Raw genomic sequence first — 144179 nt, 5'->3', positions numbered from 1 at the left:
CTTCAATGTAAAATCCTGTAGTTTTTGGCTTAAAGTGAATTAGAAAAAACACAAAGCAGGTAGTTAAGTGGATAAAATGACAGAGCAGCAACAGCACACAGATGTTGTTATGTTCTTGCAAAGACTGTCCTTTGCACCCTCCAAGCTGTCTTTTCTACTCGTTCTCCAAAATATGCATTATATTTAACATTAAATTGAGAGCTTGTAGCGCCGGGTATCTTTGCCCATCTGTTTCTCCTCTGAAGTGCTCAGTATTTTAGGAAACTAATAAAAATAACAGAGTGGTAAGAGCCAAGTTTTTGCTGAAGGGACTAGTTGTTTTGGAGCTGTGCTGGGAGAACTGGTCCCTTCCCAACAAGATGCACATAAAAGGGCACCCTGGGCTGGGTTAGGACAATGTCCCAGCCCTGCCCATGAGCCTATAGAAGCAATAAAGCTGCTGGAACAGCCTGCAGAGAGCTTAGGGCCAAAGCTGTGTGCAGTGTGCTCCTAAATGCTGCTCTTTGAAGTCTTTGCAGATGATGCGTCTCTAAAATTGCCTTTGGGATTGATCCACTGAAATCACTCAGAGCTTTTTCCATTTCCTCCATCCTTTTTTTTTTAAGCTGTAAACACATGGCCCAGTGTCTCCCTGGGAGATGGAGGGAAGGATTCGGCCTCTTCTGAACTGTTACTGTCCTCTGACCTCCACACTTGGAGGTGTCTGTGACAGAGGGTTCAGCTGCTGACTGAGGTTCTTTCTGCTCCAGGCTGAAACCTTGGATTTTGTTTCCATCAGTGATTCTTCTCTCTGGCTTCTCCCTGAACTTCTGATCCTGGCTCTGCTGCTTCCCTCCCCCCTCCACTCACTGTCTCTCCACCCAAAGCTGTGGTATCACCTCACTGACTTCTTCCCAACCCTGGCAAACTAGTTCTCTAAGCAGCAAGAGGAGGAGAGCAGGTGAGGAAGATGGAGGTGATGACAGGTTGGCATCACTGGCTCCCTGGATGCCTGTGAAGAAGCAAGAGGCACCATCAAGGATGTCCTCTTGCAATTCTCTCCAAAACCATGTTTAAGACCTTGACCCTCAGCCCTGGCTGTAATTTCCTCCTGAGGGGAGGAGCAGGGGCAGGCACTGATATCTTCTTTTCTGGTGACAGTGACAGGACCCAAGAGAATGGCCTGAAATTGTGTTAGGGGGGTTTTGGGTTGGATCTCAGGAACAAGTTCTTTGCTGCAGAGGGTGCTGGGCACTGCCCAGGCTCCCAGGGAATGGGCACAGCCCCGAGGCTGCCAGAGCTCCAGGAGAGTTTGAACAGCACTCCCAGGGATGCACAGAGCAGGATTATTGGAGTGTCCTGGGCAGGCTCAGCAGCTGTACTCAACCTTCTGGCCCCTTCCCAGCTCGGGAGATTCCACGATTCTGTGCTATCTCCAGCACAAAAGAGCACAGCCTTTCCACTCCATGACCCCCGAGCAGGTTCTTTGGTAGGTGGAGTTGTTCCCAGTGGCCCTTCAGGGGAGCAGAGGTGAACTTGAGTGCACCTTCAAATACCTGATTAACCTGCAGGAATGTAGGACTCAACCCCAGCACAAAGAGTCTCATCCAGGGGTCACCAGAGTCACTGAAAAGTCTGACCTGAACCACAGCTGAAGTTCTGCCAAAAGCCAGAGTGGTGCAGCAAATAAAGATAATTTATGCTGATTTCTGCCATTCCCATCTTGCTGCTTTCATTAACACTATTTCCTCCCCTCCCTTCCCCACTCCTTCCTCTCCTCTTTCAGCAGAAAAAGGAGCCTGCCAGACAATGCATTCACAAGTTAACACAGTGCAACAGACTGCGACTACATTAAGAGCAGCTCACAGGCAGGTTTTACATCCAGGCTCCGGGGAACGAGCAATGAAATAGGAGGATGGGGCTTGGCACTGCTGTGAAGCTGAGCAGCTTCAGCTATAAAAAGAAGCCTTTTACGCAGATATATAAAATGAAATAGCATCTGAAAGCCTCTCTGCTTTTGGAGAGAAGATTAAGCAGCAGCACACGAGCACCCAGCTGGTGAGAGAGCACCTGGATTGGACATGTGCAGAAGAAAGATGTCCAGAGGCCAGGGCTGCAGTGCTCTGCCTCAAACCAGCCCTGCAGAGGGTGCATCAGGCTCCATGGGGGTTTTTCCGGGCAAGAGGGGTCCCAGGTCTGGCTTGTTCCTCGTAGGCAGGTGCTTCACACACAGCTTTCCCCCTCTGTGGGTTTGGAAGCTGTTTCAGGATGAAATGTGTTCATACTACCATTTACTGCGCCCCTCTAAACAATTTAATGAACTCTGGAAGCTCTTTGTACAAGCTCCAGCTCCAGCAGTGGTGACATTGCCCAAAACCGTTCATATTGTCTTAGGGTCCTGGGCCAGGACTTCAAGCAGGGCTTGAAGTGCAGAAGCTCTGCAAGTGTGAACACCAGACAGGGCTTGTCACCCATCACCCATCACCCGTCACTTCTGAGCATCCGTCAACTCACTGCTGCCCTGGGTCACAGCCCAGCAGCTCCTGGGAGCAGCATTTCTCACACAGAGTGCCTGGAGTTTGTTTTGAGACTTCAGTCCCTCAGCTCTTGGCTGCAATGCTCATTTTTTTCTTCTGGGGTGAAAAAATACTGCCCGAGTTTTTCTCTGCCGTCCAACACTGGGTCTTGCTATTTTGTGTTAGTTTGAATAACCTCTCAAATACTTTGCCCTTTATTTTGGAACTTGTAGTTCTGGGTTGCAATCAGGTCACCTCTCAATCATCTTTCTGACAAATTGAAGAGACTGAGCTCATTAAATCACTTACCAAAAGTGCTTTCCCCAGCCTGTGATAATTGTACGTATTGCTTTTCCTCCCTGATTATTTTATCCATGTGCTGACACCAAAAGATATCATGTGGGTCAGACCAGTGTTCCCAGTTAAGGTTTTTTACCCAGCTATTCCTCTCCCCAAACACCTAAAAGCTCAATCAGACACCTCCCTCCAAACCACACAAGCAACTCTTCAGTCTGTGACTACTAGAGCAGACTGAACTGCTCAGATTTTTACCCACAAGATTGTCTTCAGAGTCATTGTTTTCAAAACACTATTCTCCAAGAATTGCCTGCATGCTTAGAGGCAGCAGATTACATTTGTTTGCAATAAAAAGACCATTTGCACCAGCCTCACTGACAAGCAGTCAGAATTGCCCTCCCTAAATGTCTTGTCTTCATTATTATTTATAGGTGCTTCATCATTTTGACACCCACAAATTTTATCGACAGTGATTGCATATTTACTTTGGGATCATTAATGACACTGTTGATAGTGCTGGGCTCAGAGCCAATCTTGTAAAGTGCCAGTAAAGCATCTCAAAAAGTCATTTCATTAGCTACAGGAATGCTGTTGCCCTTGTTCTTAATAATTTGAAAGTGTTTTTGTGGATAAGAATATCTATTCACACGATCTATTGCTCATTATTACCCAAATATTGCTCAATATTAATTAAAAGCATTTGAAAGATGCTTTGGAGTATTTATGCACAAATCTTTGCAATTTCCCTTGATCAAGTGTCCAACAGACCTATATTCAATAAAGCCATGCTGGCACACAGGATAATTGCATTGTACCTTCACTAATCAAATCCCATATCAGCTTTTCCATAATTCTGCTCAGGGCTGGAAATCCAATAAACTGGCATGTAGTTAACCAGATTATTTGATACTTAAACTTCTAAAATTAGGTCCTTGCTGAGTTCTCAAAAAAAAATGCTGCGACACATCCCATTGAATCCCAAAGAAATGTAACATTTCTAATTGTTTGGGTTTAATCCACTCTCAGAGATGCTCTGACACAGGGGCTCTCTCAGACTGAACAGCAGTGGAGCTGCTGAGATTGAATAAAAGATGCTCAGCCACTTAAACACCTTAACACAAACCTAACTTTGTTTGTCTACCTATATAATTCTATAATCTGCTCATCACCATAGCAACCAAGATACCATCCCCTCAGCATACCACAAGTAACTGTGTTTGGAAGGAATCTTTCCTCCAGAAATGTCCCTGCTCAGCTTTGCATTAATCCCCACGGCCACTCGCTTCACACTAACACTGCAAGCTCAAGGAAGCACAAATGTGTGAACTCACAGCCACAGAAGAGGTTTCAAGAAATATCTGATGCTTTACACCTGAATTTATGGATGAGTTAGCCCTCTTCTCTCACTGTGAACAGTTTTGTCTCACAGCTTTAGGGAGCTCTGCTCACAGCTCAGGACTTACACACTCCCTCTCATGAGAGCAGAAACACATTTTGGGAAATTAAAAGTGCTTGTGACCTCCTTTCTTGGTTGGTTTTTGTTGGATTTTTTTTTTTTTTGTTATTAACAGAAGAACTTCAGCTCTGTAGATAAAGTCTAGATCTAGAGACAGTACAAAAAAAGAGTTATATATTGCTATAATTGAATTCCACTCTCCTCAGATCCAGGGTTTGTACTGTGCTATATTAGGGTCCTAGTACACTACTCTGTCTCATGGCCATTATTGGCAATATTGTCACAGAACGGTTTGGGTTGAAAGGGACCTGAAAAATCCTCCCATTCCAAACCCTTTCCATGGGGGTTGGTTCACCGTCCCAGGATGCTCCAAGCCCTGTCCAGCCTGGCCTTGGACACTTCCAGGGATCCAGGGGCAGCCACAGCTTCTCTGGGCACCCTGTGCCAGGGCCTCAGCATCCTCTGGGTAAAGAACCTCCTCTTCCTAAAACCCAGCCTAAATCTCTTTTACTTTAAAACTGTTTCCCCTCACCTTATCATTATCTGCCTCTGTAAAAACGCTGCTCTTCTGCTTTTTTATGAGCCCTTTTTAGGTACTGGAAGGTCACAACAATCTCTCCCAGGAACCTTCTCTTTCCCAGGCTGAACAACCCCAACTCTCTCAGGCTGTCCCCAGAGCAGAGGTGCTCCAGCTCTCAGCACCACAAGGACTGAGCATCTTCAGAAGCCACTCACTCAAAACCCAGATGAAAACCAAGGGTGGTTAAAAGTCAAGGCTTAGGAAAAAGGAAAGTGGGGGAAAAAAAATCTTCGGAACATATTGTTTCTAAACTTCTGGATTCAAACTGCTGTTTTTAATGTGGCCTCTGGCTAATTAGAGAGGAAAGTGCAAAAATCAGCAGATAACCTTTCAGTGACTCTAAAGGGAGGCAAACAGCACACACATTACTGGAGTCACAACCAGGGTGAGAATCCAGGAAAGGTTAATTTAGGCCCTACACTCCTGTCTATCAAACATTAAGAAATGCATTTGATCCTACATGAAGAGGTAGAACTGAAAGTCATCCTCTCACCTCTCCCAGGTCTAGACACAGCTGGCACACCCACACCCACCAGGAAGAGAAGACCAATCCTCAGCTAAGACAAAACACTATACCAGGAGTTCCCAAGGCATTTAATGGGTAGAATTTCAATTCCTGACATCTGGAAAATCTGGATAAAGATCCTTACACACTGTGTGACAAAGCTGTGAGGATTAGGCAAGCTCTGAGCCATGCCCTGCAGACACCAAGCCCTTGCTCCAGAGCTCATTGTACTGTACGTAGCCTTTGATCCTGCTTCCAGCACCTCTCCAGCAAGCACTTATATAAGTAAATGTCAGGCTGCATGACTGCATAATTATACAGAGCAGGAAGAAGGCTCAAAAGCCCCCAGTAAAAGGAACAGACACTTTAAATGACTTGTACTAGCTGGAGTGCAGTGAAATATTGAACTGAAAGAAATGGCCTTCAGAAGCTGTAATCTTGCCCTTTGTGTCAGTCCCTGTGGGTGAGAGCATGATGTACCCTGGTCTGGATTTTGGTTTCTGCTTCTTCAACCCAGCCCAGGCCAGCGACCTCCTCTCAAATGTGGTCCTGGAAACAGCAGGTCTTGGAAAAGGGCAGATCTTTCTGCAGTTCAGAAATCCAGATTAACAGTTGGTTTAAAGCTTGATTCATAGAATCACAGAATGGTTTGGGCTGGGGATGACCTTAAAGATCATCTCATTCCAACCCCCCTGACTGAACAGGTGGCCCCAACATTGGTTTGTAAGTTTTGAACCACTGCAAACATGGATTAGAATTCTGAACACTGTAACTATGGCCGAAAGGAGACACCCAGCACTATCTACCATCCCTTGGTCAAGAAAGTTACTTCAGGTCCTTATTCCTGAGCTTGGAAAGAGAGTTCCACACCTGCCGTATTGTCACCCCATTTCTTCCAGCACATTTTTTTCATCAACAACATCTCAATAACCCCTCATTGTTACAACAGTTCTACACTGCAAAGAGCACTAAAAAAAAAAACAAATAATGGGAAAATAAGAGACGTTTAGGGAATAAAGGATTTGAAAAAGGGCTATAAAAGGATGCAGGCATATTGCAAGAGGAATTCCAGGTGAGATATGCACAGAAAGCAGAGGGATAGCATGAGGGCAGGAGGTCAGAGTTGCTGTGGGGAGGGCACCAGCCAAAGCCCTGGCACAAGACCACTTTGTAAAGCAAACAACCATTAACAACCACTTTGTAAAGCAAACACCAAAAAGGCATCTCCTGTGCTCTGACTTGTTCATTCCCATCAGCAGGGCACTTTTCCTGTCCGAGTTTCTGTCCATTATGTCCAAACCCTCCTGCTTCATTAGTTCTGTGCAGCACCACCATGGACAGAGCCACCTGCCCCCCTGGCTGTGGCCCAGCTGGGTGACAGTTGATTTCACTGCGGGCACATTTCCATGCCAGCACTGACACCCTCCTCCTAGCACTATTTTCCCACCCAGAGACTGCCAGCTTCCTCTGGCAGTGGTCATTCCCACCACCACCAACCACGGGCTGATGACCCCTTTGGCTCCCTTGGGACAGATGGCTCCATCAGAGCAGCTCTCACTCCCAAAATAACACATTTCATGGTGATGTGAGCGGGTTGGCACAGGAGACAGTTGGTGGCTGTTCTTCAAAGCTGACAGCCACTGTCCGCTCCCCCAAACCCACTCCTGCAGACAGACACCCACCCCTGTCCAAACCAGAGCCCGGGCAGCTCGGGGGCTGTCCCCAACAGTGCCACACATGGCTGGCATGGCTGAGCACCTCTTCCCCCTGTAGCAACAGCAGGGACTATTTTGTGTTTATTTCCTGGCTCAAATCTTTCCATTTGTTAGGTTTGGCTCGATGCCACGCACATCTGAGGAGCCAAAAAGCCAAGGGCAGAGGGCTGCTATTTCACCTTTGATAGATGGGAACTGAAGTTACTCTTGGCAGCTGACTTGAGGCTGCTGTAAAGAAAAAAATTGAGGCCTGGTTGCCACGCGGTACTGCTCTGCAAGTTCTGGTAACGGGGTTAATTGGGATTACCTGAGCTTGGCTCTAATCAGCACCAGGAACGTATTGTTTTCAGGATTATTTTGCTGAAGTGTATTTAGAAATGTCATGGTGGGTTTTTGATTATGGTCAGAGCAGCTACATGTTCCATAAACGAGTAAAAAAAGCCCCCAGACAGGAATGAAACAATCTGATCTCTACAATGTCATCTCAGATTTGCACTGTAAGTACAGAACTGCACAAACTACTCAAGTCTGATGTTAGAAGAGAGTCTGGCAAAGTCAGGGATTTTTAATATTTTGGAGTTTTCTTAATTTCAAGAGCTCTAGTCCCTAGAGTTGTTCAGTCTTTTCCTGCCTTTTTTATAAATTCAAGAAACAGCAAATGTTCAAGGTACACATGTGGTATTTACAAAGAGCAGCATGAAGTTTTCGAGATGTTCACTGCTATGAGAAGGAAATGATCATGCAATTGAATTGTTATAAGCTTTTGGTTTTGTTTTTTTTTTGTCAGGAGACCTCAAAGACAGCCCTCAAGCAAAGGGAACCATCTTTTGACTTACACAATCAGAAACTAAAGCACCATTGATTTGTGCAGCATCTCCCACTTCGCTCTTGGAAGAGCCATGACCACAATGGGTTACTGTGGGGTTGAATTTATTGCTTTAGCCATCACCCCCAGATACCTCCTGGCTAGAAAACCTGCACCCCAGCCTCTGTCAAACCTGATTTGGATGTTAGCTGATGGAAGCTGCTCCCCAAAACCCAGTGGAGCCATATCTAGGTTTGCCAGATGAATATCAGGTCCTCTATATTTCATGTTAATGTATCCCTGCAATTCGCCATGTCTGCTCAAAATGTTTCTTAATCTTTTATTATTTCTACGTCAAGGACTGCAGAATTTTCTGGCTTTGTATAATTTAGATGCCTGAGAACACCAAAACATTCAGTTTTAATTCCTCTTTCTAATGCATAAGTATTTAAACCCTTTCCTAATCAGTTAACCTTACTTTGAGGGACAATCTCTGAATAAGTAGACTGTGACAGAAACGAGCTCTAAGTGCCACAGATGCCTCTGGGCAGATTTAGACTTAATGACAGACGAGGCCAGCTCCAGCCAAATCCATGGCAGCCTGTTTTCATCTCAGCAGTCAGCAGGAATGAAATCCCACTGGAATCTGGGGATGGGGGTGGGACTGGATTTTTTTCCACTCTTGAAGAAGAAAGGTGAAAAGTCCAGAATATTATAGTCACTTGGGAGTTAAGGTCTACCTTCCAGCAGGTATCTCTGTGATCTTTCCCCCACAAGTTCTAGGTCTAAAACTGTTGTATGGAAGTGGCAGATCCTGGGACAGGTGGCAGGGACCTGCGTCAGTATGCAGTGGAGATGTGGGGGGAGAATAAATGATCTTTAGTCCCCCAGATACCTTGTTAATCCTGAACTCCACATTAACGTTGGCAATGGGCCACTGACCCCAGCAGGCCCTTACGTGTTAGAAAATCCTCGTGTGACCCCAAGAGCTGAACCCCACAGGCAGCCCCGTCAGGAACCTGCTTGCCCACAGTTCCAGACTGTCCATAACTCAGGGGTTTGTTTGCTGGGTTATCTTTTGCAATGGTATTCTGGTATACTGGCCCAGAGGGCTGATCTAAAATCTCCTACGTGGATACCCTGAAGGGAGCACAGTCCTGAGAGGACACATGCAGAAAACAGGCTTAGAAATATGATTTTCTATGTGAGGAAGAGCCTTCAGTAGGCATGAGGTGCCCATTTCCCCTGCATATAGTAAATTATGCAATATTGCAGGCATTGCTCACATTTCAAAATTCAACTAATTCAGTGAATTTTGAAATTGTCGATCTTCTCCTCAGTGCTTTAATTTATGATTAATGGAATTAAACCCCATGGTGTGGGGGTTGGAACCACACCCTGGCTAATGAAAATCTACCATGATCCGCTAGGTTGTAGCATCCTGATTTTTTCTCCAGGTTGGTTTGATCACTCCACAAATTCCATGTTCAGTCAAGGCACTGGGCAGCAGCTGCCAGGGGAAGCCTGTTCTTGTCAACTCGCTCCTCCATGACCTCAGCAGCTATTCTTTCCAGCTGGAAAAATCTGAATTGTGTCCAAACACTTTCCTTCCTGAAATACCAGAAGCAATATAAAACGTTTACTTTGCAGGGCAAGCTCAGCTTTCTCAAATCTATCCATTTCCCTTCTGCAGGTCTTTCCTCTCTCTCAGGACAAGAAAGCTTAACCCAGAAAGAAGATTCACCCCAGGCAAAGTGGGCTGTGGGAGCAAGTGTGTGGTGTAGTTAAAAAATGAGGGGTGGTTCAGATAGAAATGAGCATTGTGATACAGCCAAATAAATAACAATTATAGTAGAAACAACAACAACAACAACAACAATAATAATAAAATAACTGAATAAATTACTCTTCCTTCTCCCCCAGATGTTTTACAAATGACCTTGCCTGTAACTGGAAGCAATTTCTCTCAATCTCTGATTCCCTTTTGGCTCCTCACTCCAACATTATATTCAGGTTTTCTGGATATATCCGATTTTTTACCAGCTGTCACAGGACAGCAGCATCAGGATTTTGCCTTGGGCTGCACATATGTGTTAGGTAAACCCTGCACACCCAGAGAGATGCCAGAGTGATTGAGGAGAAACTGGACCCATCCCAGCATCAATTATTCCTTTTGAGATGGAGATGGAAATTAATTTCACCTCGATTCAGCCACCTTTGAACTCACATCTTAAACTGCTGGCAGGATTTGACAGGCAAATGATGCTCAGCTAAAATGTTGCTGGCTTTGGGAGGGCTGTGGAAACTTGTTATTCCTTTCCACGTGGCACACAACTTCTGGAATGTTGTGTGTGTCCTCCTGCACAAGCAAGACGTTTAGAAATTTGAGTGAGGGACATGAAGGTGGTTTGGGGTCTTCCAGCCTGGGGGATGTGATGAGGAGAGCCTGGAAGAGTTTTTTCAGCCTGGAGAAGGCCAAGAGGGATCTAAATGACTTCTTTTAACTCTCAAATAGGGGAAAATAGAGATGAGGAGCCAGGCTGCTGAGCAGGGCACAGCAGATGGACATGAAACAGCAGTTACAGAGTGAAGGGAGGCAAATTCCCACCTGAAAAAAGGAAAACTGTTTTTGCCATGAAAGTGCTGGAGCATGGGAGCCTCTGAGAGGCTGTGATACCTCACAGAATCGTGGATTGCTTGGGATTAGCAGGGCCTTCTCAAAATCTTCTAGCCCAACCCCCCTTTTTTTTCAAACAGGGTCAGTGACAACAGGTTGCCAAGAGCCATGTCCAGATGGGTTTTGAGTATTTCCAAAGACAGAGACCACACAACCTCTTGAGGCAACCTGTTCCAATGTTTAACCACAGTGTTAACCAACAATCTATTGCTGGAGATTTTCAGGACTGCACTAAAACCTTGAGCAGCCTGGTCTGGGATAGAAGCCAGCAAGATTTTGGGAACAGACAATCTAAGGGTCACTTCCAACCCAGAGAGTTTCGTGATTTTCCAAATGATGACCACAGATGTGTCAAGGCTCCAGCTTTATGTATTCAAAAGTCCTTTAGATAAGACAGACTCCAGCTGAAATAAGACTTTTTTATTGCTATGAAAAACCACAAAATGCAGAGTTAGGGGATTCCTCTACACTCATTCCTGGCAGCAACAGACCAAGAATTAGCTCAGTTTCCCAAATTTCATTCCAGCAATTTCCCCATCATCACCTTGATTCTAAACTTTCCATCCTACTTTTTGTATCAGTTGAAGTTCATGAACTCCAACTTCCCACGTGCCTTTTAGCCATAAGTACACACACAGTATTATTTTTTAAAACCAGAAATGGATGAGAAACATGTGCAAAGTAAAAGAATAATGCAGAGCAGACAACTGGGCTCCTGCATGTGACGTGTGTCCCACTGTGAGGAACCACCTGGAGGGGCACACGACCTTAAATTTGTGCATGTAACCAGGGTGAGGCTGGGTGAACATCTGGATTGGGACTCACCACGACCCAAAAGCACTGTGAAATGAGATTGCTGGGAAAGATTAGGGTAAGTCTCAACCATGAAATAGCTTGACTTCTACTTAAAAGCTCTTAATTCTGTTCCTGCTGCCAGCTGCTCCTGGAAGAGTGGCCCACACCTGTCTTGTTTTCATCAGTACCAGGGCAACCCTAGAGACACTGATAGAACCAGTCTGAATTATTGACTGGTTGCCTCCAGGGCAGTTTGTGTTGGAAGGTTAAACACTCACTTGTTCCACCCTCTGCCACGGGCAGGGACACTTTCCACAATCCCAGGTTGCTCCAATCCCAGTGTCCAGCCTGGCCTTGAACGCTTCCAGGGATCCAGGGGCAGCCACAGCTTCTCTGGGCACCCTGTGCCAGGGTCTCACCACCCTCACAGGGAAGAATTTCTTCCTAATACCTCATCTAAGCTTCTCCTCTTTCAGTTTAAAACCATTCCCCCTTATTCCATCACTCAGTCCCTTGTTACAAGTCCCTCTCCAGCTCTCCTGGAGCCCCTTTAGGCACTGAAAATAACTTTAAGCTTTCTCTGGAGTCTTCTCATCTCCAGGCTGAACCACCCCAACGCTCTCAGCCTGTCCTTGTAGAAAAATGGAGCTAATATTCCATTTTTTCTGAGTAATTTTAAAACAATTATACTGACCCCACACACTGTTAGAGCCATGAACGCATTCACTCCCAAAGAATGAGCAATTCTAAAAATATGTATTTAGGTACCTACTTGGGTGAGAATAGAAGTGAAATTCAGAGAAGCTCATTATCACAAGTATATTGACACTAAGGCAGAATTATACACATCTGCTGAAGACAAAGCCACTGCATTGATTCTTTTTCCATTTTCTAGATATTTAGCAGCTATTTAACCTTTTTTGCTGAGAGGATGATACCTGGAATTTGCATCATTTCTGTGTCTGTTCAGTACAGTTTGTGGTGGAAGGACTGATTTTTCAGCACCAGGAGCACTGAGGTAGCACTGGGCCTTCAATAAGTGCTTCAACAGCTGCTCTTAGAGCTACTTAGAAATTTCTGTGCAATAAATAGCACATTTTCCCTGAAAGCAAAAGCCTCATCATTTCCATGCTCATTTAGCCTGAAGGTTTTTCACCCATGCTGGTCAGTTTTACAGCCAGCACTGGTGCCCTGAGTTACCTGGCAAAACCTCTCTTGAAGCAAAAAAATTGGTAACAACTGAAATAATTAAAAAGATACGAAGAAATAATGACCGCTGCTGGCTGAAGGTCCCTTCAAAATGTGAACACTTCCAGGGAAGAATGAAAATATCCATTAATTCTCTTAACTATGTCAGCATCAGGGGTCTTTCTGAGATGGGGCTTTGTTGCTGACATTGCTGTAGCATCCTTTGGTGATGGTGCCAAAAGAGAAGAGTGAAGGAGAGCGAGACAGGGACAGTTATTCGTGTTTTATACTGGGAGACTCGAGGGGTAAAATGATTAAAAGGCTTCTGCAAAGAGTCACCAAAAAATCATTCAGGCTGAGAACAGAGTCCAGACATCTTTGGTCTCTTCAGAGCACAGCTACAGGCTCTTTGTCCTTGGTACCAATCTGGTAAAGCTTTTTTACTCTATTTTTGCTCAAGTCAGACAGAAAATTCCCTCTTTAACAGCCTGAAGCCTCTGTACAATACATGGAAGTGTCTGACAACAGCCACAACACAGACTGCTCCCCATCACAGACCCAGCAACATCATCACCCCAGCACTGCTTCACACTCCAGCCACAGCCTCATCTCAGAGTCCTCTGCAAGAAAAAAGCAGCTTTGCACCCACCCTGCAGCCCTCTGAGTATAGCAGAGGAAGAGTTTGCAACTGATTCAGTGCTAATCCTACCCTTAAATGTGAACTACAATTGAATTAGAGCTGGTAATTTTCTCTGCTCTTTATAGTCATTGTTCTCCACGCAGCCTGGCACTTGATCTTCCAAATTTGATCTTCCAAATTTGATCAGAAATTGGCCACCAATGCACCCTTGCAAAAATTACTGGGTTCCCCCTCACTTATTTCTTCCTTTTAATGCAACCTGAGAGCTATTTCATCTCGCAGCAGCAAAATTTTACTGAAATTTGAGTTAAAACAACTTGTTTCCTCAGAACTGTACTAAAAATCTGATTCTTTTCTCCCTCATCAGAATGGTTTGAGCAACTATATTCAGAAAAAAACCATTATGTGTCTCTTGATGCAAACCCAGGCATTTATTTTCTACATCTACTCAAAAGTGACACACCAGCCCTAGAGCAGAATGAGGGTTCCTGTGACATCAAGAAAACTCTGCTTGGCCAAACATTAATATCTCACTTGCCCACCATGAACATGGTTGTTTTAAAGAGACATCACAAGTAGTTCCTATTTATTATGTGAGTATAATAATACTCAAACCAAGATATAAAATAACCAAAAACCACAAGTTTCTCAAACAGAAATGTCAGACTTGGGGATGAAACAGTTAAAGGAATTGAAGAAGTGAGACATGTCAAGGAGCCTAACCCCCCAAAACCCCTCAGTTTTTAAAAAGTCATTCCTCCCTCTCAAAACACTGTTGTGCATAAATAGCATTGACAGAAAAACATTGCAGCCAAAGAAAATTGCAACAAGGGTGATGAAGCCTGATGTTTCAAAACATTAAAAAAAAAACCCTGTAATTCCTAAGTTCCCAGGAATGAGTTTTTTATGTTTATGACAAAATTTATGGCAGCTATGCCTCACACAATAGAAATAACTGAGAGAGTGAAATGGTTCTACTCCAAAGTGGCTGCTTTCAGTGCAGTGCTTGAAAACAAAACTCTAAAATTATTACAGGGCTATGGAAGTGCATCCGAGTGGTTGTTTGCTCTTAAAACCTTCAGTGCTGATAATGGAATGAAAACGTGAAAATCCGAGTGAGGCTTTCCACACTCCAGGGCAGCATTGCCACTCCCAGGCCCTTTCCCTGTGGGTGGGTTAAGGTGCTGCTGTTCTGTTTTTTGGGAGTTTGGGATGCACAGCGGGTTTGCTGCAGGGGGAACGGCAGGAGGCCACTGCAGCTGATGCCTTAGGATTTTAGCTTTTATGTTTTTCAGGTCCTGTGCTGTTTTAGTGTATAGCTCTAAAACTCCATAGACTGTCAGATGCTGTTCTCCTGTTTTATTCAGACAAATCAATTCCTCTCTGGGCATGAAACTAAAGGACACCTCACTGCCTCAGATCCCAAGAAACAGTGAACTTGGGGGGGGGGGGGGGGAAACTTGGAGTAAATGACTTCATTACCTGAAGCTGTAATTGGAGTGTTAACCCCTGGTATGTAAATGGACCAAACTTACAACTGTATGAAAAACTCATAACCATCATCCACCTTGGGTGTAGCCCCTCTCCGAGGCTTTTGAGCCCAAGGTGCACTTATTGAAGGCCTTTAATAAATACCTGCTTTTATTCTTTTACTCTTGTCCAGCCTCTGTTTGAGGAAGCCACTCCAAGGCATCACAGCCTCCCAAGCACCAGTGCCAGGGCACTGTGGGTCACAACCACCCACCCCAGACACCACCCACCCTCCCCAAGGGTCCAGCTCAGTCTTGGCACCGTGTCCAGCATGTCACAGCCCACCCAAGAATTCCCTCCTGGAAGGCACATCCCAAAGGGAATAACCCACAGGGACAATTGCTCCAGGCCCCACAGCCACGTGTGACAAGGGCAATGTGGAGATGATTTATTTTGAGCACACAGAGGTCAGCTCAGGTGACTGGTTCTTCTCCCACACTTGCACATGGGTGCATTCACACTCCTGTGAGTGTGAAAAACAACCTCACGCTGCCACTGGAGGGGAACGGCTCTTTTGTGCAGCCTCCTGTGGTCTGCCTGGGCTCCCAGAGACTGGAGAGTGCAGAAAACTCATGGGTTTGGGGAAATGGAGGAACCCACATTTCCTTTCCCAAGTGGTGCCTGGCTGAGAGCAGAGCAGTGTGGAGGAGGTAAAAAAATCCTCATGCTAGGGCATGATGGCAAACAGAGAGAGAAAGAGGCCAACAGGCTGTGCTGGGGTAGCCTGTGATCCTTGCAGCTCCTCAGCAGGGCTGATCCTCCTGCATCCTGCCCAAGCTACAGGGAATGAAATGGTGCAGTGTCCATTCCATTCTGTTCCAGCAAGCTGCAGAAACTTCATTAATAGATTTCTCTTTCTGCACCTGCCTTTCCCTCTTTGTTCTCACTGAGAAGTTATAACAAGGGCAAGGGAGGGTTATCCAGAACAGTTCTCATGCAGCCTTGAGAACTGTTCCACCAGGGAACCCAAATCTTACAATTTCTAGTCCACTGTGCCGTGCCACAGTTTGAGAGGGGATAAAGAAGTGTAGATCTCAAGGAAAGAGAGTTTGTGTTTAAGTTACTGCATCTGAGGCTGGTTTATCCTTGCTTTTATTTTTTCTTTTCAATTGACTCTTTTTCCACCTCGTCCAGCTCCCCTTGTGTTTGCTCAGCAGCCAGCTACGTGGGGCAGGCAATCCCAGTCTGGGCAGTTTTCACAACAAATAACCACACATCAAGAATGAGAACACAGTTCCTGAGGCACAGACTGGTTTTTTTTGTCAGGCAGCTCCTGCAGCTTCCCACCAGGGCACAGATTGGAAATTCTCCATTGTCCCAGTCTCAATTATCACAAAAAAGTAGAAGAGAGAAGGCAAATTCCGATGGCAGAGTCAGGAGAGCAGAAAAATTAGCTGCTCCGAGTGATTCATCATCTCAGACCACTGATGTAATCCTTCCCAAATTCAATTACAGCTAATTAAAGATAATTCCCTCATCTGAGTTGATCACTCGTGCTTCCAAGTTCCAGTTAAATCCAGCTGTAGCAGTGACCAGAAAATCGAACGCTCTGAGGAAAACTGCAAGGTCTGCTCCTGATGCAACCAGGGTTAAACCATAACACACTGAGCTGGCAGCCTGCTGGCACATGGGTTGGAGCAAAGAAAGGTGCAATGAGAGCCCTGAGCATCCCAGTCCCTCTGCCTTTGCTCTCCCTGTGCCCCCAGCTGAGGTCAGAGAAGCAGCGCCCCAGAAGCTGCTTCCACACACAGCCTCACACGGAGTCACGTTATCCCACGTTATCCCTTTGGAAAGGAGTGCTGCTCCGGACTGGATTTTAAAAGCCAAGCATTCCTCTCCCCTGCATTCAGCAGGACCAGATCTCACCCAGCTGTAGGAGTTAGACATCCATATTGTGCTGTTACTCTGCACAGCACCTCGGGAAGCAGCTACAAGTCATAAAGCACCTTCCTCTGCTTCCTGCCCCATGGCCAGAAGTGCTTAACTCCTGGGAGTCTCTATTAGCAATTCTTTTATTGTGTTATGTGGATAATAAACCAACTCCTCACACGGTTTCACTGACAAGAGCAACTACAGGACTTGCAGTAGCAAAACAAAGCTGCTGCTGGCTTTCAAGCTGCCAAGTTCAACACAAGGCAGGACAGCAGTGACAGGAAATATATCATGGAAGGACACGGTTCAGGAGGAAAACCAATATTCTGGTGTTTTTACCCTCAACCCAAGCAAGACTCGCTAATGACTGACCTTATTAAAGTATTGGAAAATGGATGTTTCATCCCACGGGCTTCAGGACAGAGGCCAGTGATTGTTTCCTGGGTGTATCAGGGTACAGAAATGCTTCTCAAAAATGTGATTTCCCCAGGAGGAGTCATTGTTCTCCGACATCCCTTCTTGAAGGGGTCAGAATATGCTACTAAGAGGACAACCAGAGTGGATCTCCAATCCAAGGAAATAACACTTCACAAGGGAAATTTCCTCTGCCTCCTACAGAGAACAATTAAGCAATGTTGCACATGATGTAATTATACACATTTTTACCATCTTTTGTGTCTTAATCACTATTACAGTATGCTTGGCAAGGCATCACTCAGCAGCTCACAATGGCAGGCTTTGACTGTATTATTTCCTTCATTAAATTATGAAGGCAGCCAGAGAAAGCTGCAAACACAGGCTCTGGTTTCTGGCCAGCCACAGCCCTCCAAGCACACCCAGCTGACTGGAGGGGCAGGAATATTTACTCATTTTAAATGGATTGCCCTCAATTAGGCTGCACAGCATCTTTTTGGCACGTTTCTACAACAGCTGAGAAAATTCAAGTATCAGACCCTGGGTAGATGCTTTCTTCATTTTTATGGGGTGGGGGGGAATTTTTTTGTGTGTGTTTTGGGATGGGAAGAGAAGGTTCCTGCACACTCTCAACATGCTGTGTTGACTTCATCCAGAAGGAGAAACAGAAGTAGTTTTCAAGGTTATAAAATAAAAATAAATTTAAAAATAATTGTGTTTTTTACATCTTCTGTCCATGTTTTCCTGCTCCAAGCAAGGCTCAGCTCTGAGCCTCTCTCAGCTCTGGCAGAGCTCTGCTGTCAGGGCATCCGTGGGGTTCCTCTCCCACACTGGATCTCCTGAGGCTGGAAATGGAGTTGGTCTTCTGCACCCACACTGGGGACAGCACTTTTCACAAATTTTCACAGAACTTGGAGGAATGATAAAGATTTCAGGTCTCTTTCCAGCATCATCTTCAAAAACATGTAATCCTAATAAGGATATTAAGGATTAACAGATAGGAAATGAAAAAAAAAAAAGCCCCACGAAAAACATTAACGAGACAGCTGGAGAAGGACTTTTAACAAGGATGTGGGAAAATGGCAATAAACAGAAGTGGGCAGGTTTAGATTTTAGGAAGAAATTCTTCCTTGTCAGGGTGGGAAGGCCCTGGCACAGAGAAACTGTGATTGCCTAATCCCTGGAGGCGTCCAAGTCCAGGCTGGACAGGGCTTGGAGCAACCTGGGATAGTGGAAGATGTCCCTGTCCATGCAGGGGGGGGAGGGGGGGGTGGATCTGGGTTAATTTAAGGTTCTTTCCAACCTAAACCATTCTGTGATTAATAAAACATTACTTTTCCCAAATTATATTAAAAAATATTGTTGTATAAATTATAGAGTAGACTAGACTAGAATAGACTAGAATAATTTCAGTCGAAGGTGATTTACAATGATCATCTAATCCAACTGCTTGACCAATCCAGGCCTGACCAAAACTCATGTTAAGGTCAGTGTCCAAATGTTTCTTAAACCCTGACAGTCTTGGAGCACCAACCACCTCTCTAGGAAGCCTGCTGCAGTGTTTGACAACCCTCTCAGTAAAGAAATGCTTCCTCCTGTTCCATCTAAGCCTCCCCTGGCATAGCTTTGAAGGAGAAATTGTAACTTTTTCACTAAAGGAATCATAATTCTCTCCAGCACTTGACAGTCCCTGGCACATAAGGCCTGATCAGCTTTTCTCCTGGAATCAGACTCGTTCCTCCATCTTCGCTTTGATGTCAATTTATTGTGGTGATGAAAAAAAGGCAATGGAAAGAAATTCAGTCCATGCCACTGTGATACATAAAGCATCCAGAAAATGAGTCTGAGCCAGAAATATTCTCTGGAGCACAATGAAGGAGAAGGTGCCACATGGCTGCATCTTGCCTACAAGGAAGATACAATAATCTTACCAAGAGCCCTGGCAGTGGTGAGGTTAGAGGAGATACAACCAGAATTTGGCAACAGATTAATATTCTGTGGCAAAATCTTTCACCAGCTTGGTGATATCAGAAATATAAAAAAAATCAAAATTACCTATTTCCATGTTTTAGGGGGCAACCCCAGCTGACACCTGATCTGTGACCTAGGAAACAGGAATTAAAAGAGCCCACAATTTCTGGAATAGTTTTTTACACCTCTCCACCATTTTGGTTGTTCAGTAGTTTCATCTTTCCCTCTTTCTACATTTTCAACCAGGTAAATGCAGGTCCTCTCATTTTATATTGCACCCCAAAGCCAGCTGCTTCTTCACTCTCCACATCCAAAAGTCTTAATGGAAAGCTTCCTCAGCTCCTCCCAGAAGATATTTTCATAGAAGAAAATGGAATCACAAAATTATTCCACTCTTGGTTCCAAAGTGTGCTTAAGTATGGGATAAATTCACTTCCCAGTAAACAGAGAGGGCACCATCACTGGTGTAAACTGCAAATGTTTAGGCTCAGTTTGATGCTGAGATGGATTGCCAAAACAGAGAGATGCTTGTAAATAAGGAAATTTAACAAATGCTCCTTAATAAATAGTTGGGGGGAAAATATCTGCAGTTACTGGTCTGTTAACACTCTACAAGTGATTGATTATGGGCTTATGATAATGGCAGTTCATTTTAAGAGCTTCCACGGAGTTGTAAATCAGCTTTAATTAAAAGATGAGATGAAAATTCACTTGTTGAAATATGAGTTTGTGAATAAAATTCAGTGATAAATTACATGTTTGATTTAATTGGAAAGAAAGCGCTCTGCCAGACTTAATTCAGCTCTATTTATTTTCACATATGTGAAAGTATGCACTGAAAGCATTTTAAGGGTAACTCTGGTATGATTTAAGGAAAGAGAAGTCTCAGTCTGTGGCTCAGTGCTGGCACTCAGACAATATGGGGTGATTTACAGGACTTACAGCAGTGCTGAGGAAGGACATCTAAAACACAGCAGAATCTTCTGAAGGATTCTCATTTTAGCAATGGCACAGAATTTCTAAAAGGCAACTCTTCTGTTTAAACATTTGGGCTTTAGGAAGTCTGAAAAACACCAAGAGGTGTGTTTGATGGGTTTTTATTGAATTTCCCCCCCCCCCAAATCCTAATCCTACTTCTATGGTAAATGCAGGCACACCTGGGAGCAACCCCAGGCTCTCAGAGAAGCCCCTGGTGAATGAGCAGCTGAAAACCCTCTCAGTAAAGAAATGCTTCCTCCTGTTCCATCTAAGCCTCCCCTGCCACAGCTTTCAACAAGGAATTGTTATTCTTTCACTGAAAGAATCATAATTCTCTCAAATGCTTGACAGTGCCTGGCACATTTGGCCAGAGTAGCTTTTCTCCTGGAATCATTTTGAGATGTAAATTGGAGGACACATGATACAGAGGCCTGTCTCTGTTGATTACACAAATCCTGGAATGAACCAAACCCAGACTTTACTCCCAAAGGAGCTGATTTTTGGCTCTGCTGGAGGGCCTGGGAATTCACCAGCATGGTCCATCACAGATCATAGAAAGCAGGGAGCTAAGTTGGTTAACAGGGTAGACTTGTCCCTCATTAGTATGGCAGACTCTGGAGTGATTTTTTTTCCCCAAAAGAGTAAGTAAGACCATCAGGGATTGAGTGGCTCTGTTGTAACAGGAAGGATTCTTGTTTTTTTAAATATGTACAATACCTATTTTCTGCAAGTCAGTCCTCTTGGGATAACTGGGCATCTAGGACCTGTCATTTTTCTTTCTATATATTTCATATTAAACACAATTTTTCAGTTCGTTCTGTTCTGAGTCTGATACCCCAAAAATATTCCTGAGAAAGTATGCAGTCCAATAATGTGGGTAAATAAATCTTTACATGTTTGGGTATGACTGTTTTTGTGCTTGATTTCTATTGCCATAGCAATTTGCAGTGGGATGGTTGGGACTGAAAAAAAACCCACTGGCTCAGCAGAGGAGCCATCACAGTAAATAGCAATAAAAGAGCTGCAATGTCAGTATCTAAGAGTAAAAAACATACCAGCAGCTTGTATCAAAGTGGTCACAGCCTGACAAGAGTTCAAGGAGTGCTTGGAAAATGCTCTCAGGCACAGGGTGGGATTGTTGGGGTGTCTGTGCAGGGGCAGGAGCTGGACTCGATGATGCTGATGGATCCCTTCCAACTCTGCTTATTCTGTGATTCTTACTTCTGCAACAAGCTTAGGGTCTTCCTCTAGGTTCTCCAGAAAAACTGTGCCTGCCCCATCCCTGGAAGAGTCCAAGGTCAGGTTGGAAGGGGCTTGGAGCAACCTGGGACAGTGGGACGTGTCCCTGACCAGGACAGGGGGTTAGAATTATGATCTCTCAAATCTCTTGCAACTCAAACCATTCCAGGATTCTATGATTTATTCTACTTCCTGTGGAAAATTTTGCATCTGGGCCTTTATGCTCAAAAAGCAGAAAAAGCTGTTTGGAGTTCAACTTTTGGAGGCAAACCCACGATTTGGAGTGCCAAGAGGGTAAAATCTTGATGTTTTTTAGACCAGATCCATCCAGGTGTGGTCCAGTGAAAGGTGTCCCTACCCACAGCAGAGGGAGGAAGGAGATTAAGCAGCCTTAAGCTGTGCCAAAAATTTTTACAGAAAGACTGATGAAGTACTGGAATTGTCTGCCCTGGGAGGTGGTTCAGTCACCATCCCTGGATGTGTTTAAAAAAAGACTGGATGTGGTACTCGGTGTCATGCTCTAGTTGAGGTGTTAGGGCAGGGGTTGGACTTGATGATCTTGAAGGGCTCTTCCAACCCAGTGGTTCTGTGATTCTGTGATTCTGTAATTCTGTAATTCTGTGATTCTGTAATTCTGTGATTCTCTAATTCTGTAATTCTGTGATTCTGTAATTCTGTGATTCTGTGATTCTGTGATTCTGTGATTCTGAGATGCTCTTTGTAGTCCCTTTCAACCCAAACCATTCTGGAATTCCTTTAGCTTTCCTGTTTAGTTGTTTAACTGTTTGGCCTGACCAAAGATGGGTAAGAAAACTAAAATGTGAGCCAAGAAGGTCCAATTTCATTGATTTTCACTCCTCTTAATCTGGACAGTAAATTCCAGATGCCCAGTTAGCACAGTGTATCTCACTGGATCCCAACTATTCTTCCAGGTTTCCATTTCCAGGAAATGGGGAGACTGGCACCTCCAAGGAGATGCCTCATCCCACCTTTCTGAGATGCTATCCTGGAAGAGATGGCACAAACCACTCACCCAATCCCACCTTCCTCCTGCACTGGCAAGGCAACCTAGCCCAGCCACCCAGAAATTCAGCACCTTGTTCCAGGTCAGATGATTCCTATTGCAGGAAGAAATCCACCCAGCTCCCTGATTCACCTGATGAACTGTGATGTCCTCAACCCACTGCATTCACTTTGCAGGGAAAATGCAGCACCTGCACAGTTCCTGGATCTTGCCTTCAGGGTAGAAACTCTTGGAATAAAAGCCCTCTTGATTTGAAGGCAGGCTGGTTTTGGTACAGATCTCATGGACATGCAGAAAAGCCCATTATTAGTTCTCCTAGCATGCCCATGTTAAGGGGATTCTGAAGTGATTGAACACAATAAAATTCTAACTCTCTTAAACCCACCTGGCTCCAGGATACCTTCTGATGGGTTGAAATCAGCATTAAAGTCACAAAGAAATTTAGCTGGGTGTTGATTTCATTGCAAATGGAACAAAATGCCACATGTAGGGAGTAACTGGGACCCCTCAGTTGCACTTCAGGAAGGGTCACAGGAGCCAAAATCCTGCTGTTTGATTTACAACAGCTATTTTGACATTTTACAGTCATGAGGATCATCAGAAAAATGTTTCAGCAGAATGGCAAGAGACAAATTTCCTATAATTTTGTATTGTATTTTACTATTTTGTTTTCCACTATACACACTTATCCTAGAGTATCCTATTGTTTAGAGAGCCCAAAAATGCTGCCAGTCAAAACGAAACAGGACACAGTGGATCAAATTCAACCCAGGGTCAATACTGCTGGAACAAGCAGTTGTTTCGAATTACTAGAAGTAGAGAGGAAAATAGAAAAAAAAAAACAAGAAGTTGGTTGGAAATTGAACTCAGCTTGCTGATAAAGGGCTCATCAAGGTCTTTCAGTCATTATTGTGGCTCTCCTTACTTGTGTCCTCCCACTTGTCCCACACTTCTCTGTGTACTGAGGGGTTTTATGTTCCAATAATCCCCAGTTCCCTGTGCTGCTTCCCTGGAGCTGCCTGGGCCAGAACCTAAACTGGCTCTTCTCCAGTGGCCAGCTGAACTTCAGGGAACTGTAGTACAGCTGAACTGTGTTTTTCAGGCATTATTCAAACACTTCCAGTGAGACTTTTCTTCTCAAGACCTGATTTAAATCAAGAAATCTTTGTTTTTGGTAGAGCTGCATGATAAAATTAGGTAATTACTCTTGTAAATATGTCAGGATTCTAAGTAATTATCTAATTTAGAGCAGTTAAAATAAAAAAAAAAGGCAGGAAAATTCCACTCTCTGGAGCGTGTTGCTTAGAGGAATTAACCTGGGGGATAGGGATGTGCTGATGAAATCTGTTCCACGGGGTGAGTTGGGTCAGCAAGGAAATATCCATGAATATATGGCCAACTTGAAATGAGTGATCCTTTGGCTGCACTCATCCTCCTCTCCTGTCCCAATTACACCAGATTAGAAAGGTTATTGCAAGGAATCAAATTCCTGCCTTCAGCTGTCTAGACAAAGGTTAGGGGGAAGACAAAACCAGACTGAAAGGACAAGAGGCAGTGGACATAAACAGCACCAAGGGGAATTTGGGGAGGAGCAAGCAACAGCTTTTTTCAATGTGAGGCTGGTGCAGCACTGGGACAGGTGCCTGGAATGTCTGTGGAATCCCTGTCCTTGGGGATTTTCAGCACTCAGCCAATAAAGTACTCAGGCCACATGGTCTGACTGGGAAGTGTATCCTGCTGGAAACCAAGGTTGGACCAGGGAGCTCCAGACATCCCTTCCAATCTAAATGGCTTTGTAATTCTGACAAGAAGAGCCACAGCTCTGCAATTCTGCAATAATTCTGTAATAATTCTGTAATAACTCTGTAATTCTGCACTTCTTACAACCTTGTGAAGCAGAGGCAAGGCTGATCCAAGCAAGACCCTTCACTGTGTCAAGCTGAAACCACAGGAACAGGGTTTCTCCTGCTAGGTCAGTGGAAATCCTTCAGCATCTGAGAGGAATTTGAACCAAAATTTATCAAAAGTATGGGTAGAGCAGGTCTTCAGTGACATTTTCAGAGAATCACAGAACGGTTTGTGTTGGAAGGGACGTGAAAAATCATTTGTTCCACCTCCTGTCATGGGCAGGGGAACCTCCCACTATCTCAGGTGCTCCAACCTGGTCTTGGAGATGTCCAGGGATCCAGGAGCAGCCACAGCTTCTCTGGAAAACCTGTGCCAGGGCTTCACCACCCTCACAGGAAGAATTTATTCCTAATATTTCTTCCTACTATTTGTTCATAATATCCTCATCTAACCCTTCACTCCTTCAGTTTAAGGCCATTCCCCCTTGTCCTGTCCCTCCGTGCCCCTATGAAATTTTAGGCTTTATTATCATACACTCAAATAACTGGAAAATAAGGAAAAAATAACTACAAGCATTTTAGAGCAACTTGCATGCACCCTTCTCCTTATTCCCCTCTCTGTGGGTTGTTGGGTCAGCAACTCCTGGGCTCAAATCTTGCTGCAAAAAGAGCATTTGACATCACTGAGAGCTTGTCTTTGACAGCAAAGCTGCTGCTGCTGCAGGAAGCTGCCTTGTCCCCCCATCCATCACGGCAGCACCAGCCCTACAGCTCCACACTGGCAGCCACACATATTCCAAAGCATCCCTATTTTTCACAAAGCAGATGAACAGTTTCCCAGCCAGCTCTACTTGAGAGAGTTCCTCTACCTCCCTCCATCTGCTCCCCAGGCCTGCACAGGCAACAATCTGTGCAACCTTGCATGAGTTTGGCTTGGTGCCCCCACCAGAAAAAAAAAAAAAAAAAAACAATCCCAAAAAAAACCCCCAAGAAAACAAAACAAAAATCCCCCCTCCTCCACTTCAGCTAGTTTTAGTATCTATAATTAGCTTCCCTCAAAAAAACCCCATGAACATAAGACCGTAGATATTTTTGATAAAGCTTGAGTGATGATCCTAAAGAGAGCACAGGAATAGCTTATAGCCACAAATGTTTCAGAGCTTCCTTCTGGATGTTTGTAATTTATACCAAGCTTCTAATATGGAAGACATGCCTTCGGTAGGAAGGGAAACAGGATGAGAAATGCTTCCTAGGGCTGCTGGAAAGGCAGGACACAATTTCCATTGGAATTTTACCTTTCCATTCCCCCCACTGAAAAAATTTAATGTTTCTCCAGAAGAGCAAATTCCAATAGCTTTGATGGCTGGGCAGACCTCAAGGTCTTCATTCAAATGAGATGAACATGTGAAGTAGGAACAGCCCTCAGGCACAATACATTTTAAATCCAAATTTTAAATACCTCTGAATTTTGAAAGAGATTCAAGGTTCAGAGACAGTTACAGGAGGGAAGAAGAAAACTGACATTGGGCACAACACAAGTTTGGTATCATGGAAGATGAATGCCCTTAACAGCCAAACATTTTCACTGTGGGTTACCTGTAGGGGAAGCATTTGGCCTTACTTCTTCTCCAGAATCTCCATTTAAAATAATATTTACTTCCCCTGCAATTTCACTATACCTAATTTCAATTGAATATTCCTGTTTCAATCAGTCCCTGCTCCATTTCCCAACCCGACACCACTCCCGTGAACGTTCTCACTGAACAATCCTGTACCACAAACAAAACCTTCCCACACATCTGGAAGGGGGAAGCACAGTCTCTAACAATTAGACATTATCATTAAACAACATCATGCTAATGAGAGCAGTTGTTCAAAAAAAAAAGGAAGAGCATTGTTAGAGGGGAATAAACACCCCTGGAAACAGAGCAATCAAAAGAAGTGACGCTAGTGTTAGCAACAACTGTGACCTTACAGTCATGCTGGAGTAAATAGATATTTGCTCATGTATAAACATTAGGAGGGAAACGTGCTGTAAAAAATAAAGGGCTGAACTTTGAGAACACCCACAAACAACAGGAGAAAACAAAGAGGCCACAGACACCTCTTTGGAAGCAGTGAGCAGTGCTGTTCACTGGCTGCTGCTCCTGAGAAGCCTCTGTCACTGCAAGCTTCAGCTCCACGAGGATTTCTCCCACCTAAAACATGGGGAAAGTGACTGGTGAAATGGTAACGTCCAAACCAGGTACCTCTTCTCCAGGCTCACCTGTGCAGCAAAACCTGTGTGACCCAGGCTGGTGCAGGAGAGATGGGGATGAGCTGTAAATTCTACTCCAGCTCAAATAATGTGCCCTTCATGAATCTTATTAAACTCATCCCTTACTCCAATTCCCTGAATCTTTGTTGTTAAGGCATGGATGGAGGTCCTCACCACCAGAACTGTTGTTAAGAAGAGAGAATCCAATGGAAATGAGCTCTGCTGTGTGCCATTAAAATTTGAAGAGAAGCAAGAAGTCTTGCACTGCAGATTTTTCTTTTTTGCACTTAGCCTTGCACTGCAGATTTTCTTGCTCCTTCTTTCAAATATCCAGTATCATAGAAACATAGAATCACAGAATAGCTTGGGTTGGAAGGGACATTAAAAATTACCTAGTTCTAATTCTACTGTCAAAGGCAGGGACACCTTTCACTAGACCAGACCTAGGTAGATCTAGTCTAAACCCCAAGATTTTATCCTCTTGGTACTCCAAAACATGGACTTAAGTCCAAACGTTGAACTCCAAACCAGCAGTAAGGTCTGGGTCAGTTAATCTAATTCCGAGTCAAACATATTTTAGAAGACCATGTGAGAACTTGCCATTCTTCAGGGTAGGAGTGCAAAAATAGAGTAAAATTGCCTCGTTTTTGATGGCAGCAATGCTAAGGGCTAAAAAAATGGCCAGGACAGCAGCCACAACATGTTTTTTCTTAAAATATCTACATACATTGACCATCTACACAAGGTCTGCACACTTATGTCTGATTTCAGCCTTATTTCTCAATCCAAACATTAAGCAATTTCAATTATTTTGTAGTTCCGCAGCTCACAATAAACTGAATTTGTCACACAGCCTGAGTACCAAACCCAAACAAGTTTGCAAGCTGCTGGACTGGAAATCATTCAAATTACTGAGTAACAAAAGGCTGGGATTCCTGCAGGAGCCTGGGACAGATAGACTTCAGCTTGGCTCTCAGCAAACATCCAGGCATTCCTTTTTTTAGCAGAAGTACTCATAAGAAATTAGTTTGGAGATCTCAGGGGTGCATATTTGAGGCTCCAGAGAGGAACTGTGCACACACAAGAATGTGATTCATGCCAGAGCTGCTCATCCAATCAAGGAACGGAAATGCTGCTACTGCTTGTGGTTCATTTACCCAAACGCTCCCAAATACCTCAAAGGAAATTTAGAATACTTGGGACCACTGCGACAGGGAAGATATTCCAAAAATGCATGATCAAAACTCTAATGTTGCAGAAAAACTCCTGTGCTATTCTCAGAGTGGAATAAAAGTAAAAAAGTTGTGTTAAGTGGGTTCCCAACACCTGCAACTGTTACTGGTAAGAAAAAAAATAAAGTTGGATAAGCAGCAGATGAAGATCTGTAAAATCAGTATTTCGTTAATTCGCTGCTGAGAAAATTGTTTAATTATTGTATTAAATTACATTTCAACTTTAACTAGCCACAGATTTGCTGTGATATGGAGTAAAAGGCAATATTCTGTTGAAAGTTTCTCCTTTATTTACAGTTAGGAGAACATGAGGAGGCTCAGCTCTCCAAAAAAAAGCCTCTGGAAAAATGAAACCATGAATCAGGAGCTCTCCCTAGTGTTTCAATATCAGACTGCAGTGAGGAGCTAAAAAATCCTTCATATTTTACTTGGTGTTTTCAATAAATCATTTTAGCTGTGCACCTTGTCTGTATGAAAACCAAAAAATTCCTTGCCTAAGCTCTGATTTCTTTCTGTTAATATTTAACAAATGCTTCCTCATCTGGCTCTCCCCTTTTACAGCAAAATGGGAATACTCCAGTGTTTTTATGTGCATCCTGATGTCAATTGATTAATATCAAAGCAGTAAATTACAGCTCATTTTGCAGGCTCCAAGGACAGCAGCATTTATCATGGACAATCCTTAGCAAATTGTCAATGAGGATTTTACTCTAAGACACGAGACAAAAGAAAGGAGAGGGGGCAAAAAGCAATAGCTAAAAATCTGACGCAATTCCTGAGGAATTTATACCAAATTCTCAATTTACTCATGACCTGGTTTATAGAAATGAGTCAATTTACATAAATACAGCCTACATGCAGCTGTCTCTCTAATTTTTCTTCCTCTTTGTGCCTTTTAAATTTTAATTCCCTATAAAATAACACATTTTAGGCAAACAGGTCAATGACAGGGCATGTAGGGACTAAAAAAAGGGGGAATGACTTTAAGCTGAAGTAGTGCAGGGTTAGATTGAATATTAGGAGAAATTGTTCCCAGTGAGGATGGGGAGGTCCCAGCACAGGGTGTCCAGAGAAGCTGTGGCTTCCCCTGGATCCCTGGAAGTGTCCAAGGCCAGGCTGGACAGGGCTTGGAGCAACCTGGGATAGTGGAAGGTGTCCCTGCCTGGGGCAGGGGAGGGGATGGGATGATCTTTAAAGATTCTTCCAAGCCAAGCCAAGCCAAGCCAAGCCAAGCCAACCCAACCCAATCCAACCCAACCTAACCCAACCCATTCTGTCATTCTGGGATTCTGTGATCATGCACTCCAGCCTAGAGGAAAATAAATAAATAAATAAATAAATGAATACCCATGATTTTTGCACAGCCTGTCCCCTGTAAAATGGCAACTTGACCCTCTGCAGGAAGAGGACAGGAAGTACCAGGAGGAGTGGGACAGCAAACATTTCAATTACAACAGAAGTGTGTACTGGGCTGCAAATTGTGAGAGAAAATGAAAAGAAAGAAGTGTCAAGCCTTTTGAAAACTACAAAAAGAGCCTTTGAATACTACAATCAGAAAAGCTTTTTGAGAAGAGATGTTAAATGTTCTGCAGTTTGCTCATTGCTGAGAGAAAAACATAAAAAATGGCATTGGGCATGTTGTCCACAGCAGGTGAATTCCTTAACAGTCAGAAAATGATTGGACATTTTAGGGGAAGAAAATATTGTCTTGCCACATGCAGAGCACTGAACAGCCTCCTGCAGATATGGTGGGGGAATTTTGGCACTTACCTGAGACAAAACTGCTCCCAAGATGCAGGAAATTTGTACTTTCCTTTAGGAAATGGACAATAGGATGGCATCAGGAAGAAAAACATTGTGCCGATGTCTCAGTGTGCCTGTTATAAACCAAACACAACAACAACTTGGCACAAGGTGATGATAGTTCGTACCTGAATTCAAAACCCACAGGAGGAGGAAAAGTTTGGGATGGACTCAGAAATTTGGGGGGGGGAAATCTGGGAAGTAGAGGCCTTTGGTTCATCCTTAATAGTGTTTTGATGCACAGTTTGGTCTCGATTAATCAATATCAAATCAGTAAATTACAGTTTATTTTTCCAGCTCCAAGGACAGCAGCATTTATCAGGGACAGTGCTTAGAAAACTGTTAATGAGGATTTCACTCTAAAGCTTAAGACACAAGAGAGAAGAAAGGAAAGGGAAGAAAAGCAAGAGCTAAAAATCTGAAGCATTTCATGTGGGATTTATATGAAAGTCTCAATTCATTCGTGATCTGTGACTAAGGCAGGTGGTTGGTCCATCTCAAGTCCCTCTTCAAAACCCCTCTGAAAGGTAAAAAAATAAAAAAAAATAATCTCAAAATCTCCTATTTCTATCTCGGTCAGAACAACTGGACACTAAGCAGTGATGCTCAAGGATAAAGGTTTAAAGGTTTACAGAGGAGATATAAGAACAGTGCTAGTCCAGAGCAGGGGGCCTGACAGACCCCATCAAAGCCAGCAAAAGCAAGATGGGGACAAGGAAATACCTTATTCTACTGGCAATGATATGCACAGAAAAAGAAAACATCTCCTGTATTCTTCTGATTTACACTCTTGTATTAGCAATATCTTGTATCTTGAGGGAAAAAATCATAAAAGAGAAAAAAGATGTTTGAAATCCGAATTGACAGCCCTGTGTGCTCTGTCCCTCTAATTTATTCTGCATTTTGTTTATTTCTCAGTCTGTGTGCCAAAAGATGTTATTGTTCACTGCTGGGTTGGAGTTAATTATTTTCCTGACAGCAGCACCAGTTCCTATTTAAATGCCAAAATACACTCTTGATTTTCCACTCAGCCACGTTGGCTGGTACTGGAGATAATTCAGGAACAGTGAAATCTTCACATAAAGTTTCTTTGGATTTTTGAGGAGTAGAATGTTGTAGAAAAAGAAAAATATGTGAGTCACAAACTCAGAGTGGTTCTGCTGATGTCTGTAAGAAGTTGGGGCACTGGGATGAGGTTTAACCAGGAGAACAGACCATGAAAAACTACTGGGCACAACATTAGAAATTGCTGAATAAAAATACCAGTGGAAAAGGGGAGAAAGAGCGCTATGAGGGATGGTTGGGTTTCTGTGAGACCCTCAGCAGACACCAGGACAGTCACCTATAAGACAGGATGGAATAAAACCAGGGTGAATACAGGAAAAACAGGCTGTCAGCTACCATGGAAGGGCTGCACAAAGAGCAGCAAATCCTGCGTTAGTAGATGCTGTGGGAATGCTCCAAGCACAGCCCCACTGTGCAGCTGCATTGAATCCGTATTTCCACCAGGATAATGGCCAACATTTGTTCAGAACTGTTTTCCAAGCATTAAGGTGAGACAATGGTCTCTGCCTCCTGCTCCTTGCATTAGCAAATAGTCCCAGAGATTTTGACTAAATTAGCTTTTAACTATTGAAAATGCAATGTTCATGGGGATATGACAACCTGATATTAGGAAACTAATAACAGCATTGTACCCAAAAGACACCCAGGCTATAGTTAACAGTGATTCAGGATTCCAGCAGCTCCTTAACAACAGGGCTCAAGAAGAGCAAGGCATCCATCATATTTCTACTTGAAGTATTACAACAATACTAAAAATTACACAGCTGCTGCCTTTCAAGGCCTTGGATGCAATTATAAAACTCAGTGGTGGGCAAGTATGTATTGTTTGCTTTCATTCCTTCTAAAATTTTAATTTTTACCTGTGTTTCATAACTTCTCTGTAATAGAAAGCTGAGATGCCCATTAAACCAGTCCTCCTTCACCAAAGGAACAAGACAAAAAGATGGATGAAGCTCCAGATTGAAGCAATGCCACAGCTCACAGTTTATGAGTTATACAAAGGATGGTGATGCTGTATTTCCAACTGGGTCTGGCAGTTCTGTGATTACTTGCTTGCTGTTTGTTATTCTGAAATACTCAGAACTGCACAGAGAAGCAGCCAAGGCTACCAGGCAGTGTAAAAATGAAGGGGTTTGAAGGCCTGTCCTTTGTTCCCAATCCTCCTTAAATTGATGGGGTGGGAGGAATGGTGGGGGGAAAACAACCTGGTGCCATGCCTTTTCCTTTTTACAAAATGAAACTGCTTTTAAATCTAGAATCTAAACAGTTCTTAGGGAAATATTAACCAAACCACACTTGAGGAATCCAAACCAACATGACAGCGATCAGAACAGATCTTTTGATTTGCTTTAATAATAGGGTCTAAAATAACAGGGGCAATAATAATAATAATAATAATAATAATAATAATAATAGTAGTAGTAGTAGTAATGGCTTTAAACTAAAGTTGCTGGGAGAGGGGCACCTCAATCCATCCCATTCCTCACATCCAGCAGAAGATGCTCAGTGTCTGGAGAGGGATTAGAGTCAGCAGGGGAGCACCTAAAGAGCAGGACAATGGAGGCCCAGCCACTCCAGACAGTGAGGCTTTGTCAGGGGTCCTACTTTGTTGTGACTGCCCCTGGATCCCTGGAAGTGTCCAAGGCCAGGCTGGATGAGACTTGGAGCAACCTGGGATAGTGGAAGGTGTCCCTGGCCATGGCAGGGGTGGCACTGGATGATCTTTAAGGTCCCTTCCAACCCAAACCATTCTGTGGTTCTATGATTCAACACTGACTAAAAAAATTCACAACAAGATCAACTGAGTCTATGCGTGGCCCAGGCAGATTCTGCTGGTTTCAGTCAGCACAGCAGCAGAAAGTTACCTTGATACTGAAGTGTTCAGAGGAGAAATTTCAGTATTTTTTCTTTTTTTCCTTAAGAGCGCATTCTTCATGTCTCTTTGTGACAGGTTAATTTTTGCAGCACTGCTTTACAGCAGCACTCCTGAGAAGGAAAGCAGTGTAACAGCTTTCAAGCATCACCTTAACATCTCATCCTTGAAAAGCTTCATGAAATTTCTTGCTATTGTTGTTTTACTCCTCCAGTCATTTCTACCTGTGATTTCCAACACTTAAATGAAGGTAGGTGTGATAAACACAGGCAACAAGATGATACTTGGAAAATCTTCTCTTTAAATGACAGATCCTCAGGAGGGAGATGCCAGAGCAGTCTCTCAGGGCTGGGACTGCAGCAGCCTCAAACAGGCAAATTGTGCTCTGCTTGAATTACTAGAGAATTATGCATGTTTGCAATGTAACAGCATGAAGGTGTTCCAGGAAAAGAGAAGCATGGAAGAACCCTTGAGGCAAGGAATCCCATAATCTAATTCCAGTTTAGGACTGGAACTTGATCCCCACCAGGGCAATGACAGTGACCAGGAATCCGGAGCACAGAACGTGTAAATTTTGGACTGAGAGTAGTTAAATCACCTCTACTCAAAATGGGTCTTCAGGATGAGTTGCAAACCCAAAACTTCTCAAAGAACCTATACAGGAATCCATATGAAAGATGTTTAGATTCGAGTGGTGCTTGGAAAACAGTTCAAGTGGAGAAAAAGAAAAGCTAAAAAGAAAAGCTGTTTTCTAGTGGTGCTCACAACAAAATTGGGTTGCTGCAGGAAAGAGCGGAGTGAAAAAAGCACAAGATAAAAAAAAAAAAAAGTGAAGAAATTGAACAATGTAGAAACAAAGCTATTAGACAAGAAAATGATGAAAAGAACAGCTCCAAAAGCAGGAACTGTCACATCTACAAACACTCTAGAGACTACACAGAATACTGGGTTGGAAGGCCAGATAAAACACAGACCAAAGGGAAAAAAAGAACAAAGAAAATCCAATTAATTCTAGCTTGCCTCAACAGGGAGTTTAGGAAGGAAAAGGTCAGAATTTAAAGAAGTGGAAAGCTTACACACACACAGAAAGCAGGAAACCATAAAACATGGCAGGTCAAAGCAAAACAAGAAATTAAGAGGATGTAAATTAATTTGAACAGCACCTTACAGTGGACATTCAACTTCATTATAAGAATTTCTTGATAAGTATTAAAGTGGGAGGCCAGCTAAGGAATCACCAGGAAAGCTTGATGGAGAAAACAACAAAAACACTCCGTGAATTTCTTTACGGGGCTCTTGTGACACAGACCTTGGGGAGTCTCCCACATCCCTGACATACTTTGGAGTGAATCAAGAAATACTGGACTGAACCAAAGCTGTCAATAAACCCCCAGAACTGATTGTCATTCCCTGCAAAGTGAGCCTGCAAAGCTGCTGGCAAGGGCAGTTCACCCACCCCATAAACACCTTCCCTCTCTTAATACTTTTTTTTTCCAGTGTATCAGCAGTAATTGCCTGTGTATCTGTTCACAGTCAGCACAAAGTACTGTACATTTTCAAATAAAATGTACAATTGCAAAACAGAAAGGGATTTTTTTCTAATCAATACCTGCACTAATGAGCCAAGTTCAAGCTAAATGCATCATTTTGCTCAAACCCAAATTATATAAATTGAAGGGGGTCTCACAGCCTTCAAGAGCTTAAGCACCAATTTAAAAGACTCTGTCAATTATTTAATAGATTCTTCCCTAGTACAATGTTGCCAATCTATGTCTCACATCCAAGGTTAATTTAAGGCTTAAATTGGAGCATTTCAAGTACTGTTTCATTAAATAATAATGAACAAGGAGAAAATTATTCATGTGAATAAAGAGCATGAGTCACAGAGGAGAGAAAATTATATCTAAAAAATGCAGATATGCAAAGAGCAATCCTTATACGAGGTGACACAAAGGAAGGAAATTTAAGTTGTAGGGTGAAATTATAGCTACATACTGTAATTTTATTTTTTTTTAAAGCAGCAAAGAATCTGGTCCAATCAGACTACAAAGGTGCTACCAAGCCATCCAGAAAACCTCTGGAAATCCACTCAGGTGCATCTTTACTGTGAATACATACACACTCTGAGAATCATAGAATCCCCTGAGTTCAAAGGGAAACGCAAAGACTATCAAAGTCCAGCTCCCAATCCTTCCTTCCAAACATCTCCAGTGTCCAAGAACACACACAAAGAACACACACAAGCACATAAACACGTCCAAATTCCACAGGAGAAGCCATCTCTGTGACAATTAGACCAAAGGAGGTCAGTCCCAAGGCAATTCCAGGGAGCACAGGCATCACAGAGTCATGGAATGGTTTGGATTTGAAGGGACCTTTAAAACTCGTTTAGTTCAACCCCCTTGCCATGATCAGGGACATCTTCAGCCAGATCAGGTTCATCTTGCTCAACCTGACCTCGAATATTTCCAGGGATGAGGCATCCATTGCTCCCTGGGCAACCTATTCCAGCTCCCCTCTTGAGGCCCCAAAGAACAGTTTCACCCTCTTTCCAAAGACATTTCAGAAGCTGGCCAAGAATCAAACCACTTATCTGCCCCCATTAGTGGTGATCAGGAATCCATTTCAGAGCTCCTGCCTTGGGGTCTGGCACCCAGGTGTGGTGCCAGAGACAGATGACAAAGAACCACATCCCTGTCCGGGGAGATTTGCTGCTTCCCCTGGCCTTGGATCAGGGGTGATGAGGAGCAGCTACCAGGCTCATCCAGCCCTTGGGCACTTGCTGCTCCTTAGCATGGGTCAAGGGAGACCAGAAGAACATCAACACGAGAAGCCTGAACAACTGGAGCTCTGTGATATGTAGCAAGGGGCAACGAAGGAATTTAGAAATGCTGCCAAGGCACATGGAGATGGTGTCAGAAAATCCACAGCTCAGGCACAGTTCATGCTTGTAGAAGATTTCAAGGGCTCAGAGAAGTGCTGGTTCTCTCACACCCATGACTGGGATCATAGCAAGGCTGCTGTCCAGCATCTTGGAACAGTCGTGGGCATCCAGGGAAGTCCTCAGCCACTGAAGAAAGACTGATGTTTCAGCTGCTTCAAAAAGTGGCCAAAAAGTTCTACCCAGGGACTCCCCAGCTGCTCAGCTTTGCTTCAGTGTGTGGGGAAATGATGAAATGAGTCCTCCCAGAACAGATTTCTGAGTGTATGAAGGAAATGGTGGTAATTGGGAATAGTCTGTGAGGAAGGGACATGGAGGTCTCAGTAGTCAGCAAGTGATGTGTCCTGGTAGGAAAGCAGCATCTAAAAGGAGTATTATTGTGTTTATTTTTTTTTTTTTCTTTTGTCAGAGTTGGGGTTAAAAGTTCAAGAGACAGTATTTTGTGTTTGGACTTTGAAGTTTATTAATTCTTGTTTAGGTTTCAGCGAGTGCCACAGTACTTCTAGCTAAGTTAAAAATGGTGATGTTTGTTCTTGTTATAAGGTCTTTTAAGGTTTAACTGTTTAATTAAAAAAAGCACCACTTAAATTATTTTTACTTTTATCCTAATAAGTAAACATCCGTGACCTGTAATGCAGAATTTTTTATCCAATTACAAAAACTTCCTCCTAGACCCATGAAGAACAAGGTGAAGAAGAAAGAAATCTCCACCCTAAAACCTCCATCTTGCTTTCGATATATTGCTATATTGTAAAACTTTAAATTCTAAGTTTTTCCATCATGTGGTATTACACACTTTTACTCAAACTACACAGAGCAAGGCCTGTAAATTGAGGAAAAATGCCTGAAGGGAATTATTCACCCCCTTGGCTCTGAGGGGTTTAGATCACACTAGGTCACATCCCCACGATGTGCATGGGAAATGTCACACACATTTTTGGTACCCTGGTACAAGGGAAACAGAAAGGGCAGGAGTTAGGAGGGGCTGGCCAGCACATCTGTCCTGTGCCCTCACTGAGCTTTATTTCCAACCACTGTCCCGGGTAAGTTACTCTCTATTCTGTGCCTCTGTGGATATGCAGACTCATCTCTTTCTTTCCTGTGCTTTTAACTCATTCCTCACCTTCACCCAGCTCCTCTGAACAAGCTAAGGGATGAGAAAAAGAGACAGGCAATAGAAAAAGAAACAAAATGGACCAAAAAAAAAAAAAATGTTCTGGCAACAAGGTGATCAACCAGCTTTCTTGTTCATCACCACAAATACCAGCCAGCTCCTTTCCTGTACAAATCAGCCACTCTCCCACCCCACTATTTACATAAATGCCTCTTGTTCACAAAAAAATTACCGGATTCCACATTTCAATTTATTTTAATACATTTCACTTTCTGCTATCACATACAATGAAATGTTCTGCATTTCTACAGAGAATCACAGGAACATTAACAAGACAAAGAGTATAAAACATCAAGCTTAAGTGCAAATATGTTCTCCAAAGCACAGAGCAGAGCACAAAGGAGCAGACAAACTGCAGCACACGCCTAGCTGTGTACAATTTTACAAGCTATACATCATTACTTTTGTTCCTAATACTTTGCAGTAGTATCAGGCTTTATTGTATTCCAGATTCTTTAGCAAAAAGTTGTCAGCCAGCTACAGATGCCTCTTAAAAGCCAGGGCTATTACACTTATTAAGTGTCACCCATTCCAGAAAATAATGGTATTTACAGATACCACAACGTTCAAAGAAAACTTTAAAGAGTCTTCCCAGACCTCCCATTTGCTGGATTGCTGGAACTGTCAAATTACTGGAAACACCTCCCTTAGCCTCTAACCAGAAAAATGTTTTTAGACCGGGTACAATCAGTAGCTGGTGGTGCTGAACCAGCCAAGTGTTCCTGCAGCTGCAGCTGCTGTGGGACAGGTGAGCTCCACGTGCCATGACTGCCACCCACAGGGACACCTGTGAGCTCCCGCACTGATCAAAACCACAAACCCACTTTCCTGCTGATCAACAGAGCTGCACAGACGGGAGCCCTCTGTCCCCAGAGTGTGGCTGCTCAGCAGCCCTCAGCTCAGACAGAGATTAGGAAAATGTGGGAAATGTGCCTCAGGAATCCCTCTGCAGCAGCTGGGAAACTGGAGCAGGTGGGATGCAGCTGATGGGTTAAGAATAAAGTGATTTTTTTTTTTTTTTTCTCTCAGTGAAACCATTGCTAGCTGGTTTCTTGTCTGTGGATTCCAGAGCATGGTGCTGCCAATTTGGGTTTGCTGCACTGCAGGGGACTGTCACTGACATGAAGGAGAATAATCAAGTTTCAGGACCACAGGGATGGGGTGGGCAGGCACCCCTGTGCCCCAAGAGCATCACCCCTGAGCAGATGCTGCTGCTCAATGTACCCAAAAATCATTCTGAAGGCCTCGGAGAAAGGGAATCCCAGAGAATGTGAATCTAATCCCCCAAAAGTTGTACAGGAGGTTAACACAAAGCCTGTAGCCCACCACAGCAGCTCTGCAGAAAACAAAACACCCCAGGTTAATCTTAACCTGGCAAAAGCCTCTGTTCTGATGACAATCTGCACAACCCGGCCTCAGGAGGCTTTTCCCAGGGACAGGGATGCAGCCTGCAGGGCTGGAGGATGTCAGAAGCAACGGGTCCCAGCCCCGAGACAAATGGAACAACACTGGGAACGCTCCAAGAGTTAAACCAGAGAGGTCATTACCAAAGAGCTGGAGCGATTTAGGCAAAGGACGCAGCGAGCCAGGTCAGGTTCTCTGCAGGGAGAGCTCCAGCCTGGACCTGCCACGATGCTGGAGCAGCAACCACTACAACACCTCAAACTCTGCCTGATCCTCTGCTCAGCAGGGGGACTTGGATGGAAAAGGAAAGTCATCATTTGGTGAGAACAGGGGAATGCCAGACTTGGAAAGTGGGAAAAATCAGGTTCACTTTCTTGGTAAATAATTTACTTTCCTGGTTAAATTATGCATCAACCTGTTGCATATTCATAGACCTTTATGCATTATTCAAAATCACCACCCCCCAGACTGTAAATCAACATTTTTTATTTTTCTCTTTGTGGCTCCTTCTTGTTGGCCCACTCCCTGATAACAGAGATCAATAAATTCCTTCCCTGGAGTTCTGGTGTTCATCACCCATGTCTTCATCCACACAGGATAATCCAAGAATGTGATGAATTTTCTGATTGTCTTTTTACCATTCTCTGAGTTAGCTACATGAAAAAAAGCTTTTTGCTTTCACCATGTTATAGTCCAAGAAGAAAAATAAATATATATATATACGGCCCTAGACCAGGACAAGACAATCTATAGTCTATAATCAATAATCTATAATCTATAATCTATAATCTATAATCTATAATCTATAATCTATAATCTATAATCTATTTTATCTTAATAGACATGTCCTATTACAATATATATTATATATTATTATATTTATTATATTAGATTACATATTTGACTGCAGGTAACTGTGTACTGTTCTCAAAAATAAAGAAAAAAATCATCGTAAATCCACTCCCTATCTCAGAGCTGAGCATTCCTTAATTAAATATCTTGATTATTTTTATTATTTTTAGGTATAATATAATATAATATAATTAATATAATATAATATAATATAATATAATATAATATAATATATCATATCTTATATCTTATATCTTATATCTTAATATAATATAGAATATGGAACATATCTTATCATCTTATCATCTTATTTTATTATGTATTATCTTGATATACATTATATAATAAGTATTATATATTTATTATACTTATTACTTTACATATTATCAGAATAGAATAGAATAGAAAAGAAAAAATATATTGTAATATATAATGTCTATTTATGTGCTATGATATTACATTACATTAACATACATAACATTAACAGACGTTATATATATGTTGTGTATATATATGTATACACAATATATATAGTATATTAATATATATGAATATATATAGAATATATATAATTAATATTCTATTATGTTAATATGAATCATATAATATATATTACAATATATATTCTATTATTTTAATAATCATTGTATCATATAATACATAATATATAGATATATGTTTATATATATGTATATATAATATATGTGTATATATTATATATAGATATATATACATATACATATATTCACATATATGTGTATATGTATATATGTATATATGTGTGTGTATATATATGTATATGTACATTATGTACATGTATATGTATATGTACATGTATATGTGTGTATATGTGTATATGTGTATGTGTATATGTATATGTATATGTATATGTATATGTATATGTATATGTATACACACATATACATATACATATATATATATATATATAAAAATGTTTTTTCTTCTTCTTCTTTTTTTTCTTTTTTTTTTTTTTTTTCCATTCCCGTTCTCTACAACTTCCCTCCGTCCCAAATCTGCATCCGGCTTCCTCCGTGCATCCCTCCGTGCCTGCCCAGGGGAGGAGCAGTCCCTCTGCCGGTGCCCTGGTACCCACCCATGGCCGCATCCCTGCGCGCTCCGTCCCGCTGCCGCGGGGCTGCCGAGGACTGAGCGGCATCCCCGCGCCCCAAATCTGCTGTTTTGGGTTTTTTTTTTTTTTTTTTTTGGTTGGGGGGGGGGGGGTGGTGGGGGCTAAAACATGGACAACACGTTCGTGCAAGAAGTGGCCGCATCACTGGTGAGAGAGTTTCTCAGTAGAAAGGTAAACTCGGTGTGGGTTTGTCCCGGCGGAGCCCCGCGGGGGATGGCACTGGGGACGGCGGGCAGGGCTGGGGGCATCCAGCGATGCCGGGGCTTTATCCAGCCCGCCGGGAGCTGCAGCTGAAGGGCGGCAGGCTCCGCGCCGGGGGCCGGACTCCATCTCCCACGCTGCCCTGGCGTTCCCGGCCGTGCCTCTCCTTCCTCCTGCCCGCCAGGCTCCTCCTCACCCGCGAGACTGCTAATTCATTCCAGAAACGCACTTTCGCTTCGGGCTTTCCTCGTAGTTTATTTTATTTTATTTTATTTTATTTTATTTTATTTTATTTTATTTTATTTTATTTTATTTTATTTTATTATTTTAATTTTAATTTTATTTTATTATTTTTATTTTAATTTAATTTTATTTTAATTTTATTTTTCGTAATGAATTGTCTGTTTTGCTGTCGCCCTTCCGTTTGCAAGAGGCGTACAAAGCCTGTTTGTTTGTTTTTTTTTTTTTTTTAAATTAAGGTAACACTCTTAGAGAAAGTGGTGACATGCATTTCCCCTCGTCACCCCCCCCCCCCCCCTCCCAGTTTTCAGCAATAACTCAGCAGAAAACTCTTTTTCGGCAGGGTAAGAAAGAAATTGAGATAAGGAGATGAAAGAGGCCATTGTACCTGTCACAAATTTAATACTATAAAGTGAATTTTGGGCTGCACAGGGAGGTGGCGAGGGTGGGATTGAGCAGACTGGAAACTACCTTCAAATTTCCATGTAGCAGCACCTAGTACTTTGTGTCCATAGGAGATACTGCTGATGTTGGACCCCTTGTGTCAGGAATGAATTGTCTTGTATCAGAAATTAAACAGCCACAGTCTCGTTAAGTGTTACACAAACCTCATGTTTGGGATGTTTTGCATCCCAAATGCACATTTTCAGAACAAAGGGCACTGATAATCCTTCTGTTTCCCCCTGATCTTTCACAGACATCAGGTGCATACAGGGATAATGATCCTTTATCTACCTCAACTTGCCCTTAATTTCATAAATCTGAGCCAGACACTGTCAGCAGAAAAGGAATTCCTTTGTTGTGACAATAACCCTCCACAGAAGGAATCAGAGCTTGCTCTTTCAAAATAGTAGCCTTGTGTTGCACCACTTAAATTAGTTTGGCATCCAACTCACAATAAATCAGTCTCTGCCCCCAGAAAGTGAGATGCCCACAGATTTTGTCTCTCAGGTGCCCATGGGTGCTGGCCACAGACTGAAAGTTGAAGTTTGAGGACCCCAAACCAGCTGGTGCCGTGGACATCTGACTGATTTCTAGCCTGAGGCTGGCTGGAATAACTTCAGCTCGGGGCCTTTCATACAGACCATCAGGCTTAGGAGGCTGTTTGGCAGCAGAAGTCACCTGCACAGAGGTTTTTGTTTTTCTGTGTTCAGCAGTTTTGCTCTCATGTAGCCACCTTGATTATTTTCACATCCGTGGGCTGCTGTAATTCAAGACTGTACTGTTACAGCACAGGTTCTGAGAGTTACCTGCTTACAGATTGCTGCCACCCACAAGTTCCGTGTCACACCCAACAAAACCAGGAGTAAAAGCTTTGGGGTCTGACACTTTTCATTCCCAGGGTTTGAAGAAAACCATCACCACCATGGACCGGGAGCTTCCCCGCTCTGCACTCAGCATCAACAACAGGAACGAGCTGCGGAATGTCCTGCACCTGCACTCCTTGTACAAACAGAACAAGGTGAGGGAAGGCATGGCACAATGTGCAAGTATCCTTGCATGCCCATTTCCCTTTGCAGCCTCATATATGGCACAGCAGATGAAAATTACACTTCTAGTATTTATTGTTCTTGGAAGTGTAATAGAAACAGTTCGCTCATAACTTGAGGCTCCACAAAGCTTTGGTGTCTTCATATAAGTTTTCTTAAACACCACTTCAAAAAACCCTCTCCCAGTGTAGAAAAGAACTGTGCATTCTTGCACAGTTTCCACGCTTCAGAATATTTAGCTAAAATGAGTCAGAAATCACCTTTGCTTTTTTGTGTTGTGCTTCCTTCACTTAGCACAGCAGCACCTCTGAGCTCTTGACATTCTCTAGCTGCCATCTTTCAGTTCCCTGGGTTTGTTTGTACAGTCACTCCTCGGATACACCCACAGGTAACTCTAGGAAACAGTTAAAGTGTTCAGTGCAGTGTAAAAATAATGCCCTGCAACCACACCAACACAGCGTTTCAGTAGTCACCAGGAGCTCTTATTTCTCTTTTTGGCCAGGCAAAGGAGAACCCACTGAAAACACTGCTGGAAATTATCACGAATTACTTCCTGGAGCACCGTGGGACTTCCAGGGGCACTGGTTCCAGCTCTGCTCTGTCAGCTCCTCACAGTAAGAGCTCAGCACCCAACCCACCTGAGCTCCCAGGTGAGGATCATGGGAATGCCAGTGCTCCGGATGAAAGCAAAACTCAGGCCCCCAGGTACAGTCTCATTTATTTCTCTTTGCCCAGTGTATTAACTTATTTTTTCTTAATGAATGGAAAGAGTGTTGAATGTTTTATCATTTATATCTTTAGCTTGACTTTGTTTTATTAGTTATCCTCATACCTCAAAGCTTAACTTCCAAGATTATTAATGTCTCCTGTGCAAGCCACCCTTCAAAAATGATCTTTTGTGTTCCCTGCCAATTATGAAGATTGATAACCTCAGTTGCATCTTTCAGTCACTGAAGCACATTGAAACAGGAGATTTCATGCCTTTTACATTGGAAATACTCAAACTGAGGCAGGTTTGGAGGTGAAACAAACCACCTGTACTCAAACTAAAGGTATATTCATGCCTTACATAGGCAAAAGCAAGTTCTGCTGTCTTAAATTCAATGTTGTTACAAATATTTTAGGTTCAGACCTTGCAGAATACCTGAAAATAGTGTGTAACCAAGATTTTCATTTATTGGTGCCTCAAAGAGAATTAACAAGCCTGTACTTCCATAGATAGCTTTTAAAATGGGCGCAGAAGTGTAATTCAGCTTCCCAGCCTTCCCCCTCAGGGAGTTAGTCACGTTTTGTTCTTCATCCTAAATGCAGCATGCTCAAAGCAGCCAAGTCTGAGCATCAGTACATGGAAAAAAACCCATGAAGTCGTTTCTTATAGGGGAAGAAAGCCAAGATGTTTTAAGTTGAGCTCAGAAGCAGCACTTGAAAATGAGGCAATGCAAAGGCTTTTTTCGTCTTTTCTTTTTTCTTCCTTTTTTTTTTTTTTAATCTCTTCTTCTTTCCCTTTCATGGATCTTTCCCACAGAGGAGTCCCTGATACTGCTCTGAGAGGGCACAGCAGTGTTAATGTTGGAAGAGACCTTAAATATCACCTAACTCCATCCCCTTCCTCTATCCCAGGTTGCTCCAAGCCCATCCAGGGACACTTCCAGGCATCCAGGGGCAGCCACAGCTGCTCTGGGCAACCTGTCAGGACCTCCCCATTCTAACAGGGAAGAATTGCTTCCCAATATCCCATCTAGCCCTGCCCTGAGGGTCATCCTCACCACTGCCATCCCCTTTGGGCAAGGGAAAACCAGGGATTGCCAAGGTCAGCCAGCCAGGGCCTGAAATCAGTTTTAATTCCAACTACCTGTGTAACTTTTAACCATGCTTTCAGGGGTGGAGAGTTAATTCAGACAGGACTCTGCTCTGGTTCCTTGTTAAGGAGTCTGCTTTCCCTTTGACTTTGCTCTTGGAGGTTCATGTGAGTGTCTGTCGCTGTTAAAGCACTCTCTAAGCCAGCACCCCTTGGCAGTGAGGGGTTTTGTGGAGCTGGATGGGGACTAGCAGTCCTTACTTTTCCTGATGATTCCAGAGGCAGATCAGGCTCCCTCCAGTTTACATGCACAGCGTGGCCTCACCACACAAGACACACTCCTGGGAAAACGGGTTTAATAAAAGGAACCATGTGGGAAATGGATTTGTGGAGAATTCTTAGAGCCTGACAGAAGGCTCACACAGTGTGCATCTGTACGCAGACTTGGAGATAAGAAATGCTGGCTTAGAAATGCCATGGAATAGGACAGATATTGTTGAGAGAGAAATGGAGCTAGAAAAGAGTTTCAAAGGATGGCTTTGCAAATAAGACTAGGTACTTTGGAGAAATAGAACTATGAAAGATGCATTGTAGTAGAACCCACGAGAGGTGATTTGAGATTAATTGCTTTAAGGCATTTCACAGCATGAGGTGATAAAAGTTGATCTAAGAAACACTTGTATTATAATTAAGAAATAGTTGGCTTCTGATTGTGATGGCGTGATTTATAACATCTGTATTGTCTCACCCTTCATACGAGACTGAAAAGGGAATAAAAGTTTTTTTAAAATGCCTCCCATTTGCCCCATCTCTGGGTCAGAAAAGGGCAAAATCCGGCAAAACATTTTTGTGGTACAGGATGCTTCAACTTTTGGAGTTGCTTTATCATGAATTAGGCTGGAGGAAAACATCCCAGAGTGAAAAAGTAGTTCAGAGACTTGTTTCCTTCTAGTCAGCAAGGTGAGTATTTTTGAGTTACACAGAGCATAAATTTATAAACTGACATGGAACTGGGAACTACTCACTAAAATAATTCTGTCATGAAAGTGCTTTTGTTTTCGGACTAAAATAAGTGTTCTACAGCTGAACAAAGAGTGAGAGGGTCAGCAGTCAGTCTAAATTACAGGAGAACAGAGAATGTGAGCAAAAGTGCTAAAAAATTTTCAAACAGATGGAGAAGGAACAGGAACTGCTGGTGGTAGCTGAGGACCTGTCGGCTATAACATATAAATTGTACTTTTTACTATGATATACAGTAATAGAATCACACAATGGATTGGGCTGGAAGGGAGCTAAAAGATCATTTCACTCCAACCCCTGCCATGGGCAGGGACACCTTCCACCGTCCCAGGCTGCTCCAAACCCTGTCCAACCTGGCCTTGGACACTTCCAGGGATCCAGGGGCAGCCACAGCTGCTCTGGGCACCCTGTGCCAGGGCATCACCACCCTTACAGGAGAGAAATTTTTCCCAATATTCAATGTAAATTTCCCCTCTTTCAGTCTGAACCCTTTTTACCCGTATTATAACCAATTGTGACTTACAATAATGACATTGAAATAATGTCCTGACATCCTACATGCAGATGTTTAGGTGAAAAGTGACTGCATTTGATTATCACTGAGATAAAATGCAACTTAATTTGATGACAGTGCTTTAATTAGCTGGTTTCATTAATTTACTTGTGCATTACTTTGCTGTTTCAAGCTTTTCCTCTTTCTTCCCTCTAGGTATGATGTTGAAAATCCACTGGATAAAATCCCTCCACCCAGAAAACATCAGCACAGGAGTGAAAAATGCCACACCGGGACAACCCACAGCAGTAACTTATCCTGTGCTTGGGACAAGAAGTTAAAAGACAGTCAGGAGGATTTAAAAGCAGCTCTGATTTCTGAGGAGCTGAAGTCCACAGGGAAGGAGAAGTCAAGGCCCAGGGCTGGTCTCATAGCCAGAGGAATGATGGCTGGACCAGTAGCCAGTCCACCAGAGGTGATTCCCAACACTTTACAGAATTATTTGGCTTGTCCGTGGATTTTATATCCAGCCTGCTGGGATAAAAATCACTTGCAAGTAATTTTCAAATGGCTTCTGTATGTTAATCCATTAAATCTGCAGGCTGGAAGGAAGTGGTGAGTTAGGGAAATTGTTCTGCTTCATTCAGAATTTCAGATATAACCGCTACAGGCAGCTACCCCCTGCATGTCTGTGATCTCAGGTCACTGAATTCCTTTAGAAATCTTTCCCATTCTTGAAGCCTCTTGACAGATTTGGTTTTCCATTTTCCTATGCAAATTGCTTTGTTACCTTCACAGTATCTGTTTTACTCTGGTTTTTTTCCAAGACCCCACATTTAATCAGTAGCAGTTTGGGAACGAAAATTGCTTTCACTTCAAAATGTGTTTCTGAATTGATCAAATCAGACCATATTTCATCAAGAAGTGCTTTCAAAGCAGAGTTAAAAATTGCTTGCCCATTTTATTTCCTTTATGCTTCTTTTCTATAATGACAGGGCTTTTCCAATGTGAAATTAAGCTTGTGATAATGAGAAAATGAAATATTTAACTATGACATTTAGGTGGAACTGAAGAGCATATGGAAATTCAATGAGTTAGTTGGATATTTATAAATATCTCTGATTTAGAAGTAAAGACTAGATACCTGTAGTGGTAGATACCAGTAAAATATCTTGCATGTCTTGATTTCCTGAGATGGATACAAGCCCAAAATTAAGCTCTTATGAAGTGTTGTTCTTGGTAAAACCATGGAAAACATGTTTTAATAGTAGGTAGCATCTTTAATACTGGTCAAATTTTGAGAGAAAGTGCTTGTCTTATTTTATTACTGATTTTTTAAAAAAAATCTGATGTACTCTATAAGCTCATTCCTAAAAATAAATGAATAAGTTAGCTCAGAAATCAGTGCTAGAGCTTTCCTCTGCTTTTTGTGTTCATTTAAGGATGGTAAAGTTGTAATTTGGGGCTTTCATGGCACTTATTTCCAGGATCCCCACAAAAGGAGGCTCTCCAAACGATCCACGAGCAGCAGCAGAGCCCAGCCCAGGGGTGAAGAACATGAGGAGCACGACCTGAATGTCCCAAACACTGATTTGCAAGAAAGCAAAACATCTCCAACAAAATGCAACGTGGAATTTGCATCAAAGACTGTGCTCAGCTCACACACCAGTTCTGCCTCTGAAAAACCAAGGAACAGCCCCAAAGATCCAGATGATCTTTTTTCCAAGCTGCTATCTGAGAGGGAGAGGGCCAAGACAGAAGAAAGGAAATCTCTGCCAGGTTCTGGTGCAGACAGCAGTGAAAAAAGCCTTAAAGTGAGTGCCCCTCACAGACATTCAGGGGCTGGGAGAGAAAAGAAGGAAAGATCCCTCAAGAAGACTGAGACTCGGTTGGCAGGTCACAGGTGAGAGTATTTCTGGGAATATTGTGCTAAAACAGAGGTTTTATTGTTGTTCTACACTATTTATTGATATAAAAGTTTTAGAAGTGTCTCCCTCTGAGAGCTCCAAATATATATTTTCTTTTCTCTCTCTTATGTTCTTAATTAATACTTTTTTTTCTGGGTAAAAATTTAAGAGTGGGAGGTGTGGCCTTTTTTTTTTAATTATTATTATTTATACACTAAAACCGTGTCCAGATTTCTTAAAATTATTATTTTGTTTCCAAGTTTGATTTCTTATTGAGATACCATGTGTGGATACCCTTTTGAGAAGGAAGCAGTTATACATCAGGTCTCTCCACGTTTCTAAGTTAGGGGCTGTGGGAATTATCAAACTGGGGATCTGCTGGAGCTGCAGATGGGCCAGGAATGGCACTTGCTTCCTATCTGGTACCCAAAATTAACTGAGAAGAGCTGCCAGCATTCCACAGGGTGTTGGTTCATTGAATTTGTAAAAGATTAATAGGTCAAAGTACCATGGTCTGAAGTTTTAAAACTCTGCTTTCATACGGCTTGACTGAGCCTATAAAGTAGTGCTGCCCTATCACTTCATCCTTTCCCCTCTCAGGATGATATTTTTTTACCTCACACTCAGCATTAATTGAGGTAGAGAAGAGAGCTTCAGTGCAGCTCCCCAGCAAAGCTGAGAATATTGGGTGTATTCCTGATATTGGGTAATCAGTGAACCTATAGTTCATTATGGATGAGCCTCAGAGGCGTGGTGGGCTGGATGGAATTCCCAGGGGGAAAATAACAAAAAACAACAAATTGCAAAAAAACCACCGCAGTAAAAAGTCTGATGCAAACCTCAGTTTTTAATGCTGGGTCCTACGGGGGGGTCACAACAATCCCAGCCAGCACTGCAGCCTTGGGGACAGTGGCTGGAGATGGCTGGTGGGAAGGGACCTGGGGGTGCTGTGACAGTGGCTGAACAGAAGCCAGCGTGGCCAGATGGGCAAGAAGGCCAATGGCTCCTGGCCTGGGTCAGCAACTGTGTGACAGCAGGACCAGGGCAGGGACTGTCCCCTGTACTCAGCACTGCTGAGGCCACACCTCAAATCCTGGAGTCACTTCTGGGCCCCTCGTGACAAGAAGGACACCGAGGGGCTGGAGAGAGTCCAGAGAAGGGAACAGAGCTGGGGAAGGGCCTGGAGCCCCAGGAGAGGCTGAGGGAGCCGGGAGAGGGGCTCAGCCTGGAGAAGTGGAGGCTCACGGGGGACATTGTCACTCTCCTCAAGTCCCTGACAGGAGGGGACACTTCAGGGGATCGGGCTCTGCCGCCAGGGAACAGGGACAGGAGGAGAAGAAACGGGCTCAGGATGTGTCAGGGGAGATTTAGTTTGGATAGTAGGGAAGGTTTCTTCACTGAAATGATGGTCGGGCGTTGGAACAGCCCGCCCAGGGCAGTGATGGAGTCAGCACCCCTAGAAGTGTTCAGAAGACGTGTGGATGTGGCACCTGGGGACAGGGTTTGGTGGTGAAGGTGGCAGTGCTGGGGGCAGTGGTTGGACTGGATGATCTGAGAGATCTTTTCCAGCCTAAACAGCTCTCTAATGCTGGCTTCACTCAGATGTGGACACGCTGGCACTTCCTAACCCTTGCCAATGTGCTGCCATGGTGTCCGTGCTCCAACCCCGCAGGGAGGGCTCGGAAACCATTCCCTGTCCTCAGAGAGCTGCTTTGGTGTCAGCTGCAGCAGGAGAGGGAGCCCTTTGCTAAGCAGAGCCTGTTTGCAGGGGTTCATTCCTGCTGGGCACTGCGAGCTGCAGCCAGCAGAGCCTTTGGATCCGTGCTGAGCTCTGAGCTCCTGGGAGCACCCACAGAAGCCAGCAGGGATGCTGAGATTCCTGGAGGGCAGTGCAAGGAATAGAGCCCCTAAATAAACACCCACAATGGAAGTGCTGGCTCTTGCAAGAGTTTTATTTCCCTTCAGCCAAATCCTGCAGTGTTTGGGAGCCTTGCAGGTTTTGGCCAAAGTGATTGAGCGTTTTAAAGAACGAAAAATTACCATGTGGGAGTGGATATTTGTCTGGATCCTCTTCCATCCTCTGGTACCTGAAATAAATGCTAATCTGAGTATTCAGATGAGCAGCTGAAAACCTCCGTAGGATTAACCACAGCTGGTTCGCTTACAGCATCTGCAATTCTGGTTTTGTTCCCAGAAGATAAATCTTACTTTTCCTTCCATTTACTTTTTGACTCTCTTTTCTCCAGTCCCAAAAGTGCTGTTAGAGCATGCAAGCTGAAGGCATCCTGTGCAAACATATGAGAGAAAATTGGAAGTAAAACTACTGCCAAGCTTTAAAAGAATACCTGGCCATCAAAATATCCTAGGGAAATGCATATGCACAGCATTTTGACTCACACCTTTTAATGAAAGAAATTACAGGGGTCAGTGATGGTTCTTTATTGGCATGATTGTATTTTTTGCCAAGTCATGAAGGGTTATTTCATTAAAAAAATATATAATATGCTGTGGAGTTTGCATACCTACCCAGATTCTAAAGGTGGTTTTTTTTGTTGTTATTTTTTTTAAAGAATTTTTGTTTTTAGTTAATCCACGAGAAAAGCAATATGTAGGTGGCAGCAAATCTTCATCTCTGCTCAGCTGTAAGCTGACAGCAGCCAATTTAATTTCTCAATTCACAGAATCCCACAACACCAGGTTGGATGGGACCTCAAAGATCACCTGGTCCAACCTTCCTTGGCAGAAGCACAGTCTAGACAAGGTGACCCAGCACCCTGTCCAGCCAGATCTTAAAAGTGCCCAGGGTTTGGGAATTCAACACTTTTCCCTGGGGAATGGTTCCAGTGGCTGATTGTTCTCCTGAAAAGTTTCCCCTTGTTCCCAGTTGGAATGTTCCCAGGAGTAATTTGTATCCATGGCCCCATGTGATTCCTTGGAAAAAGGGAGTCTCCATCTTATTTGAGCCAAGATTTAAATGCTGGGATGTGGTGATGTTGTGCAAACAGTGCACAACATACTTACACAGAAGTATGTCAGTAATTCCTCCATGTTCCTTCACAGCAATTTTATTTAACTTAACAAGCTGAAAATGACATTTATGTCTCTGTGCCACTTCAGTGGAGAATTTGAAGCCCCTTTCAGATCATTTTGATGCTGTTGTTTATTGTTCATCTTCAAAGGAGTATCCCCCTTTTTTTGTTGATTCCCTGTTCCTCTCAGTTGTGTACAAGGCCAAGTAAAATGTGGATTATTCACTGCTTTTTTTTTCTTTTTTTTAAGAGATTTTGAAGGGAATAAAAACCTAAATTCAGAAGTACCCTGTCCAAGTGACTGATCCAAGATTCCACCTAAAAATTGCTCTATCTGTGGTTTCTTAAAATTCGTAGGAACTTGGGAGAGATGATGTTGAGGGAAACATGCTCAGGCCACAGGGAACAAATTATTAAAGATTTTCTTGAGACTTTTATCCTGGGTACAGCCTTGAATGGCAGCAAGGAAAGGTTCCTGCTTCCTTTAATATCTTGAAGTAGAGTTGGGCCAGGTGACCTCTAAATCATCCTGTGATTCTCCTTGGTGCTGAATCCCAAGGGGAATATTTATCATTAACCTCAGCACACAGAATAAAGAATGAGTGGAATGGAATTAATGATCTTTAGAAATTGTGAAAAAATGAATGGGTGTTGAAGTTCATGACTTTCCTTGCGTTAAAGAATTTGTACTGCTTTTTTGGAAAGAAGCCACAATGAATAATCACTTTTTTGGGAAGGTTACGTGGGGTTAGAAGGTCAAGATTTCTCCATTTCACAGCTTGAGCAAACAAAACTGGGGAAAGTCAAGAAAAACCCACTTCAGAACAGTTGAGAAAGAGTTCTTTTGTCTTGACTGCAGAGATGTGCTGCAGTTGTTGCTTCTGCAACCCCTGAAGTGTTTTTCTGATTTTCCATTAAGTTTATCAGTGCAAACAAAGTGTGGTGGTGCTGTGGAAACCCTCCAGTTGTCAGCTGAATAAATAATTTTTTGGATGAGTAAATCCGAGGTGGAAGTTCTTCAGGAGGGTGCAGCCACCTTTTGCTGATGGGGAGCAATCCATCTTTTGTTAGATGGGGAGATTTGATTTGTACAGCTCCGTTTCTCTTCTGGTAGTTATGAAGAGGAACATGTGATGCTTGAAATTCTGGTTTTCACATATAAAGCCAACCAGTTTCCTTCCCCCAGTTCCAAGAAAAACAGCATAAAATTAGAATCAGAGCACTGAAATCAGAAAAAAGGGGAAAAAACTGGACCAAGGGAAATCTGCAATCAGGACCTGAAATTAAGGATATTTCAGAGGAACTCCAAGGGAATGGCTGAGAATCAGAAAGGCACAAAGAATTGGGAGTATCGTGAGGCCAGAACAAAAATTTCCTGCTGCCATTAGCGAGCAGAGGGATGCAGCAGTGAATGCCATTGTCCAGAGGCAGAGATGTGTGCAGTTCCAGGAGCAGGGAGGATAATTGATTCTGCACTCATCCTTGCATTGTGAGCAATCCCCTGAATTACCCAGCCCCCTGTGCCTGGCCAGCAGTGCTGGCTGAAGTGCTGCTGCTCTCCTGCCACCATTCTGCCACTGCACAGGGGTGTTCCAGGCACCAGGGGCTGCTTTATGGCTGTGGAGATTTGTTGGATCCCAGAAACCTGGGAGTTTTGAGCTTTCTGTGCTTTCTGGCACTGACCCCCCCTGGAGAACGCTGCTTTTGACCTGAGGCCTTGGAGAAGGATCCCAAAATTGAGTGATGGAGATAGAATCACTGGTGTGTAGTTAAATAGAAGTGTGTGATTTCACATGGTGAAGGGTTTTGAATTTGAGGTTTTTATAGTATAGTAATAGGTATGGGACAAGATGGGGGATTTTGGGTGGTGTCTCCTTACTGTCTTCTTCTTCTTCTTCCTTCATTCTTTCAGGCAGTAGTTTCTGGTTGGACAGTTAGTGCTGCCCTGAGGGTCACCGGAGTTTGGTTATTGGGTCAAAAGTATAAATAATAGAGGTGTTAGTTCTTTATTGGAATGTTTGGCTTTAAAAGACCTTGTAACTAGCTGGATTTGTCTCCATTTTGCTCACTTTTAGCTTTTTAGCTAGAAGTGTCTCAGAACTCTCTGTACTTTAGATAAGATTTAATAAACAAGCAAGTCTGAACAGGAGAAAATTTGTCCCATCCGTGTTTTTAATCCAGACTCTGAGTGAAGGCAGAAGAAAATGAAGACAAGCCACTGATTAAGTGGTGCAGTTGCTGCCTTTACAGAAATTGGATTCAGGTGCCTTTCCCAACCCAATGCTGAGCCCCTCCCATGCATTTCAGCACCAGGAAAGTTCCAGTGAGCTCAGAGCCAGGGTGTCTTCTCCTGCCCCAGTCTGTGCTGAGTTCAGTACAGCTGGGCACTGCTCAGTGCTTCCCATTCCCAAAATATCCCTCGTTCTTTGGTAAGAAACCATGTTCTAGCAGTGCCCTGCATTCTAACATGGATAGGGTTGGGTTAGGGAGTTGCCATAGACACCAAGTGGAGTATTACTCATATTTCATAGAATCTTAGAAATTATGGATGGGAAAGAACTTTTAGGGTAATTTCTTTCTATGGCACATTAATCACTGATGTATGTATTTATGTTTGCCGTAATATCTTTTCCAGGTTTTGTCTGCTTCAATCTTAAATGACTCAAGTGACACCTCTCCCCTGATAATACATTCCACTTTCTAGCAGTTCTTATTATAAGGAAGTTTTTGTTGTTGTTGTGTTCACCTTCCATTTGCTATTTTTTGTCCTTTTATCCATAGCCGAAGTTGATTTTTTTGACTGGTGTTCCTTGCTACATACTCACCTCTGTTAAAGTATTTTTGTGTTTCTTTAGGCATTTTTTTGTCTGAAGCTTGTACTGTCTGCTGAATATTTTTATCTTTCCTGCTCTGAACTTTTGCTGCAGTTACTCTGCTAGATTTTACTGATTTGTTTTATATTTCCCCCATTTATTTATTTATTTAGGGGTGTCTCTAACATTGTCACACTGTGACTCAGATAACAGGGCAAGAACTGCTGCCCTCTGCTTGTGGCCTGGTCCTCAGCATTATAAAATCACAGTACCGGTGAACTCATTGTGTCAGTGAAAATTTTGCCCTTTCATATGTTCACAAAAAAAAAAAAAAAGCCCCGAAAACTTTTTTATAGAAATAAAAAATCCCTAGAGGGAAAAAATACAGATCTTTAAAGAAATCCCTTAAATCCTTAAGAATATATTCAGGGTTGTTTAGTTTTTTTGGTTTTTTGTTCTTCTAGATATCTGACACTTTCAAAATATTATTGTATAAATATTATAAGGACCATAACACTTTCAAAATATTACTTTGAAAGTATTATGTCCTTAAAGGATTGATATTCGTGCTCTCTGTTATTAACAGGAATAAAAAAAGCTTATTTTCCATGTGAGGACTGAGCCAATACCTGTCAATTATAGATGGTTGAGGGCCTAAAACTGTAAAGATCCTCTCCTGTATTTTTATCCTGCATCATCCCCAGCCAAAATCTGGGCTGTTCTGCATAAGGGATTGGCAGAGAACCTTGGCCATGAGTTTCTGAGCAAGTCCTGAGCAGGATTTGCTGTTCCCTCAGTCAGTGTAAGCTACAAAGCAGAGCACGAGCAACCCAGGAGGTTTCTGGACTGCACTGATAATTTCTTGACACAGTGAAAAAGGAGAATTCAATGCCTGTTGAAGGTTAATATGTGAATGTCTCGTTTCATAAAGAATACTAATTAACTTTCCAGCTTAGTGGTATTTTTAAAAAAAAATAAACTTGAATTTCCAACTGAAAGGAAAAAATAGTTCCAGCAGAGTTATGTAATGTACATTATTTACCTAGCAGTTTTGCTTGGCTTCAGTCTTTCCTACTGTGCATTTTGGTGCAAAAGTAAGTTTTGTAGCAATATTCTGTATTGTTTACCTGGTGGGCTGCAGTATTTCAGTGTTATGCACAGAATCGGTGTGTGGGATGGGATGGCTCTGTCTACAATAATTCCTGGCACTTGGGTGAGTAGTAAAGTCTTGATCCTGGGAGGTGCTGAGCAGCTCCTGAAAGTCCTCAGCACCTGGACAGCCAGTTCTGTGGAATGAGGTCTGAGCTGCCATGACCGGGTCATTTTGGACTTGATCTCATTTAAAACCAGCCAGAAAGCCCCAGGTTATTCCAGGTTATTCTCAGTGTGTGTGTGAGCAATGCCTGAGGAACCAATTCAGTTTTCCCCACTGTGAGAGGAAGAGGATGCATTGGGCTGGGGTGGCATTTCTGGAGAGTAGGAGTTGAGTCAGAGTTCCAGAGGGAAGAGCGGAAAGGAACGCGGCGCTGGAGCAGCCCAGGAGTAAATTACGTTGGCACATTTCCTTCCACCTTTGTCTGGGACCTCTGCCTTGTCCTTCGAGCCACCCTTTGCATCATCTCCAGTGCTTTGGAGTGCTTTGGGGGCAGGAAACACGGTGAGAACACTGCAGCCACACCTTCCTGGAGAGAGGAACCAACCCCTCCTGGTTCCTCCTCTGCTCCCTTGCTCCAGGGAGTAAGTCTGGATTTGACTCGTACAACTGGCAGCAGAGGAATGTCTGTCCACCAGAACGGGCTCACCCGTGGGGAGTGTGGATTTGACTCTCCCAGGGATGAAAAGAGACATTGTGGTTGCCAAATCAGGAGTGAAAACCTTCAAGTGCCTGGAGCTGCGTAACACCTTTTACAACATAATGCTTGGACCGGAAAAAAGGGCCTAAAATAAAAGTTACAAACTATTGTGACTTTCGTGTGGTGCCAATGGATTTATGGCAGCAGAGCCCGTGGTGTAATATCTGTGGGGCTGCCATTTGCCCTTTTAGTATTTTTCCAGCACTCCATAGGAAGAGGCACTTTGCAATTACTGGAAGTGACAAATGGCTTCTGTATAATTTATTTATTTTTGGAAAGGAGGAAAATCTGGAGAGGTCCAGCCTGTTGCCTGAAATGCAGTTGGTCAGTTGAGAATTTGCATTAGAGGATCATGTAGGTGTCTTCCAGTGCCAACTATTCCATGACTATGTGGAATTACTTGCTCCTTAAAAAAAGCCACCAGTTGTGTGCAGGTAGCAAAAGGATTTTTTTTTACCCCTATTTACCCCTACGATTACTTTACCAGGTAAAATCTATGTGGGCTCACCAGTAACCTGTTTTTTTAATTCACCTTTTTTTTTATAATAAGATGAGATAAGAGAATACCCCATCCCAAGTGTAAGATTCTATCTCCCAATTTAACAGTTGATATTAGTTTTCAGGAAGATCATTTATATTTCTGGTACCTGTCAGGTTACCATGGTTTGGTTAAAAGTCTGAGGTTTCTGACCTCAGGAAATAGAAGACCACAAATATCCTACATCCTTAAAAATTAAATTACCTAAGAGTTGAAGGCCCAAACCAGGCAAAGTGGGTATTTTATGGATGGTGAGCAGAGCAGAGGGTTGGATTCATCTCCACTGATGTGAATTGATAGAGTTCCAAGATCTGGGAACCCTTTTCTGTGCTTTATGGCTTTATGTAGTGTCTTGAGGGCGCTGTACATTTTTATTCCATGGAATTTTATTGCCTTTTTTTTTAAAAAAAAATTTTTGTGATTCTTGTTTATTTTGCTGGCAGCAGTTTAGAGTTGCTGAACATAGTGATGAGTTCACACAGGTGGTACTGAGCTCCGTGGAAATTCCAGTGGGAGGATGTCACACTCCAAAATCTCTGCTGGAGAACAGTAGGAACAAAGCAGCTCCCTTTTTATTATAATTCTGATTTTGTAGCTGGAGATAAATATTCATTCATAGCCTGTGATGATGAACTTTGTGTTCAGGTGAGCCCAACTTATCAGGTCAACTTCAAACCATCTTGTAGCTCAACCTCTGATTATAATAGCTCTTGCTTTATATGCAAATCTTCTCCACTAAGATAGCACCTTGTCACAGTTAGTAAAATTCAGCAGGACAAATGCAGTCATGTGTGAGGGGATCTATTTCTGTCAGAAGTGACCACTTCTATTAGAAATTACTCTTTCAGTGCCAAGTTTCTCATCTACCTGTTGTATATCTGTCAGTGTTCACAAATCTATCTGTCATCTGTTCGCCAGATAATATTTTGTGCTGCAAACGTTCAAGTCAGATCAGATGCAGGTCCTCTCTAAAAAGGAAATTTGGGGAAATTAAGTGTATGAGCCTCTGTTACCTTTGTCAACCAGACTTGCCAACATGATAGAACTTATATTAAATCCTCATGAGAAGACCTTTTTCCTGTAGAAAAATATCTCCTGGCATTGATTGTGATCATGTCCTTTTGCATCATTGCAGTTGCTTTTGATAATTCGGGTTTTATAATTGTGCCCCACAGCAGTGACAAGCTGCACCACATGGAATGGCCTTTTTTACCCTTTTTCAGACAGCAATAGAGGTTATATTTCAATTATCTACTCTGCATATTTTACTCACTGTTCCAAGAATATTGGATATGTCTGCCTATTCTACATCCAGTAGAGAAGCTGTTGCAGTCTGGCAATGAAAATGGGTTTTACCACCACAGTCACCTTAAAGCCACTGATGTTTAAGCCCCTCTGCTTATTTGACCTCTTGTGAGTGTTGGTGTAAATAGGAAGTGGTGGAATGCACATCCATTATTGTGCCAAGGAGCTCCCTCTCTGCAAGCTCACCTCCTCTCTGTAAATCCATTTTCCTACAGTGCTTGGAGGCCAGAGTGGAATGTTCAAATATTTAGAGAAAGTACTGTATAGTATGTTTAGAATGAAATGTATTTTCTTCCTGTCCCATTTTCCTGCTGTGATGGATGACTTCCCCCTTCCCTAAGTGTTCCAACTGAATGGATTTACACCTACAATAAATTTTCCTGGAACAGCAGCCCTCTGCTGAAATGGAAATTGCAATAAACATCGTGGCTGTTTTGAGAAACGCAAGTTCCCCTCAAGGAGGGGGAACCTCCACCTGCAAAAATCCCCCACTTAAGCAGAAAACACCCAACATTAATCTTAGGTGTCAGTGCTTTCCTCAGATTGATGGGAATTCTCAGCCTTGAGAATTCAGAGCACTTTGCATCCCGGGCTTGGTTCTTCCTGGAATGGATGAAGAACCAACATCTTTTAGAATTTTCAGAGAGAATTAACTCTGCAAAAACTGGTGCCAGGTGAGCTGTGTATGTGAATTGTACTATGGGTGGCTGTATTTTAATTTCTAAATGGAAGCTGTAGTGCTGCATTGTGTCAGAATCACAGAATGGTTTTGTTGGAAAAGACCTTAAAGACCATCCTGCCATGGGCAGGGACACCTCCCACTAGATCAGATTGCTCCAAGACTTGTCCAACCTGGCCTTGGAAGGTGTTAATTATTGAAGAAACACTAGAAAAGAAGAGAGAATAGTGTGCAATCTCAGACAAAACAGAAACGTGGCTTTTGGTTATGCCTGAGTGACATGACTTGGCTGAGAAGTGTTTTATGGGTGAATTTATTCTCATTAAGATGCTTTCATTGACCAGGAGAGAGAAAAATAGTAGCAAGCAGCTATGGGAAGGGAATCTCAGCTGAAACTCATGTTAGGAAACATCAAGGGGAGATCTAACTGTGTTGTAAAATATACCACAATCAACTGTATTTAATTCTATATCCCATTAAAATACTGTAATATCCAGTGGGAGCTCGGTGCTGCTTATGCCACTACACAAATTTGCTCTCAGTCCTCTTATTTTTATTGACCTGCTGGGCCTCCCATTTATTTTTACCTGAAGTTCCTAGAATGTGGGTGATTCATTTCCATTCTGTCTGGCCCAAATCGGGGCCACCCACATTTCATTGCCTCAGTCCTTTAACTTATTTATAGCTAAAAAGAGAAAGATTTCTATTCTTACAGTACCAAATACTATCTGTGAGAAAGCTGCCAAAATGCCTTTAAACTGGGCAAATCCTGAGTGTGATATGTCTGCGTTCTGGGGTTATTATTTCATATTCTGAAAAGGAAAATAAGCTCATGGAAAGTATGTGGCATGACAGCAGTTGTTGTTGTAATACCATGCTCACAAAGAATGTTGCTGAGGAAACTATTCCATACTAGTTTTGAAAGGATTGTCTGTGCAATACCTTTTTTCCAGAGCAAAAGCCAGTGATACAGTATTGCTTTTTTTTTTGGGGGGGGGGGAGGGAAGAAAGAAAGTCAATTTTTAGTGTTTTTAGAAATGGTTACTCAAAAGTTTTCCTTGATTCCAAATTCGTTTTGGTGTGATTTCAACAGGAATAATAAAACCCATCTAGTCTCCCAAAACATAACATTTTATTTCAGCTCTCACTTCAGAGCCAAATTTAAATGCGTAGTCCTTTTTATAGTTACTCGTATGAATTCTAACCTTTTAATTGTGTAATACACAATTAAATCACAAGAGGAGTTGAACAACTGATCCCTCTTAGTGGATTAAAATAATATCCTGGTAAAGGAGCCAGTCTAAGACCTATTCCCACTTTAATTATTCAGATATTTCAAGTAGTTTAATAACTAATTTGAATTGTACCCTAATCCCTGTCAGGGATTTAAATTTTATTTTATGACCCGATCTGTCCTATCACACAAATGAAATGAGATTGATGCTGGGACAGGCCTGAAATCCCAAATCAAACACAGGGTATTGCTCTGTACTGGCTGCTTTTCCTGATGAGCTCCTGGAATGCAGCTTTCTTCCACTGGAAAAGGCTTTCCTCTAAGCCCATTTATTTCTTAGACCATATATATATATATATGTATATACATGTGTATATATATATATATGTATATGCATGCACACACACACATGTAAAAGTTATAACCTTGTGTGGGAATGCTCCTTATTTCTTACCATTTATCCAAACAACCTTTCTCATTTCAAATGAACATTTTGTCCTTAATTTCTTGTTTCTATTTCATGTAGGAAGTCTCCAACATCTCCTGGCTGTAAAGAAGATCAGATGAAAGAACTCCTAGAATTGGGTAAGTTATATTAAATTTCACTTTGGCTTTGTCATCTTTTGAATTGCTCAGGCAGCTATGACCAAATAAATAAGTAGGAGTGGCTTCTTTTGTAACTCAGAGTTGATCTTGAGCAATTGCATTTCCTATAAACTTTCAGGTAAGATAAAGAAATCATTAGGAAATAATCGAACAATGTATTTTGATCTGCTCTTTTTGGCTAAAACTGTATTTTCCTTTTTATAAAGACAATAAATTTTAGTTTTTGTGTTGATCAGCCCCTAGCACTGAGTGTGCTGGGGTAAACAATTCTTTCCACCCAACATTGGAATTTTTTTTTTTTCTTTCAGTCGATGTTGAGGATGAAGAGGCAACTGGAGAAGTTAATAAGACTCCAGACCTTTCAACAATCTATATGCTTCAAATAGTATCAAAGGCAATTGATATTTCTCTTGCAAAAGTAAGACTAATTATGGTAAATATAGATTTGTGAGGTTGTTATTTGAGTTTCCTTAGCTGAAGCTGCAGTGGGTTGCTCTGTGCTGCACTTTTGAACATGTGCTGTATTCCTGAGTATATTCCTTGTCCGGGTGACAAAGTCATTTAGGGATGCCTAGATTCAGAAAAATACCCCTCATGCATCAGCCCACTTGAAGCACAGATAATAGCTTTAATTAAGTTTGTATTATTTCCTTAATGCCTCTAGTCAGTTATTCATGTGCTTATTCTCCAGTCCTTTCCACTGACAGTGGGTTATTATTCCCCTGTCACTGTTTCTGCCTTCCTTATCTCCCCTATTTTGAGCAAAGATGAAATTATTAAATACTTTGCCTTCCCATTCAGACAGAGGAGAAAAAAAACCCAGACCAAATAATGAGGGTGTGTTCCAGTTTAATTTGTAGATCTAAGAGCTTGGAGTAACTCTACCAGCCCTGAGCAGTTTTTTTTTTTTTTTTAATTTTCTGAGCTCTGCTTTAGCATGAATGCAATTTATTCAGTGTGGCTATTGCTGTGTGGTTGTGGTCTGCAGTTGTTCAGGGCTGAGGTCTGGATTTGTGTCACCTGAAGTACAGAAATCAAACATTTAATTCACATTTATCCCATACATAACATATTAAAAGGTTGTTTTCTCCCTCATATCGCCGTTGGTTGCTCTTCCAGCTGTTAAATTTCAGGCAATGTTCTGGGATGCTTGCATGAGAAACTGTGCCCCAGACATGAGACATAAATATTTTCCAGTGTTGAGCTGCTCCCAGCATTATGAGTGGAAGGAATATGGCAGGAAAAGGAAAATACTGGTCCTTTTCATTGGGGTGTTGCTATTTACAGTATGGATAAAACAGAAGAGGGTGGTTGTACAGAGTTAGTCATTACCCATTCCACATTCCTTTCTCTTCTACAAGTTACTGTGTTTTGGATTTGTTTTTAAAATGAGATTTTTTTTTCCTTTCTTTTATAGGAATTAAAAAATCTTCTGTTTGGCTCTAGTCTTTGTTGCTTCAGTGAAGAATGGAAAATCCAGAGTTTTACATTTAACAATATCCCACAGCTAAAATATGGCATTGTGCAGAAAAAGGTACTGTAAATTCCTTCCTAACAGTGATCTTTTCTTTTTGCACTGACTTTGCAAAGGCTGTGTGTTTCAGCAGTGAAAAAAATCAGTTTTCTAAAGACTTTTTCTTTAAATTATGGTTACCAGTGGATGTTGTCACCTTGTCAAGTTGTGATGGGAGACTTCAGACGGTTGGAGGAAAATGTGAAAAAGCTGCAGAAATTCTGCAAATGTGTATGTGTGTGCTGGGGAATTATTCACAGGGAGGAAGAGGAGCCACTGCAGCTGAAAACTAGTGGTGGTAAAAGAATAATAAATCAAGGGTGGAGTTTAAGATAGAAATGATACTAGGGCCAAACAAATTTAAGATGCAGCTTGGTCTGACTCCAAATGAGATGTAGCAAGAGTCACCTGGAAAATCCCCTGTTGATTTTTACTTCCTGAAGATGCTGGGGTCAGGTGATGGAGTTCATTCCTAAAATAAAAAGAACAAACACCTTGCAGGCTCCCTGGGACTCTGGCACTGCTCACTTCTCCTGGAGCCACAGGATCCCAGCTCTTCCCTACAGCGAGGTTTTCATCAATCCCCTGGAAACATCCAGCAGGTGAACACATCTGGAATGTCCAGCAGGTCCCCGTGGTGACCACAGCTCGTAAAACCACCAAGTTTTTGTGGCCATGACTTGGGCCAGCCTGGACAGCATCTGCCCAACCCAGGGAGATTTTTGGTGCTTTCTGATCCAGGGCATTCAGGGATTTGTCTGAGCTCTTCCCTTCCAGCCCTGATGGAGCACCTGGCTCACAGCCAGTGCTTCACCCCTCTCTGCTCTGTGTGCTCACCTTGGTTTCACAGGCTCAGCCCAGGGTCATGGAGCTGCCCCCAGAATCCACCAGAGCCCTTGGAAGGATGGATCCTGCCCAGTGCTGGATGCTTTTGTGCCAGCCCTGTGGCTGTGCACTGCTCCTGGGGTCTCCACACAAAATCTCTCCCCTCAGGAACAGGGATCTGAGGAATTCAGTGAACTCTTGGGGGCTCCTCTGTACAGAACTCTCATTAAGCCTCTGTGCTGATGCAGAAAATCTTTATCTGGCCTGAGAGAAGCAGACCATTATACAGAAATGAGGGGAAGAGAGGCTTTGAGGCAAGAACAATGGCTAATAAACATGTCATTAAGATGTTTAATTAACTTACCTCATCTAGTTAAATATTTCATTAGGCTGATGATCTCAGAAGAAAGCTGCTTATCTTACAAAGCCTGGTAGAAAAAGAAGATATTAAATCTTAATTTAAACTCCAAAAGGAACCGTGGCAGTGATGGTCTCTGGCCCACAGTAAATGTTATTTGGTGTTTCCAGCCTAGAGAAAGGATGTCTCATCACTTCCAGCCACTCACTGGCCATTAAATTCCCCACCATGAATTCCAGTGCAGGAATGGTGTTTTGCTGAGATTGTGCCTTCCCTGGTCATTTATATATTTCTTCCTCACTTCCAAAATTTAATTCAGCTGAACAACTGTTTAGTTCTTTCTAAAGTTTTTGTGGTGCTATAGGAAGATATTTAGAATAAACCCTGTAATTTCCTTTTTGACTAAGAGGCTCTGATGGACTGACAAGACCCTTGTTTTTTTCTTGATATTCTTCAGATTATTCACTCATCAATTTTTTAAATAAATCTACAGAGGCAGAGTATATATAATATAAATGAGAAATGGGAAGGTGTCGATATCCAAGCTGTTTCCTAATTCCAGGAATTAGGTTATTTTTTACGTTCTATGCTGCATTTACCTGCAGTCCCTTTCCCTTGGTGCTGCACTTAGGACAATCAGAGAATTAAACTGATCCTTTAATCACATTGCTGTGTGAAAACAGCAGTGTTGGCTGCCCTTTCCCCTGTCCTGCAGGGTTTTGAGAGGAGTTTGATGGGTGGCTCTGTGGTGTCTGTGATGTCAGCCCTGTGTGCTGCACAAGCCCAGACCAGCTATGAATCTGCTTTCCATAAAATTTCAAGTTAATATGGCGTTTCTTGGTATTGTGATTTTTTTTTCCTCTGAGACTGAGAATTTGAAGGATTCAAGCTTTCTTGGTTTTCTTGCTCTTCCCCAGTGAGAGGGAGGATCTGAGTTGCACATGGCTGTACTGAAACCTGAAATCTTTGTTCAGTGATGCAGGTGGGAACTCAAGGTGCTGAGAGGAGGTACAAGAGCAAGGCTTGTTTTCAGTCCTTGGAAAACACCCAGATTTGATTTCTCTTTGAAAATTAAAATGCAGCTCAGTAGGAATCAGAAGATTTTAGTTCATATATCCCAGATTTAAATAAAACCCCACATTTCTTTTGACATGATAGATGTCTAGATCTTTTCAGGAAAAATAGGCAGGAAAACACTTTTAAAAACACAGATTTGCATTGGCTTGCACAAAACCCTAGAGCCAGAGAGAGCACTGAAAAGTCATGGCTGGAAAGAAAGGGATGGAAGGATGGCTTTGGGCTGGAGGGGAGCTCACAGGGGTTTTCCCCAGCATCCATCAGATTTTTGCTCATAGAGCAAAAGAGAAAGGAGGTGTGGAATCATTAGAAAGAGTACCAGGAGTTTTTTTGTAAATTAAATTCAGAAAAGAACAAAAAGACAGAAAAGTCAATGGATGTATGTCTCCTCTTCCCTTTATTTCTCCTCCCAAGGTCTACGAGTTGTGTAAGTTTTTTTTGCTCCTGGAACTTTCCTTAATTATGATGGATTTGTGAAATCTTATGAGTAATGTTATAGTGCTGGTTTTTTTTCTTCTTTTTTTTTTGGCACAAGGTAAATTAATTACTGTTTTTGAAACGTTTTAATTGTGATAGTCTGTTTTAAACCTGGGCTAAATATTTGCAGTGGGGAGAAGGAATGAGGAGAGGAGAGCAAACCACACAAAAAAAAAAAATAAATAAATGAACAGGTGTTTGGAATATGAAGACAATTTAATCACTGAATTTAAGTTACCTTTGTAAATACTACTATTAATTTTTTTTTTTTCTGGATGAAAATTTTCCCCCTTGTCCCGTTTTCCCCCCAGGGTGGTCCATGTGGAGTTCTGGCTGCAGTCCAAGCCTGTGTCCTGCAGCAGCTCATCTTTACAGACAGCAACAGGAACAAAGACATCCGGTAAGGCAGGGAATTTTCAGGAATTTTCCCTACAGAAGTAAAAAAAAAAAACAAAACAAAACAAAAAAAACCTTTATTTCCCTGCTGCAGTCACTCAGGAGCCTTTTGAGTTTGAACTTACTGAACAACTTTTTGTTTCAGAGAGAGAGAAAGAAAGCAGCATCTGATTTGCTTGTGTTTACTTCCATTGAACTGTAGGAATGCAGAAGTTGGTGTCTTGTTTGTGTAATTGCTTGTGATTAACCCAAGAACCTCTACACAAACCAAACGGCTTGAATTGAGGCCAATGAAAATTATTTAGTCTTGAGGTCCTCATGGAAATTTGATTTCAAACAAAAAAATAATCAAGGTTTGAGAGACCATGAAGTTCATCCAGTGTTGGACTAAGAAATCTCAACAGGGTTGAAAAATTAAAGTTATAATGATTTTTTTTTTCTTGTCACTGTATCTGATCACTCCTGTTTAAACTTCTTAATGGAAGTTGAATTTATATTCTGTGTATTTTCTACTTGTTTTAAGGAGTTCTGTTAGGTGTTACTGCTGACAAGTAAATTGCTTGGACTGTTATAATAGTAATGTCACTTGGCACGTTGCTAAAGGAACATGGGTTACTGAATTAAATTCTGGACAATAATGCCTCAAAAATTACTTTATTACCACTTTTAATGTATTTGCCTTTTGTTTTTCAGTAAGACATTAAGTCCATTTTAAAAGAAAAATTCCACGAGGACCCCCTGTTCCTTAAAGGAACAGAACATTTAATGGGGAAAATTATTTTACTGGTTTGTGCTGCCACCACCTTCTTTTATTTGTGATTTCCATTAGTCTGACCTCGATTTAGTCTGAAGAGAAGGTTTCGTGCTGATATCCTTCTTGAACTTCATTACCTTGCAATATAATTCTATTAAATTTGGCCTTAAATACTCATTTTCTGCTTGGAGCTGTGTAGGAAAATGCTGTGGTCTCTGTTGATATTCCTTTGTGCTGTCTGGCTTAATGTAAATTCATTATTTGGGCTGTTTTTGCATCAGTATTGGAAAGAAACAGGTACCTGTGGAGCATCATTATTTGTCTTCAGCATCCAGAATGGGAAGTGACAGAAATCCTGCAAAACTTTAGGATTCTGATTCAGATTATAATGAGGACAGACTTTACAAGATTCTTGTCTGCATAAGAGAAACCTCAGAAACTTTCTTGCAGCAAACTCAGTGCATACTTAGATTTTATGACCAGGAATCTCCACAGAAGAATTATTTCTGGTTGTGGAAACCAAGAATTTCTTTCAGCTTTGAGGACAGCCTTTGATCCTCTGCTCTTTGGTCCCTTTGTGTCCCAGGTCATCCTTAGTGAAAATAGAGATGTTAATTTCCCTCTTGCAGCATGGTTCAGAGATCATAAATGAAATAAAATTATGTGGCACCCAAATAAGTGGATGGAGGCCAGGTTGTCTAAACTGTGTGTCCCAACTCGTGCCAGCTCCAACCTATCCTGTTTACTTGGCACAATTTGCCTCTCCTGTTTTTCCCCTCTTATTATCCGCATGGCTTTAAAAGATTTTTGCTTTTATTCATGAGATAAGCATACTTTTCTTATGCTGTGTTTGCTATGGGCAGAAACTTTCAAAGTTTCTAAGCAGGCAGAAGGAAAGGGAAGTCTCAGAGTTTCAAATGAGAGGGTAAATATTCCTTCCTAATTCTAACCTGGATTTTCAAATTATCAACCACTTCACAGGAAGTGTTTGATTTCAGGCTTCTTCAACATTCAAGAAATAATTATAATTTCTCCTTCTTTTCTGCTGCCTCTCTCAAACACATAAGTTACTTTTGAGTCCCATAAATTTCTGGGTGTCTGTGTTGGAACACAGGCAGAGATAAGAAAAAATTGTGATTATATATATATTTTTTTCACTTGAAAACTCTCACTAATTATTTCCCATATCTCACATCCTTCAGAGAGGGAAACATTCCCTAAATGACCATTTTATTCAAGGCAGACATTGAACTTGAAAGTCTGTTTAATTTTTTTGATGTTTGGTGTTTCTTGTTTAGTCTTTTGAATTATTAGATCTTTTACTCAAACAGTGGGAACAGGTTTTGTCCTCATCTCCCAGGCTGGTAACACTCTAAAACTGATAAAATCTGAATTTCAAAGGCTGCCTTTCTTGAAACCACTAGAGAAAACTCCATTTATTTTCCTCCCAGGGGCATGGGATCTTTTGGCCACTTCTTCAGTCTCATGGATATTTGGTTTATTCTGAAATCTGCCAGTTTTCCACTTTGTGACTTTTAGCTTCCTGGTCTTGTAATGTTTTAGGTCTTGACTTTGGGGCACACCTTATTTAAAAAAAAAAGTGCAAGCAGCATTTATTGCAGATGGCACTTTGGAGAAGGTTTAGTAGTGGGTGAAAACATTATGGTGTAGATTTGTTTAAAAGGGTTAAGAAGTAAAAACTTCAGAAACAAATTAAGTATGGGTGCCTTTAGAAACTAAAAATCATGTTTAAAACATAAAACAATCCTGTTGGGGAATAGTGAAAGTTTTATTACAGATTTAGAGATGAAGAATCTTCTCTTGTCCATTATTTGCCAATATGGTGTTGTTCCCTGAAGCATTTATCTGCTTTCTTGTCCAAGCAATTAAAAATATTTTCTGTGGGAGAGGAGCTTTCTTCTAGAGGATCAGGGTGTGATAACAGATCTGTGCTTAACCAGTTCCTGTTGTTGATCATACCTTATTTACTCTTCTCTTGATTTGCATCCATTGCTTTTAATGATAAAAACGGTTTTATTTTAATCATTCCTTGTAAATCAGACACCAGCTTAAGCAATGATCTAGAAGTAAAGCCTGTGAGTTTCATCACTTAAATTCACCTGTATGACATGGGAAGTTTCACAGAACAGAGTTATAGCAAGTTTGCAACTATTTGTAACCATCATTAGGAGCAACACAAACTCATAGAGGTCCCCCAAAAAGCAGCACAGGGCTATTAACCCTTGACTTTGGTGAATTGATGTCCTTCCAATGCCTGTTTGCCTTCTTACTTGAGAAGAAACTCACCCAGTGTGCCCAGTTTGTTCTGCAGCCATCTAAAGAGAGAGTTTTCTCCTTCCATCTCCCTTCACTGAGTCTGGTTATCCTCAGGGTCCAAGGTACCTTCTGAAATGGCTCAAATGAGGTTTCTCCTCAGGGAATGGTTCCAAAAAGCCCAGTGGTGACATCAGCTGCATCTCCCTCTCGGGAGCTGCGGAGGTGCTGAGAGGTCTCAGGGCAGGGTGTGCAGTGAGTGCTCCCTGTCCTCATTCTGCTGCTTGATTCCCAGGGAAAGGTGGGATTCTGCAGTGCCAGTACCTGCTGCCTCTTCAACTCCCAGTATTTTTGGCCATCCAGGTTGTCACTTTCTCAGCTGTACAAGAACTGAGGCACCTAAATAATGATTTTCTGACGCAGCCCACCGGTGCCTTGTTACTCATCATTATAAAACTGTCTCTAAAGATGCTTTTGTTCTTTTAGGGACAAACGTGCCATGAATCTGTTTGCCCTCACGTTTTGGTGCTTGTCTCTCTCCTTTGTTTCCTGCAGTTGTCTCCAGCCCTCAGAAGCTCACAGGACCAAGTGCCTCTCCTTGGCTCTCGCTGACATTCTGTGGCGTGCGGGGGGCCACGAGAAAGCCCTGGTGGCACTGTGAGTAGGAGAAGCACTTTTAGTCACTGTACACTGCTCTTGCACTTTTATCTCTCCCAAATCTACGTAATTCACAATATAAATGCTGTGTAAGCTGCATTTATGCCACCTGAAACAGCCCAAGGAGCAATGCAAAATGTAGTTTCTGCTGCCCCACTAACTGGGACAGCACAGACAAAACACTTTGAGGTTGCTGTGAAAGCTCCTGAGGGTTAAGCTGATTGTAGGGATCCTCCAAAATCTTTTTATTAAGAGTTATTTTTCCAGCTGCAGCGTTCTGCTCCTGCATTGCAGGATATTCCATTGTGGCTGGAATTAAGCTCCTTTTTGCTGTATTTGCCTGCAATGCAGTTAGGCTGCTGGTACACAAAACATCTGACTTTTAGATCCCTAGCTTTGGCTGCACTGGCACCTAAAGGATGTTTTTAGCTGAGTCAAGTCTTGTGGCCATAATTAATTTCCTTTATTAGATCAACTAAGATAGCTGCAAAATAACAGAGAGGCTTTGGGACACAGAAATCCTTCGTAAACCTGAAATAGATGCAGCAAATTCAAAGACCTTTCAAATGATATTTTACATATTTCACATCTCAGACCTTCTTCCTCTGTGATATTTCACATATGTTCTTCTGCTTGTTTGAATGTCATTGCTATAAAAATATTTTTCAATAAAAACAGTCCTTAACATCTTAAACTTTTATTTATCCTCTTTCTGTATGGAGAAACTTGTAATTCATGTTAGACTGAGAGAGCACAGCACAGATAAAGTGTTTGTTTCACTGACAGAAGCTTGATTTGCGATATAAACTTATTTACAAGAATTTTTTTTTTTAAAAAAGTCCTTAAAAATAATAATAATGCAAATCTTTGGCACATCATTCAGCTCATATGACATGTTGATTTCTCTTGAATGCCATTTTCTTCCTTTTAACATGAGTTTTGTCTGAATATCCCCTTCAGGCCATCAGGAAGACAGCAGTTCACTCCCACAGGGAAATACAAGGCAGATGGAATCCTGGAAACTGTAAGGCTCTGTGTGACTCCCATTCTCCAGATCCTCTTTCTTGTTTTTCCCATTTCAGTTCAATGAATTTGATCTCCATTGCTCTCCTAATGCTTCAAAATCAAATGAGTTACGATCCAGAACCCAATAGGCAATAAAATCCCATAGCCTGCCTGTTTCTGAGTTGTCCCACTGGCTGTGGGCAGTTGGGCTCTCTGAAATCCCTTTTTTGTTTTTTTTTTTTGTTCAATTTACCTTCCAAACCTAAAACCTCTGCCTGCTATTAATGACACACAGTAAAAATGAACGTTGGCCCTTCCAGCTGACCATGAACATGAAAAGGCACTATTTTCTTCTTGTCTTACACAGAATTCTTTGCCTTTTTCTCCCTCCAGAAGCTCCAAATGGAAGAACACTTTCCAGTTATGCCTTGTTTCCATCTGAGGCTCTCGGATGGCTTTATGGTGCCTCCAGCCAGGCTTTAATGGTTGGAGGAAATGTTTTTGGCCTCCTCAAAAGGGGAATGAATGTCTCAAAAAACCTGAAGATGGAAAAACAGGCAAAGAATATTGAAGTGAGGGCCTGGATCTGTGAGCTCTCCTGGACTTCACGTTAAATAGGAATACTCACATTCTCTGAGTGTGATAAATGCCTCACCATGTAGGTAGAAACCCCTGAGCTTCTTGCCCATCTTGTGTCTTCTAAAGCTTCAGTGTCCCTCTATCCTAGGAATTGTTTTTCATTGCATAGATGATGCTTAAAATTGAATCCAAGTGTCTGTTCAAGAAACTTAAAAAATCATCAAAAAGCAGCACTGAAAAATTCAGAATATATGAGGTGCTGAGATATAATTCTATGCCAAATGACAACAGTAAGAGATAGATTTCATTAGATCTTGATTTCTTTTTGTTAGTTCAGATCTTTCCAAGCAGTTTGAAAGTTTTGGCTACTTCATTTCAGCTTTCAGGTTATAAAAATGAGTTGCTGTTTTTTTTTTGAAGTCACCTTTTTTCCTTCTTGCATTTCTTCCCAGCTAATACTTCACAGTGCCACGAGATACGAGGATCTGATTGTACTTCTACAGCAGAATATTCACCAGGTACTATGTTTAATTATGTTTAATTAAATGATGGTTCAGCTGCCAGCCTTTGTGTCTGTTAGTCTCACAAAATGTGTTCTGAGCACTGTTTCTAGCACTCTGTGGACATGTCTTGCATTGTAACAAACACTGCAACAAATTCAGCTTTAGCATAAATCACAGCAATTCCTTCTGCCTTCAGTTCCATTTGCATTTCTGGAGGACTGGGCAAGAAATTTATACACAACAAGCAAAATGACACCAAAATCCCAGACAAAGAAACAAACAAAATAACACCAAAATAACACCTTTTGTTTTTCAGTTTGAAATTGGTCCCTGTGGGTGCATCCTCCTGACTGTGTCTGTCATCTTATCAAGATCCATCAACCTGTGAGTGCCTCTAGCCTTGCTTCATAAACTGCACAGCAAAGTGAGCTGTGAGAAGTGAAGAAAAATCCGTGCTGTGCTTAAATCTCTGGCCTTGTTAATCTGTTGTGGTGTTTGCTCTGATAAATGTGGGGGAGTTGTGCAGATTTACTCACTTCATCTTGACTTTTCTTGTTGTATACACTGGTGTGTGTGTGTGTGTGTGTGTGTGTGTGTAATTACATATCTCTGTTGTGGTGATCAGTCCACCACATCTGATGTCAAATACTCCACCTATACATTAGGTTCCATGTCTGAAGTAGTTTTCTGTTCTCCCTACCTTGAACAGTTTAAGCAAGACTTGTTTAAAGGGTTGTTTATTTCACATACTCCAGGTATCTTAGGCAGGGGGGAATAGCCTCACTGTGATGACTTTCTCTGTCTCTCTGTCAGGGATAATGATGAAGAAAAGCTGGAATAAAGTGGATGAGGCATTTTTAGGTAGCTGTAAGTAATGCATGGCAAATCTGGTCTCAGTTTATTTCTGTCATGAATATTCCAAGCTCTAACACATGGAAAGTCATCATAACCTCTTTAAAAACTCACTGAGGTCTGCCCAGGCACTGTGGCATTTAACTGAGCTTCTCCACAGCCTGAAGGTGTTTCTGTGGTGCTGTGAGTGTCAGTGGGTCAGAATATAAAGGTTTCCTTCGTTCAGGCACATTTTCACTTCTGTGAAAATCCCCAGGAGCAAGGGGAAACTGCTGCCTGCCAGTTTGCAAAAAAATAATAAGTCATTTGGAGAGAGCAGCTGCGCTTGAAAGCAGCACGAGGCTGATTTATGGAAGCTTTTATTTCTTAGGGCTCTGCATTGTCTTGACAAGAAACAGCAACTTAACCCAAATTTGAGATCCACAATCAGTTGTTCACCTGCTGGGATCCCAGCAAGTGTTTACAGGTTGAGGGTTTTTTGGTTTTATTGTAATTTCTTCCTTTCTTTTGGTTATAGTAACACTACAGCCCTTGGCTTGGCTCCACTTTTGTACTCTAACACAAATGATGTGATAATTTCAGGGCATGTGCCATTTATTCTCATTTTTCTGAGCTGCTTACAACAGAAATCTAGTTCAGATTAGTAGAGTTACTTGTGCAAGTCATGATCTGCAGGTTCATAATTGCTGCTGTCTGCACTGCTTTGTTTGCTATAAAATGTTAAATATTCTTTAATAATTTAAGCAAGGATATATTCTCCCTCATCACCTCCCAGTTCCTACCAGATGGATTATGACAAGGCCAATCAGTCATCTGTGATTTTATTTGGGGGAGCTGTGTCTAAAGTGAATATGACAAATCCTTATGGTGCCTGTTTGCATTTTAAACTATCTAAATATTTTTACAGATCTGATCCAGAATGTCAGAACAGTTTATAAAGTGCAGTTCTATTTTGAGGAATAGTCATGATTTTCTCACAAAACTACGTTTTAAAGTACTGCTTCTCCTCTAGCTTGTACTGGGTAAAACTCTGCATTGGTACCTATCTTTTGTTTTCAAGAAAAAGGAATTTTTATGTTTTTAAACAGTGGAAAGTGTTTTTAGACCTTTGCACAATTTTTTATTTTAAAAGTGCAAGCTGAATTTTGTTTATGTAATCTTCAGCAATCGATTTAGCTGCCTATGTCACCGTGCTTCTCTTAGGATATTAAAAATATCAAGACAAATAACTCTGATATCCTCAAGAAATATATACCATTCAGAGAGTGTTAACCAGCATGGCAAGCAATTATTTACATAACTGGCATAGTTCTGGATGAACAGATTATGACAAATAAGAGTTGGTTTAGATAATGGAATTCTCAGCCAGTAATAGATCTCCCTGGGATTGTTCTGTCCCAGTTTTTGGGTTTTTTAGACAGAAAAATCAGGAGGTTTTTGCAACAGAAAGATCCACAAAAGTTTCAGTTGCCTGAATTTTTGTGTGCATATTGCACTGAAAAAAAAAAAAAGATGATTAAATTTTATTTGAGTAGTTGACAGCACTTAGATTTTTCCTGTTTTGAGTGTAATTATCTATCTTAATGATCTTTATTGCCCAGAGAGGTTGTGGACTCCCCATCCCTGGAAGTGTCCAAAGCCAGGCTGGACAGGGCTTGGAGCAACCTGGGATAGTGGAAGGTGTCCCTGCCATGGCAGAGGGCTAAAAATTAATGGGCTTTAAGATCCTTCCCAGCACAAACCATTCCAGGATTCTATGATTTATTTACTTTCTCTGTAAGTAGTTGCATTTAATCCTTTAAACTAAAAAAGAAGAGAAAAAAAAAATCATGATTAATTTGACTTTTTTGGGGTGTCTGTCTTTGAATTACATAAATCATCTCCTGAAGTGCTTTGGTTATCTCTCCTATAACCAAATAACCTACTCAGAAAGAAATTTTACACTGTAACTATCAAGTCATGAAATGAAATCTGATTTTTAGTGGCAGGTCAGTGAGAAATGGGAGATTAAACGTTAATAAAGCAGAGCATTATGCATGACAAAAACAGTCTCAACTGTCCTCACCTAGTGATGGGCTTTAGATAGGCTGTTATAAAAAAGGAGAGAAATTCTGACACTACCACTAGCAATTTAATTATCTCAACACATCAGATAATTTTTCTGTAATGGACAAGAGATAAATCATGAGAGCTGAGAAGAGAATAAAAACACATCAATGGCTTCATATAAATATATGATTTTTCATATTTTATCTTGCGTGTAGTCTTGTTTCCCCAGGTCAGTAAAGTCACATTAGTGCTGGAACAGTGGGAGACAAAAAAAAAAGTTTCCCTTTAATTTGCACAGATAAAAAAACCCTCTTTTTTCTTCACCAATTAAGAAGAATAACTTGGAAGTAATACAAATTCAAGCACCCATGACAGGGTTGAATACATTATTCCTCAGAGTCCAAAAACTTGGGTGCTCTCAGGGAAGCACTCAAGCTTTGATGTTAAAACAAGCACAGTTCTGATTTTTTCCACAGCATAAATAACTTGAAGTACTGAGAGATGAGGAGGCCAAAAGTATCAAGAGGTTCCAGTAAATTTAAATGAATGGAAGGTGCAAGCTCTAGCATCCCTAAACCCCTGGCCTTGATGTTATCTCCATGTCCCCCATTTTTGTGTTCTGTCTTCATGTTTGCTGCTGCTTTTGCTGCTTTTTTTTTTTGGTCCAGCTCCATAATTTTCACATTGTTACAGATTTTCCCTTGCAAATGGAAATTCCAGCTTTCAGCCAGGTCTGCTGGGCAGTTGTTCTAATATCACTGGCAATCTTAAGTATTTTTATTTCAGGGGGACGCATGCCAGGAAATGCAGGAGTTTGCGCTGCTTTGTAGATTTGGGGTAATGAGTTTCTCATGCTCTGAGCACTAATGATCATCACTGCCTGAGCTGATAACAAATGGCCAGAGAGGAGTGAGAATTCCTGAGGAAGTTGCTGAGAACGCGTTGTTGCTTCTGGTACAGGAAGGAATTCTGGTTCCTAACAATTGTAACTGCTTTTGTTGTTTTTTTCTTTTTTTTCCTAATTTTTTTAAACAACCAGCGAAAATTTTTTTTTAAATAGTCATATTATAGCAACTCAGGGGACTAATCTTTCTGAGTGTGCAAGATGTGTGCTGGGGTGTTCACGCTGATGAGAGCTACAGGATGTTTTCCACACAGGGGAGAGAGAATCAGCTCGAAAGTTGGGCTGCAAGTACCCACTGAGCCTCACCACTGAGTGCAGGAATATTTAGGAGTGGTTTTAATGACAGCCCCACAGTCTGGCTGAATTTCCAGCCTGCAGTGGGGCTGCAGCACAGCTTTCCCTGCTGGGTGCTGCCTCATCCTCTCCCAGCCCGTGCTCCCTTCCTCGCTGTGCTTACTCATGCAAAGCCATTCCTGGAGTGGGATGTGGCTCCTTTGGGTGCACTCACTGGTGCACAGCTTTCTTTAAATTCTTTAAGTTCTTTAAATTCCAGCTCCTCACCAACCCTGTTTCCACATTTTTCCTGATCCCTGCAATAACTTACTGCATAAAAGCATCATTGCTAGAACCCATGAGAGCAATGAACGTGAGGAACGAGAAGATTCCTTGGGTGGAATCCCTTTGTGGAAAAACAGTGTCCAGCCATTTTCAGGCTGCCTGGAGACAGTGCCCAGAGCCTGATCTGAAACACAGGCTCATTGTGCTGCTCACAACTGAAAATGCCACTGTTTGCATCCCTTTTTTCATCCTGGGGATGCTTTATCAGTTAGTGATTGCAGGTGACGTGTCACTCTCCAGTCAGGATTGGTCACTGGGTGCCTTTTCCATGTTTTCCCTGAAGTGTTTCTGTGAGAATAAGTAAAACAATGGCTTTGGCTGTGGGAAAAATAAAAAACGGAGGCTTGGTGTTGCAAGTCAAGAGGAGGCTGTGGACTTCATTAAGGTTGGCTGCTCGTAAACCTTGGAAAATAAACGTCAGCATCTTCCTTGTGATCCCACAGCTCTATTAACTACACTTCTGTAGTCCTTACTGCTCCAGAACATGGTGTTAAGACCTGTTTCAAAGCTATCTCTGCTGTTCCCATTTTGGTGTTGGGGAATTTTGGTTGTTTGGAGTTGGTTGTTTTGTGTGTTTATTTAATTTATTTATTTCAGAAGTCAGTTGTTATTAAATCAAATAAATCACATTATGACTCCTAATCTGTGTAGGATTTCTCACGCTCAATAACTCTGTCTTGGATTATTACCAATTCACCTCATTCTCTGAAATCTATTAATGAACAGTTTTTCACTTGAGGGAATCACATTATTAAAATTATGTTGTTCTGTGCACTTACTCTTAACTCCTGTGGTACTGTTTTACCTAACTGGAGAGGTTAAATCTCCTTAATCTGCCATTCTAGTCCATCTTTGAAATAAAATCATGCAGAAACACCAAATCATGTTAAATGCTGCCCATTATTATAACCTTTACTGCAGTCAAATATACCTGTTTATCATCTTGGATTTACTTCTGTAATAATTTGTCTGCTTACAAGCAATCCTACAAGAATATTCCTTTTCTGGTCCATTGGCAAACTACTTTTACTTTTTAGTTTTTTGGTAATTTTAACAGTTCTGTCTGCCTTTACTCATCAAGAGAAGTTTTTTTATTGAGATGTGTAGCAGGAAATGATCGTTACTGCAGTCATCTGTATCAAACCATGATTTTCTGTATCCTTTCCTATATCCTTTCTGTATCATTTACTGTAAAACAAGCCCAATTCTGGCATTCTACTGGACCTTAAATCTCTTTCAGTCATTCAGGACTTTGAAAAGGAAAGTGATGCTCTGCTGGCTCATGAGTTGTGGGTGGAACAAAGGGTCCCCCACCTTCCAACCACTTTCCTTTGCTGACGCCTTTTCCTGTCCCAGAGCCAGGCTGTAATTTGGAGATGCCCAGAAATTCACCTTCTCTCCTGATGAAGAAAGACTTTCTGTGAAATACCCATTTGGATATCCAGGGGTAAAATTGCAACTCCAACTCCGAACGAAGGATCCAATCACTTGGGGCACTCTCGGCTCTTGATGGAATTTGATTTTTCTGTGAGCCAGTTTTCTGGGAAAGCCTTTCCAGAGGAGTTTCCCCTCCACTTGAGTGTGCCTGGGAGAACAGCAGTTGTGGGGAAGTTGTGTCTGGGAGTAGTTTTCACTCGGAGCTTGCAGTTATGTAATATAAATAGATGTCATCGTGGTTTTTACAGCTTTTTGGTGTTTGAAAAAGACAGGGAAGCTGCTGTGTTTGAGGGGAAACAGCTGCCAATTGTGTTACACTGCTAAAAAACAAGGAGCTGCACACAACTGAAAAAAAAAAAAATAAAAAAATTGAGAATCTCAGAGCTCCCCAAGAGCCATTTGTGATTTTGCAACATGAGGAAAGCTGGTTAGATTTACCAGGAACAGGGCAAGGAGCAAATAGGAGAGACTTTGTGGGATCCAGCCCTTGGTAGGGAAGAATTTTCTGTTGGGGTGAGTGAACTTCTGTGCCTGCTGCTCAATGGCTTGCATGGAATTCCTAATTTTCAGGATCTTCACTGCCTTTGAGGTTCTGTTTGTGGGAATTGGACTGAGGCCCTTGTGGCCAAAGTGTTCACTGGGCAGGGGCTGCTTGCAGCATTAATCAATTAATAAATGCAGAATAATGAAGCTCAGCTTACAGCTGCTAAAAGGTAGTAAAGAAGGGAGTTTGCTTGAAAGAATTTAATGTTTTTCCTTCAAAAAAAAGGCAAGAGCACAGGGATAATCAGTGACAGCTTTAGCAATCTTTGTGGGAGGATGTGAGACCAAGATTTGAAGCTTTGTGCTTTCAAAAGGGGGATAGGCAGTGGAATATATTGATGTGTGAAATGTCACTTTCTAATGCTTGAGAGAGAGGGGACCCAGGGACTAAAGGGGGCTTGGAAGACAAGATAGAGGAAAGGAGAGTAGTGTCTCACTGGAAAGAAATGTGTAGGATTTGCCAAATAAAATCTGAGTATAAAGAAGCTAACTAACATTGTAGGTAAGGAATGTGACCCAGGTGGAAACGTGACCACAGAGGAAAAGAAGAGGAAAGGCTGAATCAGGTTTGAGGCTGTTTGCTGCACTGGAGGACAAGGAACAAGGGTTAGTGTAAAGAAAAATGGGTAAATGAGACTCAGAAAGAAAGAGAATTGAGAAGACAAAGAGGTTGTTGTGCTGGTAATGTTTGTTATCTTGATTGGTAAGGGATTGGGGAATTGGGAAGCAATGCCAAAAATAATAAATGGGGGAAAACGTGCCCAGATAATTGAGACGTGTGACTCTTGTCCCCTTGGTAAGGAAAATCAGGAATTTCAGCTGTGTCACCTGCTGGGTTCACAGAACAGAAATGGAGGACTAGGGACTGAGTGACAAATTTGGTGTGGATTTGCAGTGGGAAGGTCACTTGTGGGAATAAACCCAGATTGCTCCCCTGACTCCTCCAGCTCCTTGTGGAACAGATCAGGATCATAAAGCTGAGGAACTGTAGAAAGGGAAGATTATTATCTCCTTCTCTGGGGAGTTTTGACTACTTAAAATAGTGCAGAGGAATGCAAAAAAGTGTGGTGAGCAACAACCTTCTCTGTCATCAGTGGTCTGAGTCCTGGTGTTGGAAAATGGAGAGAAAATGTGGTTCAGATGAGGTCAGACCTGAGGGAATGAAACAAAAGTGATTTCCTTATCATATTAATACAAAGATACCAGGAAAAGATGTGAGTTTTCTCTGTAGAGTGGAGGTGGCTGATATCAGGAATCATGTAAAGAACTCTCTAAGTCTAAATTAATATTCTGCCTATCAGTAAGGAGAACAACTCCTTAAAAAAAAAAAAAACTTAAAGAAGAAGAAGAAACTAAAAAAAAAAAATAAACAAAAACTAAACCAAAGCTTAAAACCCCAAATCAGCCACAAATCCTGGGAATCCATGCAAAGTCAGCATGGCTAATTGGAATTCATGCATAATAAATGAATCAAATTTATGGGAGGTGGACTTTAACCTGAAAAAGTGATGATGGCTGCACAACAGGAAGGAAAACATAAATGAGGATCTCTGTATCTATACCTCATTCCTAAATTTATTCAGCACTTTTAAGCTTTCTCTTGCTTTGCCAGACCTTATGAATGGACCTGATCCTAAAAGCTTACCTTTGTCATGCTTTATTTAAATACAGAGTAACTTGACTTGCAGTTATAGGAGCAAGTGGAGAATTGTTAAACTGAAAAAAAAAAAAAAGAAAATAGAATAAAATTAGTTAATGGAGACCTAATAAGAGATTTTTATTTGGTATGACAAATGAAAATTGTTTACTAATGTGTAAACAATGTATCTTTTAAGAATTCTAAAGGTGATAAATAAAGAGACTCAGAAAGGTGTTTTTAGCATGGGGAAGGTGACTGATGGAGTTTGCCAATGATCAGTCTGGGATTAAAAATGTTTTATTCCCTACAATAATGCTGGAAAAAGGGAGTGGTGTGCTGATGAAGTGACCTGATGACTGAAATGCTGAAAGGCCCTGTCAATACAGAGGACAAATCGTGCTGTAAAAAAGAGTTGGCTCAGCCTCATGATGAGGGCAATAAAAAAGGAATTTATTTTCACTACAGAAACTGCAAGGTCTTGTAAACAGACTGCTCACTACTGTACTGGGGGGTTCATCAGCTGTAAATGGCAGGATGAGGAGCAGCAGAGCACACAGTGACTCTGAGCCAGCATCAAAAAATAGCCTTGGACCTGCTCTGAGGGTGTATCAGCATAAATAGTTTTAGGAGGTGAAGAAATGTTAATGGACTGTGCAAGGCACTGATGTGTCCTTAGAGAAACACCATGTCAGGCTGGGTTCACACATTAAAGCTGTGGGAAGTGTAGGAAAAGCACAGACCAGGGGAAGAAGGAATCTGTTTTATCAAAGAAGAATTCTAAAAGAACAAACGTTTTTATGTTTTCTAGGCTTTAAAAAAGCAAATTTTGAGGTGGGACATAACTGTTTTCGAAAATCTGGGATGGTGATGGTTGTACATAAACAAGAAAGGCAGAGAAAGCTGTTTATTTTAAAAATCAGTGTTTGTACAGAGTGAAAGTGCTTCAGCAAACAGCCTGTTGAGTCAGAAAACCTCATTTAAGTGTGACCAGATTCCAGGTTCCTGAGCTACCACTGAGAAAGCAGAGAAAACAGCAAAGAAATGTGGATTTCTGTGAAAAAGAGCAAGTGGCATGGCTGTGCTTTACCTGCCAAATGCAGAGAACTCCTCTTCTCTTCTCTTCTCTTCTCTTCTCTTCTCTTCTCTTCTCTTCTCTTCTCTTCTCTTCTCTTCTCTTCTCTTCTCTTCTCTTCTCTTCTCTTCTCTTCTCTTCTCTTCTCTTCTCTTCTCTTCTCTTCTCTTCTCTTCTCTTCTCTTCTCTTCTCTTCTCTTCTCTTCTCTTCTCTTCTCTTCTCTTCTCTTCTCTTCTCTTCTCTTCTCTTCTCTTCTCTTCTCTTCTCTTCTCTCCTCTCCTCTCCTCTCCTCTCCTCTCCTCTCCTCTCCTCTCCTCTCCTCTCCTCTCCTCTCCTCTCCTCTCCTCTCCTCTCCTCTCCTCTCCTCTCCTCTCCTCTCCTCTCCTCTCCTCTCCTCTCCTCTCCTCTCCTCTCCTCTCCTCTCCTCTCCTCTCCTCTCCTCTCCTCTCCTCTCCTCTCCTCTCCTCTCCTCTCCTCTCCTCTCCTCTCCTCTCCTCTCCTCTCCTCTCCTCTCCTCTCCTCTCCTCTCCTCTCCTCTCCTCTCCTCTCCTCCTGCTGGAATGTTCTCCATGTCTCCAGCAGGAATTCCAGGATTTCCCAAGCTGGCAGTTGTGTCCAGGTCACTGATTTTATTAGCCCCTGTTGAAACCTGTGCTCCCCAGATTTCTCTGAACCCTTAAATCCTTTTGCCTTCCACAACCCCTGTGGCAACCCCTGAGCTCCCCACTGCAGAATTGTGTTTTGTGAAAGAGTTTTCCCTTTTTTATTTCCTTGATTTGCCCAGTAAGTCTAAGGAGTGTTGTGGAATTCATGTTATGAAAGTTGTGAGGAAATAGTCCTTAATCATCTCCTTAAAATCTGAATGTCTCTTGGAGTCCATCAGTTGTGTCCTGCTGTAGGGAAAGGATCCTGGTCTCTGTAGCCTCTTCCCACAGGAAAGCTGTTTTTAACTTTTAACTGTGGTTCCTTCTGACCATCAGAAATTCCTCTGATCCTACAATATCTAAATGCTCAGATTCTATTGAGCCAAAATCTGTAGTAAATTAACTTTGAGAAATCGAACTTTTAATTGGTTTGTCCAATTGAGGAGTCTTCTTCAAAGAATGGGTGGTTTTATTTCTATATCAACCTTATTTCTCACTTCTCAGCTTTTAATCTGAAAAACACAAAGTAGACTCAGTCTGCCTTCAGTGCCAGAATATTTGTGATTTATCCCTCTAGTCCTTCAGCAATTTGATGGCCATGGCCAGGTTGTGGCAGGCTCCTTTTACTGTGTGTTCATCAGATGGAGAAAATGAATTTGCCTAAAGTGTCTTCCTTTACTCTGAAAATTACCTAAGCAAGGTCACCTAAATTGCCTCCAGGATGTACCAGTTTCTCTCCATGTATGAAAAGGTAAAGATTTTCAGAGTGACTGCCTGTTTGTGTTCATCTCTAGATATAAAATTCAGTGATATGAATCCTGCCCTGAAGTGATTGATCAGCTTTTATCATCTTTCCAATCTTGTTTTTCCCCCTTTCCTTTCCTTTAGCAAAGCAAAACATTTCAGAAATTATTTATTTTGGTTTTAAGGAAATAAAGTATATTGATTAAAAGAGGCGTAGAAGAATAAGTGTGATTCTACTACAAAACATAGCATTAACAAATAATTTGTCAGATTTTGGCCAAATTTCAGCAGGTTACTTTCACACATTTGGATTATTCATCTGAGTGCTGAAGAGTCAGTGTGGTGAGATAGATCCAGATTTAATATCTTTGCTTCTTCTGTTGCACTCAGGAGGACATTGCATTCAGTCAGAAAGATAATTTCTTAAAAAAATTAAGTTGTGGGTTGAATATGCCAGTAGATGAATTATTTTTCCCATCAGATCTATCCGTGTGAAATAGAAATGCTTCCCATAGTTTGTCAGCACCCTGGAGCAGTAGAGCTGATGAATTAACCTGCATGAGTTCCTCAGACCATTTTAAGAACTTTGTGAAATTAACAGATATGTGGCAAAAGTGTTAAAAAAATAATAAAGCCACTTCCTTGTTTCCCTGGTCTTAATCCCAAACAATATTTTATATATTTTTTTAGAGAGGATCTTCCCTTCTTCTTTGAACATTCATTTGAAACTTCTGCCATGTTCCAGTATTAAAAAAAATAAAAAAAAAATAAATATTCTGGAACATTTACACAATAAGGCAGTCACCCATCCTGTCATTTTCCACATCCCCATTGTAATTATTTGAAATCATTATGCTTGAAGATGAGTTTTTTTCTCCCTCCCAGCCCCAAATCTATTCTGGGAGTAGACTTATAATTGTGTGTTTGTTAATGTGACTGTTGCCATGAACAAAGTGAGGTCACCAATTCTCTGTGGCAGCTTTGCCTCAGAGTTAGGGATTGTAAACCAGCCAGCACTTACTCAAATGCACTCTTTTTTGATTTTCTATTATTTTATTTTGTTCTGTTATCAAGCCAAGTGATACCTGTGGCGTGAACTGACTCACATTGTGATAGTCTGGGATTATTCCTGGTATTAAAGATTCTATGGGACTTTTGTATTCAATATTTAATTATTCTCCATTGAAGACTTGTCAGGAATTTTTCTGGAAGAAAATTGAGAGTAAATGCATGAAAAATATTTATTTCACTTAGTTTTTGCTAAGGAAAAGTTAATATGATGGCAGGTTACATTATATTGGACATTCCAGTGCTCAAAATACTGATATTTTGGATTTTTATTTATGCACTTGTGAAACGTCATTGAGTCCGTGCAGATAACTGAAGTTTATTTTATCAATTATCCATCAGTGTTAGGTTAATAATGACATTAGAGTTCCTTCTATCAAATAGTGGCTTTGTCCAGCTGTATTAGGCTTTTAAATTTTTTTTTGGTTATTTTTATATTCCAGAATGGAATATAAATATAAAATTTATATTCCAGAATGGATTTATTTCCAGGCAGGTTTCTAATAACTGTCTGGAAATCAGCAAATTGTGTCACTGTGGCTGTGACAATTCAGAGCAGTCAAAGGTTTGGCTCAGGACATCTGTCCACCTTAAGTACTTAACATCCTTTATAAACACATTATTTTTAACTTGAAACAAATGGTTACAACCAGGCTGAAGATAAGCACAGGTTCACCAAAAGGAGCATGGAGTGAAAATGAATTTATAATAAACAAAGATGTTTTTTGGAAGGACTTTCAGGCATCCCTGCCTTAAACCCAGCAGCATTAAAAACCATGAAAATATAAGTATAACTCACACCAGCTGTATTCTGGTGATTTCTGTCATGAGGAGATTTCTCCAGTTGCTATAAATTAAGTTTTTACTCCAAAGCCACCTTACACATCTTTTGGTTTCACCACATTATGATGTTTGTTTTGGGTGATAATAATGTGAGAAAAAATGTTTGAAAGGGCAGTTAAGCCTCAGGATAAGGGCTCACAATTACTCTTTTTTTGGGGGGGGAAAAAGGCTTTAATAGGAATATTTCTTAAAAGAGCAGTACTAAGTGAATAAACCATGTGGAGCTGAATTTTGCCATGTTATTTATGTTCTCTGAGCATATTAAAACATCCATATTCTGTAAACATTTTAAAACCCAAACTCTGTCTTCCCTGGTTTCATGCAGGCATAAAGAACATCACACACATTACAGCTAAAAGTAAAAATCAAGCTGGGAGATCTTACAAGTGACCTGAAATTTAGCAAAGTCTTTGATTTGTATCAGCACAGGGGATGATTTCTGCTGAAAACTCCACATGGAGCACATGCTTGATTTAAAATCTTTATTCAGGAGATTTTAAAAATCAGTATCTTGCTTTCTGCCTGATTTTTTTTTTTTAACAGACTTTGTAATATTACCAGGAGAGGCAAAAATTACCACTGTTCTGCTCTAGCAGCCAACATTCTCCTACCCTATCTCCAGCTGGGATTATGAGCTATCACAACACTGGAAAATAGTGATAATACAGCACAAGAAAGGAATATTTACCACTAAAACTGTTGGTTTTTAGTGTCTGTTTACTGCTCTGTGATTCTGCTACAGCAGCACATGGAGTGTTGGGCTCTAAATTAAAAAGGGATTCACGGGGTCAAGCCTTAAATCATTGTGATCTGATGATCACTAGGATATTTTAAAGACTTTTGGCTTCAAATTAATGTTTTGGTTTTTTTTTTTTTTTTATGTTCTGAAGTGATGTAAAACTGGAAGATTCCATATTGAGGCAGTCATATTAGTGATAATGATTTACAGATTATGTCTGCATTGACATCTGATAGGACAGCACAACAAACTTTTCAGGTTTGCCAATGGATGTCTCCACACCCAGCAGAAGCCAGTCCCAGAATTGTGACTGTCTGTGGACTGTTTGATCCCACGTTATGGATGTTTTTTTTTTTTTAATTCCAAATGAGGCAGGGAGATGGGACTTGTACTTGTTTTAGAAAGTGCAATTTATTTTTTTTATCTTCTACAAGAAAGTTCATGTTACAGGTATTGAGACCGTGACCAGAAGTCACAAGACTTATGGCTACAAGATCTTTTAAGGACTTATTAACCAACAAAACACTGTTAACAAGGATATTTATGTTTCTAATCCAATGCTAAGGAATTTAATTTAATTACGCTGTGACCTTTCTCAGCCAATCCTGTTTTAATGCACAGATTTATTCTTAAGGCTATTTTATCACATTAATACTTTTTTTTTTATATCTTAAACTTCTTTAATTAAACTTTTTTTCTACTTAACATGTCTCAGTTTTAAGCTTTAAAATCTATATTCTTACTTCTAGTACTTAAACTTGGAAGCTTTTCCCAAAGCCTGAGCTCAAAATTTAGCGAATTTAGCGGGTTTTTTTTTTATTTTTTTTTTAGGCTTTGATTTAGAGGCCCGTTATTTTTTTTATAATTTCTTGTGTTCTGAATTCCGACAGCTGTGTGATATTTTTTGCCGTGCACGAGGTGCACCCGCACCTCAGCCACACCAACCACACCTGCAGAGAGGCTGGAGAGCCTTTCAGGTAGGAGCAGGAGCCCCAAAGGCGTTGAGCGGAGGCGTAAATCCCGCGGCCGCGCGCCTGGCGTGGGTTTCCTCGGCAGCGGGGCTGATTGCAAAGGCAGATGTTGTCCTTCTTCTGGAAGAGCTGAATCCACCTCCAGGCCCCCGGATTGTTTGTGCCTACAGATGGAATTAGAGCTTCCTGCCATTGTGTGTGGCGTATGTCCCCTCGTCCCCGACTGACGCATGTTGGACATTCTGCCCGCGGCGCTGGCGAGGTGAGACCGTTGCTAAAACTGAAAAATGGCCAAAATCCAAAGATTTTTATCAAGCCCTCCGTGCCTTGCAGTGGTGCACGAGAGAGTTTTCCTTGTCACGGGCGCACTTTGATTTCACGCGGGCAAGAGACGTCAGTGGTACTTTGTTATGTCTGACACCGATTTGTAAATTGTCTTTAAAATAAGGGTTTGTAAAAGGGATGAAATAGGTTTTTGAAAAAGGGATAAAATGCATTTTTCAAAATGGGAATCTTGACTCAATGACTGTGACTTTTTATTATTTTTAATACTTTTAGGGCTGTAAACCCTCAAAATTACACAATACATTCAAAGAAATCCTATGAGAAAATAATGATCTAAAATTTGGGAATTGTGATTCCATGACTCTGACTTTTTTCTGAATTATTTTAAATACTTTTAGGGCTGTAAACCTCAAAATTACACAATACATTCAAAGAAATCCTATGAGAAAATAATGATCTAAAATTTGGGAATTGTGATTCCATTACTATGACTTTTTTCTTTATTAGTTTAAATACTTTTAGGGCTGTAAACCCTGAAATTTCACATTACATTCAAAGAAATCCTATGAGAAAATAATGATCTAAAATTTGGGAATTGTGATTCCATTACTATGACTTTTTTCTTTATTAGTTTAAATACTTTTAGGGCTGTAAACCCTGAAATTTCACATTACATTCAAAGAAATCCTATGAGAAAATAATGATCTAAAATTTGGGAATTGTGATTCCATGACTCTGACTTTTTCTGAATTACTTTAAATAGTTTTAGGGCTGTAAACCTCAAAATTACACAATACATTCAAAGAAATCCTATCGGAAAATAACGATCTAAAATTTAGGAATTGTGATTCCAGGACTGTGACTTTCTCTGAATTGCTTTAAATACCTTTAGGGCTGTAAACCTCAAAATTACATGTAACATTCTGATTCTTGCATCCAAAGAAAACCTATGAATAATTAGTTATCTAAGTTTGGGATGAAGACAGGAAATGTCCTGTTTTTTTACTTAATAAATAAATTTTTAATAGAGCATGTGTAGCAATGTTAAGGGGAAATTTCCAGCTAGCTTTACCCTGACCACATCAATTTGACTTCTACGTTGCCAGAAACAAAATATTTTCATTTTAAGACAGAATTAATTGTGCCAGTTGTCAAGAAACATGGATATTTGTATGCATAGATTTGCAAATTCAAATGGGAATGAGGAGCCTGGGTGTGTGTAGAATAACTAAGTTTTAGCTGATCGTTATTCGGTAATTCTCTCTACCTCAGTAGCAATATCAAAATAAGGATGGAGTCAAAACAATTGAGATCAGCATATTTTATACTGAAGGAAAATAGCTTTTTTTATGATCCATAGAATTAATCAGAAGGTTTTATTGCCACAACTCTTCCAGAACATGGTGCATTGCTTTTCCTCAAACCTAGATTAAACACTTATTCACATATAACATAATTTTTACAATTCCATTATAGCTGCAGGATAAAAAACTACCACAGTTGCAACCTTTATGGTTTAGGCCACCAAGCAATCACTGATTCAGTAATTCCAGGAGTTATGAGAGAATGTACTTAGTTTAGGGACACATTATTCCATTATTATGGGCAATGCAACTTCAAAGACTTTTCTCTTTGGTGTCACAACATATAAGTAGGGGCCACACAGCACCTTAATAAATGTATACACCTAGGGAGTTTTGGGTTTTTACTTCCTTCTTTTCATGGACCACGTAGTGTATAGATTGTATGGTTATATTACAAGTATTTATGATAGGAATAGCAAACAACAGATCTTATCTGAGTACTGGAATGTGTTGCCCAGGTATTTTGTGGAGTTTGTCTCAGAGAGATTCAGAAACCATCCAGATGTGGACCTGGGATATTGGCTTTAGGTACCAGAGGTGGGGTGGACAAAGGGACCTCCAGAGATCCCTTCCAACCTCACCCATTCTGTGATTCTGCCACACAAATAGTGCAGTAAATCTAATTTCTGAAATTCTCACTAGTGGTGACAATGACTTCTTTTCTCCTCTCCAGCTGTTTCCTTCAAGCCTAGCTCTACTAAACTTCTGCTTCCCACAGGTTTCATTGAGATTTTTTTTTTTTTTGCCATGTAAAAGATCACCTTGAAAGGACTCAGAAAATACAGGGCTGTATTTATGATTGGGAAACAGTTAGATTTTGTTTCTCAGTAAGATCTAGAGATGTTAGGCCTGAGGAAAAGAATCAGTAGTATTTAAATTTAATTGGTTTTAGATTCGTGCTTTCCTTTCCAGGGTGCGCAATGACTTCGACGTGCTCACAACCCGCCTGATCGGCAGCCACGGCTACTGCACTCAGGTGAGTTAAAGGTCCAGTTCTGGGGATGTCCTGTGCCTCTGCTGGCAACTGGCCTCTGGGAAGAGGTGGCATTTCTTATTTTGAAGTCCCGGAGTCATGGAATCACGGAATGGTTTGGGTTGGAAAGGACCCTAAAGTTCATCTTGTTCCAGCCCTTCCAACCTTCCACTATCCCAGCTTGCTCCAAGCCCCATCCAGCCTGTTCTTGAACATCTCCGGGGATGGGGAGTTGTTTTGGTTTCAGTTTAACTGGGCAGAAACACTAATTAATGTAGTGGCTTTGGTTCACTAATTTGAATTTTTCTTGTTGTGAGATAGGATTAAGAGGAAGGCAAAATAGGCTTAACTTTAAATGTTACAAAGAGAACCTTTATTACTGGAAACTATAAGGAAAAAAAACTTAGAATAAAACTTGAGACCACTTTTCTTCCTTTCACACCCTTTTTTTCTTTCACACTGAAAATGTATAGAGAACAACTTAGTTAGTTTACTACTTTTAAAATAGTTTTTCACTAATTTACTTTACTAATTTGTAATTACTTGACTTTATGACTTAATACATGCTTTGCCCATTTTCCTCCTAATTAATTTTTATCTTACAGCTTTTATCATGCAGGACAGGAGTCTACATTCTCTCAGGGCAACCTGTGCCAGGGCCTCACCACCCTCACAGTAAAGAATTTCTTCCAAATTTCAGCTAAACCTACACTCCTTCAGCTGTAGCCATTCCCCCTTGTCCATTACTCCATGCCCTTGTGCAAAGTCTCTCTCCAGCTCTTTTGCAGCCCCTTTAGCTATGGGAAGGCTGCTATAGAATCTCCACCCATTTCTTTTTGTTTGTTTTTTTTTTTTTTCCCTTGTCCACATAACATCAAGCACCTTCTGTCAAGCTGCCAAAGACAAGCTTCATGTTCTTCACTTGTTGCTAGAGGGCTTTTGTACTGTGACCACACAGTGGTTCCTGAGAAGGTGGTAGAACATCAGTGATGGTGAATAAGAAGTGCTAAAAATATCAGTAAAAGCCCATAAACTCTGGGGAATCCTTCAGGAGAAACACAGAGCTGTAACTCTGTGCAGTATTTTTAAAACCAGTTCCAAACTGGCCATACCAGAGTTATTCATGTCTTTGGGCATAGTAGTTTGCAGTATTTTTTCTGGAAGCTCTCTCTTTGTTATTTCCCCTCCTGTTTCTATCCATATGTGATTTATTAACAGTGAGCTGGTTCACCACTGCAGCACAGTCTGCTGTTAGCTCTGCTTTCATGCTCCCCAGCTGGGATGTTAGCTGAGAAAAAGATCTCCTATCTCTGTTCTTGAACTTCAGGCACGCTCGCATGTGCAAGTGTCACCCATCCTCTCACATGTATTGAGCCTCTGACACACCTCTACTTCAATTGGAGAGGAAATAATCAGGAAAATGTCAATATCTTAGTGATCCGGGTCCATATGGGTAAATTTCTTTCTGAAGGAGACCAGTTCAGCCAGAAATAATCAGTGAGAAAGAATCATAATTTGACAAATCCCGTTCAACATACAAAATGTATCACTAAGATGTGCAGAAGTGTCATGTAGTACTGTACAGGTTTTGAGTTTATATCCTTCATGCTGTGCTTTTCATTGTAGAGAATAAAGAGCACCAAAATGTTTTAATTAAAAAAACAAAAACAAAAACAAAAACAAAACAAAACCAAAAACAACACTTAAATGAGATGTTTGAGAGTTGGATGTGAGAGCAAATAAATTATCAGCAGTTTGCCTCCAGAGGGCTGAAAATTGAAAGCTCCCCTAATATTTGGACTTCAGCAAAGCTTTCAATACCTTGTCTCACAGCATCCTTTTGGACAAAAAGTCCAACTCACAGCTGGAAAAGGTTTTTCCCCCAGAGGGTGCTGGGCACTGGGAATGGGCACAGCCCCAAGGCTGCCAGAGCTCCAGGAGGATTTAGACAACGCTCTCAGGGATGCACAGGGTGGGGTTGTTGGGGTGTCTGTGCAGGGCCAGGAGCTGGACTTGGTGATCCTTGTGGGTCCCTTCCAACTCAGGATATTCTGTGGTTTTATAATTTCCCCATTTTACTTTGGGAGACTTTGACAAAAATACCTGGAATCTTTTTATAAGCAATTGTAATCCTAGCTATAAACCTAAAGCCACTACATAAATTAGGGGTCATGTTCATGTTTATCAATCCTGAGTCACTCTTGTGCTGATTAACTACTCTTTGGGTTTTATTTTGGTTTGATTTTTTTTTTTCTTTATTTTAAACATGTCCCAAACAGGAATTGGTGAATTTGCTTTTGACTGGCAAAGCTGTGTCCAATGTTTTCAACAATGTGATAGAGCTGGACTCTGGGAATGGCAATATCACCATTTTGAAAGGCATCACGAGTCGCAGTGATATTGGGTTGCTGTCTCTCTTTGAGCACTATGATGTCTGTCAGGTATGCTTCCCATTCTCCTGCTTTAACTTAAAAGAAAACAATTACTTTTAAAATCAGCTTGGAGTAAGTAAAGCAGCAAAGAAATTACTGGCTTGGTTCAGTTTATCTTTTCTGTGATCTAGTGGTGGTTCTGTTACCAGTATAAAACATTTACAGACAATTAAAATAGCTGTTAATGAAATGGGATTGTTGCCTTTAATTGCTTTTTGATAGTCATATTTTAATTGTAGTCATCATGAAAATTAAAAGGTAGATTAAAAACTTTCAAAGGAGTGATGGGATTAATTGACCTCGGGAAAAACCTGTGTAAGGATTTTACTAGTTCTCCATCAGCAGGGGATGGGGGATGGCAGGATGGACCTTTCCTAAAGACATGCTTGTCCTAAACAGCCAATCTGGTGTTTGATGCAGGAATATTGTTTGAAATTCTCTTGCTTTTGTTAGATACTTGTAGCAGTTCCACCTGCATTTGCAGCAGCAGCCCTTCTATAAAAGTTTGAAAGTGATTACAGCAAACAAAGGATTTGTTTATACTGATCTGATCTAAATGTGTGACTGAAAACAAAGCTTGGCTTTAATTCCTTCCCATATGGCTGAAGTCAGCTACATTCTCCTGCTACTGGCAAGTTACAATTTTTGTTATTTTTAATTAACACAATAATTTACATTATTCACAGAATTATAAAAGGCTTGAATTCAGTCAAGACATCTTAGCAGTGTACCCAAATCAGATTAGTTCAGAACAGAGTGGACTAAAAATAAATAAGCTTCTGTGTCTAGTTCATGCTTCTTTTTCTTTTCTATAAACAATATGACATTTAAACCCTCAAAAATGGTTATGCACCACTCCAGCAGTTTTTCCATTCTCCAGTGAGGAAAATTACTCTGGAGTAGCAAAATGGTAAATGAGGTCAGGGCAGGTAAGAGCTATTTCTTAGCCACCTGCCCTCTAAAAATAAAATAAGTTACCCAGAGATTCAGACACCATTTTCCACTTATTCTGCAAATTATATGGTAGAGGGGATCTGTTCCTACTGCTGGGCTCTTGCATGGGAGCTGGACTCATGAGCAGGGATCTGTTTTTCCAAGCCAGTGACTTAATCAGTTACAGAAACTCCAGTAGACATGGTTTCCTTTTTCTTTTTTTTTTTTTTTCATTTTTTCTTTTGAGTCTGCACTAGTTGGGCATCTGCTGCAAATTGTCCTGGTTTTTATTAAGAACATCTGAGTGTTCTCTGCAGTTCAGTTCAGAGGCAATGTCTGCTTAGGACAGAAGTCAGATTCTGGTGGATTTTGGCCCAAAACGGGGGAGTCTCCACTGTGGCTTCAGCATGAGGGGCCAGATTCTGCTTCCTGTTATAAAATTTAGAGCAGTTCAGGAAAAAGAAATGTCAGTGGCAGTTTGCAGAGGTGGAACTGAGAATAGAGTTTGTCTTTCAGTGTGACTCTTTTATTCCTCTCAGCATCCAGTTACAGTGTGGCTCTGAAGCTGGTAACTGAACCCAGCCATGGAAAAGGACTATCATTTTTGGTTGGGTTTATTTTTTCTTTTCAGGAGTAAGAAAATCCTGAGCATGCTATATGGTGAATCATAGACAGTGGAGTCAGAAAACTCCCTTTAGGTCACATCCAGCCAATCTCTCAGGGAATAACTCAGGGTATTTTTGTTCCAGGGTTTCTTTTAAAAATCTGTGTCCATGAGGTTCCTGCCTTTTTGTTCATATAGCCATTTTTTTCTTTGATTTTAGTGCATGTAACTGTGATCCTACAGTTTTTCTCATCCATCTCTACTCTAAAACATGAATAAATGCAAATAAAGATTTGCAGGTCCTTGTGAATTTGGAGATTTTAGTATCTACTACACAGCCTGTGTTTGGAAATACTATTAATAAATTAGACTCTTCATTTACTTAGTTTCCTCTAATTATAATTTTACTCATAATCCAACCTGCCCCCTAAACAATTCATCCCCATCCGCTGGGCATTTGCAGCTGATGTAACAGTGCCTCCCTTTTTTATCAGCACATCCTGTCCAAAGCTTATTTTTATTTCCCTGCTCTAGACTTGTTCCAACTTACCAACACATTTAGGACAGGATATTCAAGATTCCAGGCTAGATGCAGTAAATCCACATGGAGGAAGATTTCTCTACCCTTTCATCTCATTTTTCCAATATGTGGAGCATTTGTGTGTAATCCACAATTCCCTTGGCGTGGCTTTTGAGTTGCAGATACTGTGAAGGCACGTGAATTAATCCTCAAACTGCAGCAGTGGCAAATCCAAAGAGAATGATCCATCCCTTTTCTCCCAGTGATTGCTTGGAGAATCCCTCCGTTCCCCATCCATTCATCTCCTCCAGTGGATCCTTTGTTATCTTTGCTGATGAGAAAAACGTGTGCCCCGAGTAATTTGTCTGGAATTGTTAATGTTCAATCATCACTCTCAGCTCTGACATATCACCAAACTCCCTGGAGTTTTTGCAGTGTAATTACTTGCTGCAAATTGTTTCACAATGACAGATAGATCCATTCCATCTGTTTCATGTGCAAATGTTTAGTTTCACAGTGAGATTCTGGATTTTAATGGGGGGGAAAAAAAAAAGCTAAAAGTCCAGTTCTGCTACTTCTCAGTAGGCAAGTTACATATCTTTGGATTTCTTTTCTTTGTGCTAAGCCTGTATTTAAGCAGTATCAATTCCATGTGATCTTACACATTTAACTTAGAAGCCCAAATTGAGATTTTTTTAGAGCTTGTCAAGCAATAGAAACATTTCCACAAGAAATTGCTGGGGGTTTCCTCTGTCTGCTGAGCTGCAGGATTCAGCAGTTCAATCTCAGGGAAGATGAGTGATTTCTCAGCAGGGACAAGAACTTGGAGAAGAGGATGAGTCACAGGAGTGGGCAGGACCAATCTTAGCACTCCTGGGTGAGAAAATCCCTGTGTTTGGGTCAGATCCTTTGGCCTAAATACCACGTCACAACTGTAGGTGAAAAGTCTTGGAATCATGGCATTCTTTCTTTCAAAATGTCTTGAGATGTTAAAAGTAGGAGGAGATAGAAAGAGAGGCCCCTCATGTTAATGCCAGGTCATTATATAAAGGGAAAAATAATCTGCATTCTCAGGTAATACATTTAACAGTTTATTATCATTAGTATCATTCATAACTTGTAATTCTTTATAACCAATAACAACAAAATAATAATCAATTATGTTTTGTTACTACAATATTATAACCAATTAACAAACACCTAATTAACATGAATAATGATAATAATAACAGTAATATATCGCATTTATGTGCCATTTCCTATTAGCAGATCTCTGCTTGGCAGGAGTTGCAAGTGCCATTTCCACTTTACACAAAGGGGTAATAGGCAAAAAAAAGTCAAAAGTGCTTTTCCCAGTAAGTCACCCAGTAAGCTCCTGGCTGAACTGGATGAGAGCAGCTCTGAATCTCTCATTCTAAAGGCAGTGTGGTGCTGGCTGGTGAATCTCACCATCCTTCTGAAATGTTTTTTTGAAACTGCTTTAGGTATGTGCTGTTGTATGCGAAGAAATGGAAATATTCAAAGTTATTTGTCCCTTTTGTGCTTTCTCTCTGATTTGTCTTTGTTTTTACAAATTCTCTCCTGCTTGAAGCTGTCCTGTCAGTTAAATCTCCTGTTGTCTGACCTCCCAGATTCACCCTACTCTGATTCCTGACTGTCCCAGCCCTCGCCTGAGCTGCCAGCACTTCAAGGGACCTGGTGCCTTTTAGATTTTGCTTCTCTGAAAATGGACAGGCCATTGACAAAGAAGCTACACACATTTTCCCTATTTCTTTTCAGAAAGAGTAAAGCAACAGAAACAAACAGAACTTACTCATTAAAATTCCGCAGATGGGAAATATTATCTTCGGTCCTTTTGAAGAAACCACTCTGCTGTGACAAGGCCCACTTGAATGATGAAATTCAGCACACATGCTCTGTCTCCTGGCACCTCACCTGGCTTTTTGCCCTATTCTGTCCCTGCTATAACCTTCTTCCTAGGGAAATGTGGCCCCTGAACAATCTGTTTTCCCCATCAGGTGGGCTGGATTCAAGCCAAGCCATTGGTGGGGTTCTGGAGGGGAAAGTTTAGAAAAAGGTTTTTTACCACCTCGTTTGAGAAACCAACGACAAAAAATACTGAAGTGCAAAATGGAAACCGATGGATGGCTTCAAATTTCCATTTATTTTTCAGGAATAGGGGTAAATGTTGTGCCTTGTAGGTGCAGCAAAGGAAGCTGCTACTTAATGTAAGACTTTAGTGAGCATCACAGTGGGCAGAAACATGGAGTACATTCAAATTTGACTAAAACAAGGCTGACAAAGCACTGGCCTTGGAGAAAGTCTGTTCTTTATCCCTTGTTTTTCCATCTCCCTTTCTAGCCTGGAACTGAAATTTTCTTTAATGAAGTCCTATTGTCCTCTGAGTTATGGCCAGTTATTTTCCCAGAGGCCAGTCACTGTTGCTGGGGTATTGGCATTGCTTCCCTGTCAACATCCTTCCAAATGAAATAGAATCACAGAGTTTTTATTCAAGACAATAAGGATAACAAAGCCCACATGTTCAGAAGAGCTCTGCGTGCTTTGCAAACAGGTAAAACAGAAAATGATAAGTCAGATATTTTCCATGTGGCCCTCTAGATTATAAACACCTGCATTTGGATCTGGATTTTATCCCATCTCACTTTAGGTGCTTTTTAGGCTGAAAATGCTTCAGGTAAGAGTTCAGCCAACTCCCTGCATCACTGGTGAATGGGAAGGTCTAAATTTCTGACAATACCCATCTCTTGCTTATTTGATTTTACAGCCAAAGCCCAAAGGCTAGCCTGCATTAGAGGGCCTAAAAATAAATGCAGAAGTGTTCTGTGGGCTGAGCCCTGCCCTGTCCTTGTCACTGCAGTGATGTAACTCCCTGAAGTGTGCTATAAACTTTGTATGCAGTGAGGAAATGGCAAAACGCTGAAATCTGGGGGAGAATCTGAATCTCTCAAAATGTCTTTGTTTTTTGGGACATTCCAGAAGAGCAGCTGAGTGGGACAGGGATAAAGAAAAGATCTGGAGGCTGCTTGGCTCACTGAGGTCTCTTTTTCCTTTTCCTTGCCACATCTGCTGCCTTTTACACCATGGCAGGACAAGAGATCTTTAACCAGAAGCCAGTGCTTTCCAGGAGCTTTTCTTCTTTTTTTTGGGAGTCTTAGGATTTAATACACATCTCTTTCTCTTCTTCTTCTTCAGTCGTGTCCTTCGTTTTCTCCCCAGTTTGTTATCAGAAAGATTTCCCTTTTTTAACAAAAAAAAGGCAAAAAAGGATCAAAAACTGCAGAGAAATGACCTAAGGCTGAAGTGTAGCAGTACTGTTTGTTATTTTTTTATAAATATATGGCTAAAATCTCTTCAATTTCTGTCTCACCTGGCATAGTGCGTACTCTGAATGTCGGATCTCGTAAGCATTAATTTTATTTTTCTCAATTTCACTGAAATCAAGTATTTAGCATTGGCAGTAACTTTACCCTCACAGTGTCCCTGAATTATCTGCAAATACAGCAGTGGTGTGGCTGACCTGGTGTTTCAGGGGTGACCTGGCTCAGTGGGGTCACTGCTCCCCCAGGAGCTGCTGAAAAGGTGTCTGATTTTACACCACTGACATTTGATTCTTAACACCCCTGGAACATTGTGCAATATTCAGATTGTTCAAAAAAGAAAAGATCATTGCAGCTGTGGGGAATAAAACACTGACAGAACAAAGAATGGATTGTTGCCTGTAACTCTGACAGCTTTGTGTAATTATCCTTTTGCCTGTCAATCCTACTGGATTTGGTGCTACCAGAAGTTCCTCAGTTTGACAGAGCCCAGCCTTTTGTGGAACTATTACGCACTGTGATTACTTCTCAAATAAACATCTCTAGCAGCTGTATTCAGGGAAAGAAACATAAAGCAAGCAATTATTGATTAGAACTAGAAAAGTGTTGGAACCCAGAAGCCTGGGAGTTTTGAGCTTTCTGTGCTTTCTGGCACTGACCCCCCTGGAGAACGCTGCTTTTTTTGAGAAGGATCCCAAATTTGAGTGAAGGAGTTAAGAGTCACTGGTGTGTAGTTAAATAAAAGTGTGTGATTTCACATGGTGGAGGGTTTGGAATTTGAAGGGTTTAGAATATAGTAATAGGGATGGGACAAGATGGAGGTTTTGGGGTGTTGTCTCTTTTCTATCTCCTTTCTTCTTCATTCTTTCAGGCAGTCCTTTCTGGCTGGACACTTAGTGTCACACTGTGGGTCACAGGAGTTTGGTTACTGGGTCACAAGCATAAATAATAGAGGTGTTAGTTCTTTATTGGAATGTTTGGCTTTAAAAGACCTTGTAACTAGCTGGATTTGTCTCCATTTTGCTCACTTTAAGCTGGTAGAGCTAGAGGTGTCGCAAAACTCTCTGTACTTTAGATAATAGATATTTAGATAATATTTAATAAACAACCAAATCTGAACACTGTGTTTTTAATCCAGACTCTGAGTGAAGACAGGAGAAAATGATGACAAGCCACTGATTAAGTGGTGCACATACCACCCTTATAGAAAAGGAATAGTAAAGTCCTACAAAGTCCTGAAATTATATAACGTGATAAAACTCTAGGAGAAAAATGCCATCAGATTGGCCAGTTATCCAGTTATCCTGCTGAGTTTTGGTATCACGTTCTGTCTTCTGTTTCTTTTGGAATGCACATGGCAGAAGATGGCCTTGTTCAAGAGACAGATTAAAGCTGGATGGTGAGGTACCATCCACTCCCTCTGGCAGATCTGTTGGGATAATTCTCCAGCAATAAATAGTTGTCTGTAGTTTGAATTTCACCATTGCATGAACACACACAGATGTCAGATGGAGAATTAGCCCTTTGAAGGTGCTTGCTTTTGAAAAGCTGATGTTTTCCAAAGATCAGAACGGTGTCCCTGAAATTTATGAGCATTCTTGAGGGCTTTGTAAGGGAGAGGATCAGGTTTAGGGAAGTCTCCATAGGAGCTGAAAACATGCAGCACAAAAGGACACCTCATTCATTACTCCCTTACTTTCCTTTTGCCCAAAAATGATGAATGAGCCTTCTGGAAAACCAGTACTTGAATAGTGATAAAAACACAGCCATTGAGCTCGTGTAAAAAAAATAATATTTCATAAAAATGATGCAAGTCGCAGATCCCTGATTTGCCTTTGGAATTTGGCCCTACAGTGTAGGGAAGACACTGGAAGAAGGGATCTCTGTCAGGCTCTTGCTGGATGACACACTGCTGAGTTTGAGGGGTTTCCTGGGGGGTCAGAACACCGGGTGTTCATGCCTGTTCTTCCCTGTCCCGTTTCCAGGTTTTATCTGGTATTACTGCCACCAAGCAGGCTGGTCAGGCAGCTGAGGGAGCACTCAGTTAAACTCAGAACCAGTTAAATGAGGGCAAAACTCTGTGTGTGGGGAAGGGTCTGGAGAGTCAGTGCTGTCAGGAGCTGCTGAGGCAGCTGGGGGTGTTCAGCCTCGAGAAAAGGAGGCTCAGGGATGACTTTGCTGCTCTCTACAACTCCCTGGCAGGAGGGTGCAGTGAAGTGAGACAAGGGACAGGACCAGAGGAGGTGGCCTCAAGCTGCATCAGGGGAGGTTCAGGCAGGACACCAGCAGGAATTTGTTCACTGGTCAGGTGTTGGAATGGGCTGCCCAGGGAGGTGGTGGACTCCTCATTCCTGGAGTATTGAAGAAACCACTGGATGTGGCACTCAGTGCTCTGGTCTGGTTGTCAGAGGGTGGACTCGATGGTCCTGGAGGTCTTTTCCAACCTAAATGACTCCATGGTTCTGCTCCACACAACAGCTGATGCTTGAAAGGAATCCTCACAGTGAGGATTGCCCTTTCTTTGTCAGCAGCATGGTTCCGTATTTTATATTGTACAAAATACGTTTTGCATCTTGGTATCAAAGGCAGCAGCTAATCCTCAGCTGGTTAAATTGATGTGACCAAAACAAAGACTTCTCCCTTCTTCTGGGACAGGAGGATTTGAGCTACAATATTTTTAGACTCTCTTAGTTGTCTCAAAGTTCATGCCCTCACTGCTTTCTGCAGATTGTAATTGAAAACTACACATTTTTGTAGAATGTTCCTGCAGCCCTCAATCAAAGCTGAACGCTTGGTCCTGGCTTCAGGGGATGGTTCATGTGAGTGAGAGTGGGCTTTGAAAGTTCTCTATCTCTCTAATCTTTGTCAAATGTTGTTTGATGAAGCTGGGAAGTTGCTTTTGCAGACAAATGTAGGAAGAACACATTTTTAGGAGACTGGTTGTTCTTTTTGGCTTTGACTTATCTGCATATTAAAATATGCATATTTTGAGATTGAATCTTTTCATCTGTGTCCCTCTAACTCGTCATCTTTTGTTGAAACTGCGTATTTCTTTTTTGATAACTCCTGTTACGGGTATTATTGGAAGCTTGTAAAAAATCCTTTACTTCTAAGCCAAGAATTTACATAAAAAGCAAGACTGTTGTATAAAAGGCTGTTTTAAATAGATATTAACAAAGTAATGAGTCAGGGAACAGTTACTTAATTAGCTGGAGTCTTGTTATATAACATCAGAAGAAATTCTCCTAGTGGAAGGCAGCTGAATTTGCACTCTCAACACTTCAGATATAAATTTTAAATGTCCATCAGGATGAAAACACAAACTCCTTATCACTTAGGGTGCTGGTTAGAGTTTTGATTGCAACAGAATTAATTTTGGCTTCTGCCTTTTGGCTTTTGCCATTTGCCCCTGCGCCCAGAGTGAAGAACTGAGGGCTGCGTTGTAGGAGCTGCATCCACAGATCTCTATCTAAAAGTCATGTATAGGAATTTTTCTGTTAAATTGTCCTCAGTTTCCACTGGGGCTTTTTCAGTGAAAAAGTCCTAAAAGCAAAAGGGCTGAAAGCAAAATGATTTCACTGAAAGCAAAATATTTAATTTCAGATTTCAGTTTCCCTAAGCAATTTCCCAAAGGTTCAAACCCCAGCTGCAGTGCTGCTGGTATCCCCTTCCTCCATCCCTTATAAATTAAATATCTTGAGTATTCTAGTTTAAAACATCTATGAATGCACACAAAAATATTTATGCACTTTCTTAGAAAATGTTCAGGTTATTTATAAATACACTTTCAAAAGAAGGACAAAGATATAGAAAAAGCTTTCGTTAAAGTTTTATTTTCACGTGAACATATTTTTAAGAATAACAAAGCAAAACAAATACTTCTGTTATTGCTTTCTTCTATAGCTGAAAATACATGTTTGGACTGTGAGCTAGAAGGTGATAAAGTGAAGGGAATATATTACTTTATTTACTCAACAGAAGATGTTGGGCTCAGTTGAGTTGCCCAGGCAGGGATGTCTCAGGGCACTTGAGACCCTGTGAGTCTCTTACCTGGTTTCCAATCCTTGTTGAATGACAGCACAGCCTCCCGCTGATCCCATGTTGTAATCCTGTGGTTTTACAGCTGTTGCAGAGGACGTGGTTCCTGTTGGTTCAGCTCATGTGGGACCTGATCTTTTAGCTGTAAGGGCACTACAGCTGCATTTCATTACCTGCCATAACTCAAGGCCTAATATCTGCTTTATATGCTCCATGATTTACTGGTCTGCTTCATCAGCAGTCTCTAATGAGCCTTCATTAGTGTTTGTAGACTAGAATAAATAAATGATCTTACGAATTTTATGTTTTCCACAATGAATTGTTTCTCCCCCCATCCCCAGTGATGATCTGCTCTTTTTGTATTTTCCTGTAGGTTGGTTGTTACTTGAAGACTCCCAAGTACCCAATTTGGCTGGTCTGCAGCGAAAGCCACTTCAGTGTGCTTTTTTGTTTGGAAAAGGATTTGCTCAGTGAGTGGAAGACAGGAAGGAGGTTTGATCTCTATTACTACGATGGCTTGGCCAACCAGGATGAAGAGATACGGCTGACAGTGGGTATGAGCAGCTCCCTCACTCTGCTTTTCACCTCCTGGGGGGAGAAAGGAGGATCCAATAATACAAACAGTGATGGCTGCAGGCAGTGAACGTTAATTTGTGTGCTGTTGCTTGATTTCCATAATTAGTTTCGGTGATTAATTATATTTCACAAGGAAGTTTTGAGGGTAAGCCCTTGAAAGGGTTAACAGTGAGCATGTGTCACTTTATACACGCTGGCAAATCTTCCAGTGGCACTGATCCCCAAGGAACAGTTTGTGATCTCTGGCTTATTCATACTCCCAGGACTATAAAATAATATTTCACTACTCCCATTCTCCTTTACATCATCTCACATCATTTCTACAGGCAGGAAGTGCAGGTCTCCAGTTTCTCACCCTAAATTCCTGTAGGAAAATGAGCAGAGAGGGTGAGGAAACATGAAAACCTTGCTTCCAAGGCAAGAAGATGCCAGTAATCTGCTAAAAAAGTTCAGTCTCTTACCTGCCTGGAAGCTCAGGCCTGCAAGAGATCTTCCAACTTGTTAAACTCCTTCTTTCAGGAAACCATGCCAAATTACACAGCTGCTTTAACAGTAAATACTTCTTCAACTGGAAGGCATTTGGATGAGTATTCTGATGCTTAGAAAGCACCTACTTGAATACATTCTCCACCCTGTTTGCTAATAATATCCTACTCACCTTTTGTTCTCTTCCCTTTGGTACATTTATACAATCTTGTCTGTGATTCTTTGATAACCAAATTCCTTCTCAATCTTAAGGAGCCACTCTGCTATAGTCTGCTCTTTAGAAATAACTTGTCTCTATTCCTTGTTTGCACCAACATCCAGGTTTTTGCACAGCATGGGGGTTGTATGTTCTGCTGGGTCCATGTGCCAAAGTTGTTTCTGTGCTGGGAGCACCTCATGAGATTTGGTAGTGAGTTCAATCAACTTTCTGCCTTTATTTATCCTCTTTATTTTAAAGAAAATCCCTGTCATTCTATTGTAGGGGTCACATGATATATTAGCTCCAAAAATGATCGATTTTCACAGGACTGTGGTTGCCAGCTGGTTCCCACATCCCAGATAAAAGTGTCAGGAATGATCCAGCTCAGCACTGGACCAGAGACATGCTTTTTTTCTAATGCCTTGCACCACATAACATCTGGTCCAAAACAGGTAGCCTAAGGTGTCTTTTCATCACCAGGAATGTTTCCAAAATCAAGAGCTGCCAGACCCTCTAAGATCCCTGGATGAGAAATTCCCCAGAGCATGTATAAATTTTTCCCTTTGCTCTCCAACCTGTCATGGCATTTCTTTGTGTTTCTGCTCAAAGCTGAAATGTGCATGGAGTTGTAGAGATCTCTTAGTTGTGGCCATAGCCCCTTCCAGGGATGTGTACCAGTAAATCCTTTGTTATCTGTGAAATTCTGCAAAAGGCAGTAAAAATGCAAATATTTTCATCATTCCACAAAAATGCTGGCCTGGTTCTGGCTGTGCAGTAATCCCTTGCTAGGTCTGGAGAAAATGTAATTACTTTACATCCAAAAAGGTAACTCTGGCCAAACATCTAAACCCAGCAGATAGGAGCAGATGGAAATATCAGAATGCTAAATATTGCTGGTATTTCCCTTGTGGAAATCCCAACAAGAGGTGATGTTGAGGCAGCATCAGCTGGAGTTGCAGCATGAGGAGCTGGGTGCTGCCCCAGCCACGTCTCCCTGCTGCTGGGTAGCAAAGTTGTTTGCTTTACTTGAGCAAGAAGTTGAATTCCTTGAAATGGCAATCTTGATTATAATTACCATCAAGGTCACATTTCAGGAAATATTGAAGAAATTGTGCTGGGCAAGAAAGGCAAAAAAGGCAGAAGAGTAGAATTATATTTTGGGAGAAGCAGCAATTGCTACTTTATGTTGTGAATTTGCTCTGCTTCTCACCCTTAGCCATTTGCCAAAATGTAGATGAGAAACATAAAGTTCCAAGCTAATGACATCAACATACCATCATAAAGAGAGGAAAATAATAATAGATCTTTCCATTGGGGTTGAAATTTTGGATTTTTTGGACATTTTTTAAATAAAATTTTTTAAATAAAAGTTTTTGGAAATTTTACAGAGAAGAGCTGTAACAGTCTTGGCACTCAGTTTCTCACATAATTAAGGGTAGAATATACATACTCCTTTTTCTTTTACTCTTAGATGCACCTTTATGATACTTTTTTTCCTGTTTCTTTGTGTGAAAACACTCCATTCAAACCTTTTCATTGGAAGAATTCAAGTCTAAAGTGACAAAATCCATCAAAGTTGGCCATGAGTGGGAAAGGCAGCCACACCATGTGCCTTACCCGCCACCAGGGCTATGGTCAGGACAGTGGCTTAGGTTGCACCAGGAGAGGTTTAGAGAAAAGTTTCTTCACAGAAGGGGTTGTCATGCACTGGAACAGGGTGCCCAGGAAGTGTTCAAAAAAACATGTAGTTGGGGCACTTGGGAACAGGACAGGGTTTAATAGTGAATGTGGATTTATGGTTAGACTTGATCTTAGAGCTATCAGCTTTTATTATTCTAAAATTCTACATTACAAACTCTTCAAAATTATGATAAAAAGAGGCTCTTTTAAAAGATCCCTGTGTGCCTGTAAGTTCCTGGGGATCCGGAGGAAAACCACCAGTACTTTATGTACTTTTAAATATTGTTTGTTTCCCTGCACTCCAACCCTTGCAGTCATCCCGAGTTTTCTGCGTATGTTTGTACCCATCAGATCAACACACAAGGGAGAGCCAGGTCCTTTTTGTGACAGATAGATCTGAGCCTGGCAGTTGGGAATGGTCAAGACAATCTCCTCCCATCCTGTCTACATGAAGCAGACCCAAATCCTACACCCTGCCTTGGCATCGTGCAGCCAATCCATTGGCTGGGTGACAGATACAAAAGAAGAAAAAGAAAAAACAAAACAAAACAAAACAAAACCCTGGTCTGCCACAGTTTATATGTTTGACTCCAAAACAGGAAACAGCTGAGCAGACTGACATCCAAGCTGGTGGCAGGATGTTTTGTCCCTGGGAAGTTCAGCTCTGCTTTCACTGTTGACAGATGCTGTGTTGGAGACAGTGACCTCTCTGTTTTCCCCAGGGTGCTGCAATGGCCTCTCCATTCCCTAAGGAATGCTCACAGCCTGGGGAGGCTCCCTGATATCCCACACTGCATCATCTTACTGCTTGCTGAGCAGTAAAGAGACAATCTTCTCCAGGCTGGAATAGTTCTAACCCAGTTCAAACTGGGCTTGGGGTTTCCTATTCAAGGGTAGCACTGCCAATGTCCTTAGCATTTGAGTAACCAAAGTTACCCAGTAATTACAACATCAGTTGTGAAATAAAAGCCTCGTGACAGCCCTGCAGCACATTATTTCATTTTCTGATCTGTGGTTTTCCTTGAAACCATCTGTGTATGAGCAATCTAACCTGGCTCAGGCACAGTGGTCAGTGGTGGATGTGGCAGTGGTTGGGCTCAAACCATCTGGGATTTCTGTATGGAGAGAAAATTCCCCAGCCACTAACAATGTCTGTTTTGTCTCTGCAGATACAACTCAGGTGTGCCCTGAAAATAAAGAAAATGATCTTACTCCTCCACTTGAGCACTGTATTAGGACAAAGTAAGTGAAATTGCAGTTTTTCATAAAGATACTTTCAGATGTAGATAGAAGTAATGTATGTGAGGCTGGAGTGTTAAAATAAAAATAAAAAAAATCAGCAAGTAAAGCTGAAAAATTAATGCTTAAAATCAGAAAGGACATGAATGGGCCAGGCTGTGATAATATGTTTTGCACATTTAATTGTGTCCTATTGTAATTAACATTGAACTGTCCAAGGTGTTCATTCTTAGAGGAACCTTCACTACATCACCCAGAACTAGCTGAGCCAAATTCAGTCTGAGAGCACAGCTTGGTTGCAATAGATCTAAATGTACATTCCCAAAAGTACTTGATAATGAGAAAAGGAGACAATTTATTCCATCGTCATCAGTCTTTTCTGAAGAACAAAAGGGGGGACCTGAGTGTTATTTTCAATGCATGAAGTCCCATTAAAGAGTCTCAGTTTTCTCAGCTATCTGTGGACAGCACAGAGTTTGTCAGGACCACAAAACACCAGGTTTTGGGCAGTCCTTCCTGACAGACCTTAGCTCATATTCTCTCCATACCTACAAAGCTAATTTCTGTCATGTTGGGATTTTCATGGCCATTTTGAAGCCTATATAAGGAATTCATCCATATTGAAGTTAATGGGGACATTTTCAGCTTAGTGAGACAGGAAAGAAGCAAAATGGAGAGATTTAACTGGGCAGAAAATTCAGCTTTATATCAATTATCAGGGAAGTTACTATCTGAATATCTCTGCAGCAAAAAGTAAAAGCCTCATTGTCAGAGACCATAACCTTTGTTAAATCAGCAAGCCAGGCAGCTTCAGGTTTCTCTTGCAGTTTCCCTCCTGTTCTTGCTACAATTTGCTCTGTAAAAAAAAACAACCAAACAAACAAAAAAAACCCCAACCAAACAAAAAAAAACATCAGAAAAGAAATAAATAAGGACAGTGGCTGCCAGTGTGTTGATCAGAAAATCACTGAAAGGTAGAAGAGACATCCTGCAAGGTGACAGCACTGACATCAGTCCAGCCTTCCTGCACATACAGATTTTATTGATTCTCCATTTCCAGTGACATATAAGCATGAGCTCAAACTAAAATAAATAATGTATAACCTCAGAAAGCCCCATGGGGAGAATAATGCATGCAACTACTTAAAGTCTTGGAATGTCTTCCATTCCTGGCATTGTGTCAGAGTTATACAGTGTTGGTAGTGCTGCTGTTTGTTTATTTTAAGTTCCCTGCTTTCATCTGCTGGAGAGGTAAATTACCAGCAAATTCCAGTGTCAATTTATTTTGTTTGCAGCATTCTCAGCACTGTCTTGATTTACCCTGGGCAGGCTGGTTCCATGTTTTCAGTGTTCTCCCTTTGCTTTGAGGGTGTTTATTTAAGTGTGGCCTTGCTGCAAAAGGTTTTTCATGTTAAAGTTTTCCTTTTTGTTTTAAGAAGTTTTTTCTTCCAACTACAGAACGGTATATAAGGAAAAGTAAAAACCAACCCAAATAACCAAAACTGTAGCGATTTCAGGGATAAAAAAAAAATTATGTTTTTTTATCATCAACTGTGGAAAACTCTCCTAAACTAATTTTTAATAAAGCAAAGAGCTGTTACTTATTTTGATGAAGAATTCATGATGAAGCTCCATATCAGACTTCTCTCATCGAAAAATTCGGGAAAGTTTCTCAGGCGGAGTGGGGAATTCCACAGTTTGGGCAATCAGACCTGAGACAATTAGCTATCATTTATTGGTTTTACTGTTAATTGAGAGGTTTCCTCCCATTCACACACTTCAGTTCTGGTTTAATCCATGACAAGCCCACTGCTTACACCAATACCTGAGCACCAGTCCTGTGACAACACACTGAGTTCTGTGCCTCACATCTGCCTGCTCTTTGTTCTCTTACCCTCTCCTAAAGGGAAAACTGCACTGCTGATAGACTGGTTTTGCATTTAGTTTTTAATAATAATCATCATCAACATTATTATCACTAATATTATTATTATTATCATCAGAAGAGAAGGGTTGTTTTCCTTCTGCAGGAAGAGCAGGCTCATGTTTGCAGTCCCTGCTGTGTAAAACATCAGAAGAACCCTTCATCTGCCTCTGGAACGAGCAGTCACCACCAGCTATCAGTGTAACCTGCAGGCCCCCCAAAAAAGGACAAGTAAAAATGCTTTTCTTGCAGCTCTCAGCCCCAGATAGCTGTGGCAGCAGTGGGATTCTGGCCCAGGGATGTCTGGAATGTGCATCCCTGGCTTGTTTTGGAGATGCCGTGCAGACAACTTATCCTGTTCTTCCCTGAGGAATACTCTTATATCACAGTCCTGATCCTCAGCATTGGAGGAAATAACATCTGTTAGCTCTGCCTGAGGGGAACCAAACCCTGATCTGCTATTATAAGCTGAATTTAGCAGTATTTTTTGTTAACCCTCCGTGGTGGTGGGGCTGTGGAATCCATGAGTTCACCTGTTGGCACCTGTGAAACACCCAAAGGGAATTTGGTGGATGAGAGAAGAGCAGAGCCTGGGCACTTCACCCTGAATTATTGATGTGCTCCCAAACAATACCAAATTATCAGCACAGGAGATGCTCACTGAGTGCTATTCCAGACTGAGCATTGTTCAGGGCCTGACCTGTTCCTCTTCAGTTCCCGTTAACTTCATGACCCTTGGGTGAGGTTGTACTTGAAGCAGGTGGGTCAAATGTAGCTTTCCTTTTGCTAATCTGATAAATTTTAATTGGATCAGCAGCTAGAAAATGCCTCACGTTAGAATCATGCTGTGGCAGGACAGTTTGGGGGAGTGATCACCTGCATTCCCCAGGAAGTTTTCTATCTGTTTGTAAATAAAAGACTTTTTCAGCGTCTGTGAGTGACATTCTTCACTCTTTGACACCTTTTCTTGTAGAGATGCAAGAAGGGGGAAAAAGTTTTGGACCTGTTTCATAGAAGCAAACAGCCAAAGGCTGCTTTTTGGTCTAAAAAATGGTTTGAAAACAAACCCAGGAGATTAGGCTTGTTCTGAAAGTAACCTTCAGTCCCGCTTCAAAAACTATGTTCTGTTTAAGCTCTTTAAGGAAAGCCTGTTTTAGAAAAGGCCAGTTCCTCACTGTGCAGTGATGAACAACAGCTTTACAACAGCAGAAATGGTGTCAGCAATGTGAGTAGTTCCACAGGGCACAGTGCAGGCTCATTTGGTGCCTTTTGGCCTCTGGATCCCTCTCAAAGCTTTAACCACCCTGCTGAGATAGAAAGTTGCACCTTGGGAAGGTTGTACTCAAAGATAAGGGATGATTTGATGGCATTACCTGAAAAATCCAATGGGGACAGAAGATGGCAGTTGTTTTTTTTTCCATTTGGTTAGTTAAGGGTGATGTTCTGAACCTCTGTCAAATACTGCTCTCACCTCTGGCAAATGCCAAACTTAGGTTGAATAACCCCAGATGAAACAAATTCTGCTTTTAATTTAAGATGTGGGGCATCTCTACTGTGTATTTCTGCTAAGTGTTCCTGGGATGGAGACAATCTCTCTGAATTTTTTTTTTTTTGATTTTCATTTTCTCAGCAAAGTAAAAAAACAGAAGGAGAAATTTCACAACAGCCCTCAGATGGTCACTTCCTTTGAGACATTGCCCTGAAGACTGCAAGAATTCGGCTTTTGGTTTTGTTTTACACTTAAATGACTTGCTCAGCACGAGGACTGAGCTGCCATACCCTTGCTGACACATCCTGTCCTCGGTGACAGAAGGAATGTGGCACTGGCAAATCAGTGTTCCCCCACCCCCTCACCAACGTCTTACTGCTCTGAGACAGATTTTCAGAACAGATAGAAGTACTCTGCACTGGGAACGCAGCAGTTTAATTCCCAGAAAATGTGAACCAAGACCTTGCAGATGAGAAAAGCCACAGGCAAGGGTGAATTCATGCCACAAGGGGCGAGTTGACTCACTTCAGGGAGGTGACTGGAGAGCATCACCCTGCTTTCACCAGGTTTTGGGACAGGTCTCTGTCTTTTGCCATGGTTTGAAGACACATTTTTTTGCAGATTCAGGATTGATGCCTCCTCTGCATTCAGTCACGTTCCTGAAGTGGGCAGCTGAGCTGTGGCAGCCAGTGCAGAGCCAGGAATGAAAAACATGGAAGGTTCCAGACTCACCTGGAAACGCTGCTCTCAGTGTACATCTTCAGTGTCATTCTGAAGGAGGAGTAAGGGCAGAGAAGAGCGGAATCTCAGCACAGGAAAAGCAAAACATCACCATTAAAGTGAGCCATGGAATGCTTGGAGGAGCCAAGGTCAGGAGCAAAGATAGGTGCTCAGTGGTGTGATCCAGGCCCAGGATCTCAGAGTCAGAGAGTTCCTACTCAGAGCTGAACAGGAGGGTGCAGATTGCCTGCTGACAGCTGAGAGTGAGCATTTTGTTATTTAGGGTTAATCCTTGTACCTGTCTTGGGCATTCCCTGATTATTCTGCCCAACATGAAGGGCTCTGTTGTGAATCAGCTGCTGCTGAGGACTCTCTGTTGCCCAGAGAGGCTGGAGGAAGGGTCAGGACAGACACCTCCAACCTTGGCACCCAAAATCAGGGGGTACAATTCCCTCACTTCTGCTCCGTTCCCTTTGGGATGTGCTTAGGTTCCCCAGACAAGTCCATCCCAATCTCTCTGGGGTTCCTTGGCTGGTTCAGGGCTCTGGGTTTGCCTTTCCAGTGATGAACTGATGGATGTAAATGATTTCATTTCTAGGTGGCAAGGAGCTGTCATTGACTGGAACGGCACGGAACCCATCTTGTGACTGCTCTGACCTGCACTTTATTTGGGAAGACCAAGAGGAAATGACTGAATGAGCACATTCCTATTCCCACCAATACAGGAAATAGGGCAGTTTGAGATGAGGAAGAATGACAAGGTTTACAGGCTGGCAGAGTTTCACCTCAGCCACCTCGTGCTTCACATATTTTGCTTTTAAAATAAACAACAGTGACGTAAATTCCTTGTCACTGTCTTCAGCATAAAGCTCCTGAGGGCAGCCTGGGTTCCCACCACCAAATCAAGGTTACAGATGAAGCAGTGAAGTCGTCAACGTCCCCTTGAGGTCTCCTTCTGGATCTACTCTGCATCCTGCAATTGTTTGGAAGCATCTGATGGGAGATGCCGAACCCAGATTTCTCTCACTTTACAGCCTTCTCTGTCCTGCCTTGTTCTTCCTTGAAAAAACTCCAGTGCCACTATAAAACATCATCCAAGGAACATACATTCACCTCCTTACCTCCTTTTAGCAAGCCTAAGTAGGTTGGTGACCACCTGGGCTTTTCAGGGAAAGCCTGGCCTATACCAAGTTCTCATTGTGTTATTAATTTGCAGTAAGGATTGTGGTTGTGTGTTACCAAAATAATCCCATTAGTATGTTCCTAGTACTGGGTGCAGCTGGTGTGTAACAGTGCCTCGTGCTGATATAGCTCATTTTTCTTTCTGGCAAGAGGCAGCTGTATCAGCATCTTTACATTTATGCCCTTATTTCTACATGAGGGTTTATTCACACCCAAGTGACAGATCTGTGATTTGCTTCTTCGTAACTACAAGAAAACAGAAGAGTTGGTTTTGAAATTCAGATGGTGCCTATCTGTGATAGCTACCAGCTTCTATGGTTAAATAAAATACGTATGCTGGAATGAGGTACTGTGGAGATGGATACTGAAGTACTGAAGCCACACTTTGTACTCTGATTAATTCTGTTTTAGCAACACTTTACCAACATTGGAGCAAGTTAGTGAACAGAAGGTTTGAAAAAAATGCCTTGAGAAAAACAGGCAGATAAGTGGTGTTTCTAGAGGTATTCCCTCTCTCTTGAGAGTGAGTGTTTCAAAGGAGTTCAATAAAGGACTTTTACCTTCTGATGTTTATTGTGCACCTTCTTCCCAGTCAGTATGGAAAGTCCTCTGGGTCCTGAAAAATGAGTGCAAAACCAATTTCCAGCAAAAATTCAGTGTTCTGGGTGTAGGTGCAGACAGTGCCTCTGTTTGGAAACTGACTGTGCAAATGGAGATCTCGGGGAACTAGAACTGGAATTAGATTTGCAAACCAACCTGAATATAAGTTAAAAAGGGGTGCCTGAAAGGTTTAGATGGCTTTTGGGTGAAGATCTGCCTCCCCCTTTGCTTCCCATTCACATCAAACTGTCATAGAATCCCAGGATGGTTTGGGTTGGAAGGGAAATTAAAGACAGGGAAAGAAATGAAAGAAAGAGAAATTAACTTCCACTATCCCAGGCTGCTCCAAGCCCTGTCCAACCTGGCCTTGGACACTTCCAGGGATCCAGGGGCAGCCACAGCTTCTCTGGGCACCCTGTGCCAGGGCCCCACCACTCTCTCAGGGAAGAATTTCTCCCTAATATCCAATCCAAACCTGCACATTTCCAGTTTAAAGCCATTATATGCAGTATAGCATCTCAGGGATGCACTAATTTAATTTTATTTATTTCTATGTAATAAAATCTGTTTGGTCTAAATTAGAGATATGAACTTAAAGCTTTGTGAGATCCAGATCTCCCAAGGAGATTCAGCCTCTGAGACATCATCAGATCTGAGCATTCAGAATCCATGCTCATTCCTGCTGATTTTGCCACCCCTGTGTATTAAGGGATGTATTTGTGCTGTCAGCTGCAGGTAGATTCAATAATGTTTTTAAGATACCTCAGCTTCAGGGTCTCTGGGAAGCCCCAGACAGCCAAAGATCCCAGATATAAAATCTTTTACCCTTTGGAAATTTCTATATTCTGTAGTCCACGCTTCGCTTCACGAAACAAATGCAGCTTGGTTTTCCCACTTGCCTCACATAATATAAAAATTTTCAGGGTGCGTTTGGACAGAAAATTCTGTGGAAATGACAAATGTTGGAAGATTTTTGGAACCAAAAAATTCCTTTCTGGTTTTTCCAGTCTAGTAAACCCACACCATTTATTTCAAAGCCTTAAATTGTGTCAGATTGGAGATAACCTCCCACTCCCTGCCAGCAGAGCAGCACAGATAAGGGCAGGAGGGAGCTGCTTTGGGAGAGGCCAGGTTTGATCTGACTGAAATCTGGAGGTCTGCAGTGCAGACGTGCTCAGGGGATCTGTTCTCTGTCCAGAGGAGGGGAGACACCAGGGTGTGGTGTAGCTTTAGGATGAAGAGAGTTGTTCTTCTAAAGGGAGCCCAAGAGGATTGTCTCCAGTGGATTGCACCCATGAAGATGTAAGGATTTTTAGGGTATGAGAAAGAGAATAGACTGGTTGGAAATTGTTGTGTATGGGTTCTTGTAGAGGGTAAACGAAGATGAGGAGGGGCCCTGAACTCTGTCCCTCTTTCTAAAACAGACTCCAAAGAACTTTGAGGCTCCTCCATCACTGGTTATAGAGAATATTTCTGTGAAAACAGATTTTCCTTACCTATTATCTGCCATTGTGTCCTTGTATATTTGTTTGCAAAGTCCACTGCCCACCTGACAATGAATTGACTCCAGATTCACCCATGCCCTCACTCACAAAGGAGTAAAAACAAGAACCTGAACCACCTCCCCAGATCACCACCTGGGCAGAGCAGTTCCTTGCAGCCTTGCTGCTGGGACTGAAAGCAGCAGGTTCCTTCCCCAGGGCTCAGGGCCAATGTCCTGACCGGGCACCAAGGAATGGCTCCTTGGAAGGAATCTGCAACCAGAACATTAATTCAGATCTAAATACTCTCAAAAAGTAATGTCAGAGCATTCCCTGGTCGCTGTCTGCATCAAGGCTTGCATTTTTTTATTCAACGTTAAAAAGCACCAGAGATTATTTCCCTTAAGACATTACTGGGTTTTTGGGGTCAATCCCACGAGGCAATGCAAAATATTATGTGGCAGTGTGAAAACCTTTGCACAGATCTGTGTAGAAACACTTCCTGTGCACAACATGCATCCAATCTTTTAAAACTCTATTTTCCTCTTCATTGTTTCTCTCTCTCTTTTTTTTTTTTTTTTTTTTTTTATTTCCCAAATAATGTGTCTTGAACTGAACAAAGCAGTGACCATTTGATAATTGAGCTTTAAAAGACATCAGTGATGTTGGCACTTAGGTCTGCATGGTGTCTTCATTTCATTCTCTTTCCTTCTGTGGAATAAAAAATTGCACCCTGTGCTGAAAATTGACCCCTTAATTAATACCAAACATGGCTTATTGTGTATGGAGATGAATATGGAAGCAGAGTTACTCTTTTGGCAGGGTGTCCTGTATAGCACCCTTTTACAAAATGTTTATTTAGCTTTGTCTTGTACAGAGTGTCCCATACAAATAAAACATTTAAAGCAATGGTCAGGCAAAAGCCCAGATTTCCTTCTCATTTTTTAATAATTTATTTGCTAGTGGAACTGAATCTGGGGGACTGAGTTGTGAATGTTCATGGACCTCATCAGGTCAGTGGAAAAATAGTGGCAAGAGCAAGAAATGATGGTTGTGGGTAAAATTCAGAATTTTATAGACCTTCTGATGTGTTTTACATGCCTGTCCTTATTCTGATTAAATGTGAGAAAGGTTTAAGCTGTGATGACTGATCCCATGAATGAATCCCTGCAGTCACTGTTACCTGGTTCCCAGGTAAACTAAAAATGACAACTTGAGTCTCTTGCTTTCAAGTTTTTACTTTCGTGGGGCAGATTTCTATTTGTTTATGTGTGCAATGTATCTAATGGGCTAATTTGAAATGGCAGGAAATGGTCACTTTAGTAATCAAGGAAAGCTGAAGAGCTTGGAAGAATGACACCACCATAAGCCAAGTTTTCCATGAGGGATAAGAGGTTTAGGGGCTCTGAGGGTTCCGTTGCTGAAAGTGAAGTACTGGGAGAAGGCAGGATCTTTTCTGATGCTGGTTGGGAGCTGCATTAAAAACCAAAGACATCAAACCACTCTTTTTTTTTTTTTCCTGAAAATACTTGCAGCAATCTTTTGAAGCAGTAAAATAGTCAGTTTTTCCAAAGGACTACATTATTTGGGCTATATTGCAATAACATAATGTAGTAAAAAAATACGGATTTCAATTCTTTTGGTAACTCTGCTTTATTTTCCTGTCCCAGGATAAGTTTACTATGAAGGGAGCTGCCCTGAATTTCACATTGTCAATGCGTGGGGTATGCACAGCTATGTTTTAGATGATAAAAACTTAACCCTCACAAAAGTTTGTCCTGTGAAAAGTTGTCTCTTCAGCTGTGTTTTTAGAAATGTCAAAATTAAGAATCAAGCACCAAAGCCTTAGTGTGCATAGTTTTATTTTATTTTTCATCAAAAAGATCATGTAGGAAACAGAGATTTTTTTTAATGCAATGAAAATGGTTGCTACTGCATCTGGGTGTGATCCCATCTACTGCACCTCCTAAGGAAAAGTCACTCCATTAAGGACACTTTGTATACACTCACACTCTTCATTGATTTGTTTTCATTGGCTATAAAATAATAAATTCAACACCAGTTCTGAAATCAGGAAGCAGTTCCTCCTCAGCAGCATTATTTATAAAACTAGAAAAGAAAAAAGGGCTTGATTGGGTGTTTTATTTGTCATTTCAAACAGGGTGGGGAGGGATTGCTGGTACAGTGGAAAACAACCAGATTTTGTGACATCCCTCACTGATAGCTGCTGACTATATCAGCAAGGAATCAAGCACAGATTTTACAAGGAAAAGGTTGTTTGATTTTTTGTTTTTGTTTTTGTTTTTTTTTCTAAGATAAATAATTATGAGTACTTCAACATTATTAGTTTCATCTGCTGCAATGTTTTTTCCTTAAATTTATTTTCTTTTTTTTTTCTTTTTTTTTTTTTTCTTTTTTTCTGAATGGATTATGAGTAACTCTAGCTGTTGATCCTTCAGGAAGCTGTGCTTAAAGGCACAACTCAAATATCCATACAGTGACAGCACTGAGACTTTTCCAGACCCTGGAATTCATGCAGTTTCTCTGATCTCTGCCTCATGGCCTTATGGTGACTTTCAGGTGGTGCTTCAGTGTTTTCCATGGCTCTGTGCACATCCCATGCATTCCACGTCCTTGCTCAACGCTGATTAAAATGTCTTCACAGCCACCCCTGGATCTGGGCACCTCAATTTTCGATTTAAGGGCAATTTATTAAAAATAGAGCACAATGAGTTGGCTGTGGACAGAGTGAGCTGAGGTGGTGCTGTGCAGAGATACTCAGAGGTGATAAATCTGCAGGGTGACTTTGATATGGCTCTGAAGCGGAATTCCAGTTGAGCTGGAGTGAGTCCAGAGCAGGTCCGTGAGGACGATTACAGGAATAAAACACTTGTCCTTTGAGGAAAAGCTGAAAGATTTGGGGTTCTTCATCCTGGAGAAGAGGAGGCTCAGAGAAGGGGAGAGACCTCAGAGCCCCTTCCAGTGCCTGAATGGGCTCCAGGAGAGCTGGAGAGGGACTGGGGACAAGGGATGGAGGGACAGGACACAGGGAATGGCTTCCAGTGCCAGAGGGCAGGGGTGGATGGGATGCTGGGAAGGAATTCTTCCCTGTGAGGGTGCTGAGGCCTTGGCACAGGGTGCCCAGTGAAGCTGTGGCTGCCCCATCCCTGGAAATGTCATCATCATCGTCACCATCATCATCATCACCATCTTCATCATCAGAATGTCTCCTCACAGGTGTTTACAGGGTGGATATCTCCATCTAAACCAGTGACCCAGGACTATCTTGAAAGGCACTGGTGAGAAACAGGCACTGGTGGACTTCAGCCACCTGCTCTGGTTTAGGTGCTACAGAAGGAATTGCATTTTTCTCTTGTCCGCCTGCTGCTCCCTGGTTATACTGGCTATACAGGTCATACTGATTATTGGAGGAGTCCACGATGACTGATTCAAATTAATCCACACTGTGTGTGGATGACAAAACCTGAAAAGAGGGAAGTTGTGTTTCTGAAGCTTGACAGAACAAATGAATGAGATGACGAGTCAGAGATTCCTCCTGCCTCCAGCACCATCCTCACTCCGGCTTCCACTTCACAGCTTTCACCTGGGAGACAGAGAATCATCTCTGTGGAAGAAAGCATGGGGTTGAGCAGCAGGAATTTGCCAGTTTTTGGAAAAGGAGTTGCTGACAAATCGGGTTATTCACGTGGGCACAGGAGCCACATCAGAGGTGGGACCTGGAAGGTGTTTTGGATGTGAGAATTTGTAAGCACAGATTTCTTGTAAAACAGCACTGGGGCTGTGTCACAACCCTAAATCCTGATAAAACACCCAGGATAACTGTACCTTGTGTGGGTGTTCTGCTTACTTCCTTATCATCCTCTTATCATTTGGCAAGGCCTTCCGAATTAATCTAAGAAATATTCTGGGCATTCGTAAAAATACTCTGTGCACTGGAATTCAGCAAATATTTATTAATTGACAAAACACCGGTGAAGAATGTGTAACCAGAAAAAGAATAAAAGTGTTCAGCCTCTCTCTGTAAAATACACAAAAGACAGGAGGTTAAAAGTTACATTCCACAAACATACCTTTTGCTGAGCTGTACTTGGTTTGGTGAGTGGTGTGGATGGGAGCCAAGGTCTCCAGACCCTGAGTTCTGAATCATCGCTGCAGGGACAGTGGGAAAATATCCCCTGTGGCTGAGGGAAGGGAGCAGTCCACAGTCTTCACCTGTGCAGGTGTGTGGGGGCAGTTCCCCTGAGGATGGACGGATTTCTGCAAGGCTGTTTCCCAAGACATGTGAAAATCCAAACTGAGATCACAGGTGTGGAGCAGCCACTCGGTTGTGGATGAGCTGTGAACCTGTCATGGGTCCCATTAGTGGAATTTTGGTAGGTATTAAATCCTAGACATTGTAAAAGCATGGTCATGGGATGGTTGGTGGAAGGTACAACAGGAAATTAATTTTATTGTCTCAAGTAAGCAATAAAAATCCACCTTAAACATTGAACATGGAAGATCATACAAATTATTTTACTCTGAGGCGCAGGACATCACCAATCACCGACTTCTGTGTTACTCAAATTATTTTTAATTCTTGATGCAGTTTTAGGTCTGTGCTTCATTTACCTTATTGATCATTAAAACCACGAGAAAAACATACTGAGGGCCAAGCTCATTGGGTAGGTCTGGAGATATTCCAGAACTGTCAGGACACAATCCTGTGCCACGAGCTCTGGCATGACCTTTCTGGAGCAGGAGGTTGGACCAGGTGACCCACTGTGGTCCCTTCCAATCTGACCCATTTTTGTTGAAATCAGCTAAACACCATTTTCAGTGGGCTCCAGATTTTTCTCTTTCTGCTGGAAGATCGCTCTCTTGCATGCTGTGATATCTTGGCTGAGAAAACCCTTCATGGTCCACGTCTTTATGTTTTATTGTCAGTGATGCATGGCTGTATTCCTGTTTAGGAGTGGCCGCAACACGCTGTTGATGAGATCTCAGATCTGCTGTCATGAATTGTTTACATTCAGTCAATGGAAGCAAAAGGGGGAAGATATCACAATGGCAAATTGCAGCTGGTAAATGTCACTCCCAGAAAGGGTGACAAATGAGTAATGAGTGCACTGCCATGGCGTGTGAAGAAAGCTGGCCTTTTATGAGCACTTCAATGCAGAACAGTTTTATTATGACTGACATCCTTCTCAGGGCTGAATTCCTATCACCATATCCTTCCTGAGTCTCCCTTGCTCAGGTCAGTCCTGTGAAACAATCCGGCATTTCTCAAACTGTTATTCCAGTTTGCAAACCTGGAAACACAGCACATGCATAGAATCTGCTCTGGATTGGTTTTCAGTCAGTAGTAGGTGAATATAATAAGTGAAAATCTGAAAATTAGGCTTTCAAATTTCTTTTTTCGGTATGAAATATAGCTCAACAACTGTTGAGTCATCTGAGAGTGAAAATAAGTGTTTAGTAGGTGCGTGCTGTGTATACTTTGAGAAATACATAAAATCACAGAATCACAGAATATTTTGAGCTCGAAGGGACCCACAAGGATCAAGTCCAGCTCCTGGCCCTGAACAGGACACCTCAAAAATCACATCACATGTCTGTGTGCATGAGTAGCAGGGGCCACAGAAAGAGGAATTTGAACCATAATCGTTATATTTATTTTGAGTATAATCTATATAAGCATTCAATAAAGCAATAGTGCAAAGGCACCCACAAATTAATTTTTAACAGAACAGCAAGTGAAACCATAGGGAAATACCATGAGGAGTGAGAGGCTATGTGGAGAGCCTTGGGGAAAGGCTAAAAGAATTGGGATTATTCAGCTTGGAGAAGTGAGTGACTTCACTGCAGCCATCCAGTGTCTCTAGGGAGCCTGCAAGAAAGATGGAGAGAGATGATTTACAGAGACCTAGAGTGACAGGAGAATAGCTTCACCCTGAAAGAGGGCAGGTTTAAACTGGATATTAGGATTAAATTCTTCCCTGGGAGGGTGGTCAGACTCTGGTACAGGGTGCCCAGAGCAGCTGTGGCTGCTCCTGGATCCCTGGAAGTGTCCAAGGCCAGGTTGGACAGGGCTTGGAGCAACCTGGGATAGTGGAAAGTGTCCCTGCCCATGGCAGGGGGTGGAAACTGAATAATATTTAAGGTTCCTTCCAACCCAAACCATTCTATGATTCTGGTAGAACCTCCTCTAACAGCATCAGCCTGGGTTTAAATTCTTGTAACAGCTGGTTCTCTCTAAATGCACATTGTCCCTGTGCCTGCTCCTTTCAATTTTTCTCAGCTGCTAAGAGCAAAGAAAGGCACTTTGTAACTTGAAGTATAAAAAGAGCGTAAATTTTTACTCTCTCCTTGTTTTTTACACTTCATATATTCTATGTTTAATGTGTAACTGAAGTAAGATGCTCCTTTATTTTGTGGACAGCAAAATGTCAGCATTGTCTGTGAGGAGAAAGGTGATTTATGAGGTTTTCAGGATGCAGGGAACAGGTGACTTTTGCTTAAAGGAAAGAAAAATCATGTTCCTGGCTTAAAAAAATAATCAAGTAAAAGTAAAGCCATCAAGAGAATATATGTTATCTACAATCGTTCCAGAAAGCATTTCCTACAGAACAACAATTACAAGTCATTGTGAGTCCCTTGGGAACAGCAGTCAAAAACATCAGCAGTTAATTACTAGAACTTCCTAAATCAACCTTCTTTGGCATGACATGAAGTGAATGAGAGCAATAAAAGCAAGGAAGTGCATTGTGCTTTGTCCTGTCCAACTCCTGTTCGGACAGGCGTAGGTCACAAGCACAAATGTAACCAGGCATGAATTGTTGGGCTTCTTTTTTTTTTTTTTAATATTTTAATTCTTGGCCTTGGGTTAAATTAAACCAGTGTGCTGGAAAGGCCAAGGTAAAATGCAGGGCCAGGTCTTGAGGTTGTGTAAATCCTCTGAGTTGTGCCATGGCCACACCTGCAGAACAGAGTCCCTGCTCGAGTAAAGCATCAAAGAACACGGGAAAAAAAATCTCTCCTAGATTGGCTGGTGAAATAAAAGGAAAACTGAACAATTGTTCTTATTGGGGTTTTCAAGGCTGTATATTGGGGTGCTGCTAAATTTTCTGATCTGCAGCTCGGGTAGGTGGAGCTTTCTCTTTGCCTTGCCCCAAGTGCAGGTTCTGTGGCTGCTGGGGTGAGTGTGGAAGGAAGAGATATCCTTAGCTATGGAAAAGTGAAACTATTTCATGTGGACCCTGCTTAAAAATCGATTGCTTTAAAACCAGCCTGAAAGATTCAGAATATTTTTCTGATAAAGCACTTGCTGCTGGTTTTCACCAATCTCCTCATTTCTGCCCTTTTATCTCACAGTGGGGTGGAGAAGACGTTTCACCAGCTGATTTGGTGAGTCTTCCCAGGAAAAGGAGCTTTGAGTAGGGATGTGAATGGGACACAGTTGTCAGCATCACACATCTTTGGCTCAGAGTGAATGAGAAGGAAACTCAGACATAAAACTTGTGTCTTAATTGGACGGAGGGAGCTGCAGGGAAAGGCACATACCAAGAAAGGGAACAGAAGCTGTTTATCAGGAAGAGGCTTATAGGATCTCATATCTTCACAGATGTGGATGAGGAGAAGCTGGTGATTGATATAGGGTGGCTGAAAGGAAGAGAGCACAAGATGTTCCCCAGACAGGGCTCCCCAGACCTTGGGAAATTATTTTTGGACTAGCAATTGTGCAAGTCATGCTTGATGCCATGGACGGGCTGGCCAGAAAGAGCAATAAACCAGGCAGAATGTTTCCCTAAGCCATTAGCATTGCAGATTAACAGCTAATCACCATAAACCCAAAGGCTCATCCTGGAGTTGAGGAACTACAATTAAGTGGAGGAAACCCAATAATGTGATCGGTGCCATTGGATTTCTCTGTCTCAGTCACTCCCTGGGACCCACTGAGATGTCTTGGCTTGGCCAAAGAAAGGCTCCCCAAGGGGATCCTGAGAGCTGTGGGTTTTACTGCCCTTACAGGAACAGGGATGCAAGGGAGGAGCATTTGAAGATAACATAAAACTCACCGTGGGATGATTTTACAGGAGCTGTGCGAGTGCGTGGAAGTTATTATAAGATATTTTGAGAAGCGCCAATCAATGTGGCTTGGGGAGGAGCAAATGTGGGAAAACAGAGAGATAAGGTGATAAAAGCTGTAGAACATGCAAAAAAACTGGGCTGGCCACCCTCTGCTCTTGCTCAGCTCAGTCTCCGTGTCTCCTTGTTAAACTCCATTTCCAGGTATTTTCCTGGGTCCCCACAGGTTTGTGTGGGGTCTTAGGGCCAGCAGCTGGAAAGGGGCCGTGGCTCCCAGGGCTCGTGTGCCTGTGGGTCCAGGAGCTGGAGACTCCAGGCTGTGAGTGTTCCCTGAGGAACTGCACTCCTGCACACTTGGGTGTGCCTGCTTTGGTGAGAGAACTTCAGCCCAGCTGGAGAGAAGGGGAGAGGTCTGTGAGCTGGCCCTGGGACAGATACTGGAGGGGCCAGAGGGTGGCAAGTTGGCTACTGGAAGTTCTGAAAGTCTCAAGCAGCTTCTGGGGAGGTTGTGGGTGTGTGCACAGCACTGGACCTCACAGCAAGCAGGGCTGAAGGATGTGGAGCTGTGGCCACCTCACATCCACTGGGATCTCAGATCCAAATGCCACTGACATCCATCATCCTGACCCGTGGTCCCCCATCACCATCCCTCTGATCCCCTCTGAATTTTGGTACTTGTGGTGATTGGCTTTCAGCCATGGTGCGAGTCCCCAAGGGAGACACCAAGGTTTTGGGTACCAATTTCAAGCTATTTTTAAAAAAAGGAAATAATTTCATGTTTTACTTTTGTTACAAAACTTTTGTAAGGTTTTTAACAGCACTAATGGGCAGCTGCAACGCCCTGAGGACTCCCTGTGCTCTGAATCTCTGGGATGGGAACCTGTTGCTCCATCAACAAATGTTCCTGAAAGGACTTGTAGGACATTGTGTGCTGACTCCAGCAACTCAGGGAAACCTCCTTTGCTCCTTCATTCCACTGCAGACATATATCAAAGTCACATCACCACCTCTCTTGGTCTGGGGGAGCTTCGAATTTCTACTTCCAGGAGATTATCTCTGTCTTTTTGCTTCCCAAACAATCCAGGTTTTTTGGGTTTTTTTCCCCCCCATGTTTCTACAGATCTGGAAGTGTTTCAGGCCAGGCTGGACAGGGCTTGGAGCAGCCTGGTCCAGTGGAAGGTGTCCCTGCCCATAGCAGGGGTTGGAACTGGATGATCTTTAAGGTCCCTTCCAACCCAGCTGTTGTGGGATTATGTGTGATTCTGCAGCCAGTGGGTTTCTGATTTAATATTTCCTCTCATCTTTGCCACTATAAAGGTGAACACTTGTGAAATGCCAAACCAGTGTGTTGTGTCACACATCCAATACTAATAAGAAATCCAAGATTAAATGCCAGGTGTCTGAAACAGAGTTCTATTACTGATTTTTAACTCAACAGCACCCCAGCGAAACTCTATCATCAGCCTCTGCTTTGCTGTGAGTTTTAATAGCAATTAATATAAAAATATTTTCATTATCAATAACTATCCAACATCTAGACAGATATAAGCAGTAATAATTTTCTGTGTTCAAATTCCAAAGGGAAGCCACTACCAGAGTCTTACAGAAAATGTGGATCTACTCTCTTCTTCTGTTCTTCATCTTCAGGAATTTTATGCTTAGATGTTCTTACCTGCTCCTCACCAGTGCATGACCTTTATTTTCATCTGTAGTTTGTGCTTTTCAGTTTGTTGATAAAGACTTTAAAAAATAAAGGGTTTTTTTAAATGAACAAGCTCATTAACATGTCTCAATCAGGGTTTCCTGGGAAAACTCATGGCTAATTGTGCCTGTTGTGCTATTACACAAATTTTAAGTCTGAAAACAGAGAACTGGAAAAAAAAAACAAAACAATTCAGATTAGGAAAGTGATGATTACCCAGGAGATATTATCTGGGCTTAAGTCAAAATTATAGCTAACCTGTTTCTTGTAATCACTTTTAGGTTCAAAACCAAGTGTCCCTCCCAGCTGAAGCCAAGTTACATTTTGTTTACTGCAGCACAGATCTGCTTTCCATTTTATACCAAAAAACGGGGCAAAACGAGGGGAAGAGCTTTACTTTTCCATCCCCTCTGACAAACACGAACTTCTCTTGGGCTGTGAGGATGTGTTTGTAGAGCTGCCCTGGTCTGAGCACCCCTGACAAGGGAGATAGAAGTTGGATATTAGGAAAAATTTTTCACTGAAAGAAAAATGAAGTGCTGGAATGATCTGCCCTGGCAGGTGGTGCAGTCACCATCCCTGGATGTGTTTAATGAAAGACTGGGTGTGGCACTTGGTGCCATGGTCTAGTTGAGGTGTTAGGGCTGGGTTGGACTTGATCTTGAAGGTCTCTTCCAACCTGGTCATTCTGTGAGTCTGTGACACAGATTGATACCTGAATATCAGAATTGTGTGAAATGCTGCTTTCCTTTTGAGGTAAAACCTGTCCATTTTAATTTTATCCTTGAAATGCTTTGTTGGAGCTCATCACCTCACACAACTTGTAGGGCCAGATGAAGGGATGGCTCATCCTGACCCACCTTTCAGAGTTGTATTCCTTGGGAATACACAAAGGCAGAGCACAGCACACAAGATGAATCATGACTTCAGAGGAATTTTCTCCTTGCTCTTTCTGAGCTTGCCGAGTCTTTAACTTCTTGTTCCAGCATCAGGATTGGTGTCATTTACGCAGGGGGAGCCCTTTTCGATCTCAGGGCTCAGCAGGCTCTTTTCCAGTGGGGATTTTTGAGCAATCCCAGTGCCATGTGTAGGAAACAACCTCTGGTGACATTTTTCTGCTTTTGGTCCCAGTGCCAGCCTGTGTCAAGATGTTTGTTGCTATAACAAATAAATTCAGCCACAGTGCAGTTGCCCTTTGTGTAAAATAGGAGTGACAAGGGTGAATGCTCCAACATTCTCCAGAGCTGGACTGTAAAACTGCTGCTTTATCCAAAATTAGCAGCATTTGGTAGCCCCAGTTTAGCTTGCACATCTTTCTGAAAGCACTTGTGTTGTAAATGACATCAAGTTATTATTAAATTCAAAGTGACTATCTAAAATGTCCTGTCTGCCCTTGTATAATTTGGAAATGAAATAAAGAATATAATGACAAGAGGAATACATGATTGCAATAAGGAGAAAGGAAATTGGGAGAAGAAAGAAAATAACTTGATAACTTCAAATACCTTCAAATGAAGTGCCCTCATCCAGTCGTCTTTCGTTGACTTCTGTCCTAATATGCTTAAGGATATTCAGGGAATTCTTTATTGACTGCATTTAATTTTTTCAATTCCTATTTTGTAACAGCATGGCGTTTGAGAACAAAACTGGTATCTTTGTACTCCTACATGCAGGATCCCATTGCAAAATGAAAAGCAAAATTCCCCTGTGATTTTGAGTGGATGCTGTAAAATTAGAAATTAAATAGTTCAAGACCAGGCTGGACAGGGCTTGGAGCAGTCTGGGATAGTGGAAGGTGTCCTTGTCCATGGCAGGAGATTGGAACTGGATGGGTTTCAAGATCTCTTCCAACCCAAAACATTTTAGGGTTCTCTCAGAATTAATCAGGGAACTTCTGTCCTGCCTTTAGTACTTTTCAGTATCCATCAGTATGGTGTCTTAAGGACCTCCTGTCCCTACTGGCACAAGATGTTTAGAGTAATTCATAGCAGCCCATACAGGCCTACACATCCAAATTCCCAGCTGACGAATCTGACTGATCTCCACCCATCACTTCTTTGGCATTGGGTTGAAGGAAACTCAGTGTGAAAGATAATGCGTCCCATTAAAATGATTTAAAATGAAAACTGCACTCCTGTTGAAATCAATATGATTTGATTTCAAAATGAAGAGGACTTCACTAAAAATCAGCTTTGAGGTACCTGGAATCAAATAAAAATCCATAATTGAGACCAGGTTTTTGCTTTGGTAGCTCCCAAAACATAAAATAAATAAATAAATATAGTAGTCTTAAACTAACTGATTGTGTGCTATGCCATTGGGCTGGCCTATTTCAGCTGGAGTTTTATAGCCATGGTGCACTTTCAATGCTAAGTCAGTGACGGATAGTTCCTCACAAAAATAATCATATGGTCTTTTTCCAATTAATCAACTGGGTGAGCAATTACAGATTCCCAGACAAAATGTAGCCAAGACTTAAACAGAAGAAATCAGTTCACTCCATGTTAAAAAAAAAAAATAGTACAACCATTTGGCTACACAAATATCTTGGGTTTTTATCTGTTAATTTGGGTTTCCTATCAGGGAATAAACGTCTACATCCATGAAGTTTTTACCAAAGAAGGAAAAATGTGGAGTCTTTAGCCAGGTGAAAATAATCAGTCAAGACCTGACAACTGAAGAACTGTTTACCAAGGTTAGCAGGAAAAAAAAAAAAAAATTAAGAAAACTTGGAACTGAAACAACCAAATCTCTGATTCAACAGAAAAGGGGATATGAAGAAAGCAATGCTGCCACCAAGGCAAATGTGCTGGAAAACCAGCCCTGGCCAGAGCAAACGGGACCTTTCCCTGCCCCAGGAGGCACAGGAGTGTCATTAGTGCCTGGTCACTCCCCTAAAATTCCCTGGGAAGCACTTCTTACAGTGCACGCTCTCCTCGGCTCCTTTTTAGGGAAGCAGTGTGGAGTGGCTGATCCCAGAGCCTTGTATTGCCAAGGAGCCAAAAGAATAATTTCTCTGTATTTAATCAACCTCCTTGGCTTATTCTGTAAGAGTAAGAACAGAGAAGAGGCAGAAATTGGTTGCACACAGCTCACTTTAATACTGGAATCTGCAAGGCATCCCAGCTCTCTGCTTTTTAAAGATACTTCTGAAAACTGAATCATATTTTTAATCAGTTTTGACAATTTTAGAGCTGTGAAGGTAAGGAGAGCTTTAGGGACTGCTGTTATAATGACAGAACTCCCTTGCTTTCTGACTTAGTGCTTGGAAACAGCAGACCACGTTGAACCCATTTCCATTTTAACATCTATTTGAGATGTCTCAGCTATCATATAGCTGCCTTAAGCTTTCAATAATGCCCAGAGATATTTTATTTCCAAAAAGTGAAGCAGATTTCACATTCCCCTCTAATGAATGAATCATTAGGCTGAGCCAGTCATACCCTGGGCAGTGTGGGCAGCAGATTGAGAGAGGGGATTCTGCCCCTCTGCCCCACTCAGGTGAGAGCTCACCTGCACAACTTCCCCAGCCCTGGGGACCAGCACAGGGAGGAGCTGAAGCTGCTGGAGAGAGCCCAGAGGAGGCACCAGGATGAGCAGAGGGATGGAGCAGCTCTGCTGGGAGGAAAGGCTGGGAAAATTGGGACTGTTCAACCTGAAAAAGAGAATATTTCAGGGTGATCTCATTGTGGCCTTACAGTGCCTGAAGGGAGCTACAGGAAAGACAGAGAGAGACTGTTCACAAGAGCCTGGAGTGACAGGACAAGGGGGAATGGCTTAAATGAGATATTAGAAAAAAAATCTTCCCTGTGAAGGTGCTGAGGCCGGGACACACATTACCCAGAGAAGCTGTGGCAGCCCTTGGATCCTTGGAAGTGTCCAAGGCCAGGTTGGACACCGGGGCTTGGAGCAGCCTGGGACAGTGGAACGTGTCCCTGCCCATGGAGAGGGGTTGAAAGGAGATGAGCTTGCAGATTGCTTCTGACCCAAACTCTTCCATGATTCTATAAAAGCAGCAAGAGCTTGTTGACAGATAATGGGGTCTGAGTGTTTGGCTTCCATATTTTGAATCCCAATATTCCAGATTTCTCTTTTCTAACAAATTAGATGGGAGTAGATAAATAATGTTCAAATTCATGCCAAATATAAAAAAAGTTCTGGAAGCTAAGGGTACAGCAAGCCCAGGTGATGCCTTAAAATTCTTACTCTTCCATGTCTCTCTGCTGATATTATATCATAACCAAAACTCAGTAACCACAATCTAAACTACACCATAGTATCCAGCACAGATCATTCTTATCCATTGCTGGCTCCACAACAGCTTGGAAATGAAAGAAAAATAATATTTCCCTTTCTTTTCCCATAAATCAATGATAACTTCTCATTAGGTTTTATTTTACATGTCAGAATAAAACTTGAATGAGGCTCCAGGGTGCACAGAATCCTATGCAACACTTTAGTTTTATTAAAATTATTTGCATCTGTTAAGATGCATATGAAGATTACTTGATTCTTTTTTTTTCTCTTTCCAAAATACTTGGCACTCAACCTAAGTAATGGAATTTAGAGTTCTGACCCTCGAGACTCCTGTCAGCAAGCTGAGGATGCAATTTGCTTTGGGGTTATTATAGCTCTGAAAAGACTGAGCTAGATTTAACCTGGTATAGTTTCCATCAGCTTGCAGTCAAACAGAAAACCAAAAAAAGAATAATGGATCATATTTTTTTAATGTAGGCCTCTGATTTTTTTAAAAAAGTTATTTATTTAATGTTTTTTTTTTTTTGCATCATGTATACCAGCGCTGTTGGAACACTGGAGGGCTTTATAGATTATTTTCTTTTTCATTTACCCAACAGGTTTGGTCAGAGATGTTGAAGATTTTTTCCTAGATACTTCTGAAAAGATATTGTCTGGCAGCTCCAGAAGATCTTGCAGGGAGGCCTGAAGCTAAACAGAACTGAACACTTCTCTGTGTGCAGAGAGGATCTGTCTGTTCTCAACAGGTAGTTCTTGTCAAGGACCTGCAAGTTCAGCTCAGGTGATCCCTCAGAAGTTGATTATTCGGGCTTGAAACTTAAATGTTCTGGAAATCAGCCCAGAACTTGCATCGTTTAAGGACAAAACACAACAAAACAAATCAAAACTTTCTGGAAGTTACTTCTGAGGTGATCGCCGTGTTCTGTGAATCTAAAATAGAACAAAGCTGGCTTAATTGTGTTGACTGGGTCTGAAATACCACAAATCCTACGCCTTCCGCATAATCCTGGCAGGTTGGTGTTCTGTCCTGGCCAAATCTCAGTCGTACCAAAGAAGGAAAACATGTAAGAAAATGTTATTTCACGGAATTAGTCCATTTTTCACGTGTCAGGAAAGCTACAGATGAAAACTGAAGTGGGTTTTCATTCTTTCAATAGTAGATTATCATCAAAAGAACAGAGCAAAAAGAAAAGTTTATTTTTCTCTAGAACCGAATCTATAACTTGTGAATAAACCTTTGACAACATTTCAATTTGTGTTGAACTGATTCAAGTTACGTGCTCGAATTTTATGCAGTATTTGGTTTTCAGAAAAAGACAGAATGTAAAAGTGGGAGATAAATTGACAGACAAACCACAGACTCTGCCTAGAAGTGCAGAATGTGCCTTGTGATTTCTGTCAAAGGTGTTTATGAGACCGTGTTACATGCAGGTAATTGCAAGAATCTGCCACTAAATTCACTAAGTGACTAAATTAAGAATTCTGAGCATTTCATCTGGGTTTGGGGAAAAATGCTCTTCTAGATAGAATAGAAAAAATATTCAAAAAAAACGAGGCAGCAAAAGCAGGACAGATTGTATCTGAAAAATGTAGCCCAACAGAACTGCAGCGAAGAGTGCTACAAGCAAACCTTCAGCCAGACTGCCTCTGACAAAACTCTTTCCCAACTGCTCCCAGCTATGTGCTTCTCTGCCAAGGCACATGAAGCAATTAATTAGGAAGAAATTCCTTTATCTATTGGCCCAGAGCAGGGAATGTAGGTGGGGTTACACCACTGTGTCCCACAGAGGGGCCAAGCTCCCACGAGAGGTGAGGTTTGTTGTGTGGTTGCTCTTTCTTTCTCCCTGCTGCCTTTCGTGGTCAAACCTGCCACCTCGACCTCTCCCTGTCCTTTTCCCAGTTCCAGCTATGTCTCTCCTGCAACCCAATCTGCTTTCCTGGTTCCACGCCTCACACTACAGAACAACATTTCATCAAAAGAGATTTCTAATTAATACATGCTGGATTTGGTCCCGCCTGGGAGAAAAAGTCCAACTGATTTGGGTGGGAGGAGGATCAATCTTTGTTGTATTTTTTTCAGTTAGGAATGTACCAAGATCCTGTGAAGCCTAATCAAATAAAGAGATTTGTCTCTGACAGTCTCTCTGTCTCTCCTGAGTCTTTAGGAGGCTGTTCAGTTCATTAAAAGCACCTTGGAAAATGTTGGTCTTGGAGACGGCGAAAGGCGCAAACATGATTAGCTGCAGATGAGCAATTTCTTTTTAAAGACCAGGAAATTAGAATCCAAGCTTTGGAAATCTTTTCTGCTCTGTGGCACCAGCAGTTCCTTCTCGCTGCACTTGGGAAGGATTATCTGAGTGACGATTCTTTCCTTGCTGTGTGTTTCAAAGTGCACCACAGCCAAGCTGAGCAATGCACACCAGCCCTGCTCTGTCAAGACAGTCATGCTCTTTAATGGCATTTCCCCCTCATGAACCGGTCTCAAATATTCTGCTGGGAACACACATTTCCAGGGCTGGAAAACCAAGTAAAGAATGGCTGGGAGTGCACCAGAGCACATGAAGGGGTTGCCTGCTGCCTTTGAGTCGGTATTTTCCTTCTGGGAGGTGCTCATGACCAGTGATTTGAATTAACAGAAGCCAAACCAAAAATAAAATTGGAAAAAAAAAATTTTCTTTCTTTTTTTAGCAATACCTACAGGTCCAAATCAACCTTGTGTCTTTTTGTCTTGGGCATTGCACACTTAAGCTGAGTTTATGCAGTTAAAGATGACAGGGGCTGGACCTGCAATCTTCCATAGTGATCTACTAGCTGAAACATTTTTGCTTCATGCCATTCTTCTCTTTCCCAGAAAACGCTCAGAGATGGTTCAAATACTACCACGGGTCAGAGCCTGTTCCCAGGAGGAGGTGTGGTTGAGGCCACTCTTTTTTTCACGTGGACCAAAATTTAGCCATATGGCCATAAGATGAATCACACCACTTGCCTTCAGGGCCAAGGAACAGGTCCTGAACTGTTTGTCCTGCTTGTGGTGGTGTTTTCTTTTGTAATCAGAGAAAGGACTTGCCTTTTAATACTTGCAATCTCAACAGAAAAGAAAATCTAAAGGGAAAAATAAAAGAAATATTATTTTCCAGATGGTACAGAGAGATTAAAGACATGTTTGCTTAGTGCAACGGAGCACTGCACAGATGTCCTCGAGCTAGAGCCGACCTGTGCTTGATACATGCTCACCACAATGATGAATAGAATATCTTTGCTGGCCCATGAAACCTTAGAAGCTGGCTCAAATCCCACAATATAAACCAAAGACCACTGAGAAGACAGTCAATAAAGTAGCAAAAAAGACAGTTGAAAGGAGAGATAAAAGGAGGAGACTTTATTATAATCCTTGTATTGCATCTGGAGTGTGACTCCAGCAGGTTTGGTTCCATGCAAAAACTCAGCTGCTGAGCAGTTGCCAGTGTCATTTTTTTCTGGTGGCATTTCCCTGCGTCAGAGTTGCAAGTCCCTTCATCTTTTCATGGAAGGATCATCAGACCACAGCAGTGCCTGTGATGTCCATTCATCGCCTTCCTTTTTTATCTCCTAGAGCTGTGAGTTTTTTCACCCTTTTGTAGTTCTGAAAGAGTCTGAATCCTGATAGAACAGCAACATGAACTCTATAAAATGAGAATTGTGCATTTATGCTCATCATGGGCCATTCCACCCTTTTTTACAGAAGGACACCTCTAATCAAAATATACTGAAACATCCCAACTCAGCTTCCCTTTGCTGTGGATGGATGAACTGGGGATTTAGGACCTGGTCCTACAGTAATTTTAATGCTGACCATATTTCCTTGATTTTTGCCCCCTTGCCTTAACCATTGGTAATTTTCCCTAAAAACTTTCTGGCCAAAGACTTGCTCTCTATCTTGACTGTCCACCCAGTGAAATACTTGTGACTAAATTTATCTGCCTTTTAAGTTGTTTTTAAATTGCCTTTAGCGTGTGATGTTTCCTTATCTTGGACAAGAGAGAGGAAAAAGGAAGGAGGCTATTTCTGCCATCTCTTTCCTCTCACAAGAAACCCTCCTCCCCCTTCCCTTCTCCCTGCCTCCCAAAGCTTTTGTTCATTTAAAATTAGCCCTTTGAGGTGTTCTTGGGAAAATCAGACTGCGCACGGCGAGCAGCTCCCCGTGGGGAGTTTTGTTGCAGTAAACATGGGGCAGAACCTCAGTGAGTCACCTGGCTGGCGTCCCCCCACTGCAGGAGGGACAGGGCAGTAGGAAACCCATAAAGAAACATGTCACCACCACCAGGGATACCTCAGTGAAACCATTTCCCATCCCATCCAGTCATCCTACCAGCAATTCCCTGCAAGCGTCAGTCCATTTAGTAATTAGCGGGCACTGGATGCCTGGCTCTGATCTCATTGCCATTGTTTGACCAGAGGAAGGATTCAAAAACAAGGCTTGGGGCCAAAAATAAGGTCTGGAATGCTTTTAAAATTCAGGTTATCTTGCCCCCCCCCCCCCCCCCCCCCTTTTTTTCCCCCTGATTTCCCTTGCAGCTTAATTTTAGTGACACCCACTGGCCAAGGCTCAGCTGTAATGAATCCCTGGTTGCCCTGGTTGGCTTGGAGAGAAGCTGTTGGTCTGCAGTGCATCAGAGCAGTCTGATTTATCTGTCTGCCCACACCTGCTTCTCAGCTCAGCCACCCAGAAGTGGCTGGGAGCATTAATGCACCCAAAAATGTCAAAAAATGCTGCAGCTTTTCCAGAGAAAGGCATTTCAGGAGGGAAGCAGCAAAACAAATTATCCTTTGTCAACCTTTGATAAAAAAAAAAAGAAAGCATGTGGGATGTTTTATTCAAACCACCTGTCAGGATCTTTCACAGAAGCTGTGTGAAATGGGAAGGAGAAGAAATACGCAAAATTACCTTTCTTGGCATCTCCATCATCTGTTTTGTTGCTCTGCAGTGGAACACATGGATGGAGGGTTTGTTTTGCTGGAGAGGGAAGATGACAAATGCTAACAGCCTGTTTCAGGGGCTCTGCTTTGAGGGCAGAGGGAAAGGGCTTTGTTTGATATTTAAATGGTACCTGGGCAGCTTGGAGGATGGACTTCTTTCACAGTCTCTTGTTTTTCTCTACATATAGATCAAACTTCAGGTTCTAGGAATTCCAAACCTCACCTTTCTGATGCTGCTGTTATGTAGATCTTCAGTGCTTGCCTTGAAACACCGATGACCTAAAGCTTCCTTCCAGTACTAAAACCTTCTTTCCAACGAGTAAAATGGTAATTTAACTCCAAAGTCCTGCTGTGCACTCTACATGAGGCACATCTGGTGTCACGGCATGAATTTATCACCTATTTTCAGCTCTTACCTTCAACCAAGCCAGCTCTTGTTCTGGAGCTGGAGCAGCCAGGGCAGCACAGATCTCAGCATGGGGGAATTGTTCTGCCAAGGGGTGTTCTGGCCTGACCCATGAGATGCTGACCCCGCAGGGCTGGCATCCACTGCTCACAGCAGCCACAGGCTGGGAACAGCACATGGCTTTGAGAGGCTGCATAAATGGGCAGACTGTTCCCCAGCAAGTGCCCATTCCTGAGACACTGGAAGTTTACAGCTCGTGGTGGAAATGGATATGTGTTTGTTGCCCCACCAAACAGAAGGGCTTTCTTCAGCTGAAGCTGGGTATTTTATTGATCTGTTATGGCAGGGACACGCTTATCACGAAGGAAAAAAAACACAGAATCAATGGTAGGTCTGATATTTCATCCAGAATTGAGAAATGCTGCAGAACCAGGATGTTTCATATTATATTTTCATCTTCTGTTTTAATAGACATCTTTTAAATTTACATTTCAGAACTATCTGCAAGTTCATTTTAAAAAAAAAATACCCTGAAAGACACAAAGAAAGCACGTATCACCTGTTGCAACTATAATAATGAATACTGTTTCCAAATAATAAGATTTTATAAAAATGAATAAATATCAGAGCTCAGAAGTCATGAGCACCACCAGGAAAATATTTAAAGATTTAATTATTTTAATAACGCCTTCATTTTTAAAGAATTTTTCCATTAAAAAAATCGATTTTGCACATTTTAGCATTTCAGAAGATTGATCAAATATGATAAAGAGAAACAAATAGAAAGCCATACCCGAGTGAAAAGCAAAAAAAAAAAAAAAAGAAGAAATAAAGGTCAGCAATTGTTGTCTTAAAGTAAAATAAACAAATGGGAGTGAACATAAAGAAGAAAACCAAAAGGCTTCATTGAGACCTTGCAGTGGTGAGGATGAACTGATGTGTCATTCTTGCTTGGGTTTCAATAACCTTTATAGAGTTCTACATTTATGTGAGCAAAGGACTTAAATTCAAGCAGAGTAAATAAATGCAGAACTCAACTGTCTGTGGCTGAATTCCAGCAGATTTTCATTGTGATGACTAATAGAAGGTGGACTTCTATCCAAAAGAAAATTCCATCTACCTTAAAAGAATTCTGCTTCTCCTTCCCATATCTGGTGGGAGGAGGACAAGTCATATGAAAGTGTTTATTCTGCCTCAGATTTTACATAGAAGAGCTGTTTGTGGCTCTTATTCTGATGATCTTGACATGTTAAATAAAATATTAAATATGAATAAATACTGACTCTGTTAATATTAGTAAATATTAACTCTGTTTAGGAATTTTTAAAGGGAAGTTTTCTCAGCTTTTGAAACCTTTGCCTTCCTGAGCACCGAAATTTAATGTCCCTTGATTTTGCTGCCCAGAACTGTGCAGCCCTGTATAAGGCAATGAGGAATTCCCTTCCCTTAATATTTGGAAAAAAACAAAAAAGCAAAAATAAGTTTTCCCTCTTCTCACATTTACTTAGGATAGCGTTTCCATAGCCTTTTCCTTTCAGGAACAGACCAGTAGGTAAAACTTTTTTCTTCATCTCCCTGATTTCCTGTTGTATTCTGGTCTCTCTTGAGTCACGGCCCTCTACTGACTAATTGAACAGGATGAACGTTGTGACATTGAGTTCAAGACAAGACGCAGGCAGGTTCTGCTGTTATTTAAGTGGGAAAGATGAAGTTGAGGGCTGTTTTTGGATTTCCCATGGCATCACCAAACCCTGGCACCAGTCCTGGGAGGGATTGGAAGTTGCTGTTCCTAGCTGGTGTCTGATGGGAGCTTGTTGACCTCAGTGTGAGCACCCTTCTCTGGTCACTCTCTTTCCTGGGCCCTGACCAACTCTTCTGAGCTCTTTGGTACCTCCTTGCTCCATTCTGCCTCGCTGGTTTGTGTATCTTGGAAATACTTCCAGGCTAAGCTGTGGATGTGTGATGGTTCCATGAACTGTAAACCACCCACTTAGATCACCTTCTGCACTTGTCTTTAACAATTTCAGTGTTTTTTTCCTGAGGAGAGTAAAGAATTTAACCAGGTTATAGAGGATGACACCTCATCCAGCAATGTCCAGCACAGACTTCATTTTCAAGTTAAGTAAATACAGGTGCATGTGAAGCTGGTTGCAAAAATACATCATCATAGAAATATAAAATATCCTATGTTGGAAGTGACCCACCAGGATCATTGAACCCAGCTCCTGGTCTTGCATAGGACACTCCAAAAATCCCACCCTGGGCCTGAGAATGTTTTCCAAATGCTTCCTGAAACCAGGCAGACTTGGAACTCTGCCCATTCCCTGGGGAGCTTGTTTAGTGTCCCACCACGCTCTGGGGGAAGAACTTTTTCCTGATATCAGCCTAAACCAAAAATTCTCTTTGTCTCCATCTAAAAAAGGACACTTAGGCAAGAGGAACTCAGTGTTTTAGGGGCGCCCTAGGTCTGCCATCCCCATGCACTCCTGGGATACTGGGAACACTCTCTTTGTTAAAGGGAGCAAGCAGGAGATGCCCCCATTCCCTCTGTCATGAATCCCCAGGACTCTGCTAGGCATGAAGGAAAGGGTGGGGGAAATAAAACAAAATAGAAAAAAAGTCCAGGAGCATCCTGAGGCCTGTCAGGAAAAATCAGATGGGACGTGAACGCAAGCTCTGTAACTACAAGCAATACTTGTTGCTTTCTTTTTGGAAAATCGTTACAGATGTTCAAGCAAATTGAAGAAAACTTAGCAAGAGCCCGTGAAATGAAATAATGTCTTCCGTTATGAGACTTGTTTGATTTTTTTTTCCCTGAGCCCCAGAGAGGATTTTAAGATTCTTTAAATTGTTTGTTTTGACTTAAGTCAAGATTAATTAAGTTTTCCTTGGATACAGCTGGGCATGTCCAGAAACAATTGGATGAGAATGAGATAAAAGTGTCCATGGTAGGTAAAAACTCCAACTTTTCATATAATTCATAAATCCCAAGGCAGATGGCTCCAGATTTTAATATGGACTTGTAAATTATTACAGGAATAGGGAACCTTTTGTTCTCTTGATGCCTTTTAAGCCTTTCTGAAGGCTTATTTACTTTGAAAATAATTTTCTGAAAAAAATAGTAGAAACTGATATTGCCCCATGAATTCCAGAGAAGTTAGCCAGTTCAATAGCTGCAAGGATAGGTGGATTTTAAAGCTAAATGAGATAATTTTAATTATGTGGCTTGAACACTTCCTAACCCAGGCCAGCATATCTAAGCCAGTAATTCCTGTGGTGAGTTTCATAACATCTGGTTGAGATATCCCAAGTGTTTCTTAACTAGGTTTCATAAGGCACCTCTTCATCTCAGCCCTCACCTCTTATCAGTAGATGTTATTTGATGAAGTATTCCTGTTTTTATCAGTCGAATAATGGAAGGAATTTTCAGGGGTGTCTCAGAGAGCAAAGCCCTTGAATTTCAGCTGACAGAGACTTGAGCAGCATGAAAGACTTTCAGTGTAGGCTAAAAAAGGGCATCTCCACAATCATGGGCATGAGGAGGTGCATAATGAGGAAAATCTCCTCTTAAGCCTTTCAAATTTGCCCAGTGCGTTCATTTTCCATCCCTTGGAAAACCTGAATATCTGGTAATAAGAAACCTGGTAAGAATATCCTGCAAAGCAGGAACTATTTGTTCCCAGCTGTTCGACACTTTCCCCCCTCTGTTTTCTCCACATTATCAGCACACTGGCCTTGGTTTCAAACCCAAATTAATCACTTTGCAGGCGAGCAGGCTGGCTCTAGAGGTTTGCAGTGTTTGCTTCAGAGGGTGGGTTTATTTTGGAGGTCAAGGGAAGAGTTGCCAAGCAGCTGCCAGAACTGATGGATAGAAGGCAGTTGTAGGAATGTCCAGAAAAGTTTCATTGTTCTTTAGTTGTTTAAACAAATGGATGCAGGATGAGCTCCAGGTTGAGCTGGGTGTGGGCACTGGCCAAAAGCAAGGACTTTGCAAAGGTATGTGTATTTTTTTAAAAATGGAATTTTGTTGTTATTTCCATTGTTTCTGCATGCTAGGGAATTCCAGGAATATGTTAACTTTACTTTTTGTTGTTGTTGAAACAAATGATTCGAATTCAGGAATTGGTTTGAGAAAAGATTTGTAAGAAGTTGGGACCTAATGGGCCTAAGTTACTTCACTCTGTTATAGTGATTGCTGAAGGTGCTGCTGGTAGCACCAAAAAATATCCTGATTGTTTTTATCAGGAAGCAGTAACTCCACATGCAGTGGTGTCTTTATATTAGGAGATGACATGGGCCAACACATGAGCACATACCATGAGAGCATTTCTTATTCTGGGTTGAAGAATTTTCATACCAAACTGGTTCCTGGAAATAATGCCCTTTCCAGGAGTTTGAATTGGAATTGGAGTTTGAATTCCAGGTTGAATTGGAAAAGAAGGGAAAGCACAGCTTGTAAACCTGAAATTTCTCACATGAATAAACTGCATGTGGAACACAAGTAGTTTAGCTCTCCATCGTGCCCTGGGATTAATTAATTCAGGAATATTCATTTACAGAATGAAGACAAATAATGATGACTGAGGACCACTGAAGTGCCTGGTATTTAAACAATACTTATGCTACAAGAAAACAATGTCCTTGATAAGTGAAAACACTTTTCCTAATTTCAAGCCCTGAAATTAGGCTTCAAAATCTGTCTGGAAACCAACTGCTGCTGCTGAAAAGAATGGTGTTGCACATCTGGAAAGTCAGAGAGTGTTCAAGTGCCTAAAGATGGCAATTGGGTTATGATTTAGCCCTAAACAAATGGTAAAAAATTCCTTTGCCCCACTGAGGCAGCACCAGGCATTTAGATCAATTAATAAAATGTTGAGAGTGGTACTGGCAGATTAAGGGATAATTTACATATAGAGGATTTGCAACTAATAATGGAAGCTGTTAATAATTATTAGGTTTTTATAGACTGAATATTGCCTAAGTAGGAGAGTGAGGCCCTCTGTAAATGGACTCATTCCCTGATGTCTTCAAAGGTATTTGCAAACTCTCTCAAGTGGTTTTGGAGATGTTGAAAAGGAATGCAATGACTCTGCAACCTGAAGTATGAAATATTATTCATCGTTCTGACCTTTTGAGGAGGTTTTAGGTTTTGGGATGGTGTGTTTTTTTTATATATTTTTTTTTTGGTCTGGCTTATTCTGTGGAAAAAATGGAGATTAAAAAAATCAGAGGAGCAAACAGTGGAGTGAAAAATGATCTTTTCTGAAATATTTCCTTTGTTAGTGACAGGAGTTTCTTCTCCACCTCATATTTTGTTGTTTGAGGCCGCCCTGTTTCCTTGCATTGACTTGTTCTGAAGATATTTTGGTCACATTAAGCAGGCAAGGAAAAATCCATGGAGTAAGCCAGAATCAAGTCTTATCATGGGGAATATGCCCCTTGGGGTGTCTTAGTTTTCATATTAGTTATCATGTTCCCAGAACTATGTGCATCTCTCTGTAGGCTCCATAGTTCAGGGAATAGACATAGTGGGGAGGGAGATGTTGTAGTCACCTCATTTTAAAAACCAAAGTTGGACACAAAAGTCAGAAGTTTAGGATCCATGCACTTATTCAAAGGAGAGGGATTTGTTTGGTGAGAGCCTCTGGAGAAGCCTCTCTTTCAATCCAGGAGGCAAATCACAAAACTGTGATCCTCTTCCCATAATAATCAGTCCTGAGGGACCATGGTATGGGGATTTGCAGCCCAAAAAAGGCAAAACCTGAAGAATATTATTAGCCTTTGGATAGATGACAACTTCCCAGGAAGGACCATTTGTCCTGCTGGCATTGGCTTGGACCCAGACTCTCTGAAGCAAAATTTAAGGCTGGAGTAAAAGATGTTATTTCTTGCAAGGGCTGAGTAAAGAAATGCTGTGTCTGGAGTAAATCCTTGTGGGTGATACGCCAGGGCTGGCTGTGGAGGTTGTGTGCCCTGTGAAACCTGGATATTGGCTTGTATAACGTGAAAGGAGTTTTAGTGAGGAAAACTTTCCTTCCTCTGGTGTGTTATTAATGCAACTGGTCCTGTGATATCCCAACAGCCTCGGGACTTTCCTTTCTTTCTGCTTCCTCTGGCAAAAATATTTTGTCTCTCAAATAACTTGTCTGTCTTTAGTTAGTGAGGAGTGGTTTTCTTTGAGATTTATTCCCCTGCTTTGAGGCTGACCCCCTCCATATCTGCATCAGTGACCATCACATTCCCCCCTGGACAGGGGTCTGATCTAACTTCCAGTGAAGCCAACAGGATTCATTTTGTGGCCTTCAGTGGCCAGCTTTGATTATCCTCTGAAGGCCAAAAGACAAACATAAACAAAAATGTTGATCTATCACATCATCAGCAACATCAGGAAGGCATTTATTTCACATTAGGGTAAAACTGTCAGAGCTGCCAGAATCATTAAATCTGACAGGACATTAACAGACAGGAATGATTTGGAGGAGGTTGTCAGGGAAATCCCAGGACTGAAGTATAAATTATGTTGAAACAGTGCCTATTCAGTGATAAGTGAATGCTCAGAAACACATCTGCACAGTTTTCTCAGACCCATAAGTCCTGAAGCAATTCCATATGAAATTACAGCTCCTTCTATCAAGGCATCTTTCATCTCATGTCCATCCAACTCTTGGAATGGTTTTAACACATGCACAGAAAATATCTGGAATGACACCAGGAGGTGATTCATAGGCAAAACCCATGTGCAGAGGGTACACCAGTTTGTTTTCTTGGGCAAAGACACTGCCTTTGGCTCTCTGGTCTGGAGAGAGGTGGGTCTGGAGGTAGCTGGGTCAGCAGGGATGTACTGGAAAGAAGCTTGGAAAACAAGAAAAAATGTTGTTCCTCTGCCTCATCAGTTTTGATTACCTTCCTCGTTTTTCTGAATTTTCCTCATGAAACTAATATGGAATCACAATTACAAAGGAATAAGAATGCCCTTGATAATGACAGGGCATGGGTCTTCAGAGCAGACCAGATGTTCTTGGCATTAGCTGCTTCCATTCCTGGCTCCATCCCATTCCAGGGTGACAGGATGATCAGAGTGATCTGGTTTGGGAGATTGCATGAGCTGCTCTAGGAACTCTCCAGCTGTTTCCTCCCTTTGGACTCATAGCAAACTACTGGAAAGCATTGCCAACATCTCTGTATCTCCTTCAACCCCCAAAGATCTTCACAAACCAGAGATGGGAGAGGACTATTAAATGCTCCAGTTCCTTGCCAGCACAGGTTTTATGTTCAGAGCACACTTGTTGGTTTGGGAAAAAAAAAAATTCGTGTTTAGTGTTTCAAGAAACTTTGTGCTCATCACTTCCTCAGGGGAGTCATTATGCAATGGATTTTGTTGGGAAAGTTTCTCTTCCACCTTGATAATTTATCCTAGATTTTCTCTACGTAGGGGTATATATATATAAAATATATATGTGATACATGATTACTATGTATATGTATATATATAATTCAAAGAAGTTCCTGATTCTGTTCTTTTAACACACCATTAAATCATATAATACCCCAGAGCCCTTCCTATCCTACAGCTTGGATAAACTACTCAGCCTTGTGAGACTTCTGTTAATATTCATTATTTTTTCCAGCTTGCTTCTAGGAAGTCAGCACAGCCCCATGGCTGCAGGTCTGGGAATACCTAAATTCAGTTTCTTGCTCTGCCATATTCTTTCCATCAGATTCTGAGTATTCACCATTAGTTCTTTTCATTCCTTGTAAGTGCAAATATTTTGTTTGGTTTTCTTTTTAGCAGCTGTCTCGGCTTTATCAAGATTGAATCTCAGTTTGTTGTTTTCCTGTCTCTTTTCTTGATCCTATTTGCAGTGTGTTCTTCAATCTTAAATTCAATTTATTTATTTATTTATTTCTGTGAGGTTTTTTTGTTTGTTTTGTTGGGTGGGTTTTTTGTTTGGTTGTTTTTTTGTTTTGTTGTTTTGTTTTGTTTTGTTGGAGGCCTCCCCCAAAATAATCTCCCCCATACCTATAATTCAAAGTCTCCTATTTGCTTTTACATCCCTGACTCTCTGCACTAAAGTTTTTGCTCAGAAGTTTTGACAGTTCTGGCCATCAAGTGATGCTCTAGAGAGGAGCAAAACTTTCTTGTCTTTATTTGTGGCATGTTTTTGGTACAGGAAATGCCCCACTCCCTTGCTTCTCTTCTGATTCATCCAGAGATTTCAAAGAAAATAACAGCAGATAATTTGAAAGGAATTACGACAATTTGTGCCTGGTGGGCTTGAGAAATTTTGCGGTGTTTTTACTTTTGATGAAACCTCTAAAGCTTTGTGTGTAGGGAGAGATTGGCAGGTTGTTTTTGTTGTTAAGCGGAGACAGCAATGTGTGGGTGGAAGAAGGTTTTTGTTTGAGTCAGTGTTGGGAAATTGGGGGGGACTAAATCTTGCCTTCAAAATCCTGCCTCAATAACACCTGAGTGAACAGCTGAAAGTCTCTGAGAGCAGCAAAGTTCTGGGCAGAATTGGTCAGCATCCAAGGACCATGCCCAGAGAACATCTAAAATTGTGGTTTGTGTCTGAAAGCCAAGGAGAAGAGAGGTCTGAAGGCAGCAGTTGCAGCAGCAGGATTGGCATTGCTGTGGATAAGATGTCATGTAAATTGGGAAATGAGCCTCAATGGGTCACCACCTTCCTCTTTATCCTGCCCAGCGTGCCTGGACTGTGCAAGTCCCAAATCCTAAATGAGCTGGGGGAATCTGCTCCCTGAACTCATCATATTACACAACTGGAAATAAATTCTGTATCTCAATGAGCAGTACAGGCTTAGGTCTGAAACAGGTTATCTGTTTTTTTTTAGTTAGGGGTCTGAAAAGCCATTGGTAAAAATTTAATACAGGTCCTTATAAAAGAAGAGAAAGAAAAGCTTTTTGAATCTGCCAGCAAAGAAGGGTTGGCTGGACATGGTGTGTGCAGGAATATGGGCAGCAGGAGGAAAAAAGGAAGAAAATGCTTCCTGGAAAGAATATTAACTAAAGAAAGAATTATATTTTTCCCCCCAAGCATGGTTTTATTTCATAGAAAGTGCCATTCATACTTCATGAGGACTTTATCAGGCTCTTCACACTATACCAAAGGATGCTCCATGTGGAAGTAGTCTGGATTAGCCTGAGAAATCAGGCTGGCTGCTTGAGTTCAGTGTTGGAATCCTTGATAACTGTGAGACTTCTAGCAAATTTAGACAGTTTAGCAGTGTATTTTAAGAGACAGGATTGACTTTAGCAGAAATACAATTCAGTTTGAGCCAAAGCTCACCTTTATAAACTTTTTTTTTAATCTTGCATGTACAGAGGTCTCCTCCCTGGCATTGTTCTACGTCTGTTTAAAATTGGTCATCTTGGCTGCAAAGCAGAAAATATAAAAACTTGGCTAAAAGCAGTGATTGAGAAAGGCTTTGGCTGTTTTTTTTATTTTTTATTTTTTAAATTTTTTGTAAACTTTGCAGAAAGATGGAGGACTGAAAAAAGAATTGTTTAAGGTAAAGCACGACACAGGAATAGTGGGGATTATCTGAGGAATAATATATATGTATTTTGAAATTCAGTGTTCCTGGCCATGCTTGCACTGAAGTTTGGGAACAGCTTTATAATGGGAAAAACAGAGAAAGGAGAGGAAGAGGTAACTGTGAGCTGGAGATTTATCCATTTACTGAAGAAAGAATATGATATGGATTCTTTTTAACAGCAGTGAATTAAATTTAATTATGGAAGAGGTCATGCAACTCACTTCACTTCCAAGAAACAGATGCTGACAAAACCACATGGGCCAGTGAAAAGATTGTGAATGCCATTCACATCCACGCAGAGGAAGCACATGGAATGAAAATGCATCTCCCTGTTTTCCTCTAATATTTGCGCTCCAGGCTTGAGATGGTTTAAGAGATTAAGGACAGGATATGGAAGATTTCAGCAGAGGAAAGCTTTTGAAATCAGGCTGTGGTTCTCAGTAAATGAAGAGGCTGCTGTATGTTCAATAAAACTGTGTGGTTATCTCAGTCTAATTTATGGTGGTGCACATGTAAGGCTACTTCATGGCCCAATTGATTGCATTCAGCAAGATCAGATTAAATTTTTCAATCAGTTCATCAATTTGAAATAGTGGCATCAAAACTCAAACCAAGCTATAATTTATGCCATTGGAAAATCGCTCCACTCATCCCTGTGCTGGAGACTACTGGCCAGTGCCAATTATGGTGGTTTTAAAGTCAAGTTTAATCCAGCTGTTCCTCTTTGGGTGCTTCGTTTAGTGTGGCTGAGGGATTTCAAGCTGCATTAGACTTTGTTGGCTTTCATGATCAAAAAAACCTCCAAATTCCTTTTATTCCTACCTCCTGTATTATTTAAACCAAATCTTGCCGTCATGGGAATTTTTCTAGTTCTTCCTGGTTATATTTCTACTGTTCACAGGTAACTACTGCTAGTGCACTGCTTGTGAAGGACTACTGCTCTATTGGTCCAGTGGGAGGGAAAAGTGGAGAAACTTTGTCTGCATTTTGCACTCTGGCATTTGTTGTTTTTGAACTCTGGACACAATAGGAAGAGAAAGAATCTGGAAATCATCCCTCATGCCCATCCTACCCCCTTCTCTGCCCATCTCCCTCTAATGCCTGACTCTGTGAGTTATTAAACCCAGGTGATGCATCAGCCAGACATCAAACCACTTGATCTTTACTACCTGATATTCATGTTACATAAAAGGAAAAGAAAAAATGCAAAAGCCCCATGGCCAAGCCAGCTGGAGGAAATGGAAAACCACAGCAGCCTGCTAAGAAAAAGGAGAAATTATTACAGTGCAGTGGGGCAGAGCTTCTCCCCTGGAGCAGTTAGGAACAAGCCTTTGGGGCAGGACCTGTGATCTGCCCTCCACTGCAGGAGTAACAGGAATCCCCAAATCAAATGTCTGTCCTGAAGGTGTTCATCCATAATTTCTTTTGCTGCCCATGCCAGCTTGATCTTGCTGTGGCACAACTGGTTGAATGGGAAATATTCCACGTCATCATCCTTATGCCTTCCCAGGAGAACTGAAAGCAATCCTGCTGGATGTCCACAGGGGAGCTCCTGGTACAGATCCCACTGCCTCATCCTCCTGTCACACCTTGTGGATCCAGGTGATTGAAACTTCCTGTGTTTCTACAAGAAAACTCAACAGGTTCAGGTCCTAGGGTGTGTCTCCTGCAGAAAACCATTCATATCATAAAGTTTCTACCATCCATCATCTCTAACATGGTGTGGCTGTCTCCACATTTTTTTTCCCTGGGAAAGGTAGGCTGATTACTTTTCAGAAACATTAGAGAAGGATTTAAACCCACCAAACTTCTTGGCTGAAGCACTGAAGCCAGAACCTGGTTGTTACAGGTTGGGATGCTGGAGTTCACTGGTTGGTCACCTGTACTTCTGGAAGGCATCCAGTTACATTTCTACTGATACTTTGGCCTTGGTTTCCCCACTGCGTTTGTAGAGAAGCTGAGCCTGCGTGGTGTGATTCACATACTCACACACTCTGAAAGTGCCATGGGTACTTTTACAGGCACTTGATTTTACTAGGGCTCTGTAGCCTCAGGGCCACTTCTGAACATGGAGGAGAATGCAGAACGATTTGAAACAAAACACTAAAAATGTTTCCTTTTGTCACATAGGGTCCTGCTCAGCTGAACAGTCGCTACCACTGGTGTAAGTCGTAGAACCCCAGTGATCCTTATTTTCCATCAGCACTGGTTGAAAAGAATATAAAATAGCAATAGATTATTGATCATGTTTTTCTCTGCATGTTGACAATTAGTGTATTAAAAGCTGATCTTTGTGATTATTGCCATGAGTCAGTGAGTGCCATCTGTCTCTTGGCACTGATAGCTCAACCAAGATCGATATCTGCATCATCCTACCTTCCTGCCTTTCTTTTAAAAAATTGTTTTAAATTGCTCTGAGTGATTTTCTTTTTAACAACTTTTCAGGCTTTAAGTCTCTCTCTCTGGAATAAATGTATTTATAAATCCTAGAAAACACCATTGGAATTCTTACACATTAAAGAACATCTGCCTTAAACATTTGTAACTTACTGTGCCCAAACTACAGCCAGAATTTCTGAATGCTTTTGTAGAAACAGAGGGCGTGCAGAGCAGTGGACACTGAGCCGGGACTCTTGGATCACCCAAGATCCAAGTCTTGAGATCTCTGTGGGTCCCCCAAAATTTATTTTTACAAGAAATCCTTGACACCAGCCAAGGACTGGTGCACTCTTACAACCCATCCAGATGAGAATCAGGAATTTGCCTCTGCCAGCCCCTCCCCAACTCTTTTCCTTGGCTGCACAAATTCCCAGTGCTTTGTCAAGCCATTTGTATTTGATTTTAAAGCACAAGGCTCAATCACTCTGTGACTACTTGAAGCCTTCCAAATACCAGTTAAACCCCAGCCCGAAATAAGCTATTTTCTCCTTATTTGAAACCTTCAAAACAATGCAAGCAATCTGCTTTCACTCTGTATCATCCAAAAGGCCATGGATCACTGATTAATTTCTGTTTCTCATCTTCTAGGATTCTGTTTTGTTTCTTATATCATATTTTATTTCCATGCATTGTCATAATGGAAATTGCTATCGTGATTATTTTGCTGTAATTTGCATTTTAAGGATAGTTTGCAATAAGTGCAGAAAATTAGAGTGTTTTTTCACCCTGTGCCAGTCCTAGCAATAATTTTAAAAAGAAAAATGGCGTGGCCCATGAAAATCAAAGGTTTTTTTCTTAAGCATGTTTTCTTGTGCCTGCACAAGAGATCTGCTGTGCTAATGTGGATTTGCCAAATAGCAAGGAAGGCCTATGGTATATTTTTCATGGTGTGTTGTTGCTCTAAAGAAATTTTATATGTCATTTAGCCTCTCTGAATACAGGTTTTGCTGTAGCCCACGGCCTGTCGTGGTCAGTGGCAGAAAAACCAACCATGGATCTGCAATTTGAGTCCGTGGCAGAGCTGCCCTGGGAAGGAGCATCGTTGGAGAGCAATTTTAGTCTTGAATCAAAGGCCCAGGGCCAAACTCTTCACACCACAGGCAGGGTGAAGCTGACAATCCCTTGGAAAACAACCAGGCCTTAGAATAAGTTGCTGTGTAATACCCCATTCATCATTATTCTGTTTTTTAGAGAATTGGTTGCAGCATCACGAATGTAGCATGAGAAGGGCAGTCTCACTGCCCCAGCGCTTTTCACCACCAAAAATGCTTTTTCTCCATTATTCCTTCACAGTGCACGACCATTGTTTTCTTCTCCTGGAGCATTTCCATTTATTGTCCTGGGAAAATCTGTGCTGGCAAAAAATATCATAGAAGGGTCCTGAATTATTATCCCCACATTTCTGTAAGTTCTCTGTTTTCACAGGATTCTTGCTTTTTCACATGTGGGTAAAAAAGGTTCGGAGCTAGAGCCAGGACAGTTAAACATCACATTTTCAGGTGGCAAAGGAAAAACGCAGCTGGAAACTGTAAGTTCACCAAGTTTATATCGAGCCGATTATTTTATTCTAATTTTAACCTGTGGTAAGAAGGGGAAAAAAAAGTGGATATTTTGAGTTCACTGTGTTTTTGTTCTCATGAATAGCTGGCATACTGCTTTGCCAAATGGCAATGTAGATCCATGATGGAAAAGGTTATGCAGAGCACCTCATTTCTCTTTAGAACAGATGCAGAAGAGAACTGGATTTAAAGATGATGCAGGGCAGACCTTAGGCACTGAGGCTTATCACGTTTGTGCAATTATGAAAATTGCTAAGGGTGCAGGAAACAGCAACATCATAATCCTAAAATACAGGCAGGCAATCCACAGAAAGATGTTTTTGAGTGCTTAATAGTTAAATCTGACATGTCATGGCTGGAAAAACTACATTATTCTAAATGTAAAACTTCTACATGGAGACAGGAATGAATCCAGAGAAGTACCAAAGGCTATGAAAAGGCTAAAATTGAAGAAAAAAGTTTTATAAATAACCTAATGAAGCAACGGTGGAGGGGCCTAAGAATAAAATAATGAAGTAAAGTGCAACAGAGAAAAAGGGACCCAGTGCTATTAATGCAGAGGAGTTGGAACTGGATGATCTTGAATGTCCCTTCCAACCCAAACCATTCTAGGATTCTATAAACGTCATCAGGAGGATAAAACAACTTAAAAAAAAAGTCATTTAAGCTTTATGCAATAAATGGCTTTATAATCGTGAGATCTATCATATCCTGGACCAGTTTTCCAAGGGTAGCAAATAACTCTCCACAATGAAGAGATCTAAAATCAAGTTGGAGAGATAATTACAAAAGCACTCTTATAAAAAGGAGTATAAAAATAAGCACATGTACAATTGATATATAAATGTTACAACTAAAAGATAACCAATACATAAACACTGCAATTAAAAGACACCGATAATGGTTTGAACTGAATGTATTTCCATTTTCAGTGTTCACATCCACGTATTATTTTGGAGAAGTGTCTTGGAACAAGAAATAAACTGGCCCTTTCCATATGACTCTTTTAGTTTGGTATATAATTGGAATTGTCCACAGCATCTGGCTGTTGAACAAACCTTAATATATACTGATTGCACTTTCCTTGGAAGGTCTCCAAACCTTCTGCTTAAAAAAACCCCGACCAACAGCCCTCAAAATATTTGGTATTTTTCTTCTACATGTGTTTTTTTCCCAGCCATTACTTGAGACTCTGATTTGTCAAGAAATATAATGGGTTGGAGACAGCAAAATTGGAACCAGGTTGTTTGGAAATATGTGGTGGGTTTCACTTGAGAGATTAAGACATTTATATATTTAGGTGTTTACATGGAATTGTGTCCCATTTCCCACTGCAATATGTGGATGTCTGACCATGTAAACAGTGGAGTCTAGAGAATAATTAAACTGATCAAATGTGTGCATTTTCCTCAATGCAGTCTTAAAAACTCCCTAAGCTCCAGCAGTTTTGCCCCTTGATTGAGTTGTCTGTAGGTGAGGTCTAATGCCATTTGGGGGAATCCTATATGGAAAAGGTGGGCATTATACAGGGTCTACAAATTCATGGACTAGCAAATGGTTATCAGATGGCAAATGGAAGCCCAAATAATATAAATTCCCCTTGACACAAAAATATGGTGCCTTTGTA

General features: G+C 41.6%; 1 protein-coding gene across 1 annotated transcript; it reads left to right on the top strand.

Moving 5' to 3' along the window:
- Positions 1–39887: 39887 nt before the first annotated feature.
- MINDY4 (MINDY lysine 48 deubiquitinase 4) lies at positions 39888–106974 on the top strand. Its single transcript, XM_062493439.1, has 18 exons — positions 39888–39950; positions 41563–41682; positions 42213–42415; positions 45238–45496; positions 46509–46924; positions 58906–58964; positions 59294–59403; positions 60403–60519; positions 63547–63635; positions 67215–67316; positions 68277–68340; positions 69353–69418; positions 69720–69787; positions 86089–86152; positions 88429–88590; positions 98388–98568; positions 102125–102197; positions 106926–106974. Exons 1-18 carry the CDS (start codon positions 39888–39890, stop codon positions 106972–106974), a joined length of 2265 nt encoding a protein of 754 aa, XP_062349423.1.
- Positions 106975–144179: the final 37205 nt, after the last annotated feature.

Source organism: Cinclus cinclus, chromosome 1, assembly GCF_963662255.1.
Source record: "Cinclus cinclus chromosome 1, bCinCin1.1, whole genome shotgun sequence".
Lineage (NCBI taxonomy): Eukaryota > Metazoa > Chordata > Aves > Passeriformes > Cinclidae > Cinclus > Cinclus cinclus.
Note: the sequence above shows the minus strand (reverse complement) of the source record. Positions and strands in the feature narration are given on the sequence as shown.

Bases quoted from the DNA above. Each gene is read 5' to 3' on its own strand.
- MINDY4 (XM_062493439.1), top strand. From the start codon at position 39,888: ATGGACAACACGTTCGTGCAAGAAGTGGCCGCATCACTGGTGAGAGAG. The intron at 41,683-42,212 runs GTGAGGGAAGGC...CTTTTTGGCCAG, and splicing joins CCTTGTACAAACAGAACAAG to GCAAAGGAGAACCCACTGAA. The intron at 98,569-102,124 runs GTATGAGCAGCT...TTGTCTCTGCAG, and splicing joins AGAGATACGGCTGACAGTGG to ATACAACTCAGGTGTGCCCT.